Here is a 144,179-nt window from a genome sequence, read left to right as displayed (position 1 = left end):
TTGAGAAATGTGACAGTTGCCGAAAAATTACGAAAATTTCTAGGCACATTATCACTTTGGGAGCACTGTAGTTAATGTTCGTCTCTCAGTGTGGTAGTGGCTTAGCACTTAGACAACTTGCATTCATGTAACACCTCCGTAGGTTAAAGCAACGAAGGTCATGGGTTTGATTCCCATATTGAATGAATATTGTTTCAATGCTTGGTTAGTAAAATGCAGGGTCTACTGATCTAAGGGCCCTAGGAAAAATTATAGGCATAGGGTTTGAAGTATTTCGTCCTTTATTTTACTTAACTTTTGAAATCATTAACCACAACTTGTGGAAATCCCCTTAAGGGCGGATTCGACCAAACTGGAGTAAAATTTTACTCGAGTATAACTGTCTCCTAATCTAAGAGTAAGCTGGTTTTGCGTTTTTCCAACTTCTAATCCAAGAATAAGGTAATTACGCGGAATAAATATGTAAATATTAAACTGAGAATAGTTGCACAACAGGGTTCAACTGTCACTGTCGGTGTCATTGTGAACTATAATTGACATTTTATTTCATACTCTTTGAGTAACTTGGTAAAATGCAAACGATAATACCCTAGAGTTAATTAAAGGAGTAAAATTATTCTCATGATAGTTATACTCGTGTAACTTCAAGTTTGGTCGAATCGGGCCTAAATATTATTTATTATCTGACATCAAAAAACTTAACATTACGTTTAACATTATCATCATTGCCTGAAATCTCATGCCTGTTTTGTAACTACACCTTCTTTATTTTTGGAAGCCAACCTGTCTAAAGCCCCCGGAATATTATTAGCCATATTAACTCGACGCATGCATGCGTGCCATTAGTAGAAGTAAAATCATTTTTTTTTAATCTTTCTTTACCTTTAATTCTCGAAACCAACCTGTCTAAAGCCCCCAGAATATTATTAGCCAGATCCCCGCTTCCCGGCCGCCGGCGGTCTGCTAATTATTTCCCGCCAACTCGGAGCCCGATCGACGGCCTTTTGAATTTCGAATTCATTCAAATTTAGTATTCCTATGTTGCTCACATTGGAGATGTTTTTTTTTTTTATTTTCAGTTGGGGTTAAGATGTTATATTTTTTTAATTTGTTGCGTGTTGAATGTACCATTTCTTCAGCTAATCAGCTTTAAAATATAAATTATAATTTTAGAAACAAATACGCTTGTAAACTAGTATCATTATTTTAATTAAAATTGTACAAAATATTATACCTTTCACGCTCGAAATGCAGATATTTTAATACACATTAAATTATTGTGAGATTGTTGCAATTTTCTTGGAAATGAATGAATTATTTTCTTTTCTCTTTTATTTTATTCAATTTATTCTCATAATACTTCTTAAAAAACTTCGAAATCCTATTGCAACTGAGGAGCGAAAAGTAATACTTAATTAAAACAATTTATTGTACACCAAAAAAAAATATATGCAAAAGATATAATAATAAGTAATACTATGACATTAACTATGACTATATCATAATAATAATTATATTGATAACTTATTCCTACTAAGCAATTTCTACCTCAACCTTTAGTTGATGAGATTAAAATAGGGATGAAAGAAAAACGTGTAGGTGCGCAAACTTATCTTAAAGCTTAAAAAATAACTAAAACTAGGACACCATGTTACTTTATAAGTACTTATATTTAACACACTTAGGGCCTGTTTCACGACTTGCTGATAAAGCTCTCCACCAATTAACTTGAAAGATCAAGTATGGAGAATCTGTCAAAAAAGTTGTGAATAGCCTATTAGGCACTTTATGAGAAGGTGGTGAAACAGGCCCTTAACACACTAATATTATAAATGCGAACATGTGTCTGTCTGTTACCCCTTCACGCTCAAACTGTTGAACTGATTTTGCTGAAATTTGGTGTGGGGATACTTTGCGTCGCGGGAAAGGACATAGAATACTTTTTATCCCGGAAAATGTACGGTTCCCGGCGATAAATGAATTTTGGCGCAACGGAGTTGCGGGCGTCATCTAGTTTATTTATACTTATCTAAAATATTTATTAAATCGGCACGACGAATATCTCTTTAGTCTTTAGATATTACAGGCAAAGAGAAGAAATTTAATCTTCTTATCTCCAAGTTAAGAAACTACCCTCAATTTAAAACCCCTCATCTTGAATGTCAAACTACCCGCGTTGACCCGTCCATTTACAAGATTACCCATTTTTGTTTTGTTATTTAGCCGTAACGCACACTAACGACTATACAAATGAACTGATTTTCATTAATTTGTCACTAGATATCATGGCAAGTTAAATTGGCTATATTATAATTTGCGTAGACGGGTAACAGTTTTAAGACTACATTAGATATAATATTATGCCTTCGTAAATTCTTATTTTCAATCCTAAGTGTGTACCGAACCTTATTTATTGCCCAAATGTGCAATCTGCACAGTCCCTTTTTTCGAAATAAATAATATAGTAATAGTGTAGAAAATTTTATCTAATATATTATAAAAAGTCGGGTTTTCCTTCCTGACGCTATTACTGCAGAACGCACGAACCAATTTCCACGGATTTGCATTCGTTGGAAAGGTCTCGAGCTCCGTGAGGTTTATAGATAAAAAAAATCCGAAAAAACTTCAAGAGAAAAACAGGAAAACAGGGAAAATCATTTTATGGCAATTTTATGGCAAAACAACGTTTGCTGGGACAGCTAGTTTTAATCATAAATATAATTTATGTAGAAGCTTATTTCATCTCAAGTGTGTGCCAAGCCTTATTCTTTGCCCGAGTGTGTGTCGAGCCTTATTGCCCAAGTGTGTGCGCCGAGCCTTATCCGTCGCGGCCGTATAGGTAATTAACTCCCTCCTAACGCAACTTTTCGTCGACTCGTCTACATTTAAGAACCCCGTATACACGGCTTGAATGATCTTGATAATTCATACTTTAATATATTAAATGTCTGTCTGTCTGTCTGTCTATCTATAGCTGTCTACATCTTCACGCCCAAACCTCTGAACCGATTTTGCTATTTGACATGGAGATACTTTGAGTCCCGGGAAAGGACATGGCCCGCATGGGATACTTTTAATCACGGAAAAAATGTAATATACGGTTTGGCGAATATGTTACTGCAAAAAAAAAGAGGCAGCACCAGCATAGACACTAGACAGTAAACAAAAAGCTTTCTTCGTCCATATTCTGATATATAGATTTTATTGAAATTTGATGTAGAGATACTTTCAGTGCCAGTAAAGGACAAAATATGGTACTTTTTATGCCTCAAGTAGCGTATAATATAGCGAAACCCGGAGAAGCGAATTCAGAGCTCCATCAGAGCCAAGAAGTTTTCTTTATCGCTTCTTTATACAGTGTGTAACAAGAATAAGTGATAATACTTTAGTGTGTGTACGTGTATCTTTTAGAGAGTTCACTGTGAAAGTAGCAGCGCTGAAAGGCGAAAAATTTTTTTCACTTTTGTATGGGCAAAGGCCCGAGCGGCACGAGTTTCCCCATACAAAAGTGAAAAAATTTTTTGGTCTTTCAGGGCTGCTACTTTCACAGTGAACTCTCTACAAGGAACACGTACACATCCTAAAGTATTATCACTTATTTTTGTTACACCCTGTAGAATCGACGATCAAAATGTATGGAATTGACGTAACATGAGTCGAATGTCTTTGTTTTGTCGAAAGCTTATGTCGATTTGATACATTTTGTATGAATATAAAATTGTATTAAGGTTCACTCGGCGTAACTTGGCGGTAGCGGTCATTGACTCCCTGTCAAAAACTTGTCATTTTCTATACAAAGTCACTTATTGTCAATCGCGGTTTATATAGAAAATGACAGGTTTTTGACAGGGAGTCAATGACCGCTACCGCCCAGTTACGCCGCCAAGTGAACCTTAGTAAGATATGAAATATCAAGTATGAAACCGTTTGAAGCGCAGTATAAAGTTATTCATGCTCTTTAGAAGAATATCTCTTGAAGGTGTAGCTGAGTTACAATATGAGGTACAGTTACACGGAAAAGCGTTTACAGATAAAACATTTTACCACAGAATATTTTCCTGATTTTTTTTTTAATGAACCTGGAAATAAGATGTATCTATCTAGATGGCAACTTAGTCTCGCCGAGATTCATTTATTGCGCGAGAATCGTACATTCTTTTGAAAATTTCGACGTTTGACAATGTTTCTGTCATACACGTTTTATACGTGGGAGAGCCATGCTTCGGCACGAATGGGCCGGCTCGACCGGATAAATACCACGTTCTCACAGAAAACCGGCGTGAAACAGCGCTTGCGCTGTGTTTCGCCGAGTGAGTGAGTTTACCGGAGGCCCAATCCCCTAACCCCTACCCTATTCCCTTCTCTACCCTCAACTATTCCCTTCCCTTCCCTACCCTCCCCTATTACCCTATTCCCTCTTAAAAGGTCGGCAATGCACTTGCTTCCCATCAGGTGACCCATTTGCTCGTTTGCCCCCTTATTTCATTTAAAAAAAAATACTGATATGACGTGTGCTATATGTCGGATAATTATACTTATTATACTATGTGCGCCCTTTGTTCCTTTGCGTAATATTGCCAAATAACATGCAAAGTACCAATTTTTAGATACGGTTTTCAATTAATGTTTTATTTCTTCTCTGAAAGTACTTTTAGATAAGTTTTTTTTATATATTATATAATAATAATACTAATCTTTATTAACATCTAACATTTTTTACAAGATCCTATTTGGATCCTATGAAAACTCTGACTCCCAAACTAGGCAAAGCCTGTATTTAGGAGTCAGTGGCTTCTCCCAATATTTTGAGTTTAACAAACGTAAAAAAGTTTTAATTTTACAATAATACAGTGCACTATATTTCTAAATGTAAATACTAAATAGGTGTACCTAAGTATAAATATGTTTAAAATGGATAATTTATATATGGTCGCTGTTAAGCATTAGTGTCCTAACCCACAATTTTTTTTGTTGATGAATTTTGAATGCAGCCTTGTTCTAAATCATTTATAGAACATATCTGCATTCATAACTCAATACGTAATTTTTATGTGAGTTAGTACACGAATGCTTAACAGCGTCCATATATAGTTGATTCATTATAAGCAGATCGCAGACCTACGCTATTTGTTCGCGATGTGTCAAAACCAATAGACCGAACACAATTATCATTGAATTAATATAAACCGACCAAATGATGCAGGTCCACCAACTGCATATAAATCAACTTCTCTGATAGTACATTTATTTTAACAGATAAAGTTTATTTATCTAATATACAAAATTCTCGTGTCACAACGTAGTCACCGTACTCCTCCGAAACGGCTTCACCGATTTTTACCAAATTTTATATGCATATTCAGTAGGTCTGAGAATCGGCTACTGGGTACTTTTTATATTGATAAGTGCATTTGTTGAATAAATAATAGTAAATTATTACAACTCGAGCGGCGAACATTGTTTGTGCGACGGGATAGCGATGGACGTTGCCATGGTAACGTACGTGGGAGAGCCATGCTTCGGCACGAATGGGCCGGCTCGACCGGAGAAATACCACGTTCTCACAAAAAACCGGCGTGAAACAGCGCTTGCGCTGTGTTTCGCCGAGTGAGTGAGTTTACCGGAGGCCCAATCCCCTATTCCCTACCCTACCCTATACCCTTCCCTTCCCATCCCTACCCTTCCCTATTCCCTCTTAAAAGGCCAGCAACGCACCTGCAGCTCTTCTGATGCTGCGAGTGTCCATGGGCGACTGAAGTTGCTTTCCATCAGGTGACCCGTTTGCTCCCTTATCTCATAAAAAAAAACTTATTTAGTCACTTCAATAAAATAATACGGGCGAAATACTTTATATGGCAAAGAAACGTTTGCCGGGACAGCTAGTTTCTTAATAGATTTTTCCTGGCGACTGTACACTAAGACGGTTGTGTCCCGCAAATTCGGGGCGCTGCTTAGCGCTAAATGTTGTATCATACACCTCCCCCCTACCCCACTGTAGGTGGGAGGGGAGGATTAGTGAGGACACGCCGGTAGAAATTGGAGAATTCGTTGGGGATTTTTTCGTGGAATTTCAGGAAATTTCACGAAAAGTCCACACCTGTGTGGAGAATTCTAGTGGGCTTATTTGGCGCATGGCAATACCTGCTATCAAGTGAAAACTTCCGTAGCGGCGTCAGTTTTGGCACAATAGACATAACGACCAGTAGTTCGACTGCAAAGAGACGGACAGGTTTCAATATCTGTCAAATTCGTCGAGTTTCACTAGGATTATGAACGGAATGTGCTTCGCGCTAACTGATATAATTTATTTTTAAATATTTAAAATAAAGATTTCAAAATTGGATTCTGACAATTTTAATCGCATGTACCAAAAGTCAAAACACAAACAACAATACGACCAAAGAGGAACACGTCCAGCGAATATGTCATAGTTTTAAATTCGTAGGTAACAAGTTAACAACCCTAGCGACGATTTTCGTCATAATACGTCAAATTTAAAAATTTCAACATCAATTCTAAGTCGGCATACTCTATCATTCTGTCTACTCTGGTTTTGGGATGGGTAAAAGTTAAACTTATTCTGTACCATCCTTATGCTAAGTACTCACATACGGTTTTGCTCGATAGTATTACTCCGAATCGAAGGAAATGACATATTTGACATATTTAATTCCATCGAGCCGGCTCGAAGCGAGCCTTCGAGCTGTCAGTTTTGCGGTCCACACGGTGGTTATAGCTCGATTTGGAGTAAAACTATCGAGCAAAACCGTGTGTGTGTGTGTACTTAGCTTTAGTGACTTAAAGGATAAAAATAAAACTGTCGTCGATATGCAACACATTCTTTAATATATACTAATATTATAAATGGGAAAGTGTGTCTGTATGTCTGTGATCTCTTCACGAATCACGCCTAAACGGCTGAACCGATTTTGCTGGGTATAGGATACTTTTATCTCGGAAAAATTTACAGTTCCCTAACGAATTTTCAGGCGTCGTCTAGTTAGACCTTCGCATACCCTGCAAGAAAACTCTATTTAAGATTTATCTAGTAATATCCACATAATACCATCCCATAACTTGTAAGAAAGTCCTCAGAAGATTTTAAGTAATTATGTAGCGGGCTAATCAACGTCTTAATTACTATTAATGTCCACCCCGTGTTCCCTGTTCAAAAGAAACATGACAGTTGCATCTGTATTCCAAACTCAAAAGATGGAGATAAGTTTGAAAGTTGGTACTTCGAATTAAGGTGTGTTCCGATAAGAAACAGGTGTACTGGTCAGTGTTTGTGACGTAATCGACGCCATACTGTTGACACGGATTACGATCAATGTTCATAATAAATTAAACAGTAGCTCTACCATGAGTTTAAAGCTATAGTATTTCTCGATACTGACTACCGTAAATTTTTAGTATGGCAAATTTTACAGCGCCTCTAGCGGTCACTTGCGGAACTAAAATCGCCATACTAAATATTTACGTAGTCGGTATCGAGTATCGATAAATACTATAACTTTAAACTCATGGTAGAGCTACAGGTGTAGCAAAACTAAGTGATAATACTTTGAGCCGTGTATAGAGTTCACTGTGAAAATAGTAGCACTGAAAGAGCAAAAATTTTCATGTAATTTGTATGGGCAAGCGCCCCAGCGTCATAGATTTTCTCATACAAAAAAAAACGCTCTTTCAGCGCCTCTACTTCCACAGTGAATACTGAATAGTGAATTCCTTATAAGGGACCCATACACACCTTAAACATTTATTAAGTACTTTGTTTTGTTACACTTTGTATATTTAATTATATTTTTACATTAACTGCCTGCAATTCCGTTGTGTGAATGTGCGAGGAAACTACACATTTTCTTTTCGAGACTTACAGAATTATACCAAGTTTCATCTGAATTGGTTTAGCGATTCGTTAATTGGACGCTGTTAAGAGGATACCACAGCGGCTAGAGAAATGAAAAAAAAGTACGTGTAATATCTATAGCTGTCTCCCTTACCTCAAGCCTATACCGCAGAACGCGATAGAGACAACTGCAGAAAATCCAGAAAATCAACGATTCGTTGTCCCCTGATTCCTTCTCCAAAACTTAACCGATTTAAGTACTTTTTTCATTAAAGATTAAAAAAAGGCTTGAGCTGTGTTCCTATGTTTTGCTTTTTTTGTATAATCTATCCAAATCTGTTTTCTGGACGTTTGAACACAGTGGAAAATCTGGCCATTTTTTTGGGTTTTTGAACGTTCATATCTTATTTAATAATTAAATTATGAAAAAAAAGAAAACATAGGGACATTGTATTAGTGGCCGTAGATATTCAGGAAAAAAATTATAACTCTACTAGCATTATACAGGGAGGAAACAGGGGACAACGTTTGTATGGAAAAAATGGCGGTGTGGAATCCTCTTAAGCATAAATCGTAATGCGTATCATCCCATAAAAATTACGTATAGAATATTATGAATGAGAAGTTATGTTTTTAGATCATTTATGATTTAGAACAAGACTCAATTCATAACTCAATATTTTTTTTGTGGTTTAATACGCAAACTCTTAACAGCGACCAAATATCCTTAAACTTACTTCAAAAATCCACCAATTTGTATTTTTTTATGTCTGATGAGCCACTCATAATATCCAGAACTTTTGAAAAGGCTAAAATCAAACTCAAAGCTAAAATTACCAAAATAGAATGCTTAAAATACACCTCTGCTTTGGCAATGGTGAAAACGAATGCTTTTAATTTGAAAATCGAACAGAATTTATTACCAGCTCTAAAAAATTCGAAATGGCCAACATTCAAAAATACCCTTTAATTCATCAATAGAATATTGAAAACGAATCAAAAGGTAAAGTGAACAACTAAAACTGAGGCTGGTGATACCAGCGAGGTGTTTTCCCCAGTTTCGGACAAAAAATAAGAGATTATTAGATATATTTTTGGCGGATTTATTAACTTTTTATTTTGCTATCGTAATGTATATACATTTTATGTACTTAATAATGGCCAAGTAGATAATAATAAATTAACAGACACATTTTTTTTACTAATTTTAAAAATAGTCTCTCTGTTTGTTTGTCTTTCTTTCTGTTACCTCTTGACGTCTCAACTGCTGAACGAATAGGGTAAAATTTGGTTAGAGTTACTTTGAGTCCCCGGAAAGGATAGTTTTGTCCCGCAAAAATGTACAGTTCCTGCGCTATAAATGAATTTCAGCGCGGCAAAGTTGAGAGCAACATCCACAACAGAATTTTTGAAGAAATTCAAGAATTTTTACGATTATCACAGCTTTCAGTATCAAGTTTAGGGAGAAATATCTGTAGGTTGGCAACACTGCTAAAACAGAGCTCGTATTTCGACGCGGTGCGTCCGTTCTTTGGCGCCAATTTGGCTGATTGACGCCGTTGGTTCGATTTTCAAAGCTCAAAGACTTGCGTTCCGTTACAAGTCCAAATGGAACGTGAAATTATTTTAAGGTCTTGTTTACATGAGCTTAAGGCTGGATTTATATTTTATAGACGCACGAACGCACGTTTCGGCAACACGATGCGATCACAAGCAATAGTATGTATTTTTGTGTAATTGTAATTTATTTAAACAGCGGCGCTGTCATTTTTACATTTGCTCAACATTTGCTTGAAACCCAACCGCGCGTTCAGGCGGACGCATAATATAAGTCTAGGTGGCTTTCGGATCTTTGCCGCGAGCGGCTTATATACTATACGAGCTTTTGCTCGCGGCTTCGCTCGCGTTAAGTATTATTATATACAAACTTTCATCCCCTATTTGAACCCCTTGGGGTTGGAATTTATCAAAATCCTTTCTTAGCGGATGCCTATGTCGTAAAATCTACCTGCATGCCAAATTTCAGCCCGATCCGTCCACTGGTTTGGGCTGTGCGTTGATAGATCACTATGTCAATCAGTCAGTCACCTTTGAGTTTTATATATATAGATAGATAGAAGATAGATTAGGTAATAGGTATCATTTTCTACTGACATTTGTGTGGTTACCCACTCTGCCGCCGGCGGCGGCGTAAAAGCTAGTGGCGAAGAGTAAAATAAAATCGGCCAAGTGCGAGTTGAACTCGCGCACATTTACACATACGGGTTCTGTACCACAAGTCACAACAGAGCAAAAATAGGCTAAAAATTGTGTTTTTGTGTGGGAGCCCACCTTAAATATTTAATTTACTTATTTTGTTTTTAGTATTATTTTGTTGTTATAGCGGCAACAAATATAAGTAGTAAGTACACAATCTGTGAAAATTTCAGAACTCTTGCTATAGCAGTTCTTGAGTTACAGCCTGGATACAGACAGACAGACGGACATACATTGAAGTCTTGGTAATAGGGTCCCGTTTTTACCCTTTGGGTACGATACCCTAATACATAGCCTATTTCATAAAGTGGCATTTTGTTCGAATTTCTGTCGATCGCGGTCGCTCGCGGCAAAGATCTAAAAGCCACCTTTAGGGTGTCCATTGATTACTTATTATAAACTTCATTACAATCTAACCTAGTAATCGCCTGAGTAGTTCTTACCTACAAATGTACGCCAGTCCTATGTCCAATATTTAGACAGACAAACCACCCCTCGTGGACGCGCTATCTCTGTACACAAAGGAACCATGTCAATACTATGCATCATTAATTTAAGAGGTTCTAGAATGAAATTTGAATTTGGAACATGACTGTTCTAAATGCAAAATCGTATTTTGAACATAGAACATGATTGTTTTAAATGCGAATTCGAATTAGAATAATTCTGATAGAATGTAAAACGATTTCACGGAAAACCTACCCTGTGGACTGTGGTAGGTTCCAATTTTTTAAATGATAACTTTTTATCGGCGTTGTGCACATCTTTTGGGATGGGCAAAATCGTAGACCTGATTGAACAGTAAGACGGAGGGAGAAAAAATAACCTTCAATTTTGTTAGTCTTGCTAAAGCTTGAGAACGGCCGAATCGATTTCGGTAACTTTAGTCTTAAAATATTCGTGGATGTCCTATATCTCGTTGGCGTATGCTAGGCAGGCAGGGAAGGTTTATATTAGAAGGTAAGTAACACGAAGCTTATCGAGTCACCTTTTTAGTATAAATATATTTATAATACTCTTTTAATTCTGAAAAAAACCATCATAAGGCCAAACCATTGTCCACTCACACAAAGTTCAAACTAATATAAAAATAATCTACTCCATTCAGACAAAATTAATCACCGGATAAGCGTGCGCCATCAAGAAACCATTAAACAGCTCCCAAAGCGGTTTGCCGCCAAAAAGCGTTCCACATTCGAAAACGCACCCTAAGATGGCGGCATAGGGTTTTGACATTGACAGCTCCGTTTCCCGCCATATTTAATCTACAAAGGGTACGTTCATGCCTACATACGCATTCAAAACTAACAAAAGAAAAAAAGCAATCTTCGCAGATTGGCATTTGGAGGCAGTGACACAAAAGGTCCTTTCGAGGGAACATTGCAGATTGAAAAGCGTTTTGTCAACATGTTATTTGGTAATTTGTTGGCCGATAGACGGTTGTGATTAGAAGTATGTGATTGATTACTTTTGCCGTTTTGAATGCGAAGTTTGAGCATTTGCATTTTGGCAGTAAGATAGCTGTGGAAGAAATAAGTACTGCCTAGAGAGCGTTAGGGCCTGTTTCACCACTTCCTGATAAGTGCCGAATAATCTATCCACCACTTAACTTGACAGATGAAGTATGGAGAATCTGTCAAAAAAAGTTGTAAATAGCCTATTCGGCACTTTATCAGAAGGTGGTGAAACAGGCCCTTAGAGTACATTGTTATTTACTAGATAACGCCTGCAACTCCGTTGAGTCGAAATTCGTTAATCACGCGAAAACCGTAAATTTTTCAGGAATAAAAAGTATCCTATGTCCTTTCCCGGGATGCCAAGTATCTCAATATCAAATTTAAACAAAATCACTTCATAAAATAAATTTTTTATAATTAATATTTTATATAATATTAATATTAGTTACTAGTAACTCTAGATGACGCATGCAACTCCGTTGCGTCAAAATTCGTTCAATGCGCTGGCGTCGTAAATTTTTTCTTGATAAAAAAAATCCTATGTCCTTTCCCGGGACTCCATTTGATATCTTTTGAGGTAGAGTTTCGTAAAATTTCTTCTTATCCATTTTCTACGTCCTATAAAGAACCTTCATGTTTGTAGGTGTTCTTGTTTCTGAGCAAAATTTCAAAAACTAAAACACCAATTAAAATTAACGATGACGTCTTGGCTAAGGGCCCTGAAGTTGGTAGTCGTTACGTCATCTTAAAGATTCGTCTATCAATGGTAATATTATTATCTCATGTGACTTTAAATCTACTTATAGAACAAAATGCCGCTTTGTGATTCACAGATCATAACAAATTATCCCTTAACCGGATAAAAGACGGAAAAAAACAAAAGGAATTTAAATATAGAACAGATCTGAAAGGGAGGGAAAAGTACATTACCAAAGATGGCGTCTAAGCCCGCGGTTTACCCGCGTAATCTGAAAAATTTAATAATCCCTCTTCCCCTCTTTATTTACCGAGCATTATATGGTATAAATAAAAGATTTGCAGCTGAATATCATCATTTTTTGTTTATAAAACCATATCAAGCAATATCTCACTTGGGACTAGTGCTCCGCAACTTTTAATGTGAAAAATGCTATTATCATAATCGACAAAATCATGTCGACGCTTGAATATTACCTTTCAAACAAAATTAGTCTTTATTTTCTCCACAATACGATCCAATCAAAATCAAAAAATCGTAACTCAAATAAATTCTCACCTTGTCTTACAACCGCGTTATATCTTCTGTTATTACGTTCCATTTTCAAATATTGACTCGTATGACTTGGCGGCAACGTTGCTTTTTGTTTTTTTTTTTCATTTGATGTAGTAAGCACAGGTATCCGTTCCACCTGACTTGACTTATAAAAGATATTGTTTAACATTCCTATCGGAGTGTTTTTTCAATAAATATTAATGAGTTTGGTTTGTTTTATGATGAATAAAGTTTCTAATATGTTTTTAGATGTTTGTCCACGTGTAAAGAAATTGTTCGTTTGAGAAAATAATTTATATTCAAATTGGTATTCTAGAACAGAATATGATTGGGTTTTTATTTTTACGTCGAGAATAAGTTATTACTTTTTAGGGTTCCGTACCCAAAGGGTGAGAACGGGACCCTATTCATGAGGCTTCGATTTCTGTCTGCCTGTCTGTCTGTCGCCATCTCTATACTAACCGCCATAGCTAGAGTTCTGAAATTTTCCCAGATTTTGTATATCAGTTGTCGCTATAATAGCAAATACTAAAAACAAAATAAAATTGGTATTTAAAGGGGGCTCCTATACAACAAACGTGATTTTTTGGCCTTTTTGCTCAATATCAATAATGGCAACAGGTAGGCACTTGATATTTTCATAAAGGCCTTAATTAGATTCTAATATTTAAGAATAATATTAAAATAAAATAAAAAATAAAGGGGGGCTCTCATACAAAAACACAATTTTTAATCTATGTTTGCTCTATAACAGTACGGAACCCTTCGTGCGCGAGACGTCAACTCGCACTTGGCCGAGTTTTATGTTTTTCAATATATAGGTGTTTCTTGTTTACTGTGAGAATGAATATCTAATATTATTTATGTTAGTACTAAATGAAGAATATAAGTAAAAACTTACTTTCACTTCGTAGCTATATTGCACGTAGCGCGTCTACGAAAAGCTACGAACTCCTACGAACAGAGAGTTTTGATCCACTGTGATACAATGATATTCTACTTATACAGATCTGTTACATCCATACTATTTTCCGGCTTAAATCTCTTCCGAACAATTTTCAAATTCAAAATTGCAAACATTGACAAATTTGACAGATAAGTGAAACAAAAGATACGAAAAACCATTTACATAAAAGAGACAGTTCTATTTTTAAACGTCGAATCGTATCGCTGTCTCTTTCTTCGCCTGAGCTATGACGAAAATTCGATTTTTTTCAGATTGTTCGAAAAAAATATTGAAAATGTAAATAATCGAGGTATTTATTGCAATGTCAAATGACATGTGGTAAGAGATTCCATGTGTTTTGTTTTTTTTTGAGTCATAATTGGTACATTTTCGAAACGCGCATGACGTCATTTTCAATTTATTTAGGTAAGACAAGACGCGGCACGTTCGTGACTGCGCTCGATGCAGACTAAACAACAGACTTTTTACGTATTTGAATCTTCACAACGCGCGCGGTTGTAACATATCTGCTTTGAGTAAGTATTTCATCATTGCTATGATATAATTGCTTATTATTACCAGAATTTATTACTAAGAATTTTGATTTAATTAGTAACTTTGTCTAGTGAAGATGGGTAAACGTCGATATAAAATACTTTTTGATATCAGATTCTCTATATAATTATCAAAATATTGAAAGAAAAATACAGCTTTAACTCTAGTATATTATTTTAACTTTTTTATTTGTTAAAACATTAGATCAAAGTTATAGAATAACAACGCGCAGATTTGAAAATAGAACACACCGATCAATAGTCATTTTCACAGAACATGGCGTTGAAAGAAGTCGGGGTTTCAATCAAAAATGGAGCGAAAAATATAGATGATTTTTTTTCACTCCACTAGTACAAAGAAGCACCCGTCAAATGCCATTGCTTAAATGAGAACGCAGTCATTCGCGAGTGTGGCGGAATGGAAAAAATCATCGAATGAAATCGGAATGAAAAAAAAAACGAAATGTCATCGACTCTTCCCGCGAATATACTTTTGACACTTTCAGTTCGAACAATGGAATCCTTTTGAATAGAGCTTGCAATTTATTAAAATTAATTAATATTTTTTGTTTTGCCGCAATATGAGTTTGAGGATCTAAATAATCGTTACTGTTATCGTTTTATGAAGTGAAAACTTTTTTGTGTACTTTTTTTAATTGGTAAAAATATATATATATATATATATATATATATATATATATATATATATATATATATATATATATATATATATATATATATATATATATATATATATATATATATATATATATATATACAATAATTAATAGCTTACGGGAGCGGTGTATACAGTATTTTAACAAAGTAGCCTTTATCTATTATATCTAATATAAAAATAATATAATATAAATTTGTCCAATAAATCCATACTAATATATATATATTTTTTATGAAATAAGGGGGCAAACGAGCAAACGGGTCACCTGATGGAAAGCAACTTCCGTCGCCCATGGACACTCGCAGCATCAGAAGAGCTGCAGGTGCGTTGCCTGCCTTTTAAGAGGGAATAGGGTAATAGGGGAGGATAGGGAAGGGAAGGGAAGGAAGGGAATAGGGTAGGGGATTGGGCCTCCGGTAAACTCACTCACTCGGCGAAACACAGCGCAAGCGCTGTTTCACGCCGGTTTTCTATGAGAACGTGGTATTTCTCCGGTCGAGCCGGCCCATTTGTGCCGAGCCATGGCTCTCCCACATATAATTATTATAAATAATATTATAAATGCGAAAGTGTGTCTGTCTGTCTGTTCGTTCTGTCAACTCCGTTGCGCCAAAACTCGTTTATCGCGCGGGAACCGTACATTTTTCCGTGACAAAAAGTATCCTATGTCCTTTTTCGGGACTCAATTATGTTCATACTAAACAGCCAAATTAAAGGTAAAAATACGGACAGACAGACAGACAGGGACACTTTCGCATTGAATAATATTAGTATGGATTTAAATTTTAAAGCCCTTTAAATACGAGAATTGATGTTCTGTGTGTGTGAATGTTCTGTTTGTGTGTTTGTCTTTTCGTCGGTGATTCTGGAATTTGGGCCGCAATCGTCAGACGAGCGGTGATTAGAGGGAGGTGAGTTTTCAGCGGAGATAGGGTTGTCACAATATAGAAAACAAAAAAATAATATTGTGTAAACTACAAACTGATTTGTATAAAAAAAATTATAACGTTATATTTTATAACATGGTAAAATTTACTTGACGCATCGCTGGAATGCAATAACTGCATGCTCGCTCCATAATGACGTCATCAAACCATGCGTTAAGTTAATGTGACCGAGTTATATTGGTTTGATCGAGAAGAGGTAACAGACAGACAGACACACTTTCGCATTCATAATATTAGTATGGATGTTGTTGGCTGTCTTATGGAAAAAGCAGAAACTTTTTTTGGAAGAAAATAGCAAGGATGGCCTTGCTATTTTCTTTGGATGGCCAAACACGTACCTAGGTGATCTCGCATACTTGTAAAGCTTTTTCAATGTTTTACCGGAGTACTATTATATATTCTTATATTCCTATAGAATCGTCTTCTTTATATTCTTATAGAATCGCCGAACAAAACTTCTGAAATTGACATAAGCTTTCTTTAAAATATCCGACTCATGTTATGTCAATTCCATTTTTCATTGGCTATTCTATGAAGAAGCGATAAAGAAAACGTCTTGACTAGGGGCTAGCTGATAACTCAAGTGTTGCTTATGTGTGGAACTCGAATTATAACCCAAAATTCACAATTTTTTTCTTCACAAAAACTGAATTCCTTTCGAAAAACTGAAAAGCGCCAGCCCTAATGTAGAAGTGTATGATTGGTGCGACATCGCGTGCCACTGGGAAATCAGACTCCGTTGCGCTCTGCCGCATCGAGAGGAACCATAGACAATACGCCATAGAGCAGAGTTCCATAGACAAAAAGTTCCTAAAAGTTTGTATTCGAGTGATTTAGCTTAGTTTGCTTGATTCAAAGTTTTGGAAGTCAGTGTGCAGAAAATATAGTTTTTACTTTTTAAGGGGCCGGGTGCCATCGAAATTTTCATACATACGTAATACCAAAATTATTTTCTCATACGAAAATATTTAACATATTTGAGTTATTTTTCAGCTTAAAATAGTAATTATTTAAGTTCCTGCACAAAAAATCGATGGCACCCGGCCTCTGCGAAACATTTTCTCAATAATTATGCTTTTGTGACAGGATAGACGTACTATTTAAAAGAAAGCACATTTATAACGTAATAATATTATGATCAATATTTTATGTTTCCAATGCCCAAAATAAAGAAACAGTTTTCAAAAATCTTTTTGGTAGGTACTTATAAATAAACTACGAATAATAAAAACAAAAAAAAACTGTTAATTTTTCTAGGCAAAGTTCGCTTGTCATAAAAAAAACACTCCAAATTTAAAATTGGCGACAGTTCACAAAACGTTTCTAATTTGAATCTGTGTACCGCCGCGGGCGAGTCCGCTCATTTCGCGCGGAATTCGTTGCAGGACATTCGTCAGTTGACGCGTCATATAGACCAGGAGATACTTATTATAGGCTAAGAGCTTATAGTTTATGGTGCTCTTATAATTATAGCTGTTTTAATCAGGCGTGAAAGTTTATAGATATCTAGTTATTAAATGTGAATTTAATAAGTGTAAATGTTTCAACTTTAAGCCCGTTATAATTTTGACAAGTACCTATATTTGCATAGAAAATGTAAACTACCACTCAGAGTTACTCAATATAGTCAGTACAACCATTTTTATTTCAAAGGGTTTATAAAAATATGAAATACTTAAAGCTAATATTCAAAAGATAATCCAATTCATATTCAGTCACGACAAACTTAATACTATCTATCGCCCCAACACGACAAATACGGTGTCTATTAGGAAATACAATTACATACGTATAAAATACTCCACTCACCCCCTAAATACATTTTAATTTATTTGTTTTACCGCGATTTTGAACTTTAACTCTATAGCCGTAAGTACGAACATATTACTACCCACAATCATAGAAATGTAAGGATAAATCCAAATGAAAAAGGTGTCAAAGATCGAATTTACGATTCATTATACTTAATCCGTATAAAAACGGGGAAGATTGTCTATGGTATGCCGCGGAAAAGTGGACTTAACGTCTACTAAATAAGGTACATTTTCACGTAAAAGAAGAGACAGTTCGATTTTCAAAAAAGCATTCCAAGTGCGCACGCATGTAAGTGCCCACTGTGGCGGCAGATGGTCTTTCGAATTCCGAAGCGAAACGTCACAGGCGCCGTTTGAATTTCGAACGCGGTGTTGCCAACACACAAGAACCATTCTCCCGCGCTTTTTAATCTGCGTTTCCCTTTGATATTTTAAAAGCTCGTACGAAGATGAATTGTTGAGTGTTTAAAAAAGTAATTCGTTGTTATACCCTCTAAAGGGTCGTATGTAATCAAACCGAATGAGTCCTCGTGTCAATTAGTGTTTATAAAATTACTTTCGGGGTGTGACGTAACTTAAACCTATTTTAATTCGCCATTAAATATAATTAATGTTGCCTTCGTGTGTGCCGTTTATTGTCTTTTTTTATTTTGATGAATTTTCCGGTACCATGACAATGGCAGTTAATGATATAAACAAGCCCATGAAGTTAAATTATTGCCCATTTAATATTAAGTTGTACACGCATGCCTAAAAGTTAAATCAAAATAAGTTGTTGAGACTTTGGTATAGGATATAAATGATACTCGACTGTAGGATCAGAAGTGTCTCCTGTACCAAAGTCTCAACATTGGTGACCCCGTTCTGAAAAAAGAACAAATAAGCAGAAACTATGGCCGAGGAAGCATCGCAATACGGAAGCGAAGAAGAAACTCTGGCAGCCGGACCATCAAGAAATTCCATGTCTCGAACTCTATCACTAAATATCACTTCCCTCGTAATTTAAACCTTCCTTGAACTTATTTCCAGGAATATTTCAAGACTAAAATTAGACAAATCGGTTCAGCCACTCTCGAGTTTAAGCGAGCCCTCAGAATACAGAACAAACAGTTTGTTCTGTATTCTGGGAGCGAGCCTAACAAAATTTAAAATTCATTTTTATTTGTATGCATAAATCTATATTTATACTTTATAATCTATACTAATATTATAATTGGGAAGAGTTTGTTTGTTTCTTTGTTTGAACGCGCTAATCTCAGGAACTACTGATTCGATTTGAAAAATTCTTTCAATGTTAGATAGTCCATTTATTGGGGAAGGCTGTAGGCTATATTTTATCACGCTAGGACTAATAGGAGCGAAGAAATAGAGGAAAATGTGAAAAAAACGGGGGAAATTATTTGAAATGGCTTATCTCACGAACTACTAGAGCATTTTTTCTGTTATTTGGATCAGATTAGAAGTAGACCACGTGAAGGCTTTTTTTTTGTTAACTAATTTTTCTGTGAAATATCTAATTTACGCGGGCGAAGCCACGCGGAAAGTCTAGTACTTAATAATATTTAAACTTATAAACTCTAAAGTAATGGATCTACGAATTTTATTTGTTCGTAGCGACTGCTACGAAAATATTTTTTTAACTACTCATTTAAAATCTGATATCTGGCCTGGCATAAAAAACCAAAACCAATTCGAAATTCGAACGCGAACTGTCAAGCACTTTATTGCACAGATAAAAAATAAAATGATCATAGATAATAAAGCGCGGGCTACCGCTAATAGGTCGGAATGAATTGAAAATATGTGTTGGGGCCATTAGCCACTGCTCCCGCGGGCACTGGACGGCTTAATGCGACCATAGAGCAGAGAACAGATGTGCAACCAGTCATGAAATTATTGTCATAAAATATACCTTTTCTTGTTTTATGAGGACGCCATTACTCGTAACGAGAGAGATTATTTTTGAGAAATCCATATTATTTAACATTATAAATGTGAAAGTGTGTCTGTCTGTTACCTTTTCACAGCCAATCAGCTGAAACAATGTTGCTGAAATTTGGTATGGAGACACTTTGAGTCCCGGGAAAGGACATTGGATACTTTTTACCGCAAAAAATGTACGGTTCCCGCGCGATAAACGGCTTTTAGCACCAGGGAGTTGCGGGCGTTATCCAGTTTGGTTATTGATTTTATATCAAAAAGCTAGATTTATAAAATTACTAAGCGTTTGAGATCATAATACAGACATGATAATATTATAACATACTGAATTATAGAGGGAAAAACATAGTAGTGTCTTAGGGCAATTTTAACATTCAAATATGGCAGATATATTCTATGTAGAGTTATCCTACGTATAACGTAACTATGCCATACCTTTCCCATTTAAAGACTTCGATTGAAATTCTTACATTTTTGTACCTACAAAGAAAAAAAATATCTCCAACTCAATAATTCTTGTCTACGGCTGTATAGTCTATGGCGGTGGCCGCCCCAATGTTTTGGGCTCGGCCGTGAGGGTCGGATTTCGCGCCATTTGGCCAACCGGTCGTGTAATAGCAGCTAAAAGATGGACGCACACTTGGATGTCTCTGAGAATTAAAGTTCTATTTTTTAACACGCTTTTATCTTGGGCTGTAAAATCTATATTATGTAACGGAATCCTTGAGCACTATTTTTACCTATCTCCAGTTTAGTCTAGTTAATTCTAAACTTTAAGAGCCAATGACAATGCAATAATTTGTTAAATAAAAAAAAAAAATTTAAAAATTTGTTTTTTAACACCATAATTAAAGATGTTAAATTACGTATTTAATTGATCAACATTTCTATGATCATAAATATCTAAATCTACTATAACATAAAGCCGTTAAAGAACTAAAGTCGTCCGTCATTGTCTATCAAATGGCTTTTCCAACGTATGAGACATAGACAGCAACTTAGGCTAGATAAATCTTATTTCGTTTATGGACTAATACGATGAAGTTTCTAAATAATATTATTCAATAGATTGCTTAGTTCAGCTACTTGTACAATTAGTCGTGTTCGTTTCGTTTTTCAATGTACATTGCGCATGCGCAAAGTTAAAAATTAGTGTCAGTGTTAGTGTCATGTTCTAAAATCTGACAGAAATTGTTAGAATATGACACTCCATTATGAAGTTGACAGTCAGCTGCCAAACTACGAAAAAATTAAACGAATACGGCTAATGTGTATTCTGTGGTTCAATAAACTCATTCATTAAAGTAATCATCAAGAATAAATTATAAACAAACAACTTTTTGAGAAAAAGCTTTTATTTATACACTCTAAAATGAAGAAAATAAATTTCTCCTTAAAATGTTTAACTATTAAGTTATAACTTATAACCTCAATATATTATACAATTTGCATGATAATAAAAGCTTGTCCGGACATCCGGACCCCCCACTTTACTATCCATCTTACTTGTCCAATCGACAATATAATATTATTGTCATCGATTGACATCGGCGAGATACATATTGTATTTTTTTACTGCCCTCTTATCAAAGCTATACACGTATGTATGTTGTTACTAGATGTCTAAACTCACGATAACACATGACGTTACATCTGACGATTTTAACGTAATCTCTTAGTGAGGACATATTTCGTTAAACGGTGGAAACTTATTTGTACACCTATTAATTTCGTTATGCGCTATTTTAAACAGAAAACTGGTTAATGTTGCAAGAAAAAAATATTGTTTTTTTCAGTTAGATTATAGAGTGATTGAAATTCGTTTTGAGGATTCATTTCAAAAAGTTGACTACCTGAGATTAAAGATTACCTATAAAATAAATTAAACCATCTTTACCAGGACCAACGTTTTTTGTTTCTATACCTACCTTCAATTGGATTCTAGGTTATCACTTACATTATCTTTCAGATAAGGCAGCAAAATTACACAATATTTAAACAAAAAATACTCAACAAAAGAGATACACGAGCCACGACATCAAACAAATAAAAATATTTTAACCCATAATTCGACGGATTTTGTTTTTCGCGATTTTTATTTTTTTTGTTCATATATCTTTCCTTTAGTATCTAAAGATGTCCAGAAAAATATTTAAAAAAAATCCCTATTTAACAATTTTCGGGAAAATTATAGTATAGTATATTATACATTGCCGGGTTCTTACAAAACATATTTCCAATGTATGAGTATAGTCCGCTATGCAACTCTGATTTAGAGCACATTACATTAAAAAATTTTTTTAATAAAAAAATAATGTAGGAAGGAATAATTGGTTTCGGGGCTAAGTTAGGACAAACAATAGCTGTTTCTTTAGCTTGTTATATCGATTTACTTAAACAGTGATATTTATTGGGGATGAAACATAGGGGTAGCTATAAGTTTCTGCAAAAGATAATTATAAGTGTCCTTTTTTAGGATGTTAAATGTCCACAGAGAGTAGTAGCTACATTGTAGACTTAATTTCAAACGTAATATTCTATAAATTGGAGGTTTTCTTTGAGGATTTGAAAATGAATCAAAATTCGACTACTAAGAGCATTTGCAGATGAAAGCTTCTGAAGCTTCGAGTAAAAGTATTTATCAACTGGCGGATTTCAAAAAGCATTTAGAAGATGCTTTTAAGGTTCTGATCTGTAAAAAATAGAAATTTCAATAAAATACAGCTACTTAACTTACTTCTGGCTGGTTGGTAAAAGCGCAGTAATGACAGAAAGTATGAAAACTCTAACACAATGTTTCATGACCTATAATAGTGTCATATACCCAGAGAGCCTTAGTATAAACATTGGAAAAGATAATATAATATAAAAAAAAAACAATTAAATAGCCATCTAAGTGCCTACTAAAAGTGCTTGAGTCAAGGTGATTGGTGAGGATTTTCATCTAAACAGTAAAGGTTAATTAGTTAAATTTCACTTGTAAAAATACGTCAATTATCGTGTCCAGTTTTTGGGCCTTTAAAAGGCCTTTTATGTATTTATTTTTTTCAAAAAACATTGATATCTAAAAAGAAAAGCCTCAAACTAGTAATTTACCAATTTTTACAAAATTATGAATATCAGAAAAAATGTTTTTCAGTAAGCTACATCTTACTCAATGAGGAAAAGAAAGCTTTTGTCAGAGCTTTAGAGAGGGTAGAAATATAAAATTCCTATAATAACTAAAATATTTCTCATAGAACAGTACAAATGTAAGCTAAGAATAAAGGGGCCGAACCATTTTCATATGGATATTATCAAATCTGAGACCAAATATTAAAATATTAAGTCTAATGAAGACCATGAAGTCCAGTTAAACTAACAGCTCCAACTGCAGCAGTTAATAAAAGGTCTAGGATTGTATTCCTACTTCACCTTTAATTCGACGACGTGAAACTCGCTATACATAGAATTTCGTAGTGTGATTTCAGAGAATGCGGCAATGTATAATCGGCTAAATATATACTTTAGGCATAACTATAGGTACAATATTAAAGCAGATTTGTCCAAATTATTATTCAGTCGCATGATTCATATAGTTGACAATAAATAACTATTGCTAAAGTGTAACTTTGACTATTATAAATATCTTAAATTACATTATTTAAAAACGTATCCTGCATACGATCGATTTTTCGATTTTTTATATTATTTTTCTTTGAAACATATAAAAAAGTATTTTTTTATTAAATCTAGAATAGTTTTTTAATAGTATAATACAGAAACCTCATTAGAATATGGAATAATTTTCGAGCTAGAATTTTTTAAAGTAAACGTATAGCCCGCTATTTAGGGTCGAATTAAGGGTTAAGCGCCTACTAGTGTACGTCGCGCCTACCCCGCCTCTAATGTGCCTCTTCAGCGTGTATTGTCTATTTGAATTTAGAATAAGCTGGTTCGAAATTTGAATTGAGATGTTTGTTTTCGATTCGGTGGTTAAATTTGATTCGCTCCGGAGCGTTATTAGCTAAACAAGTTTGAATTTCGAATTATTGTCTCTGGTTTAAGTAATTAGATAATTTGAATGTTGGCATTGCTTCGATACTTTGTAATCTGTAATTTTTTTTTATAAATTACTTAGGTATAGGGTATATTCTTCAAATTGAATTGGTGTTACATAATTTGTGTTAGAGCATTAAAAATTGTTTAGATTTAGAATTAAAAATTGAGAAGATTGATTTTCGCGACATTTGTTTTTTAATTCTTACATCTTTCGGAAAAATCTTTTTAGTCCTTTCTCGGGACTCAAAGTATTTCTACGCAAAATTTCATTCAAACGGTTCAATGATTTTAATGTATAGGTAAGAAACATCAACGGACAGACATGCATACTTTCGCATTTATTACCATAGACAACAACACTCCAATCATCGATTAAGCACATCACAATTACTTACATAAACATATCCGAATAATTAAGATATGTTCTCAAAGGGGGGTCCAATTAAACCCCCTGTCGGCTCGGACCCCTGGACAGGGGTGCATGCGATACCTTTGATAGCACACACTTTGATCCCCCATTATTAATGTGTCCCTATAGCCCAGTGGTTGGAGTGAGTTCAAATCTAAACTGTATTTTGTATTGTGGATGTTGCACGTAACCACAGAATATATATTAGACGTAACTAAGTTGTGTAAAAACTAAAAAGTGAAAAATCTAATATTTTCTTATCAAATTTCATCAAAATTGCTGCGTATAGAGGTAACTGACAGACATAATATTTCGGATTTATAATATTAGCATGGGCTTGATGTTTTCTGCACTTTCTTTTAAAACTAAGATGTGTCCTTTTTCGGGACTCTATCTTTAATTCTTTATACTCAATTTCATCGAAATCGGTTGAGCAGTAAGAGGTTACAGACACACTTTTAATTTATATTTAGGTATATTCTTCATAGCCTTTGCAAAAATTGTAAGTAAATATTATTTTCATTATTAGTAGTAAATATTATTATGATGTTCTTTTGACAGATCATAAAAGACCCCCAAAAAACCACAGTTGCCCAAACCGCCTCTCCCGGGAGTGTAACTACGCTCCTGGGATGGGCACCCGCGCTTTGGGAAATAGTTAATGACTATAAACACCACTTAAATGATTGAATGGTGACAGAAATGACGGAAAGCTATATTAAACTCTATAAACTTAATATAAAGCTCATTTTACGATGATTACATGTGAATTTTGACAGATTTTATGTGTAGATAATTTTTGGGCTTTATCCCGTGGTGTTAAGGTTCGTTTTTGAATGATGATGACTTTCGGTAGTCTTTTGTTAGGATTAGCAGTCCATTATGGCGGCTTGACAGGTTATAACGAATTTACTAAGCTTGTGTGATGTCCGTTTTTAGTTTTTACATAAAAATAACTTAGATTACTTATAATCTTATCTTATTTGTGAACTAAATGGCAAGAGGATGTCATAACAAAAATAGATGTTGCGCCAAAATTAGTTTATCGCGCGGTAACCGTACAATTTTTCGTAAACCCTATGTCCTTCTCCGGGACTCAAAGTATCTCCATACCAAATTTCAGAAAAATCGGTTCAGTGGTTTGCGCATGAAGAGCTGGTAACAGAGCGACATACAGACACACAGACACACTTTCAAATTAATTACAATATAAGTATAGTACAATATACATCTTATCTTATATTTTAAGAACTAAACTACAAGAGAATTAAAAAAAACTAGATCGTTATATTTTAGTTTCGCCGAAATTATCCTTTCCTGGGACTCTTAAAGTATTTTTATAAAAAAAATTTATCAAAATCAGTCAGCGATTCTAACTTGGAGAGACAACAAACACACTCCTCGTTCATAATACTAGATAGATTTAACCTAATGGTTTCATATTTTGACGCGAAAAAAACTTTTGAACTACTATTCAGCGTTTTTGCAACGGGAGCATACAAAAGAAATAGTATAATATTAGGGACCACACGAATTTTCACATGGTGTACAAAGAGCCCTTCTATAATTGTTACCTATAAGGGCCCTCCACTCGATCTCAAGAACGGCCACGCGGCCACTTTTGGCGGCAAACCATAGACAATATTTTTTTTACTTGAAATTTCTCGCGGCAAAGAATTTGAAATAGGTTCATGTTTTTTAGCATGAAAGATTTTTTTATGCTTATTGAATGATTTATACTTGATAATACAATAAGCATGTTATGTTGATGTTATTATTGCTATAATATTATTAGATAACCTTTTATCCCGCGTGATGCGTACATTTTTCCGGAATAAAAAGTAAGTATACTCTTTTTCCTGCAAAAATGTTCGTTTCCCGCGCCGCTGAAAAAAACAAATTTTGGCGCAACAGAGTTGCGGGCGACATCTAGTAGTTTATATGTAAAAATTGTAAATTACAAAAAAAAAACAATCTTATTTCCTACAAAGAATCCTTTTTAAAATACCCGAAAATCGGGCAAATTTCCCCAACCTTTGTTACCTTAAATCAGAATAATTGATTTAATAGAGTGCGTACTTAAAAAAACTCACTCATTATACTGTATCCCTTTAAAGGCGCGTGGCGCCCATTAGGGCTTTTAGCGGCGTAATTAAACTGCGTAGGGCGGGCCCTTAAGTTAAAAATCGTGTTCAAAGTTTTATTAAACTTAACCACTTTATACGGTCATAGTAGTGGTTAAGTTAGACTTAGTATTAAACTAAATTAGTCTTGGTTAAATTATTTAAACTTCATTAGTACTATTTAATTAACTAGTTTAACTACGCTGCGTATTATTCAAAGTCCGCTGTATATTTTGTCTTTCCCGTCAAACCACAAATGGTAATAGTAATTTTAAGATGCCTGTAATTCCACATATAAAGCATACCATTACCATTAAATTTCCTAGCGCCAAAAGAAAAAAGTAAATTCGAAAGCTCGATGTTGGCATTAAAACTATCCGATAATTGTGGGACTCGTTAACTCGTTGAAAAATGATCTCTGGGCAAATTGGGGCCACGCGTGGGCAGACGGATACCGGGATTAACGTCCCCATAATAGTTACGAATTGAGTTACCTCCTTTTTAATTTTATGGCAACACCGGGAGGGAAACGGGGAATCCCCCGTAATTACTTTTGATTAAAATGGACGCCCGTGTGATTTGTTGTGAAGTGTTGTTGGGTTTGGATTAAGTTGGTTGTGTATTTAAATGATAGTAATGTTCTAATATCTATACAACAAACTTATTAATTACTATACTTTAAAAATAATATTATAGTACTAAGGTTTAACGTAAGTACCTATAACGTACCTAGTACTTACCTACTCACAATATTCTAAAGCAGTTTTAGCATACCCAATAGCCATTTATTTATTAATCCGTTTTAAAAATATTAAATCTCTATTTTGGTCAACTTTAGAAAACACTTCAAATAAACACATCAAGTACGCAATTCTCAGGAATCAGCATTAAAATCAGCATTCCATTATCCAAAAACTTGCACAACTAAAACCTTAAAAGCTATCTGCCTGATTAGCCATCGATAAAAAAAAACTTTTATATTTGGAATGTCACAAAAACATGGAGTTTCTTATGTTACACAACAATCGCGCCAAAAGTGTTTCTGCTAACACCGATGGAGAGATTGTATTATCTGTCACTAATTCTGTCCCCGAAGCACGGATTTTGGAACGGGGTTCCATTTTTGAATTTGAATTTAGTTTTTTATGATGGCATCTACTAAGTTGTCTATGGTTATTTTATCATAATGTTGCCAGTTACTTTTTACTAAAAAAAACGAGCATTTTGTTAAAAACTATCGTAAGTTATTATGTATTAGGTATGGAAAAATTCAATTTAATTTAATGATGAACAAAAGACATGTTAAGATTTGTAAATCATTTTAAAGTCATTAATATTATCAAGTATTTTTACCTCCTCACTTTTCAGCATATTCGTACGTACAGTCTGTCAAAAAAGTCATGAAATTAAAAAGTGGCAACATCGTAGTGTCATCCCTTTTTTCTTAGATTGATTTGAAAGGGATGACACTACGATGTTGCCACTTTTTAATTTCTTCACTTTTTTGGCAGACTATACCTTCTTACTTTTAAGTATATTTTTATTTTATTATTGTCCTACGGATCCCCGAATCTTCATAGTACTTTGTGCAAGTGCGTCAGAGCATATTCAATGTTTTGAGATTAAGAGATAAACTATTGTACATTTAACAATACGCTTATGCAATGTTTCTGGGCCGGCAGACTATTGATTCTAATGCGATTTTTACTCGACTGAACCAGAAAGTATTATGTTTTTAGCGTATTTGGCACACTCTACAGCCTAAACTTCTTGTCGCATTAACAATTTCTTTATAAAAAAAGAAAAAAAAATCATTTTAGACGTAATGTGAGTTATTTAGAAGCTTCGGTATTTGTTGCTAAGTTTGTAGGTTTGAATAATCTGTACATCGTAGGTTCCGAAGAGATGAAATTTTGATGAAACAAAAGACATCACATGACTTACTTTTTCTTGAATAAAGATTTTATGTCCAAAATTGTTGAATGTATAGTGGCGTCAAGAAAGTGAAGAAATTAAAAAGTGGCAACATCGTAGTGTCATCCCTTTTTTCTTTTTTGATTTGAAATACGACACTACGATGTTGCCACTTTTTAATTTCTTCACTTTCTTGACTCTGTTAAAATTATTTGGTTCTTGGCTTAATTTCATGATGATAAAAGAGATCTGATTATTATGATTATTCAATTTTTACAATAAGTATTTAGACAATATCTTACATAAAGCATCCAGACCAATAGTATGTATGTGAAAGTGTGTCTGTCTGTCTGTCTGTTACCTCTTCACGCCCAAATTTTTACTGAAATTTGGTATAGAGATATACATAGAGAGATACTTTTAATCTCGGAAAAATGTACGGTTTCCGGGCGATAAATGAATTTTGGCGCGACGGAGTTGCGGGCGTCGTCTAGTTTAAAATAAACCAACAATAGGTTAAAATGTAGCTATTTGACCACAATAGATCTTAAGAATAAATTGTAAAGCGATAGATTATGCAGTTCACAATGGCGGTAGTCGAGATTAGGGGCTTGTGGTGTTATCTTGTTATCTTGCGCTCCACTTGGCACAAAGGTGCGATCGGGGGTTCATTTCTCGTCCTTCGAATGAAGTATCAGTCGCACAACGCCGACCGTTTAAGTTTTTAAGGCCGGCAACGCACCTGCAGCTCTTTTAATGTTGCAAATATCCATGGGTGACAGTAGTTGCTTTCCATCAGGTGACCCGCTTGCTCGTTTGCCCCCTTATTTTATTTAAAAAAACCTGCCCACGTGAGTGAAACTGAGATTTAAGAATGCACCAGAGGGGTTAGTGCGAGTTTTATTCGATCATACGCATCGAGCACGTAAACGCAAATTTATATGGGATCAAAGCAGCGCCATCTACTGGCTAACGTGGATACTGCTTTGATCCCATATAAATTCGCGTTTACGCGCTCGATGCGTATGATCGAATAAAACTCGCACTAAATCCTATGTTGACTAAATACTTAAAACTAGGTCTTAAGTCTAGAAAACTGTTTTTTTTACTACGACCTCTGTGGCTCAATTGGTGGGCTGTTGGAAGTTCTAGCCGGGGGTCGTGGGTTCGAATCCCGCCGATGGAACAAAACTACAACTTTGTACGTGGGAGAGCCATGCTTCGGCACGAATGGGCCTGCTCGACCGGAGAAATACCACGTCCTCACAGAAAACCGGCGTGAAACAGCGCTTGCGCTGTGTTACGCCGAGTGAGTGAGTTTACCGGAGGCCCAATCCCCTACCCTATTCCCGTCTCTTCCCTACCCTCCCCTATTACCCTATTCCCTATTAAAAGGCCGGCAACGCACCTGCAGCTCTTCTGATGCTGCGAGTGTCCATGGGCGACGGAAGTTGCTTTCCATCAGGTGACCCGTTTGCTCGTTTGCCCCCTTATATCATTAAAAAAAAAAAGTTTTCAAAGCTCCTGGGTCATGGTCTATAGTATGAATTAAGTATTAAATATATTTCCGTTGTCTGGTAGGTACTCGTAACAGAAGTCCGTTCAGGTACTTACCACGGGGCCAGATCCATAAATATTATATTATAAAAAAAATAAGCTAGTTGATGCACTGCACAGGGCACCTATAACTGGCAACTTGCATTAATTAGGTTTATCCTTTAAAAAAAATGTATTCGAGGCATGAGAATTGGGCCCCAGGTCAGTAAGACGTATAATATTATACTCTATATGAGACAATATTATTATTTTACAAATTTATAAAAGAAAACAAATGTAATACTGAACGCCAATGTAAAAAATATATATTCTTATGACCATATCAGACATAAAATATCATAATTAATAACTGTTACTTTAATTTAATGAAGAATTAAGCTAAAGTAATCACAAAATCACTCTGTGCGCGAGAAACAGCGCAATATTCTATTCCACTTTCAAAAATCGCGTTTTTTTCTTCGGATTAACTAACAAAGGTCTACACTTCAGAATGTCGGCCATAGAGTCCACTCAAGCTATTATCATTTACATCTCTTGAATAACTTCTTTGTAATCTATAAAATGATTTAAGGTTAATTCACTAAAGTATATAGTCCAAACTAGAAGAAGAATAAAAATTGGTGCTTTTGACATTTCGTGATTCGTTTACAAAGATAGACATTTTTGTTTTAAGAGAAAGAAGAGTAACTTTTTGTTTAATTTTTAAACTTACCGATATTTTCGAAAAATCATAGCAGATACTTTTTCTCATTCCTCGCTTATTCAATGAAAACATTAATTACCTATTTTCTTTGTACCGAGATATTTTAAAAATATTCAAAATAAAACCAAAAATGTAACACATGATAATTCATTGCTCAAAATTATTTCGCAGCCATTTAAAAAACAATAAATCATAGACAATAAATCCATTCAAAATTCGAACACACGTACTCTATTATGGAACGTCATTTTTCCGCTCTTTACTCTGTCAGATAATAAATGCGAAACAAAGGCGCCAACGATCAATTTCAGTACATTAGGGTCTTTGGAAATTGACGGAGAAATGATCAAAGGATATATTATAACAAGAGCTATTACAATATTGGATTTAGATACACAGCTTTTATGCGATTTATTTTGTATGTAAGTAAAAATCTTATTCAGTCTTTGACAAGTAAAAGTATTACAAAATTATTTGGGCTTATGCGTAGGGCTTATGGTATCCAGGACAAACCGCTGCACTCAGAGACGAATATTAATTATTTAACTGTAATTAAATTGAGATTTTGTCATTGAGGCCGGTATAAATAGTCAGTACTCAAGATGCATCTCGGTCTTAAGACGCGGTTGGGCTCTGTGATTGGTCCAAATTTTGACAGCCAACTAATCACAGAGCCTGAACAGTGTCTTGAGATCGAGATGCATCTTGAGTACTGACTATACCGGCCTTAGAGCCCCACATACTGTTATCTGTTAAACTCTTCATTTAATTACACTAAAGTATTTAGCATTCGTCTGTGAATCATAAAGTTAATAATACCTAGCGGAATAGAGCTACAATCTTGAGTTGTCAAACGAAACCGAAATTCATTTACGTCTGTGTGTAAAAATAATATGTGTACAACCACTCAGAAAGCCTGGGCTAGGCACTGAGCAAGCGAAATGGCACTACCAGTAACACTGCGTGGTAAAAAGAGACGTGTGACATGTATCAGCAGCAGACAGCAGAACTCCTTTTTTGACGTCCAGTCGGCACTTATCGGCACGTTGACAATTTTATCTCATAGAAAGATGCTTGTGTAAGTGTATACGCATATTTTTAAACACAGACGTAAATCAATTTCAGTTTCGTTTGACAGCTCAAGATTGTTGCTCTATTCCGCTAGGTATATTAACTTTATGCTATGAATGCGGCAGTTAGGTCCATAGCATAAGCCCAAAATAATTATTGTATGATACTTTTGCTTGTCAAAGACTGAATAACAATTTAACTTACATACATAATAAATCGCCTAAAAGCTGTGTAGCTAAATTGGCTCACATTACGCAAAGGAATTAACTAGACTACTGGAGATAGGTAAAATCGAGCTCAAAGGTTATGTTACATACATACAGCCCAAGCTTATAAAAACGTGTTAAAATTGCTTAAAATACTAAATTAAAACATTACTTGAATCTACTAAACACTACGTTTAGTAAAATATGTAGTCATGTAGAACATAAGCAAAGAAATGACAAATACCAAAGAATATTCTATCAGCATTCAGCTTGATAAACGAGGAATATTTCCACAGACTTGTCTTATGTGATATGGACTTGATACGTGGGTTATATCATACATAATAGATGTGTATGGTATATGGAGAGGGACTCTTTTAAGGGGGGTTGCACCAACTTACTTGAGCTATAACTGTAACTTTAACTATAACTACAATGAAAAATGTCAAATCTTTGGTTAAAGTCAAAAATGGACGCCATATTTAACCATAACCTTGAGCTCGACAAGGCTTTGAATGAACGTGGCGAAAAAAGGAACTAATGCTGTCATCATACAAAAACGCCATTTTTGACAGTTCTCCTTTACCAGCAGCGCCCCCGCCTAAGTTCATTTCAAGCCTTGTCGGACCAGCTGTCATCTGTCAAATACTGTGGTCAAAGTTAAAGTTAAAGTTAACCTTAACTATAACCATAACTTCGACCATAGCTGTAACTTAAACCACGCCTCTAGTGCAACCCACCCTTAGAAATTATTATTATATTGTCGAGTTGATAAAAATGTGGGAGTCATTCTAAAATAGGTTAGATCGGATTAATACTACGCCCTACGGCCCTATAGAAAACTACCGTCAAATAATAACGCTCAATTTATAACGCCGCGGAAATCGGAATGGAACGGAAGCGACTTGCAAAAAAACTACATAGGTAACTTTATATCAACAGTATAATATAATGAACCAAAAAATTGGACGTGCGTCTTCCGCGGAATTCTCGAGAATTCTCCGGTGCTGCAGAAGATACAGACTGAACAATGGGATGTCCTCAATGCTCGAACATTTCAGCGAATTCCCGCGTCATGAGGCGAAATTGACGCATCCATTCTGGCCATTTAGCCGAAACTTTTTCGTTTTCGCTTCGTTATAGAATCGCCGATCAAATGTATGGAGTTGACATTAGACGAGTCGAACGTCAACGTCATATTAACGAACGCTTATGTCAATTCCATACATTTTCATCGGCGATTCTATAACGAAGCGAAAACGAAAAGATTTTGGCTCACCCCCCTGTTCCATTCCGCGCCGGTGTAAATACAGCCCAAGTAGCGTTTTGCCGAATAAGATAAAAAATATTATAATTTATAAGTATTACGATTTACGCAACTCACAACACTAAAGGAAATTGTTTGCTTGTTAATTTCATAAAAAGATAAAATTATGTAAGCAGTATAAGAATATTATAATGTCAATACAAAAAAAGGTTGAATTTTTTACACGGAATCAACTGAAAAGCATCTTCCATATTAACCAATATGGCGGAATCTTTTGCGCGGGAAATATAATAAAAGAGCTCACACGAGTAGCAATGGAGGTAAGAACTCAGAAGGGAGAAGAAAGAGCCACTTATAATATAACCTTACATTGAGATGCTTTTAAATGGTAATTGGTAGCGTAGTTGGTACTTGGTAGCTTAAAGATTGTTATTAAAAAGATTATTTTACATAGTAGAGAAAGATTTATAGTACGGAAGCCCTAGAACAATTTTTTTTTTGATTACTATCAAGCAATTTTTTTTTAAATCCTTTCTATCTCTGTTAGCTACCACTTTTGCAAATAAAAATGTTGTTCGTCTATCAATATGAAGCTACTCACAAAAGATTTGCTTGATAGTAATAAAAAAATATATTCTAGGGCTCCCGTACTATTAGTAATTGCATAGTGAAAAGAAAAACTGTAGTGTACAGTATATTACAGTTTTTAATTGAAAATTTACCGCATTGTTTAAATAACTTATTAAATATTTGAAAGAAAGAAACATGATTTTAATTGGTTATGATGTAACCTAACCTAATAACGATAAAAACTACTTAACTAAGTTAAGTTGTCGTCGTTTAAGTGCCAACACCTAACAATTTTTTTTTAAGAAATCCACTTCAAGATTAATATCTCCTAATTGACGGTTTTACCTAAATACGTGATACAATTTAATTAAATCGCAATTTAGAAAATAGAACTTAATAAGTATTTTTGTAATAATTTCATTAGAAATGAAAGGAAACTGTAAATAAAACCTTTAATTTTAAACTTTAATTTTTCTTCTCCTATAAAATAAGCATTTACAGGTAGGTAACTGGTAGCACTATTATTTTCATTCAGCAATATTGCGAACGGATCAGCAACGCTGGTTTTGAAATATGTCATAGTCAAGTGACAATTAATAATGTAGTAAGTAGTTACATTAGGAAAAATTAGTATAATATCCGAAAGAGGTACGGTTTCAATGCGATAACCTAGTTAAGAAGCAATAAAGTTATTTTATGCGAACTATGAGGCAATAGCATCCGCATGAAAGAACAGCAAAGATGGAAACATTGAACTCAAGTTTTTTAACTTCAAATTAGTCTTAAACTCTTAAACTAATCCGATCTCCTAAGTGATCCCTGTTACCCCACAATAGGGCCGATACTTACCCCATTGTGTGTTGCCACCCGCGGTGTTGTTTGATTTTCCCCCTTTGTTGGCAGTTTTTGTTGTTGTTGGTAAGTAGCGAAAATAATTATTGTTGATTTTTTATTGACAGCTGCTGACGGGTTTATTATTATGACCTTTATGCTGGTGTTTTAAGGATGATAGAAAGGTATAATAACTTTGAATGATTATGTACTTGAATTTGGTAGATGTAAAGATCTTTTGAGGCGGCTTCTGTATCGTCATTATAATGGATTATGCAAAAAACATAAAATAGGTCAAAATATGTACAATTTGTGTTATTTTTGACAACTTTTGTTGTTGGAAAAATATAGCTTTGTTCTTAAAACATACTTAACATTGTTTTTTTAACCAACAACGTAAAAAGAGGGGTGTTATGAATTTGACGTGTCTATTTGTCTGTCTGTCTGATTTTGATCGAGTTTTTTATCTTATAAAGTCGGGACGCGGATGATGAAGAAAATGAAGAAACGTCAGTCCGTCCGTCGTCCATCGTCCAGTAGAAAACGACACTGATATATTTTTAGAGTACGAATAACTTCGTTCATGTTTTGTAATCTTCTAATGTTTGATGCACCAGGTTCAGCCTTAACCCACTTTCCTCTTGCCACGGTGTTTGTTGCCAAACTCCTCTGAAACGGCTGAAACGATAAGCGATTTTGCTATCGTCAAAGGCAAGCAGTTGAAACATATTATCGGAAGCCAACTTTGGGAACCTTTTAAATTCTTTTATTAATAAATATATATTTACAGAAAATCAAATGTTTTTGTAAAATGATGAATTCGCTTTGCGAAATCTTTAGGTCCTACAAAAATAAGTAAAATAATCATTAAGCTTTCCAAAGTTACGGTGTGCAGAGACATCTAGCGGAGAATAGTGGAAACTATTCTAGCTAAAGTTATCAAAATATGAACGTCTTCTCTATTGAAGCGCCATCTTTTATCGAGTAGTTGCACTACTTTAAAAAGGAACTCTCCTTTTCCAAACAACGTTTTTTGCAAAGCTAAAATATAATCCATTTTAGTATCTTACAAATCCTCTAGATGGCTCAACTATGGCTGGCTTGAGATTTTGTTTTAAAAATTACTTACAGAAAAAAACAATGTCAATTGGGTACATTGGCGGCTGTTGCGGCTGTTACATATCAATTTTAATATTTTATATTTTTGCAGCTACATTTTTATTCGATTCAATCATTTCCTGTTCGGACATTATAATATGAAATGTATTATATTATTATCTACTATCAGGGGCGTAGCTACCGCCGTATCAGCCGTATCAATTATACGGGGCCCCGACCTACGAGGGCCCCCCAAGGTGCGTAAGCAAAAATTAATAATAACTTCCCAAATTTTTAAATTTCAGAAAAGAGAAAAGTAAAAAAAAACGATTTCTTTTTTCCCGAGTAAAGCGTGCGTTCAAATTTTAAGAACTTCGGTCAGACCTGTCACTATTGTCCATAGAGGCAGAAACTTTAGAAAAACTAAAGTTATCATCAGCTATGAATGATTTAATTACTTAATCAGTTTGCCGAAAAAGGGCAAGGAGAGTTAATATTTAATTTGAATTGTTTTTAAATAATGTGACAGATAGATAAGTAATTATTATGATGAATAAATATTTCTTTTAATTTTATGCAAAATATGTTTTTTTCTTTTTTGAGAAATCTTTACCCTTCCTATGGGCCCCCAAACAAATTTTTATACGGGGCCCCGCCAAGGTACGCTACGCCCCTGTCTACTATCACAGAAATTGATACCTAAATAGGCATATGCCACGATCCCGTTTTTATCCTTTGGGTACGGGTACCCTAAAAAGGATCAAAATGTTTTATTCCAATTACCCCGGTATTGCTAGAGTCAATACTCAATTTATTTTCTCACTTTTGCCATCATATTCTGGTAGACCTATAGGTCCGCCATCTGCCAAGGAACAATTTCGTCGATGACACTTTTAATATAAAGTAATTACTTATTATGATGACGTGGACTTGATCTAATGATGGAGCTGAAAGGTGGCTATAGCACAGAATAGATAATTGTACAAGTAGCCATAGGAACTCCGTAATCTTTGAGTACGATTTTTACTTATAGTAGTCTCATTGTACTCAATTCGGGCTAACTTGTCGCTAGCGGTCATTGCCTCCCTGTCAAAACTTGTCATTTTCCATATAAAACCACGATAAACAATATCTGACACTTCATTGTCAATCGCGGTTTATGCCCGGCCGCACATTGTCCGAATTCTGATCAGAAACAGTTGAATTTTGCCGGACCGCCACCCCGCACACTATCCGAAATATCCTTCCGGCGAGTTCGAGCTCACTCGGCTCAGTACAAAATGTAAGAGACAGCGCGGACGTTCAACTGTTTCGTATCAGAAATTTCGGACAATGTGCGGCCGGGCTAAATGGAAAATGACAAGTTTTTGATAGGGAGTCAATGACCGCTAGCGACAAGTTAGCCCGAGTGGAGTATAATATAGGCAACTGACATTGTAGAATTTGCGGGGCCAATGACAATATTTTTTTAAATTATTTTGGAAAAAATAAATAAGAAAAAAAAACTACGTTTTTCTTTAATTTAAATTATTATATTATTCATTTAAATATTACATTATAATTTATATTAAATAAGTGTTATCACTACTTTATCAGTCTTGTCTAGTGTCCCTCGTCGATGGTCATAACTCTGCAGTCAGGTTCGTACTCGTGGTCTACCACCCTGGTCCTCAGCACCTCCTTGTACACGAAGGCGGATTTCCTGGGCGTGCGAGTCCTTTCTGGGCTGGTGAAGTTAACGTGGTATAGGCCGAAGGGCTCCCTGTGGAATGAGATTGACAGGGTGAAACAAAACTAAGTGATATTTCATATTACTTTAGAGTGTGTATGTGTTCCTTGTAGAGAGTTCACTGTGAAAGTAGCAGCGCTGAAAGACCATTTTTTTTTTCACTTTTATATGGGCAAGAGGCGCGGCGCGAGCGTCACGAGTTTCCCCATACAAAAGTGAAAAAAATTTGGTCTTTTAGCGCTGCTACTTTCACAGTGAACTCTCTAAAAGGAACACGTACACACCCTAAAGTATTATCACTTAGTTTGGTTAAATCGATCTAGCTAGGAATCACTTTTAGAAAATGTCATTTCATTCGTGTTTTATCGAATACCGAGCAAAGCTCGGTCAAATAGCTAGTAGTAATAACATAGTATCTAGTAATAAAGATCCTTGGAGTCCTTGGAAAGGACAAAGGATAGTTTTTATCGCGGAAAATGTTTATATTAATCAGACAGTCCTTTAATTTATTTTTCCAATGTCAAACTAAGGTCAAGTAATTTTCCTTCCTAATTGCAATAGTCAACAGGATACAGGTACTTCGCATTCAACTCTTGTTTTTAACTGTCCATTGTCCGAGGAGAAATCATCATGCATCATAATAGTGATGACGACAAGGTCAAAGATAAGCTGATTTTTAGGGTTATGTAGTCAACAAGGAACCCTTATAGTTTCGGTCTGTCCGTCTGTCTGTCCGCGGTTTTGCTCAGAGACTATAAAATGAATGCACATCTTTATGATGCCGACAAAATGGTATATAAATCTTAAAAAAAATATTTTATTTAATGGGACATCACCTCACATCAAGCGGGGAAGATTTTTTTTTTCGTGGCCACCTCAGTCCTCACCGTATGGAGTGTCGTTAGATAGGTTTTTTTATGCTTTTTCATGCATTTTCATTTCATTTTATCAATGCGTCGCCAAGTACGGCACACAACAAAATCTTGGCGGTACCAGCCTTTTTTTTTACATGGGGAAATGCGTTACGCATCCCCGGCGGATTGGGGACATCGGCCGGGGTATGTGGGACTTTCCGAGGAACTACCCACTATAACCCCATGGTGCTCCACCGCAACCGGCGGTGCCAGCCTAGTAAAACTGGCCGAGATTTTGTTGTGTGCCGTACGTGGCGACGCATTGATACTATGGCGCACACATACAAGCCGGGCGCGGTGCCTTTGTATGAAGATAACTTACTTCCCCCCCTTTTACCATGGTTATGCAATTTATTACATTTTTTTGAGACCACTTTCATAAACGCAATATTTAACATAGCTATCGAACAAAATCTTCCTGTGATGCGTACCTACCCATTTTTAAAACTATAGCTAAGCGTGACGTCAGAGTTAACTGACATAATTTGTATGGAGCGTTTATGAAGGTCTATTTTATGTAAGTTAGGATTGTGCCACCTCGGAAAGTTTTTAAGTTATCATAGTCATTTTTCCACCGATATTTCTATTTTTAAATGGCCATTTACTTACCAACAAGAAAAACAATTTCGTCATGCCTATTTGCTGTTTACATTGCGCAGAATTTCCTTTCTATGTCCTTTCCCGGGAAGCATACATTATCTAGATTCTAGAGCTATAATACTAAAGTACAAAATCATGGATAGACCTCTATACTTACGTGTAACCCTCCATCCACTCGAAGTTATCCATCAGACTCCAGGCCATATACCCTCTGATCCTCACACCAGCATCCAGAGCGTCCAACACACTCTCCAGAGCCGCTCTATAGTATCTGATCCTGTCATCATCATCCAGATTTCCATCAGGAGGAGTTGACCAGCCGTTTTCGGTGATGTAGAATATGGGACCGTTGTATTTCTTGTGGAGATGGGTTAGAGCATTGGAGATGCTGTTGGGAGCCAGCTGAAAGGAATCATCATCATTGGTGTCTGATTCGCTTACAAAACGAATGAGACCTGAGGCTGAGGCCGTAACCAAAGTCCCTTTCGTTAAAAACGATGACGTAATTCCTTAACATGTATCGGATTTGACCATGTATAATACTTTATCTATGGATTTCACATTAGTCTTCGCAAGCGAAATGTCATTTAGCGATGACTTATGTCAAACCGCATACACTTTGATATCGAATTTCGTCATCGTTTTTAACGAAAGATACTTTGTCTAAGGGCAACCCTTTAGGGAAAATCTTCTTTATCGCTTCTTTATAGAATCACCGATTAAAATGTGTCGACATTACAAGTCGAACGTTAACTTCATAAATCATAATATTATCGACCGCTTATGTCAATTCCGTACATTTTGGTCGACCAAAATGATACTATAAAGAAAACGTCTTGGCTAGAGGTTATGTCCTGTTATTGCTCTTAATGTCTGTTGTTACAGTGCGGGCAGCAATATATATAACATACCATGGGAGAATCGCCAACAAACTGAAATGCAGTTTGGCGGTTTTTAGGATAAGGACATAATGTTGTAAAAAAATGGAATAAATACTTTAAAAAAAAAAATTCAACTACCTAACTACCTACTTTTTAACCGACTTCCAAAAAACAAGGAGGTTATAATATTATATTCGGCTGTGGATATTTTTTATTTATTTAGGCATGGTACTTATCAGGCATGCTATATGTATATTGTATACGCTCATTATACCTACACTATTTTAAATATTATGAAAATGAGATAATGGCATTCCTCAGACCTGCATTATTAGAACATAATAGAGCATGGTCAAAAACCTGTTTCGGAGGAGAACCTGCTGCAGACAAACAGACATAACAGAGGTAGACATACAGGCAGAAGTAAGGAATAATATGGATACTTACATACAACCAAGACGACACCGACTTCGGCCACTCCTTCGGGAAATAAAGCCCAGCATCAACATCATCCATCATGGATGGAACAGGGTACTGTATCTTGTACTCCGTGGCTGAAATCAGCGCTGATGTATAATGATTGACTCCGAAGAAGTCAGCAGTTCCTCTCACATAGCCCTTCTCTTCTTCAGTGAATTCTGGCATACGAGACCTTGGATAACCCTGGTCTTTACTCTTCTTGGCTACGACCTCGGAGATCTCCTTAGGAAAGCCACCTTCTTCGGAGAATATTGGGTCTGCGTATAAACCCCACTGAAATAGAAGATTAAATTTAAAACAGGATTACTTATTCGAGACTGACAGAGGTTATTTTCCCAGGAGATACTATTGTGAATTTATTTAAGTATACTATATTTAAGAATTGTAAAAGAGGCGGTGACTGGCTATTAAGGTGACGCCGCGCGCCGCGTTAAAGTAAAAAACAGTGTTGGATGTGTTTTAGATTGCTTGTTTTCTATGAGAAGCCGGCCCGGCCTCTCATAGAAAACCAGCAATGGAACAGCAAAAAATGGAAAGGGCGTAAGCGACAAAATGGTTTTTGTCGCGTTATTTAAAAACCATAAATACATTTCATATAAGCTACGGGCAAATTAATGTGTATGCTTGAACCAATCTATGTACAAATTTTGGAAGCTTAAATCACTCTTCTCTGGGCCTGTAGACAAGTGGCAAAGCGCTAACGCTGACGCTAACGCTAGCGCTACAAAATGTATGCGATTTGACATAAGTCATCGCTTCGCTAGCGAATACTAATGTCAAATCCTGTTGGCAAAATAGGAATCCCTTTTTTTACATAGGTCTTTTTGATTGATTATTTTGTGTTATAAAAGTTGACCAATCGTGTTATGCTAATTCAAAGACAAAGACATGATGAATACTGACAATGAATACTTTTTAGCGGGAAAATACAACTATCTACTTGAATAGAATTGATGCTACATAAAGGTCGGTCGTCCGTTGTCGAACCAACTATAAGATGTCAAGAAATACTCGGCCTTTAGAGTATGGTTTATTTAGCACTTTATAAAGGACGCCAGGTGTCAGGAGGATATATTATTCATTATTCATTTAATGTCCAGTTCTAAATAAAAATTCATAGTGTATTCATAATTGCAAACAATATTTTAATTATTCCACAAACCAGTCAAGATATCAAGATTGGTCGTAATCGGACCGGATTTTTGTGGATAAACATTGCATATTGATTAATATTGGAGAAATGCGGAAGTATATTACTATAGAGCTAGAATAATATTGTTTTGACCATATTATTGGAGATTTTTTGAAGAATTATCATTATTCTTGAACCGTCAACCGGAAGACTATTAGATCAGGGTAATTCAGGGGTCTCAGCGGTCTTATTGATTATATTATTATTATTATTAACCCGCTAATGTGGTAAGGCCTAATTTTTCATTATTTTCATTGATAATGGGTAAGATACACATTATTTTAATTGTATCAATAATTGTTATTTCATTGTAACTGTGACAACATATTTTTTTTCATTCGATTAACTATATTATTAGTTAAATAAATATTACTAACTCGCTCGAGTTATAATTATACATATTAATAATATTATTGTAAGTTGTCACAGACTTAATTGTTATTGGTGTTAATTGCCCATTGTATATTTTCAGTATTTGTTGATTTTATATCTACTCCCAAATGGTCGACGAGATGAAAGCCTTAGTAAAGAAGCGCACGGCGTATAATAATATACTATTTATGTGGAGCTTCAATAAGGAAATATCAGAATTAGTGCTCACCTGGGTAGGAACCAATTAAGAATCCTTGCCAGAAGCCTAATTGGGCACTGCAAGCTCAACAAACACCTAAACAGAATGGGTATTTGTAGCATAACGACTTGCAGATTCTGTGAGGAGGAGGATGATACACCTATTCACCTTCTCCTCGACTGTCCTGCTCTACTACAGAGCAGGAACAGGCACCTTGGTCGCCACGAATACTCGTCCACAGAGGAAATTCGTGGCACCAACCCTAACCATATCGTTCAATTTATGAGCAGTATTGGGTTGGGGATGATACTCTAGTGCGAAGGAGTCACAATAGATCCTCATGGGTCGCAGTGACGTCAGGGCTACAGCAACCTGCCTTCTTAAAAAAAATTATATGGAGCAGCACGCGGAGGTATCGCTAGACAGTAATGGCGGCTCTCGACATAGGCGAACGCGTTGGCCAACGCGTCTGCAGACGCGTTGGCAGTGCGCTTGCAACGGCGTTTGTGTGTAATCCACACATAGGAAGGTCGTTCAGTATGCTTTGGATCGCGCCAATGTGCGGACGGATTCAAAATGGATATTTAGTCGCTAACAGCTGCAGCTGTTTATTTATTCACAGCTTATAATTACTTTGTAAATGTGGACAAGAAAAAGTTTTTAAAGAGTATTCTCGAAATAAATAAATAAAAGGCGAGAAAACGTAACAAACAAAGAAATAAACTCACTTTTACATAATATTAAAATAATATAAGTAATTATTTTATTACCTACTTATTATTTATTAAATTATTACATACAAAAATTATTACATATTATAATAATTATCATAATTATAACTCCGGGCAAACTGATCGCGCGGCCTATGTGTGGATGGAGCGCGAAGCTTGCGACAAATGTCCTTTGATCTTTTGCCGACATTTCCGACCCGCGCGGCAAGCTCGCAGACGCGTCGGCCAACGTCTAAATACCTACGGCCAACGCGCGAACGCCCGTTCTACACATTGGGCCAACGCGTCTGCAGACGCGTTGGCCAACGCGTTCGCCTATGTCGAGAGCCGCCATAAGAGTAGAACAGAGCTGGAGTTGTGATTGCGCAAAATTGAAGAGTTGTACAACCAATACGACGAAGTCCAGCTTACCTGCCCGTGACACATTGGGACACGCTTTTGATTCTTATCGTAACGAGTAAGTTAGATCAGAAAACGTATAGAGGGTGGGAGGAGTTCAGAGGTAGGATAGATAGTGGGAATAAGATTAATTTTGATATTTTTTTTGAGTTTCTTACGCAGCTGTGCAGATTTGTTTGAACGCTAGAACTTTAGCGTAGTAAAAATTCATTCAATTACTCGTGTAAACCAAATTCGCAGTTTAGGGCTATGATTGGCGTGCAGGCCCTAGCTAGAGAAATAATATTTCATTAAAAACGATGACGTAGTTCATGATCAAAATGATGTCAAAATGTATGCGGTTTGACATAAGTCATCGCTAAATGACATTTCACTTGCGAAGACTAATGTCAAATCCCATACATTTTGATAACGAATTCCTTTATCGTTTTTAACGAAAGGGACTTTGACTATAGCCTCTCACCGAAACAGAAACCTTTATCACCGAATCGGTGCCCGCCGTGTCAGATGTGTAGCGAGAGCCATAAGTTCCGTTATTTAATTGTCCTCGATTCTTAAAATTGAATAACAATGACCGATAAGCATTGCCGGTTCTCAAAGTTTGTTTGACAATTTTAAAAGCCGCCGAGAAACAGGTTCTATTGCGATTCCGAAACCTACTGTATGCAATGTCCCAGACAAGGATGTCATGTGACATTGACGTCAAATATTAATTCACAACAAAGTGATGTTATTTTGTCGACCGCGCCGCCGCGCCGTCTCAAAATTTGTGATGTAAATAATGAACTTCACACTGTCCATGCTGTCAGCGGCAGTACATGCAGTTTCATAACAGAAAAACTTTGTTCGACGTTAGAATTACAAACTAAAATGATCGAAAGGTCTCTCTCTTGTGGGCATTAATAATAACTATAGCTATTTGACCGAGCTTTGCTCGGTATTCGATAAAACACGAATAAAATGTCATTTTCTAAAAACGATTCCTACCTAGATCGATTTATCGCCCCCGAAACCCCCTATATACTAAATTTTATGAAAATCGTTGGAGCCGATTCCGAGATTCCAATTATTTATATATACCTACAGTGTGACAAAAATAAGTGATAATAATTTAGGGTGTGTACGTGTTCCTTGTAGAGAGTTCACTGTGAAAGTAGCAGCGCTGAAAGACGATTTTTATTTCATTTTTGTATGGGCAAGGGCCCGAGCGTCACGAACTCACGACTCACGAGTTTCCCCATACAAAAGTGAAAAAAATTTTGGTCTTTCAGCGCTGCTACTTTCACAGTGTACTCTTTACAAGGAACATGTACACACCCTAAAGTATTATCACTTATTTTTGTTACATTCTGTATACAAGAATTGCTCGTTTAAAGATATAAGATGAGATATTATAGAGTTCCAGATCAGTAAGGTCTGATGTAAATATTTCATCGGTCAATGTTGATTACAGATTTAATTTGAATTGTTTTATTTTGCTATTAATTTTTAGTAAGATGTCTCGGCATCATATTCGGTTATCAGGCCTTAATACTCCTAAAGAAATTAGTTTAGCTGATCCAGAAGTCATTTCGTCAAAGGACATCGACTTATTAATTGGCGCAGATCTGTTTTGGTGCATTATAGGATCACAAGAGACCAGTTTAGGTAAGGGCCTTTTATTATCGAAACTGGATGGGTCGTTTCGGGCCAATATGCTTATAATTGTTCCACATAGCGCTCTAAGTACTTGCAATGTAATGTAGCGCCGAACATAAATCCATTTTACGACCTCTGTGGCTCAGTGGTGAGCGCGTTGGTAGCTCAAGCCGGAGATCGCGGCTTCGAATCCCGCCGACGTAACAAAAAGTTTTCAAAGGTCATGGATGTGTATTAAATATGTATATATTTAAAATTTTTATTATATGTGTGTCATATAATAACATTTTTCAATATATGTTTAGTATAAAAATATTAAATATAATATTTCCGTTGTCTGGTACCAGTAACACAAGTCCTTCAGGTACTATCAAGTATCAGAGAAGTTGATTCCTATGCAAATCGGGGACCTTAGTTTGGTTGCGTTACGTCAAACCCAGCTGACAGATCACAATTAACATTGAATTGACATATTCGACCAAATAACGTTCTGCCAATTGCATAGGAATCAACTTCCTCGATGGTATTTACTACTGGGCCAGACAGATTATTATTATTATTATTACGAGAGGCGACGATTTATGTTAATTTTGGGAACTAGAACTGGTTGCGTTGTCGCCTGTAGTTGTGATGTGGTTACGTACGAAGGTCAATGAAACGGAAGGGGGGATAGCGCGGGAGGTGTGCGTGCACTGTCGTTGCATTGACGCAACACTATGTTTACGATGTGGTCGGCCACTAGTTCGCTTGTGGTTGCGATGTGGTCGGTATCACACAAGCTGTCGACAACGACTGCAAAGTGTGGTACGTGTGAACAGCTCAGTTCATTTATAATACGAAATATACGCCCGACCACGTGGTGTGATTGTGGTACGTGTGGGTTGGCCCTGCATCGTCGCCGACGTTGACCGACCGGTGTCTCATTTAATGAATTACAAATGGTCGGTCCGAGAGTTCAAGACGATTTAAATAAATAAATAAACGTTTATTCCGCCACCATTAAGTGTAACACAATATAATAGGTCATATACAAAACTGATGTTAACAAGCATAATAATAATAAAAAAAGATATTTATCCAATTCTACAGCTAAAACATAAATTAAATAACTATAAAAGGTAAACAATAAAAAATAAAAACACAATTTTATTGATATTATGACAATAGAACGGCAGTGTAACACCCAAGTGTGCAGAAACGGAGACCACTCAGGTTAAAAGTTAAAACGACCGATACTGTCGTCCCTGATCTTCCGTGGACCCCTTTATTTTCGGGCAGATGACAAGCAGCAAGCAATTTACTAGCAATTTTATTGAGATTTAGACAGCATAAATATATTTTAAATTCTGACGTCGAAAAAATGTACCGTCAATTGATCAATCATCCCTCCAACCGAAATTTGCAAAAATATTATGGAGAAAAGAAATTTCTCAAAATATTGATGTTTATGAGTTATTTACCTAATATGGTACTGCAAGTGCTCGGTTTCTTGCCACTAGATGTTTATATCAGTTAGGACTTTAGGAGTCGAATGCAATGACCCTGTTATAAGCAATATATCTATATATATAAAAATGGATTTTGAATTGTGTTAGTAACGCTAAAACTCGAAAACGGCTGAACGGATTGGGCTAATTTTAGTCTTAAAATATTCGTAGAAGTCCAGGGAAGGTTTTAAAGTGATACGAAGTTCACCGGGAGAGCTAGTAAGCAATATAATTAAGCTTGATTTTTACGTTGATGATTTACTAACTGGCGAAAACGTTTTCAATGAAGTGTTAAGGATTCGAAAAGAAGTTACAAAGATTTTTGAATCAGCAGGCGTGAAGTTAAGAAATTGGAAGTCGAATGAGTCGTCATTGATTGATGATGTTTCGCACACGACTTTAGATTTGAATATGGATTCTAACGAATCCAGTAGATTATTAGAATTAAATTGGAATTTATATGATAGTTTATTTTTTTACCTGAGGTACCTATATTACAATTAAAAAACACAAAGCGGGAAATTTTGTTCGCCATAGCAAAAATCTTTGACCTTTTGGCATTTTATCGCCTTGTGTATTTTAACTACGGAACCGTAAAAATTCTTATGCAAAAGGTGTGGTTGGAAAAATCTAGTTGGGATGATTAATTACCTAAGGGGTTTATCAATTCTTTCTATAGAAAGGTGATAAATATGGTAATTTGCAAATACCTTAAAGTATTTGAAAATTTGCTATGTTTAAATATTTTTTGTGTGCTTTACGTGGCGACGCATTGATACTATGGCGCACACATACAAGCCGCGCGCGCTGCCTTTGTATGAAGATAACTTACTTCCCCCCCCTTTTACTCTGCCACTGACACCCGGACATTTATTACAGTAACCATAAAGTTAATATACCTAGCGGAATAGAGAAACAAAGGCTCAAGCAAGAGAGATGTCACTATCAGTAACATTGCGTGGTAAAAAGGGACGTGTGATACATGACAGCAGCACTCTTTTTTTGACGTCCAGTCGGCACGTGCCGCACGTTGACAATTTAATCTCATAGAAATCATGTTCAATCATGCTTGTGTAAGTGTATACGTACACATATTTTTACACACAGATGAAACCAATTTCGGTTTCGTTTGACAGCTCGAGATTGTTGCTCTATTCCGCTAGGTATATTAACTTTATGACAGTAACATAATGTAAATGGTGGTTATTCGTAGTGGTTATCTATACTAATATTATAAAGCGGAAGAGTTTGTTAGTTAGTTAGTTTGTTTGTTTGTTTGTTTGAACGCGCTAATCTCAGAAACTACTGGTCCGATTTGAAAAATTCTTTCAGTGTTAGATAGCCCATTTATCGAGGAAGGCTATAGGCTATATTTTATCACGCTTATACTAATAGAAGCGAAGAAATAGAGGAAAGTGTGGAAAAAACGGGGGGAAATTATTTGAAAGGGCTTATTTGAACGCGCTAATCTCAGAAACCACTGGTCCGATTTGAAAAATTCTTTCAATGTTAAATAGCCTATTTATTAAGAAAGGCTGTAAGCTATATTTTATCGCGCTAAGACTAATAGGAGTGAAGAAATAGAGGAAAGTGTGGAAAAAACGGGAGAAATTATTTGAAATGGCTTATTTGAACGCACTAATTTCAGGAACTACTGGTCTGATTTGAAAAATTATTTCAGTTTTAGATAGCCCACTTATCGAGAAAGGCTATAGGCTATATTTTATTACGGTATGGTAAGGGCTTATCTCACAAACTGCAATTTTTCTGTTATTTGGCACAGATAAGAAGTAGTACGCGGGCGAAGCTACGCGGAACGTTATATTTCGCGTGGTCACGACATCACGCGTAAACGGCTGGACCCATTTTGCTGAAATTTGGTATAAAGATACTTTGAGTCCCGAAAAAGAGCATAGATTACATTTTTTCCCGGAAAAATTTACGGTTACTGCACAATATACTTTTATGATTTGCGCGTAAACTATTCAATCTATTTTGATGGACTTTGGTATAGCAATACTTTCAGTCTCGGGAAAGGACAAGGGATACTTTTTATCCCGGAAAATATACGGTTCCCGCACAATAAACTTTTATGATTCTCGCCTAAACTATTTAATCTATTTTGATGAAATTTGGCATGGAGAATGGAGATACTAATTTGAATCTGGGACAAGGAATGTTTTTTGTCCCGGAAAAATGTGCGGTTCCTACACAATATACTTTTTTAATTTGCGTGTAAGCGACTCAATCGATGTACGGGAACAACTATAAATTACTGAAGTCCACGCGGACGAAGTCGCGGGCAACAGCTAGTTTTCCCATAAAGCCTTATCACCTCCTCCGTGGTCCAGTGGTTAAGAGCGTGGCTCTTGACTCAGAGGTCGTGGGTTCGATTCCCGCGTTGGAAACATGTTATTTCCAAGTTTGGTTAGGACAATGCAGGCTGATCACCTGATTGTCTGACAAATAAGATGATCCATGCGTCAGATGGGCATGTAAAAAGTCGGTCCTGCGCCTGATCTCTCGCCAGTCGTGTCAGTCTTCTGTCCCACTGGGTTATGAGAGTAAAGGAATAGAGAGTGCTCTTGTGTACTGCATACACAGTTGGGCACTATAAAGTTACTCGTGCGTAATAATAATAATAATAATAATAATAAGCCCGCAGGGCAGCTTGTGGCGAGCTGTTGGGGAGTAGCGACCCCACGAACCCGAGTGCTCCCAGGGAAGCCCCTATTCTCCATCTCCGGCTTGCCTTCACCGGCCGGCCGAAGTGAACACTGACGGAGAATCAGGTCCTACCTCTGCCTTGCCTTAACCGGCCGGTCAGAGTGGAGTCGCAAGAGCTTCGGCTCGGAGGAAGGATGTGAAGCGTAAGTGGCGAGTGGGCGACGTGATGGGACCCTCTGAGGGTGCAAATGATCGGCGTTTAAAGTCCAGCGACACCTCTCCTGCCTCAAGCCGCTCTGTCAATGTTGCCGCCTCGGTGCACCGTGCGTGCGACCATTTTGAGGGGCCCATTCAAAGAGTTGGCGAGTCACCGTCTGCCAACTTTATGATACATGTTTCCACGTTGTATCGGCAGACGCCATAGTCCTTCCATAGTTCCAGTTACCCAGTCCACTAGCACCTCACCCCATAGCCCGGTATCATTTCTAATATCCATTCCCTGCAATAGTTCTACACTGGCCGCTGGCTCTCCTTGGTTGTACTCCCATAGTGCGGACAGGGAGAGGTCGCCGGCCAGTGTCACATAACATTTAGATTAAAACTGTGTAACGGGCCTCTACGTGTTGGCTTCGGCCCTACGCATGCCTTCCAAAGGTCCGGGATTTAATTGCCCGTGAGCAAGGAATACCTTACACAAACATAATAATAATAATAATAATAAAACTCTTTATTGCACTTCCAAAATCCAAGGTAAAAACAATATTCTTAAAAATATGATCTAAAAAGTATGAAATAATTAGTCTTATTCTCGGTCCAATGGCCTAACATGTTTATTTTATTGCATTTTTATTGCATTTTTATATCATTTATCGTCCAGTTCTAAATAAATATTCATAGTAAATTTTAAACAATATTTTAATTATTATTCTACCAGTCAAGACTTTAAGACATATATAGCATTAGAACGAAGACTTGTTGCATATCTGTCCCAAGGTACCTAATCATTAATCACCCTGCTGTACCTCAAATTGCATTCGATAGATTAGCATTTAGCAGTGAAGTTAGAATTGTTATAATTCAAGCCATGTTGCTTGCAACGCGTTATTAATTCTGATATATTTTTGACTTTTAACTTCGATCCAAACTATGCAAGAATGTATACAGTAGAGTCATTGATTACGTAAAAGTAAGTTAAACAACAGAAATAAAGGTGACCGATTCTTATACACGCGTTAGGGTCCTTCCACAGGACGTTATTTACGCTCGTTTGTATATAGATACAAACGCAAATTGAACGCTCAGCAAACGGAAGGAAGCCGACATATTTTAAAATTTATATCTGCCCATAATACCGCGGCCGCACATGCGTCTATCGTATGAAGATTCGTCAATACCAGATTCGAAGACGATACCATTGGACGACACACGCAGATCGTCCAATGGTATCGTTTTGAGCACAAAGCACTACTATGGCACTACGCAGGTGCGGCCCGGTTAAGTTGTACGTAGTAACTATTTACTAATCTGTGGTTGTACTCAAAACTTACACGCTTCAATTTGAACCATAACTATTCAAACAGGTATCAGGCCCAATCCCCTACCCTATTCCCTTCCTTACCCTCCCCTATTCCCTCCGGCAACGCACCTACAGCTCTTTTGATGTTGCGCATGTCCCGTTTGCTCGTTTGCTCGTTGCCCCCTTATTTCATAAAAAAAGGTATAGAAAATCTTACCTGTGTCTGTCTCATCAATTCTGCTGCAAACTCATCTTCTTCACTATCCGTGAGAGCTTCGTGCCACGGTACACTGATGGTAATACCACACTGGCCACCCTGCACCAGCTTGTACTCCTCAGCATACAGCCGGTAGGCCCTTGCGTGAGCCATCACCAGGTTCTTAGCGCAGTAGTATGTGCCTACATCCGTTACATTCAAGAGCGGCGCTTTGGCATCATACCCGTAGCCATCGTAGCAGATCTCTTTGGGCTCATTAAAGGTGATCCAATACTGGATCCTGTCACCAAAATTATCGAAGACCACTCTCGCGTAATCCTCGAACCAGTCGGGGAACATTGGGTTGATTAGGCCACCCAAATCCTGCAGCTTTTGTGGCAGATCCCAATGGTATAGCGTCACCATGGGCGTGATGTTGTATTTTAATATTTCGTTGATGTAGTTGTTGTAGAAATTGATCCCGTCTTCGCTGATCTTGTTGGAGAATCCGTTAGGTAGTACTCTTGTCCAGGAGATGGACATTCTGTGCGTATCGACACCTAGTTCTCTCAGCATTTCCACGTCGCGTTTGTAGTTGTGGTAGGAGTCGGCGGCGATGTCTCCATTGCTTCTGTCTTTGATCCTGTCAGGCATGTTGTGGGTAATGTGGTCCCAGATGTTCTCGCCTTTGTCTGTAAAATAGTTATTAGATATATTTCAATTATGATGTTTAATTAAACTATTTCGGTAAAATTGGTTGATAGACTTAACATGGCAAGTAAGACGCAAGCAAACCTTTTAGAATTGAAGTTAGCTATAAGGATTGACGATAGTGGATGATACACAGTAGACATAAATTAATTTCAACCTGCATTGCATAACCCGGCGATACTCTCTTGCATTGAAATATATTAAAATCTCCTTATGTTTATATAGTAAATAAAGTTAAATTTTAACTGCCAAAAGGTTCTTGTAATTATTAACAGGCACGGCCTGCGAGTTCTATGAATTCAGACTTGACTGGCTACGCCAGAAGTGTGTCTAGATCACTTTACGAAAAGCCTTGGATTGTATAAGTCATTTATATAATACAAGGCTCTTCAAAGGTATTACCTGTGACATCCCAAGCGCCCTCAATCTGGTAAGCTGCAGTGGCGGTCCCGAAGAGGAAGTCATCTGGAAACCTCCTCAGCTCAGCAGCAGAACAACCACAGAGGAGGAGACTGCAAGGAAACATTACAGGTATATTATGTTAATAGTCGATAGCTTTGTCCACACTGTGCCTTTTTTTGTTCATCGAGGGCATGCGTTATAGCGCAGTCAACAGCGCACGTGAGGCATGCCCGCGACGCATGCCCTCTGACCGTATCCAAAAAACAAAAATGACAATGTTGGCGTTGCTTTCGTTGACGTATTCGATTATTGAATGCGCCAATATGAAAGTTGATAACGAAAATTGAAGATGCGCCAAAATGAAAGTTGAATGAAAGAAGATGACGAAAAGTGAAGATGAAAGCACATGGTGTGGACATAGCTTATACTCCATAGTCTATAATTACCTTATTATTAGCTTATCATCAGATACTTAGTAATCAGCATTGAATGAATAATAATTTATCGCACAGAATTTAAGATTTTTGCAGGATTTAGCCACAGATGCTTATATCATCAGTATCAAACGAAGCTCTAGCTCGCAATCAAAAGTTTATCACGCGGTAACTGTACTTTTTTCCGAATAAATCATCCAGTACTTTCCTAGGATCGAAAGAATCCCCATACCAAAATTAATCGGTTCAAACATGAAGAGTTAACAGACAGACGAGTAACGGATAGACAGACAAGCATACTTATTTATAATATAATAAGTATCATTCTGGTTTGAGCAATAATTCACTTTAAAAAAAGTTTGACATTTTTGAACACAACTGTAATAAAGTATATTAAAATCGTCAAAGACATCCGCCATAGCACATTCACCTCAGCAACAAGTAACGTCCAAATGTACTGAGATAACTTTAAAACCAAAAATTGTGCTGGTTTAATGTCTTTATAATGTTTAATTTATGCAGCACATATTTGTTACGTTACGATCTAGATCTTACATTTAAATGTATATTATATTTGTGTTTAGTTGTTTTTTTTTTATGAAATAAGGGGGCAAACGAGCAAACAGGTCACCTGATGGAAAGCAACTTCCGTCGCCCATGAACACTCGCAGCATCAGAAGAGCTGCAAGTGCGTTGCCGGCCTTTTGAGAGGGAATAGGGTAATAGGGGAGGGTAGGGAAGGGAAGGGAATAGTTGAGGGTAGGGAAGGGTTTAGAGGATTGGGTCTTCGGTAAACTCACTCACTCGGCGAAACACAGCGCAAGCGCTGTTTCACGCCGGTTTTCTGTGAGAACGTGGTATTTATCCGGTCGAGCCAGCCCATTCGTGCCGAAGCATGGCTCTCCCACGTAATTGTAATGTGTTTTGTACGTTTAAATAAATAAATAAGTAAATAAATAAAAAAAAATCCAAATGAAACCATAATACGCACAGCTAATTAAGATATAGTAGCTATATTGCAATAATATTATTGACCGACTTCCAAAAAAAGGTATAAACAAACTCACCTCAAAAACACCAGCTGCATTGCTGCTTACCCAAGTAATGACATCCGAAACCCTTGACTCTGTTATATAACAACCAGCTGACCTTATTAATTTTAGGCCAAAACAATAACATAAATTAAAGGTGGGTTAAGGACTAAAACAGAGTTAATTTTAAGCTATCAGTATGAGTGACAACTAATAATGCTTCAGAGTTGACCTTTGAATTTCTACAGGATACAAAAGTGATACTTTAGGGTGTGTATGTCCCTTAAATAGTTTACTATGAAAGTAGCAGCGCTAAAAGAGGTTTTTTCTGCGATTTGTATGAGCAAGTGCCCCAGTGTTGCATTTGCCCATACATAAGTTAAATCATCGGCCAAGTGCGAGTCGGAATCGCGCACGAAGGGTTCCGTACCGATATAGAGCGCAAATAGGGAAAAAAATATGTTTTTTGCATGGGAGCCCCCTTAATTATTTATTTTATTTCAATTTTATAATTTAATATTAAAGTACACATGTAATAGAGGATTGTGTGAAAATTTCAAGTGCCTACATTTTGCATTTATGGATTACGAGCCAAAAAGACCAAAAAATAAAGTTTATTGTATGGGAGCCCCCCTTAAATATTAACTTTATTGTGTTTTTAGTATTTGTTGTTATAGCGGCACCAGAAATACATAATCTGTGCAAATTTCAGAAGTCTAGCTATAGCAGTTCTTGAGTTACGGCCTGGAGACAGACAGACAGACGGTCAAACATCGAAGTCTCAGTGATAGGGTCCCGTTTTTACCCTTTGGGTACGGAACCCTAAAAAGTTACTTTCACAGTGAAATCTATGCAAGGGACACATACACACCCTAATAAACTACTGTCACTGAACAAATTGTTTCTTAACACACGCACGAATTACTCACTGCGAACACGTTTTTTTACTCGCACGTATCTTGTTTACAAGTTCTAAACGTCAACACGCAATGAATATTGGCAACGCATTGATAAATCGACTATTATTGTTTGCTTTATATATACAGTAGGTACTCAACCAACCTACTTATACTAAATTACTAAGTTAAAAATATAAATAGCTAGATAACGCCTGCAACTCCGTTGCGCTGAAATTCGTTTATCGCGCGGGAACCGTACATTTTTCCAGGATAAAAAGTATCCTATGTCCTTTCCCGGTACCAAATTGCAGCGAAATCGGTTCAGCGGTTTGGGCGTGAAAAGGTAACAGACAGACAGACGAACTCACTTTCGCATTTATAGTAGGTATATTAGTATGGATGGATCAAAGCGCACGAAAGTGCGCAGGCCAAGTTCCAGCATTCCACGCGCATGCCGTGCACTATTTACACGAACCGTTTCGACGCACTTTTGATCCCTCTGTAGCTATGTAGTATTATGGATCAGGCTGTTAATGAAGATGATTAATTGATTACGATCGATAAAGTGCATTTAAACTTGACATTGGATTGGATTTGACTCTTTTTTTAGGCCAAAAATTAGCCGATAGGAACTTGGCCCCATTTTAACAGGTATGTTTTTGGTGGGATATAAAATACAGTATATTTAGTGCTTACATAGTAATTTATAACATCATAAATGTGATATTATTATAGATTGTGAATGTGTACCTTTTATTCTACTTCTTAAGGTAAATAAATTGGGTGCTAGTATAAAATAAGCAAAATATTATTAGAAAACTAATATGAGCTCATGAAATGCGTTTTTTTGCCAAGAAGATATTTTTTTTCCTTAGTAAATGTAATTGTAATTTTCGACTGAGGTCATTTATATAAACATAAAAACATAACGATCCTAGAACGGACCCCTGAAGTACACCTCCATTTTACACGCTCATCCACGACTGGAATCTATACTTGTATACTAATATTATAAATGCGAAAGTATCTCTGTCTGTCTGTCTGTCTGTCTCGCTTTCACGCCAAAACTACCGAACCGATTGTAATGAAATTTTGTATACAGATAGTCTACAGCCTAAGAAAGGACAAAGGCTACTTTTTTACTGGAAAAAAGGGTTGTAAGGGGGTGAAAATGCGTAAATTTTGTTCAAATTATGTTACTTCCAAAAATTCATAATAGATGGCGCCGTGCGTCTCCTACATCGCGGTGACGCTTGCCCAGACTTCTTTCTATAAGAGGTGGTATCATCTTAGATTCAGATTTCGATTTTTTTCGATTGTTTTTTACTTTTTTGCGTTATTAAATAAATCAGTACTTTATGTATGCAGTGACGTAACCTTAAAAGTTAAACCTATCAATGATATAAATAGTTTATGGGTAAAGTTGTGTAATTATGGGCCTAAATAAGCTTTAAAATTTAGCATAAAATATAAAGTTTAATTTAAAAAAATGAAATGTTATTCACTGCACAACTGTTTTGATTTAAGGGGTACCAGGGTTTTTTTTATAAAAGCTTTTGACACCAATGTTGTTGACATCGCACGCTATAAACTGAAGCCCACGCGGACGAAGTCGCGGGCAACAGCTAGTGCATAATATAATTTGCTGCAATAAGTAGTATTTGCCCTCATTTGGGGTCTATTTCATGTCTATATGTGTTTCATTATAATAGTTCCAGTAAAGTAAATCTTAAACTAATTCAATACAAACAAGCAATGAAGTCCCTTCTCATAAGCTTTCAGGAATATCTTGGTGGATGACATTAACAACAAATTTACTATAAGGCTGGCTGTAAGTAAACGCACGTTTTCCGTATTCAGAATACCATGAGACTAGCGCAAACGTACGTTTTTTTTAAACGAACGTGCGGAATTCATTCCGTACGGAAAAACTAACATTTGGATTTCTGAATACGGAAAACGAATTCGGTAAATGCGGCCGGCCGACAGCAGCGCGGCATTGTCTTTAATTTTCGTCACTTGCTAAAATATACTTTTAAAGAATTCTTAACGGCGCATTTCCTGGAGAATTGCGCCGTTAAATGTTATTAATATTATACAGTGTGTTAGTGTAAACACCGTTATCCTTGAAACCATCAAATCAGCCCGTCAAAATAAACAACTTTTTTATGAGAACAATGCTGGGAACTCAAAATGAAATGCCGTCTTCATACCATACGGATGCCCGGATCGGCAATTTGTATGGGTATGAAGACGGATTTTTTTTTAAATTCCCAGCATTGTTCTCATAGAAAAAGTTGATCATTTTGACGGGCTCATTTGATGTGTTCAAGGATAACGGTGTTTAGTTTACACTAACATCTTGTACATAATAATATCATAATATGGCTGTTATGGATCTAGTCTGCAAAATTGCCCACATGGCAGGAAAAACATATTTTATGAAATAATGAATTTTGGCCCCACGGGGTTGCGGGCATCATCTACTAATATACTCGTAAATTCGAAAGAGTGTCTGTCTGTCTGCCTGTTACGCCCAAACCGCTGAACCAATTGTGCTGAAATTCGGCATGAAGGTACTTTGAGGCCCGGTTAAAAGAATATAGGATACTTTATATCCCGAATAAAACCGGCCAAGTGCGTGTCGGGCCACGCGCAATGTAGGGTTCCGTAGTAGGTACCGCTAGTTTAATTTTTGTAGAAGCAATGAATGTACATTTATAACGTGTTACTAACAACATCACCTCAGTTATGTTCAAAGGATTTTTAACGAAAAATTAATTTATACTTCGCCGAATATTTCTTTTTTTTAGTTGATCGACTGTTACTCAATAACTTATAAAGTTTTCTTAGCCGGGATAATTTTCCTTTTAAATTCAGCATATTACCTAATCCTGTGAATTTTTTCACATTTCCAGAAGCAACCGTTTAGTTAGTAGAAGGGGGACTCTAACGATCACTTTTTTTCTCGACATCCGATATTTTGTCGGCATCATTAATATCTGCATTCATGCCGAATTACAGCTTTGTTGGTCCTATAGTCTCTGAGTATAACCGCGGACAGACAGACGGACAGACAGACGGACGGACAGACATACCGAAACTATAAGGGTTCTTTGTTGACTACGGAACCCTAAAAATTTACGGTTCGCGAATCGCGATAAACGAATCTTGGCACTACAGAGTTGGGATCGTTATCTAGTTCTTAATAGATTGTACTGCAATGTATCAAGTATTATCGGCAATTTATCACAAGCATTGTGTCAATAGGTGACCCTGACACAATTATTCATACCGGTTTGCGATTCCATTATAACAGCAACTAGCTGCGCCCGCGACTACGTTCGCGTGGAATCTTATATCTTTAAACGAGCAAATATATATAATTGGAATCTCGGAATCGACTCCAACGATTTTCATGAAATTTAGTACATAAGGGGTTTCGGGGGCGATAAATCGATCTAGCTAGGAATCATTTTTAGCAAATGTCATTTAATTCGTGTTTTATCGAATACCGAGCAAAGTTCGGTCAAATAGCTGGTAGTTATTAAGGGCATCAAATTATTTATTTTGGCGAACAATTTCCTCAGCTTTATAAATTATTATAGCTGTTACACTTGGCTTCGTCTGCGTCTGTTTCATTAATGCATTCATTTCGACCAAATTTGATTCTTAGACCGTATAAAAACGATTATTGTAAGTTAATCTTAAAAGATAGACGTGTACTATTACGGACATTTTTTTAGATCATTTAAAGAGGAATGATTCTTCCATACATATTTTTTGGATATCTTGGACCGTTTCTGCAGCGCACGCAGGTGAAGCTTTCAAAGATAAATAATTTTCCCCGCTTTTTTCCACATTTTCCTCTGTTTCTTCGCTCCTAATAGTCACAGCGTGATGTTATATAGCCTATAGCCTTCTTCGATAAATGGGATATTTAAAACTGAAAGAATTTTTCAAATTGGACCAGTAGTTCCTGAGATTAACAAACAAACAAACAAATTCTTTCGCTTTATAATATTATATAAAATATAAAGTATAGATTATAGTATTAGTATTGATATAAAGTATAGATTATTATAATATTAGTATAGATATAGATAGACTACTTGACCTACATTTTTTCGCTAATCGCTACTGAATCATTCATTTTCACCAAAAAAAACTAATATTTTAAACAGTAGAAACCCATAAAAATGTGGATTGCAAAAATATATGCCTTTTAAATGGCGCCGAAAACACTGTCCGCCATAGTGTGACGTCATATTTCTTGTATTTTATACTTTCTTTATTGAACATTTTTATGTACTAAACGTACGAGTCTTATAGTGCCAAAAAATTAGAAAATAATTACATATAATAAATGAGAAATCATTAATTGTAATGTTCAAACTTTTGGAGAAAAGTTTTGGCCATTTCATTTCCCAACTACAGTAAATGGAGATAATAATATTATACTCGTAATAAAACTGATGTTTTGTTTGAATTATTCAAGACAATAATATATTTTACAAATATTTCTAGGCTTGTTATTACAGATAAACTTACATAATATAACGGGAGCGTTAAATAAAATCTATACTAATAATAATTTATAATATTATAAATGCGAAAGTATCTCTGTCTGTCTGTCTGTCTCGCTTTCACGCCAAAACTACTGAACCGATTGCAATGAAACTTTGTACACAGTTATTCTAGAGTCTGAGAAAGGACATAGGCTACATTTTGATGAGGGAAAATATCTTATTTCCATGAAAATATCGATGAAAATTAATCGCATTGCGCGTGGCGCGCTCATCCCGGGGGTCCTGGGTTCGAGTCCCGCAGGCGGAACAAAAAGTTTTCAATGTTCCTGGGTCTTGGATGTGTATTAAAATAATATTTCAAAAATCTTAAATATATTTTATGTATAACATCATAAAAAATCCAGAAATATATCGATACAATGAACATTTTAGTTCTAATACGATTCAACAGATGGCGTTTTATTTTTTACTTCATTGTAACATAGAACTAATCATACTTATTAGTTATTATGTTTTTGTTTATAGTTTTTAATACGTTAGAATATTATGTTTAATAATAACACTTGGTATAATAATAATCAATCTATCTTATCTTATAGAACTCCTACTGCATTTCTATGGAGTTCGAGTGTACCGTGTTGGCCTATATTCCATCCAGAAAATATATCAATGCAATCAACATTTTAATTCTAATATATGAAAACAGATGGCGTTTTATTTTTTACTTCATTATTGTAACAGAACTAATCATACCTACTTTATTATATATTATTGTTTTTATTCATAACTAGCTGTTGCCCGCGACTTCGTCCGCGTGGACTTTAGTTTATAGCGCGCGTTGTCAACAAAATTTGTGTCAAATTTAAAAACTTTTTAAACCCCTGGTAAGTGGTACCCCTCTTAGGGCCGCGCTACACCGGAATGGCAGCGCTGAAAGTGCTCGCCTCGCCGCTGCCATTTCGGTGTAGCGCGGCACTTAATTAATCAAAATACCCAAAAACAGCTGTGCACATAATCTATACTAATGTTATAAATGCGAAAGTATCTCTGTCTGTCTGTCAGTCTCGCTTTCACGCCAAACGCCAAAACTACCGAACCGATTGTAATGAAATTTTGTATACAGATAGTCTAAGGCCTGAGAAAGGACATAGGCTACTTTTTTACTGGAAAAAAGGGTTGTAAGGATCGTAAATTTGTTCAAAAAATTCATAATAGATGGCGCCGTGCGTCTTCTACATCGCGCTGACGCTTGCTTAAAAGTCTTTCTATAAGAGGTGGTATCATCTAAAATTTAAGTCTCGATTTTTTTCGATTGTTATATCTATTCTACGGTATTAAATAACTCAGTACTTTATCTGTGCAGGCAGTGACGTAACCTTAAGACCAAATTTCACCAACGACTGTTAAAGTTAATGCTCGAATTAGTATCACGTTAGCTTTTTCGTTTTTCATATGAAAGAGAAGACAGGACATTTTAACAAGCTGTTAACACTAACAGACGTTGGTGAAATTGGGGCTAAACCTATCAATGATAAATAGTTTATGGGTAAAGTTGTGTAATTGAGGGGCTAAATAAGCTTTAAAATTTGGCATAAAATATAAAGTTTAATATAAAAAAATTAAGTACTTATTGTGCGCACACTGCACAGCTGTATTGATTTAAGGGGTACCAGGGTTTTTTTATAAAAGCTTTTGACACCAATTTTGTTGACATCGCGCACTATAAACTGAAGTCCACGCGGACGAAGTCGCGGGCAACAGCTAGTATTATATTAAATTACTAGTGTGATGGCGTCACATCCAAATCGGAAGTACCGCAAAGGCGTTTTCGTCAGTACAAATTAAAAAATATAAAATCATATTTTCTAATCGACTTTATTAATCAACCAAAAGCTTTTATTTTATTAGGTAAAATACGGTTTCCTAGGCCAAGTTCTACTAGAAATATGCATTTGTTCACTAAAATTAAATATAGGTCAAGTAGCCTAGCAAGCAAAGTACTTTATACACGTCGTGAGTTTATTTATCTTGGTGGTTTTATTTTGGACCTTAGACTATATTTTTTTTTAATGAAATAAGGGGGCAAACGAGCAAACGGGTCACCTGGTGGAAAGCAACTTCCGTCGCCCATGGACACTCGCAGCATCAGAAGAGCTGCAGGTGCGTTGCCGGCCTTTTAAGAGGGAATAGGGTAATAGGGGAGCATAGGGATGGGAAGGGAAGGGAATAGAGGAGGGTAGGGAAGGGAATAGGGTAGGGGATTGGACCTCCGGTAAACTCACTCCCCCGGCGAAACACAACGCAAGCGCTGTTTCACGCCGGTTTTCTGTGAGAACGTGGTATTTCTCCGGTCGAGCCGGCCCATTCGTGCCGAAGCATGGCTCTCCCACGTATAAATATTAAGGAAGATTATATTATTAAGGAAGAAAATACTAGGCTGAATACCCGAATACCCGATAAGAAAAATGATCCATGCGGACGGCTAGCTATGTAAAGTCTGACTTGCAAAATATCTCTTCCCAGTTGGGTCGGTGCTCGGTTCAAACTTCAAACCCTTTTGTTATTATATGAGCGGAAAAGAGAGTGCTCTTTGTACTACCATAGTCTATGGAACTTAGTAAGTACTACTAGTACGCACACCTATGAAATTACTCTTCGGAATATGTTTCAATGAAACCACCGTCATTAAAACCGGTGTGGCTGGTAATTTCAAGATCTAAAGTATATTAGTAACTAAAGTTTAATCAATTTCCTAATCAGATATTACCAAAGCCCAAGGCTTAGATGTACACTAGTTTTAGAATCTAGATTATTCTTCCATGATGATTGATGACCCTGGATAGAATCAATTTCGCCCTTTCGGCCACGTTTCCCGTGGATTTGCCTACAGCGGAAAAGCAGGAACACCCTTGGGGTTTTAGTGGGTATGCCCGAGCGCGGCCTCTACCGCCCCAGGTCCCACATTCCCTCGTGGCCCTCCCCAGACTGCCAGAGATGAGTATAAGCATTTCTTCAACGAAAAAAAAGGCCTAGAGTGTTGCGACGTACACTGTACAGCTCTTTTTAATCTATATAGACTTTTACCAGTTAATTGCGTAATTAACTACTTGTAGATTAGCCTATCATCATTTTAATAGTGCTAAGTGCCAATTTTACAATGTCAGTTAATTACAAATAATTAATAAAGAATGTCACCTCTCACGCTATTTGTATCTATGAAAGAGAAGGTAATCTATTTGATAGCAACAGCCAGGCCTCAGCCTTTTTCAGGTCCCGCTGCCCGCAAAATTCGAGGCTGAGGCCTAAGGCCTTTTGTCTCTGTCAAAATATCGTCCGTCTTTTTCGTAACAAACAACTAGAGAGAAAACTTGTTGTTAAAATCCTCGAATAACCTTCAATCTTAATAAAGACTGATTCAGCACTAACAAGCATTAATGAAATTGGATCTTACACTGCCTTTTAAGTGTCTCATACATTGTCTTGTAAGTGGCTCTCATCAGGTAAACAGATACAACATTAACCTTGAAAATTCGTTTAATAAATATCAGTCTTCCGGTCTAGTGTCCCTCGTCGATGGTCATAACCCTGGAGTCAGGTTCGTATTCGTGATCTACCACCCTGGTCCTCAGCACCTCCTTGTACACGAAGGCGGATTTCCTGGGCGTGCGAGTCCTTTCTGGACTCTCAAAGTCTACCTGGTACATCCCGAAGCGTTCTCTGCAAGAAAATTGGTTTTTTAGTTTGATATAGCTCCAGAAAAACAAACACATGATAGGAAATGGTATTATTTAGACCTCTTAGCAAACTGCACTTTTATGTTTTTCTTACTAGTCTTTCGCGCTTTAGGGCCAAAACGGCTGGTTAGATTTTGGCTTAGCTATAATTAGATTTGTCTTGGTCCTGACGGTTCACTGGATACTTTGTTGTAACAATTTTTGTCGTTATAGGAAATAGTTATTCAATAATTATTATCAGTCTATACTTACTAATATTTATATAATTACAAAGCGGAAGAGTTTGTTAGTTTGTTTGAACACGCTAATCTCAGGAACTACTGATCCGATTTGAAAAAATATTTCAGTGTTAGATAGCCCATTTATCGAGGAAGGCTATATTTTATCACGCTAATACTAATAGAAGCGAAGAAATAGAGGAAAGTGTTGAAGAAACGGGGGAAATTATTTGAAAGGGCTTATTTAAACGCGCTAATCTCAGGAACTGCTGGTCGGAATTGAAAAATTATGTCAGAGTTAGATAACCTATTTGTCGAGGCTATATTTTATCACGCTATAGAGCGAAGAAATAGAGGAAAGTGTGGAAAAACGGGGCAAAATTATTTGCCTGTTAATTTGCCCCCCCCCCCCCCCCTGGCACCAGAACCTGGGTAATTTGCCCCCCCCCTGGCTCAGAACCTCGGTACGCCCATGTTTGTGGACTAATAATTTGTCTGTGAAATATCTAAAAAGCCGCGCGGAACGTTATATTTCGCGTGGTCAAGACAAACGGCTGGACCCATTTTGCTGAAATTTGATATTTAAAAGATACTTTGAGTTCCGAAAAAGAACATAGGATACATTTTGTCCCGAAAAAATATACTGTTACTGCACAATATACTTTTATGGTATTTGCGCCTAAACTATTTAATCTATTTTGATGAAATTTGTCATGGAGAATAGAGAATAGACATACTAATTTGAATCTGGGACAAGAAATGTTGTTTGTCCCGGAAAAATGTGCGGTTCCCACACAATATACTTTTCTGATTTGCGCGTAAACAACTCAATCGATGTACGGGAACAACTATAAACTAAAGTCCACGCGGACAAAGTCGCGGGCAACAGCTAGTTTCTAATAAACATGAGGTTTTACTTACGTATAACCCTCCATCCACTCGAAGTTGTCCATCAGACTCCAGGCCATGTAACCTCTCAGGTCGACTCCAGCATCCAAAGTGTCCAGCACACTCTCGAGAGCTGCTCTATAGTATGTTATCCTGTCATCATCTTCCAAGCCAGCATCAGGGGGACTGGACCAGCCATTCTCGGTAATGTAGAATACCGGACCGTTGTATTTATTGTGGAGATGAGTGAAGGCGTTGTAGATGCTGTTGGGAGCCATCTGAAAAAGAGTATTCTAGTTGATTACACTAAAATAAGATGCGCTTGATACAAATGCTGCCTATTGCTATTTGCTGTTTTAATAAATTCAAAACTTTGTGATTAAATGCTTAAATCTATATCTATATACATAATATTATAAAACAAAGTCACTTTTTTCCCCTCATGTCCCTTTGTCCCCTTTAATCTTTAAAACTACGCCACGGATTTTGATGATTTTTTCAATGTTAGACAGCCCATTTATCGAGGAAGGCTATAGGCTATATTTTATCACGCTAAGATTAATAGGAGCGAAGAAATAGAGGAAAATGTGGAAAACACTGAGAAGTTTATTTGAAAGGGCTAACTTGAACGTGCTAATCTCAGGAACAACTGGTCCGATTTGAAAAAATCTTTCAGTGTTAGATAGCCCATTTATTGAGGAAGGCTATAAACTATTTTTATTACGCTAAGACTTATAGGGGAATGTGGAAAAAACGGAGGATATTATTTGAAAGTGCTTATCTCGCGAACTACTGGAGCAATTTTCATGTTATTTGGCACAGATAAGAAGTAGACCACGTGAAGGATCATAGGCTATCGATTTTAATAATTTTTCCATTCAGTGGCTATATATTTTATACCCGTGCGTCAGCAGAGCGGGTCGCTAGTATTAGTTTAAACTAAATGTTTACGAGTAACATTTAATAATATTATACTCTGCTATAATAATAAATAAAGACTTACGGTCAGCCATTGCGAGGCAGAACGCGGCCATTCCTCTGGGACGAAAGTGCCAACATCAATGTCATCCAGCATGGACGGTACAGCATAATCTTCCTTATACTCATTAGCTGACACCAGAAAAGTTGTGTAGTGGTTCACTCCAAAGAAGTCAGCAGCCCCGCGAGCTAGAAGCCTCTCCTCTTCAGTGAACGCAGGCATACGGGACTTCGGGTAGCCCTGCTCAGCGCTCTTCCGTGCTACGATCTCAGAGAGTTCCTTCGGGAAGCCTCCGTCTTCGGAGAATATGGGCTCAGCGTATAGACCCCACTGAAAAGTGAAAAGTTTAAAGAAACTTTGGGATTTCAGTTGCATCGTACCTATGGACTTTTTAGCTAACATAAGTCTTGATCTCAATAAATCTGGGTCAGGGTCTTCGTCAAAGTGTCATAGGATCTGCCTCGCTAAATGCCATATAATTTGCGATGCCTTATATCAATAAAATTAGTATCGAAACCATCTTGGCAATGAGCAATATACTTTACAATTTGCCATTGCTATTCGAACATTTTCCATTCATAAACTAGGTTCCACATACCTCAGATTGCCTCTTAATTTCAGCAGCATAAAAGTCTTCCTCCGAATCAGTCAAGGGTCCAAACCAGTTGCAGCTAATGGTAATACCACACGTACCCTGTTGGGTTGGCTTGAACTCATTAGCATAGAGATGGTAGGCCCTAGCATGGGCTAGAACTAGGTTCTTAGCACAATAGTACACTCCAACGTCTGTGGCATTCAGGAGAGGCGCTTTCGTATCTGCGGCATATCCCTCGTAGCAGATTTCTCTTGGCTCGTTAAAAGTGATCCACAGCTTGACTCTATCACCGAAATTCTCGTACACAACTCTGGCGTAATCCTCAAACCATTCCGGGAACATTGGGTTGATAAAGCCACCTAGATCCTGGAGTTTTTGGGGAAGATCCCAATGGTATAAAGTCACCATGGGTTCGATGCCGTATTTGATCATCTCGTTGATGTAGTTGTTGTAGAAAGCTACGCCATCTTCGCTGACTTTGTTGGCGAGGCCGTTGGGTAGGATTCTGGCCCAGGATAGGGAGAATCTGTAGGCGTCCAGGCCCAATTCCCTCATCATCTCCACGTCGCGTTTGTAGTTGTGGTAGGAGTCAGCAGCAATATCGCCATTGCTTTGGTCCTTGATGACGTGCGGCAGGGTGTGGGTCATGCGGTCCCAGATGTTTTCCCCTTTGTCTATAAACGAAATGAAGTGTTTTATAATTCGTTACGATAGCAGCCACCAATTTTGAAAACAGCCCGGTGAATTAAACAGAATTATAGAATTTATACGTCACGTTTCACAAGAAAATACTAGTGACTAGCATTTTCATCTAGAAGTAAACACAATTTGCCAATTGCCATTATAGGATAAAATCTTACTATATACACAGACCAGACATACTTATTACTCTATGCTATATACTTATCATCAGTAATTTAAGAAGCATTAGTATTTCCTTCTTTCGCCATGTAATAATCATTATCATCCGTACCTGCAGCATCCCAGCCACCCTCGATCTGGTAAGACGCAGTGGCGGTTCCGAACAGGAAGTCATCGGGGAATCGCCGCTGCTGGCGAGGAGACGCCGCGCAGCCCAGAGCCAGGATACTGGAATAGAAGAATTAGAAATAGAGGAATAGAATAATAGTAGAAGTGGAAGAAGTGGAAAATTAATAAATTAAAATTAAAATTGTTCTATTTCTGAATAAATTTGAAACAAATATTTTCAGAAGTGCACTTGAGTGCTCATTTGATGTGATTCGAATGCCACGGTTATATATTATTGCGGAATATCCAGTCCTATCTACTCTAAGGCTGAAGCCAAACGATCATAATTTGTGAGTTGTGAGTCGCAGAATTTCTGTTGGCAGAAATCGTGCTGCATTTAGTTTTATAAAAAAATCTACTTCTTAAAAATCTGATTCTTTATTTGTATTGAAAAAATATTCACGCGACCGAAAATCTGCGACTCACGACTTACAAAATTACGCTCGTTGTTTGGCCTCACCTTATATTTCCAATGAATTCCCTATCTTAGACACAAGTTCGTTTCGACTCTCAATGACATTTAGCCGAGAAATATTAGGGGAGCCGGTACATACAGCATCACCTGTACTATCATCCGCATGTCATTGATATGCAGTATGAATAGGGTAGGCGATAGGACACAGCCCTGAGGGACACCCAAGGATAGGATGCAAAAAACGACCGCATCCCATTCCAATCCGGTAACTTATAGTGCCACACACGATGTTATTTAACAGCACGCTGTCGTAACACCGTCGTAAGTGGCACAGAACTCTTAATAAGGCAATGATCCGATGAACCAAGTGGTGCGGTTACGAATATTTGGTAGCCATCAGGATTTGAAGTCAGCAGAAGGTCCAACAAGGAAGGATTCTCACCGTCCACATCTGGGATTCGCGTATCGATCAAGTCTAAAAATACTTTATCAAGTCTGCAAATACTTGATCAATTTTGATGAGCTGATATAGGCTTGATCACGGGGTAGGTTAAAAGCTACATTTTGAATGTTACGGGCCTGTTTTACCACTTCCTGATAAGTGCCCAATAGGCTTGATATCAACTTATCAACTTGACGGATGTAGTATGGAGAATCTGTCAAAAAATTTGTGGATAGCCTATTCGGCACTTTATCAGGAAGTGGTGACTGGTGAAACAGACCCTAAATCTATAATGATTCCAACTGCGAAATAGCCCGGCGAAAAGAACAATTTGCAAAAAATTAAAAAAAAAATACGTAGAAGACAAAAGACAAACAAGACGACTTTATCATTATTATTACATATACGAAAGAGACTTTACGTGATAAAGTGTAGTGTGTTTGTGTGTGTGAATGTGTAAATAATATATACTAGGATATAATTGTTCGGCGTGCATCCGTTGTCTGATTGCCATAACACAAGTTTTTAGTTAGTACGCTAAGATGTACGCTAACTAGCTTTTATACTATTGTATATTATTGTATGTAAAGAATTTGAATTTGAATATATCATTTAACTGACGTAATCAGGAAGTAAAAATATTATTTTTTATTATTATATTGACCATATAGTAAATATTATCACGATCTGAATTGACCTCTTAGGGTCAGCGCAGACAGAAAGGAGCGCAGCGGAGAGGATTTTATTGACGCACTTGAAAATAAACTTTAAAATTATTCGACTAAAGTGCGATAAGGAATTCTGGCGTATTATCGAGGACGCGCGAGCATTTCTTGTAAGTTTCAAGCATTTATGCACTTTAGTGTCATAATTTTAAAGTTTATTTTCAAGTGCGTTAATAAAATCCTCTCCGCTGCACTCCTTTCTGTCTGCGCTGACCGCAAAGACGTTGCGTCGACGACGAATATTTAGATTATTTTAAAATTACCATCTCTTTAAACTTTACTTTTATTATATATTTCGTCTTTATTATTAATTAAATTAGTTATCTATGTTTTACTTAACTTTATGAACTTAAGTGTAATGAAGATTTTGATATAAGTAATAAGCTCCATGCATTTTATGTCATACCCTAGTACATAAGTGAGTGCGGGCGTTAGAATTAGAACTGATGCAAAACAACTAATTTTTGCCTTTTTGAAATCCCAGAAAATAATTCTGAATTCGAAATAGAAGAATTTCAAATAAAAAAAAAATAATGAAATAATTCAAAATTCAAAATCGAACCTTCTGATTTTAAATTAGAAAATGTGAAGTGAAGTGAAGAAAATTAGTTCAAGTGTTATGAGATCGCATTTATCCAAAATGATGTAAACTTACCTCAGAATAAGCACCTTCATTTTCACTGATCAGCAAGTGGTGGCCCTATCAGTTATATAGAGGCTGTTATCGCTTATCACAGGGTGTGGCTTACGTCTTCAGGTTAGCTTGAGATCACGGAGCTAATACTAAGAGCTCCGTGCTTGAGATAATTCAAAATCTCGACCGTTGGCTATTCTATAAATAATATACTTACTAATCTATTAGTTAGTTATAATAAAATCGTAGAGGTAAAATTTTTGTACATTGAAAATAAACTTGAAAAAATGAGTCAGGGGCATTGTAGAAGAGTAATAGAACACATTTTAACTGTTTTTGAAATTTTTGTTTCTCTGTCTGTTGGTCTGTTTCTCTGTTTCTCTGTTTGTACAGGCTAATCTCTGAATCCGCTAGACCGATTTCAATGAAATTTGGCATGATGATACCTTACATCGCTATTCAACATCTTAGATACTTTTTGTAACCGACTTTCAAAAAAGGAGGATTTAATGTTTGCTTTGCTGTTCGTGGTCAGATTTTCAAAATTCTTTTTTTGTTGTAAGTATAAATTGCCCTAATTTGATACCATGTTTACAATAAAATCAGCCAAGTGCGAGTCGGACTCGCGCACGAAGGGTTTCGTAGCGTTATAGAGAAAAAATAGGCCAAAAGTTGTGTTTTTGTGTGGGAGCCCCCCTTAAATTTTAATTATATTCTTATTTTATTATTAGTTATTGAAGTACATATATAATTAAGGATTCTGTGAAAATTTCAACTGCCTGCCTGTTGTCATTATTAATATCTAGCAAAAAAGGCCAATAAAATTATGTTTGTTGCATGGGAGCCCCCCTTAAATATTGATTTTATTTTGTTTTCAGTGTTTGTTCTTATAGCAGTTCTGTTCAAAATCAAATCAAAATCTTTTTACAGATTGTGTATATCTGTATACACAATCTGTAAAATTTTCAGAACTCTAGCTATAACGGTTCTTGAGATACAGCCTGGAGACAGACAGAACATACATTCACGCGGACGAAGTTGCGGGCAACAGCTAGTATTATATATTATGCGAAAGTGTGTCTGTCTGTTACCTCTTTTCGCCCAAACCGCTGAACCGATTTCGCTGAAATTTGGTATGGAGATACTTTGAGTCGCGGGAAAGGACTTGGACGTGGGAGAGCCATGCTTCGGCACGAATGGGCCGGCTCGACCGGAGAAATACCACGGGCTCACAGAAAACCGGCGTGGACGTGGGAGAGCCATGCTTCGGCACGAATGGGCTGGCTAGACCGGAGAAATACCACGGGCTTACAGAAAACTGGCGTGAAACAGCGCTTGCGCTGTGTTTCGCCGCGTGAGTGAATTTACCGGAGGCCCAATCCCCTACCCTATTCCCTTCCCTACCCTCCCCTATTCCCTTCCCTCTCCTACTTCCTTCCCTTCCCTACCCTCCCCTATTACCCTATTCCCTCTTAAAAGGCCGGCAACGCACCTGCAGCTCTTCTGATGCTTCGAGTGTCCATGGGCGACGGAAGTTGCTTTCTACCAGGTGACCCGTTTGCTCGTTTGCCCCCTTATTTCATAAAAAAAGGACATAATAACCCGGCAAAATGGACGTTTGTCCGAGTCATCTAGTTCTTATACAATGGTTGTTTTAAAATAACCAAGCGCATTCATTTTTTCAATGTTTTGAACATAAAAATTTGGCGTGGTGCCAAAATATAGCCTTAAATCCTATATAAATGGATTTTTCAACACAAAAATAATTTTTCAATTAGAACCAGTAGTTCCTGCGACTAGAGCATTCAAACAAACAAAATCTTTCGCTTTATAATTTACTAGACGTTCCGCACGGCTTCGCCCTCGTAAATTAGGAATTTCACAGACAAAATAGCCTACAAAAAATTTCCTATGATCCTTCACTTTTTATCATTGCCAAATAACATAAAAATTGTTTCAGTAAACACTTTCAAATAATTTTCCCCATTTTTTCTATACGTTCCTCTGTTTCTTCGCTTTTATTAGGCCTCAATAAATGAGCTAACACTGAATCAAATCGGACCAGTAGATCCTGAGATTAGCGCGCTTACATAAACAAACTGTTCAGCTTTATAATTATTTATAACTTACTAGCTGTCCCGGTGAACTTCGTGTCACTTTAAAACCTTCCCAGGACTTCTACGAATATTTTAAGACTAAAATCAGCCCAATCCGTTCAGCCGTTTTCGAGTTTTAGCGCGACTAACACATTTGAAAATCCATTTTTATATATAAGACTAGCTGTCCCGGTGTACTTCGTGTCACTTTAAAACCTTCCCTGAACTTCTACGAATATTTTAAGACTAAAATCAGCCCAATCCGTTCAGCCGTTTTCGAGTTTTAGCGCGACTAACACATTTGAAAATCCATTTTTATATATAAGATAAGTATAGATGGAAGATAGATGTATTTGTAAAGATTACTAGATGTTCCGCGCGGTTTCGACCGCGTAATTTAGGAATTTCATGGAAACCGTACATTTTACGCAAAAAATAGCTTTTGTCCCTTATATGTTCATGTATACGAATAATAAAAACTGAGGAATCGTAACTCCCATACTATTACCGTTTTAAATTTGGTTCCTTTTGATCTGTCATGTAACGTCAGCCTAGTACTGCTAAAGGTCACCCAAATATTGCAAATGTATTGAAATGTGTCCCTAAGGTACACTTTTTTGACAAGTATTGTGGAGCATGTTTTTTGACGGAGTTACTTTTCCTTAGTTTTTATTATTCGTAGGTTCATGTGGTCTATTCTTTATGTGTGCCAAAAAACATAAACATTGCTCTAGTAGTTCTTAAGATAATGATCAATTTCAAATAATTTACCCCGTTTTTCCACATTTTCCTCTGTTTCTTCATTCCAATTGATCTTAGCACAGCCTGCTGCCACTTGAAGATTGATGGGTTAAGAATATAATATGGCTATACATAAAGCCTTCCTTGATAAATGGGCTATCTGACACTGAAATAACTTTTCAAATCGGACCAGTAGTTACATAAGCGCGTTCAATCAATCAAACAAACAAATAAACTCTCAAAACAGAATAAACTCTTCAGCTTTATAGTATTAAGTAAAGATTATCACTTTGTTTTGCTACATTTTGTATATCAAAACACTAGCACTAGAAAATGGCCTTGTCCTCACTTGGTGCTTGACGTTGGACAGCTAATATTGGAAATAAAACGCAGTTAAGTATACATCATAATAATATAATATTGAGTAATCGATGTAGGTCAGAAGTTAATAGAACTATAAAGATTATAAATAATTTTTATGTCATTCCTCTTCGCTCTTAGGGTAATTAGTTTCTTCTCTTATCAAATTAAATCAGACCGTGTTTAGCATTCAAAGAAAACAGAGAAGCTGTTTTCGTCGTTTGGCATATTATGCTTGCTTTGTTCAAACCAACGCGACCAAGCGACTGCGAAGCGGGAGCGTCAAGTCGCGTCGGGTTGTCAAATGTGTGTTTTGAATATAAAGTTAATATACCTAGCGGAATAGAGAAACAAAGGCCTGAGCAAGCGAGATGTCACTATCAGTAACACTGCGTGATAAAAGGAGACGTGTGATACATGACAGCAGCACTCTTTTTTTGACGTCCAATCGGCACGTGTCAATTTAATCTCATAGAAATCATGTTTAATCATGCTTGTGTAAGTGTATACGTACACATATTTTTACACACAGATGTAAATCAATTTCGGTTTCGTTTGACAGCTCGAGATTGTTGCTCTATTCCGTTAGGTATATTAACTTTATGGTTTTGAAGTGTACATCTTCAAGTTATCTTCAAGTTGTCGAATGGTTTTAAAATAGAAGCCTTTTTTTTTTTTTTTTTTTTTTTTTTTTTTTTTTTTTTTTTTTTAAAAAAAGGCTTCTATTTTAAAACCATTCGACAACTTGACGCTCCCGCTTCGCAGTCGCTTGGTCGCGTAGGTTTAAACAAAGCATTAAATAGAGTTCTTATAATAAACTAGCTGTCCCGGCAAACGTTGTTTTGCCATAAAATTATTTTCCCTATTTTCCTGCTTTTCTCTTGAAGGTTTTTCTGATTTTTTTTTCTATAGACCTCACGCCCGAGACCTTTCCAACGAATGCAAAACCGTGGAAATCGGTTCGTGCGTTCTGGAGTTATAGCGCCAGGAAGGAAAACCGAAGAAAAATGTCGTGATTCTAGTGTTTCGCCATAAAGCAAAGCGGAACCAATAATGGCAATCTTAGGTATTATTTTCGGTTAGTAAAAAAATTTCGAAAATTAATGTCTAAAACAAACAAATATAACAGTACCTGAACTTTGTAGACATTTTAGAAAAAATAAATACACTCCCGGGGGAGGCAACATGTGCGCAATAATCATCAAAACCTATTTTAAAAATGCTTCATAAAAATAAACATAATCAATAAGTAATAAAATAAGTCTTGTCTTCTAAATTACAAAATTATAAATATTCCCGGTGACTCTGCTGGTAATTTTCGCCGGTAAATTTGTCATGACCTTCTTCGCCCTTTGACTCCTGCAAGATGACGTCTCGTACTTTATCGTCTAGTCTTGCCGGTTCAGCCAGCTTCCGACGTAGTGTGCGGTGTGGCGGTCCGGCCGAAGTTCAAATGTTTCGTATCAGAAATTTCGGACAATGTGCGGTCGGGCTAAAGGTCTCAGTAACCAGGCCATAAGCTCCAAAAAAAATAGTTGTTACACTATTTGACAGGATTGGACAACAAATGTTTGACATGTAATAAACAAATAATCAGCATCTATTGAAATGATAAAGTATTCATTAATCATTACACATATCGAGTTTTCATTGTTTTTAAGATGTATTCTGCTATTCGGGACGGAAACAAATCCAACAAATCAAAAACCATGGCAATCGGTCCAGCCGTTCTCGAGTTATAAGTGTTGTAACAAACACGACTTTCTTTTATATATATAGATTATATTATTAAAAGCATTATCATATAGAAGATTTTTGCTACAGTTCAACTAATGAGTATAATTAATATTATGTAGGTTTGAATTTTCTTCCACTTCTGTATGCATACAATTATTGAGGTTCCATCAAACGACCTTGCGCAACACCCTGTCTTTTACTATGATTCAACTTGATATTATATTAGCTGCATTTTAAATAAATAGCTAATAGTTAATTACTTAAGCAAGTTTTTCTACAATCATTACCGATTCAATTAAGTACTATATTCTTTTCAAGGGTGTCCCACAAGGATATGTAATGGGACGTCCGTTGTTTATTTCGTTAACTACTTTAGCGCCTGTTTTTAAATAGGGGATAGAGTCTTAAAATTTTAATACATAGCACGTACACGGCCCTTAACATTATGCAAATCGAAAGATAGGCTACTTTGTCAAGGGTATTAATATACTCCGAAGGACATCGAAGTTCAAGTGTTTGTGTATTTATCTGTTGATGATATCAGATTGAGTGACGGAGATCTGCGTCATAATATCTGTACATATTAGGGCGCTATCCGTCCGGATTTTCCTGAAGTTCGAGGCGCCCGGGAACCGTCCTGCCGGGTTTTTGAACAGTATCCGGGTGGAAACCTGACATTTTATTGAGTCCAGCTTTTTATTCAAGCAGCAACAAACGAATGATAAAAACTCGTTAAGCGTACTAACGGTTTCTTCTCTGATCAAAATCAATTACGATTTAAAGAACTTGAGTTAGTCAGATTTTTACGAATTCTTGTTCAAAAAAAAGAATTATCTTTAGCAAAATTGGCAAGACGTAATAGTAAATAATCTTTAAGAGGTTTCCGGGGAAATAACCATATTTCGGTCAAATGTTTAGGATTTTTGTCGTGCTTGACCGGCGAAGGTAATTTAGGACATGGCAGACCTTTTTTTTGTTGCGCAGGGGAAACCCACCATGGGCCCTGACAGACCTAGAACAGATATTATTATCCTCCTATTATTATCACTGGGAAGAACACAAAGAGATATGTAAACAATAATATTATCTTCAATAGATTACTCGCTACAGTTGCTCGCTACAGAGTTACGCCTGAGTGGTGTCCTTTTTGGCACATAAGGCATTGCACTACCTACCATTCCATTTCAAGTTATATTTATTGTTGTTTTCTCATTGTTTTGTTATTGTGTCCGGTTTTATTTCATGTTGTATTGTTATGTTTTAATGTTTGTATAAAAGTTGTTGATGTGTATTATTGTGAGTACTGTAATGTCGTATTGGGTCAAATAAACTTTTATTTATTTATTTAGATTGGTGAATTTAAAACAAGGTATTGGTGAGGCCACATTTTTACATTGCGTTGAGTCGACGCAACAGAAAAATGCATTGCAAATATTTTACCATTTGTTTCAGGCGTTTCGAACAAAACCACTGTCAGTCATCGTCCTAGATTGCTGGATTCACTATAAATATAGATGCACTAGAAATCACCAATTTAAACTATTTTACTTACAAATACTCGTCAGTCATCTGCCTGTAAATATATTTTTTTTTTGTATAGGTACTATCAGAGAAGTTGATTCCTATGCAAATCGGGGACCTATGTAGTTTGGTCGCGTTACGTCAAACCCAGCTGACAGATCACAATTAACATTGAATTGACATATTCGTCATTCGACCAAATAACGTTGGTCTGTCAATTGCATAGGAATCAACTTCCTCGATGGTACATATTATAATATTATTAAGTATCATTATATCTGATAATGTCATGTACTATGACGTTTTTTCAGGCTGCCTAATAATATGTCGGCAACGTGGAATGCCCTCTTAATAATAACTAGAGATCGCCCAATGGTCGAAATTCGACCTTAGTTTCAACGACATTAGGACTACTACCTATATTTTGTAAAAAATATTGACTTTATCATATTTTTTTCAACTCTTGTCTCTGGGACTCAGCTGATCTCAGACTGGCCGTGTAAGCATTGTCTAATTAAGTACTTATCTGATTCAATAAAAAAACTATACTTAATCCATTTTCAATTTGTCACCTTGTTGTCAACAGACTTCAACCATAAATGAAAGAGTATAATTCGTATGTATAGGCTTGTCACTCAAAAATCTGTCATTTTTCCTAGTGTGTGTGTTGTGTGTGTGTAATAGTGTGTATAATGTTTTATTTGGTTTTATTTGTTAAAAAAATGTATGATAAAAGCATGATTTCAAAATAATATTAGCTCGATGCACTCGTTCGCCATATAAACTATAACTGTGCAAAATTTCATTCACCTACGTTTCCCCATTTTTCGTCAAAAGGGATACAAAATTTTTAGCTCACGTATTAATATATAGATTTGTGTTTCGGTGATGGCTATCGATATCACAAATTTTTCGATGCTGGTATCAGCTCTAGTTTTATGATCTATCTAGTATTTTTTTGCGTAATTAATTATATCTAACTAAAAGCTTAAACTCGTTTATCGCGCGAAAAACGTGCATTTTTTGGGATAAAAAGTATTCAATGTCTTTTTCCGGGACTCAAAGTATCTTCACACCGAAATAATTATTTTGCTGAAATATCAAAATTAAATGACATTTAATTTTGATAAAAAAATCGTCTGGCAACGCTGACCACAATAGACATATTAACTACCAGTAGTTCGACTGCAAAGAAACGGACAGGTTTTAATATCTGTCAAATTCGTCGGGTTTGTCTATGGTATAAGTGCAACTTATATTATACTTAATAGGACTGGTACAGACTTCAAAATTATGAAGATTGAGAACAGAAATACTAAATACAGAATAAGGATTATTTAATACTTTTTAGTTCATTTAAGTATAATATTACTATTGTCTTTACCTTCAAATCGGTTCACAAACGGCGGAGTAATCGTTGAACATACATAAACAATATTATATCCACAGCCGAACGTCTAACCTCCTCCTTAAAGTCGGTTAAAAATGATTGTAATAAAAAGTATTAGGGAGTGCCTCCGCTGCCGGCGCCGGTTGCCAAAATGGCTGCCGGCGCCGTTTTCCGAACTCCGAAGTTTGCCGAAGTCACGCGATGTTTGCCGAATAGGCTGCCGGCGCCTAGTCGGCAAACATCGCTTGTCAAACAGAATAATGATCAAAAACATCAGACTTGAACTAAATGACTATGAAAAGTACAAATAATAAGGTCATAATAAATGTAAGGATGCATAATTATTTGAATCCTTCGATCGGGGATTCTCGGAAATGCTATTGTATTCTATTGATGTCGCGATCACCGGTGCTCGTATGGGGCTTGAATCTTGGATGGGTTAATGGTGGTGATGATGAAGATGCTGATAAATATGATCTGCATAGTAGCATTTAAAGACAATATCTTTGCTTCTTTAAACAACGCTGAAACTCTCTAACATGTGTAAGGAATCTGAAGTTCTGTTCAGTACCTTCGAAAGTATACCACGGAGTTTATAACTGTAGCTGTGGTGCAAAATCTTACTTTTCGGTAGCTGAAAAAAGATAGCTAAGGTAAAGCTAAGCTAGGAAAATGCATCACAAAAAACTAAAATATCCACAGCCGAACAAATAGGTACCAAAACTTCACCTTTACAAGTCGAATATATAAATTGAGATTATAATTATAATTTCTTTTTCAAATTTGTGTATCGGCACTGGAACCTAGCGCTTTACGCATTATCACCGGCTCCCATTTTGAGTGCCAGGCGCCAGCGCCAGCAGTCGTTGTTTTATATCTCGGCTGCCGGCAGTATACTTACCGTAGTTCCCATTACTGATATTTTTGGGAGCCGGCGCCGGCAGCGGAGGCACTCCCAAAAGTATTATGATATTTAATGATATGTATTATTGTGATATTAATTTAAGAATAAAATATAATATACTATGTGTGTTGTTTACTTTCAACGTTTACTTTCAATGCAGCAATGTAAGGGCTGATTTACCAGATAGATTTTACCTGAGTAATAAATAAGTAACTTTATAATGTGTTATGTGTATATTATTTACCCCTATAAGAACCTCATGTCATAAGTCATAACATATCCGACGAATGACGATTGAAAAATCATTCCAAACGAAAATGTGTATCTACTTTTCAATCGTCACCTTTTTTGCCAATTAAAATTTATGATGAAAACCTAACCTAATTTGAAATACAAAATCTGTCAAAGTTGCATATTATTTATTTCTTATAGAAACTGAGGTAAAATAACTCGAACGGACTAAACTATCGATAGCAAAATACCTACTATACTATCGATAGTAAAATATACATCACTAGCAGACGCACACATTGACAGATCACGCATTTTCGGGTTGTCAGGTGGTCTATACGACAGTATATTATAAGTTTATGCGGGTTTCACTAGGATTATGAACGGAATGTGCCTCGCGCTGGCTGATACTTATCATTTATTTTTAAATATTTAAAATAAAGATTTCAAAATTGGATTCTGACAATTTTAATCGCATGTACCAAAAGTCAAAACACAAACAACAATACGACCAAAGAGGAACACGTCCAGCGAATATGTCATAGTTTTATATTCGTAGGTAACAAGTTAACAACCCTAGCGACGATTTTCGTCATAATACGTCAAATTTAGAAAATTTCAACATCAGTTCTAAGTCGGCATACTATATAATTCTGTCTACTCTGTATTCTACGATCAGGTGAGGCTATTATCAATAATTGTCAAACAGTAGTGAATCATACCTACATACTATAGCTCCGTTTTGGCGCCAAAATTTAAATTGACAATTTTAAACCACATATTTTTTGCAGTAAATTCCAGTGTTTTAATTTTTTTATTATACTTGTGGTCAAAAAAATATATATTATATCGCATCTTCCCTATTGCCTTGTATATTTTAGCATCATGTCATTTATTTGGACGACAATGTGCAATCGGAGCATGATATATTATGATGTTAATATCCACATACATAATGTGGATACGAAATTATATCTGGCCGTTTTCGTTTAGATAAGAGGAAGCTCTAAGATAGAACAGAATTATAACCTGAAAAATATTATACTGTGCTCACACAAATCGGCTGGATTTATTTCGCCTTCGCCTTCAAACGTAAAAGTTTGGTGAGTTTATAGTTTGTATTAACATATAAAAAATTGTATTTTGTGAAAGAAATAAAAAAAAAATTTGCTAAGTATGGAACAGTGCATAATAATATTTTTTATTCATAGACACGAAAGCCCTTAGCTCTGCGTGGTGCGAGGTGGGTAGGAATGTGTCGAAAAAAATCTGACAAGGAGTCCTCTCCTTTGTCCTAAGTTTTGTGGCATCACAGTTTAAAATTTAATGAATTGAATAGCGAAGTTTTAAATATTGAGGTGACGTCACACAAATGTGACCACCTCACACGCACACACGAATTGTGAAGTGGTCACATTTGTGAGACCCCCTCACCCCTCACCTCACATGTGAAAGAAGAAGAAGAGGGAAGGGGCGAATAACCATAAATCTTAATCAAGAGTCAAGACTGATTCCAGAAATTGGAGGAAATGGGGACTAAGCCTACATTATCTCCAACAAACTGAAATGCAGTTTGGCGGTTTTTAGGATAAGGACATAATGTTGTAAAATAATGGAATAAATACTTAAAAAAAAAAATTGCCTCTCGTCAGGTAAACAGATAACAACATTAACCTTGAGAATTCTTTTAATAAATATCAGTCTTCTGGTCTAGTGTCCCTCGTCGAGGGTCATAACCCTGGAGTCAGGTTCGTATTCGTGATCTACCACCCTGGTCCTCAGCACCTCCTTGTACACGAAGGCGGATTTCCTGGGCGTGCGAGTCCTTTCTGGACTCTCAAAGTCTACCTGGTACAACCCGAAGCGCTCTCTGCAAGAAATTGGGTTTATTCATTTGGTATTGCCCCAGAAAAACAATCGCAGGATAGAAAATTGTCTTATTTAGACCTCTTAGCAAACTGCATTTTTATGTTGTTCTATAATATAAGTGGTCTTTGACGGCCTAAACGGCTGGTCAGATTTTAGTATAATTAGATTTGCCTTGGTCGTGACGGTTCATTGGATTCATTGTTGTAAGGATTTTTGTCCTTATATGAAATAGCTGTTTAATAATTATTAGTTTCTAATAAACACGAAGATCTACTTACGTATAACCCTCCATCCACTCGAAGTTGTCCATCAGACTCCAGGCCATGTAACCTCTCAGGTCGACTCCAGCGTCCAATGTGTCCAACACACTCTCGAGAGCTGCTCTATAGTATGTTATCCTGTCATCATCTTCCAACCCAGCTTCAGGGGGACTGGACCAGCCATTCTCGGTGAGGTAGAATACCGGACCGTTGTATTTATTGTGGAGATGAGTGAAGGCATTGTAGATGCTGTTGGGAGCCATCTAAAAAGGATTATTCTAGTTGATTACACTAAAATAAGATGCTCTTGATACAAATTATACTATTGCTATTTGCTGTTTTAATAAATTCAAAACTTTGTGATTAAATGCTTAAATCTATATCTATATACATAATATTATAAAACAAAGTCACTTTTTTCCCCTCATGTCCCTTTGTTCCCTTTACTCGTAATCTTTAAAACTACGCAACGGATTTTGATGATTCTTTCAGTGTTAGACAGCCCATTTATCGAGGAAGGCTATAGGCTATATTTTATCACGCTAAAATTAATACGAGCGAAGAAATAGAGGAAAATGTGGAAAACACTGAGAAATTTATTTGAAAGGGCTAACTTGAACGTGCTAATCTCAGGAACAACTGGTCCGATTTGAAAAATTCTTTCAGTGTTAGATAGCCCATTTATTGAGGAATGCTATTAATTATTTTTATTACGCTAAGACTTACAGGGGAATGTGGAAAAAACGGAGGATATTATTTGAAAGGGCTTATCTCGCGAACTACTGGAGCAATTTTCATGTTATTTGGCACAGATAAGAAGTAGACCACGTGAAGGATCATAGGCTATCGATTTTAATATTTTTTCCATTCAGTGGCTATATATTTTATACCCGTGTGTCAGCGGAGCGGGTCGTTAGTATTAGTTTAAACTAAATGTTTACGAGTAACATTTAATAATATTATACTCTGCTATAATAATAAATAAAGACTTACGGTCAGCCATTGCGAGGCAGAACGCGGCCATTCCTCTGGGACGAAAGTGCCAACATCAATGTCATCCAGCATGGACGGTACAGCATAATCTTCCTTATACTCATTAGCTGACACCAGTAAAGATGTATAATGGTTCACTCCAAAGAAGTCAGCAGCCCCGCGAGCTAGAAGCCTCTCCTCTTCAGTGAACGCAGGCATACGGGACTTCGGGTAGCCCTGCTCAGCGCTCTTCCGTGCTACGATCTCGGAGAGCTCCTTCGGGAAGCCTCCGTCTTCGGAGAATATGGGCTCAGCGTATAGACCCCACTGAAAAGTGCAAAGATTTAAAGAAACTTTGGAATCTTTGGGATTTCAGTTATATTGTACCTATGAATTTTTTAGCTAACAGTAGGCTAGATCTCAAAATAATATGTAAATTGAAATAATTAAATCTGGGTCCTAGGTCGTAATGGCATGTAATTTGCGATGCCTTATATTAATGAAATTAGTATCGAAACCATCTTGGCAATGAGCAATATACTGAGCATAATTTGCCATTGCTATTCAAACATTTTCCATTCATAAACTAGGTTCCACATACCTCAGATTGCCTCTTAATTTCAGCAGCATAAAAGTCTTCCTCCGAATCAGTCAAGGGTCCAAACCAGTTGCAGCTAATGGTAATACCACACGTACCCTGTTGGGTTGGCTTGAACTCATTAGCATAGAGATGGTAGGCCCTAGCATGGGCCAGAACTAGGTTCTTAGCACAATAGTACACTCCAACGTCTGTGGCATTCAGGAGAGGCGCTTTCGTATCTGCGGCATATCCCTCGTAGCAGATTTCTCTTGGCTCGTTAAAAGTGATCCACAGCTTGACTCTATCACCGAAATTCTCGTACACAACTCTGGCGTAATCCTCAAACCATTCCGGGAACATTGGGTTGATAAAGCCACCTAGATCCTGGAGTTTTTGGGGAAGATCCCAATGGTATAGAGTCACCATGGGTTCGATGCCGTATTTGATCATCTCGTTGATGTAGTTGTTGTAGAAAGCTACGCCATCTTCGCTGACTTTGTTGGCGAGGCCGTTGGGTAGGATTCTGGCCCAGGATAGGGAGAATCTGTAGGCGTCCAGGCCCAATTCCCTCATCATCTCCACGTCGCGTTTGTAGTTGTGGTAGGAGTCAGCAGCAATATCGCCGTTGCTTTGGTCCTTGATGACGTGCGGTAGGGTGTGGGTCATGCGGTCCCAGATGTTTTCCCCTTTGTCTATAAACGAAATTAAGTGTTTTATAATTCGTTACGATAGCAGCCACCAATTTTGAAAACAGCCCGGTGAATTAAACAAAATTATAGAATTTATACGTCACGTTTCACAAGAAAATACTAGTCACTAGCATTTTCATCTAGAAGTAAACACAATTTGCCAATTGCCATTATAGGATAAAATCTTACTATATACAATGACCAGACATACTTATTACTCTATGCTATATACTTATCATTAGTAATTTAAGAAGCATTCGTATTTCCTTCTTTCGCCATGTAATAATCATCATCATCATCCATACCTGCGGCATCCCAGCCACCCTCGATCTGGTAAGACGCAGTGGCGGTTCCGAACAGGAAGTCATCGGGGAATCGCCGCTGCTGGCGAGGAGACGCCGCGCAGCCCAGAGCCAGGATACTGGAATAGAAGAATTAGAAATAGAGGAATAGAATAATAGTAGAAGTGGAAGAATTGAAGATGAAAAGTGGAAGAAAATTAATAAATTAAAATTAAAATTGTTCTATTTCTGAATAAATTTGAAACAAATATTTTCAGAAGTGCACTTGAGTGCTCTTTTGATGTGATTTGAATGCCACGGTTATATATTATTGCGGAATATCCAGTCCTATCTACTCTAAGGCTGAAGCCAAACGATCATAATTTGTGAGTTGTGAGTCGCAGAATTTCTGTTGGCAGAAATTCTGCTGCATTTAGTTTTATAAAAAAATCTACTTCATTCACATGAGGGTAATTTTGTGATTCTTGATTTGTATTGAAAAAATATTTACGCGACCGAAATTCTGCGACTCACGACTTACAAAATTACGCTCGTTGTTTGGCCTCACCTTATATTTCCAATGAATTCTCTATTTTAGACACAAGTTCGTTTGGACTCTCAATGGTATTTAGCCGAGAAATATTGGGGGAGCCGGTATATACAGCATCACCTGTACTATCATCGGCATAGCAATGAATGCCGTTGGTCTGTAACATGTCATTGATATGCAGTATGAATAGGATAGGCGATAGCACACAGCCCTGAGGGACACCCAAGGATAGGATGCAAAAAACGACCGCATCCCATTCCAATCTGGTAACTTTAACAGCACGCTGTCGTAACACCGTCGTAAGTGGCACAGAACTCCTAACAAGGCAATGATCCGATGAACCAAGTGGTGCGGTTACGGATGTCAGGTAGCCATCAGGATTTGAAGTCAGCAGAAGGTCCACAAGGAAGGATTCTGACCGTCCGCATTTAGGCTTGATCACGGGGTATGTTAAAAGCTACATTTTGAATGTTAAGGGCCTGTTTTACCACTTCCTGATAAGTGCCGAATAGGCTTGATATCAACTTATCAACTTGACGGATGTAGTATGGAGAATCTGTCAAAAAATTTGTGGATAGCCTATTCGGCACTTTATCAGGAAGTGGTGACTGGTGAAACAGACCCTAAATCTATAATGATGCCAACTGCGAAATAGCCTGGCGAAAAGAACAATTTGCAAAAAATTAAAAAAAATAATACGTAGAAGACAAAAGACAAACAAGACGACTTTATCATTATTATTACTTAAACGAAAGAGACTTTACGTGATAAAGTGTAGTGTGATTGTGTGTGTGAATGTGTAAATAATATACAATAGGATAAAATTGTTCGGCGTGCATCCGTTGTCTGATTGCCAAAACACAAGTTTTTACTTAGCATGGGATTAGACGAGGTGATGTACGCTAACTAACTTTTATATTATTGTATATTATTGTATGTAAAGAATTTGAATTTGAATATATCATTTAACTGACGTAATCAGGAAGTAAAATTATTATTTTTTATTATTATATTGACCATATAGTAAATATTATCACGATCTGAATTGACCTCTTAGGGTCAGCGCAGACAGAAAGGAGCGCAGCGGAGAGGATTTTATTGACGCACTTGGAAATAAACTTTAAAATTATTCGACTAAAGTGCGATAACGAATTCCCGCGTATTATCGAGGACGCGCGAGCATTTCTTGTAAGTTTCAAACATTTATGCACTTTAGTGTCATAATTTTAAAGTTTATTTTCAAGTGCGTTAATAAAATCCTCTCCGCTGCACTCCTTTCTGTCTGCGCTGACCGCAAAGACGTTGCGTCGACGACGAATATTTAGATTATTTTAAAATTACCATCTCTTTAGACTTTACTTTTATTATATACTTCGTCTTTATTATTAATTAAATTAGTTCTCTATGTTTTACTTAACTTTATGAACTTAAGTGTAATGAAGATTTTGATATAAGTAATAAGCTCCATGCATTTTATGTCATACCCTAGTACATAAGTGAGTGCGGGCGTTAGAAAACCGGCGTGAAACAGCACTTGCGCTGTGTTTCGCCGAGTGAGTGAGTTTACCGGAGGCCCAATCCCCTAACCCCTACCCTATTCCCTTCCCTACCCTCAACTATTCCCTTCCCTTCCCTTCCCTACCCTCCCCTATTACCCTATTCCCTCTTAAAAGGCCGGCAACGCACTTGCAGCTCTTCTGATGCTGCGAGTGTCCATGGGCGACGGAAGTTGCTTTCCATCAGGTGACCCGTTTGCTCGTTTGCCCCCTTATTTCATAAAAAAAAAAATTAGAACTGATGCAAAATAACTAATTTTTGCCTTTTTGAAATCCCAGAAAATAATTCTGAATTCGAAATAGAAGAATTTCAAATAAAAAAATAATAATGAAATAATTCAAAATTCAAAATCGAACCTTCTGATTTTAAATTAGAAAATGTGAAGAAAATGAGTTCAAGTGTTATGAGATCGCATTTATCCAAAATGATGTAAACTTACCTCAGAATAAGCACCTTCATTTTCACTGATCAGCAAGTGGTGGCCCTATCAGTTATATAGAGGCTGTTATCGCTTATCACAGGGTGTGGCTTACGTCTTCAGGTTAGCTTGAGATCACGGAGCTAATACTAAGAGCTCCGTGCTTGAGATAATTCAAAATCTCGACCGTTGGCTATTCTATACATATACTTACTAATATTATGTATTATGCGAAAGTGTGTCTGTATGTTACCTCTTTTCGCCCAAACCGCTGAACCGATTTCGCTGAAATTTGGTATGGAGATACTTTGAGTCGCGGGAAAGGACTTGGACGTGGGAGAGCCATGCTTCGGCACGAATGGGCCGGCTCGACCGGAGAAATACCACGGGCTCACAGAAAACCGGCGTGGACGTGGGAGAGCCATGCTTCGGCACGAATGGGCCGGCTAGACCGGATAAATACCACGGGCTTACAGAAAACTGGCGTGAAACAGCGCTTGCGCTGTGTTTCGCCGAGTGAGTGAATTTACCGGAGGCCCAATCCCCTACCCTATTCCCTTCCCTACCCTCCCCTATTCCCTTCCCTCCCCTACTTCCTTCCCTTTCCTACCCTCCCCTATTACCCTATTCCCTCTTAAAAGGCCGGCAACGCACCTGCAGCTCTTCTGATGCTTCGAGTGTCCATGGGCGACGGAAGTTGCTTTCTACCAGGTGACCCGTTTGCTCCTTTGCCCCCTTATTTCATAAAAAAAGGACATAATACCCCGGAAAAATGTACGTTTGTCCGAGTCATCTAGTTCTTATACAATGGTTGTTTTAAAATAACCAAGCGCATTCATTTTTTCAATGTTTTGAACATAAAAATTTGGCGTGGTGCCAAAATATAGCCTTAAATCCTATATAAATGGATTTTTCAACACAAAAATAATTTTTCAATTAGAACCAGTAGTTCCTGCGACTAGAACATTCAAACAAACAAAATCTTTCGCTTTATAATTTACTAGACGTTCCGCGCGGCTTCGCCCTCGTAAATTAGGAATTTCACAGACAAAATAGCCTATAAAAATTTCCTATGATCCTTCACTTTTTATCTTTGCCAAATAACATGAAAATTGTTCCAGTAAACACTTTCAAATAATTTTCACCGTTTTTTTTATACGTTCCTCTGTTTCTTCGCTTCTATTATGCCTTGCTGAATAAATGAGCTATCTAACACTGAATCAAATCGGACCAGTAGATCCTGAGATTAGCGCGTTGAAACAAACAAACTCTTCAGCTTTATAATTATTTATAACTTACTAGCTGTCCCGGTGAACTTCGTGTCACTTTAAAACCTTCCCTGGACTTCTACGAATATTTTAAGACTAAAATCAGCCCAATCCGTTCAGCCGTTTTCGAGTTTTAGCGCGACTAACACATTTGAAAATCCATTTTTATATATAAGACTAGCTGTCCCGGTGTACTTCGTGTCACTTTAAAACCTTCCCTGAACTTCTACGAATATTTTAAGACTAAAATCAGCCCAATCCGTTCAGCCGTTTTCGAGTTTTAGCGCGACTAACACATTTGAAAATCCATTTTTATGTATAAGATAAGTATAGATGGAAGATAGATGTATTTGTAAAGATTACTAGATGTTCCGCGCGGTTTCGACCGCGTAATTTAGGAATTTAATGGAAACCGTACATTATTCGTAGGTTCATGTGGTCTATTCTTTATGTGTGCCAAAAAACATAAACATTGGTCTAGTAGTTCTTAAGATAATGATCAATTTCACATAATTTACCAAGTTTTTCCACATTTTCCTCTGTTTCTTCATTCCAATTGATCTTAGCACAGCCTGCTGCCACTTGAAGATTGATGGGTTAAGAATATAATATGGCTATACATAAAGCCTTCCTTGATAAATGGGCTATCTGACACTGAAATAATTTTTCAAATCGGACCAGTAGTTAGATAAGCGCGTTCAATCAATCGAACAAACAAATAAACTCTCAGAACAGAATAAACTCTTCAGCTTTATAGTATTAAGTAAAGATTATCACTTTGTTTTGTTACATTTTGTATATCAAAACACTAGCACTAGAAAATGGCCTTGTCCTCACTTGGTGCTTGACGTTGGACAGCTAATATTGGAAATAAAACGCAGTTAAGTATACATCATAATAATATAATATTGAGTAATCGATGTAGGTCAGAAGTTAATAGAACTATAAAGATTATAAATAATTTTTATGTCATTCCTCTTCGCTCTTAGGGTAATTAGTTTCTTCTCTTATCAAATTAAATCAGACCGTTTTTAGCATTCAAAGAAAACAGAGAAGCTGTTTTCGTCGTTTAGCATATTATGCTTGCTTTGTTCAAACCAACGCGACCAAGCGACTGCGAAGCGGGAGCGTCAAGTCGCGTCAGGTTGTCAAATGTGTGTTTTGAACATAAAGTTAATATACCTAGCGGAATAGAGAAACAAAGGCCTGAGCAAGCGAGATGTCACTATCAGTAACACTGCGTGATAAAAGGAGACGTGTGATACATGACAGCAGCACTCTTTTTTTGACGTCCAATCGGCACGTGACAATTTAATCTCATAGAAATCATGTTTAATCATGCTTGTGTAAGTGTATACGTACACATATTTTTACACACAGATGTAAACCAATTTCGGTTTCGTTTGACAGCTCGAGATTGTTGCTCTATTCCGTTAGGTATATTAGCTTTATGGTTTTGAAGTGTACATCTTCAAGTTATCTAGGCTTCTATTTTAAAACCATTCGACAACTTGACGCTCCCGCTTCGCAGTCGCTTGGTCGCGTAGGATTAAACAAAGCATTAAATAGAGTTCTTATAATAAATTATATTATTAAAAGCATTATCATATAGAAGATTTTTGCTACAGTTCAACTAATGAGTATAATTAATATTATGTAGGTTTGAATTTTCTTCCACTTCTGTATGCATACAATTATTGAGGTTCCATCAAACGACCTTGCGCAACACCCTGTCTTTTACTATGATTCAACTTGATATTATATTAGCTGCATTTTAAATAAATAGCTAATAGTTAATTACTTAAGCAAGTTTTTCTACAATCATTACCGATTCAATTAAGTACTATATTCTTTTCAAGGGTGTCCCACAAGGATATGTAATGGGACGTCCGTTGTTTATTTCGTTAACTACTTTAGCGCCTGTTTTTAAATAGGGGATAGAGTCTTAAAATTTTAATACATAGCACGTACACGGCCCTTAACATTATGCAAATCGAAAGATAGGCTACTTTGTCAAGGGTATTAATATACTCCGAAGGACATCGAAGTTCAAGTGTTTGTGTATTTATCTGTTGATGATATCAGATTGAGTGACGGAGATCTGCGTCATAATATCTGTACATATTAGGGCGCTATCCGTCCGGATTTTCCTGAAGTTCGAGGCGCCCGGGAACCGTCCTGCCGGGTTTTTGAACAGTATCCGGGTGGAAACCTGACATTTTATTGAGTCCAGCTTTTTATTCAAGCAGCAACAAACGAATGATAAAAACTCGTTAAGCGTACTAACGGTTTCTTCTCTGATCAAAATCAATTACGATTTAAAGAACTTGAGTTAGTCAGATTTTTACGAATTCTTGTTCAAAAAAAAGAATTATCTTTAGCAAAATTGGCAAGACGTAATAGTAAATAATCTTTAAGAGGTTTCCGGGGAAATAACCATATTTCGGTCAAATGTTTAGGATTTTTGTCGTGCTTGACCGGCGAAGGTAATTTAGGACATGGCAGACCTTTTTTTTGTTGCGCAGGGGAAACCCACCATGGGCCCTGACAGACCTAGAACAGATATTATTATCCTCCTATTATTATCACTGGGAAGAACACAAAGAGATATGTAAACAATAATATTATCTTCAATAGATTACTCGCTACAGTTGCTCGCTACAGAGTTACGCCTGAGTGGTGTCCTTTTTGGCACATAAGGCATTGCACTACCTACCATTCCATTTCAAGTTATATTTATTGTTGTTTTCTCATTGTTTTGTTATTGTGTCCGGTTTTATTTCATGTTGTATTGTTATGTTTTAATGTTTGTATAAAAATTGTTGATGTGAATTATTGTGAGTACTGTAATGTCGTATTGGGTCAAATAAACTTTTATTTATTTATTTAGATAAGTAGGTGAATTTGAAACAAGGTGGTAAGGCCATATTTTTACATTGCGTTGGGTCGACGCAACAAAAAAATTCATTGCAAATATTTTACCATTTATTTCAGGCATCTCGAACAAAACCACTGTCAGTCATCGTCCTAGATTGCTGGATTCACTATAAATAAAGATGCACTAGAAATCACCAATTTAAACTATTTTACTTACAAATACTCGTCAGTCATCTGCCTGTGAATATTTTTTTCTGTATAGGTACTATCAGAGAAATTGGTTCCTATGCAAATCGGGGACCTATGTAGTTAGGTCGCTAGGTCGCGTTACGTCAAACCCAGCTGACAGATCAGAATTAACATTGAATTGACATATTCGTCATTCGACCAAATAACGTTGGTCTGTCAATTGCATAGGAATCAACTTCCTCGATGGTACATATTATTATAATATTATTACATATCATTATATCTGATAATGTCATGTACTATGACAATGAGTTTCTAAAATACTAGAGTAGCAATGTCTTACAAAAGATTCTCAGAAATGCGTAACCACTTTTTTGTTCAAAAGACAATGTCAAGTCATATATTCGTTATGCCATTATGTATGTGAGATATGCCTGCAGGCATCTTCGAAGTGGCAACGCGTTGCTACCGTAAACTTCCAATCTAGTTACGTTAGTAACATAGAATATCATTGTACTATGACGTGTTTTTCAGGCTGCCTAATAATATGTCGGCAACGTGGAATGCCCTTTTAATAATAACTAGAGATCGCCCAATGGTCGAAATTCGACCTTAGTTTCAACGACATTAGGACTATGCCTATATTTTGTAAAAAAATATTGAATTTATCATATTTTTTTCAACTCTTGTCTCTGGGACTCAGCTGATCTCAGACTGGCCTCATAAGCGTTGCGCTTAAACTCGTTTATCGCGCGAAAAACGTGCATTTTTTGGGATAAAAAGTATTCAATGTCGTTTTCCGGGACTCAAAGTATCTTCACACCGAAATAATTATTTTGCTGAAATTTGCGTTTCAGCAGCTTAGACGTGAAACGGTGAAAACGACAGACAGACAGAGACACTTTTACATTTATAATATTAAGGGCAGGTTATTCCAAATTCACGTTTCTAGAATGAGTAATTTTTAAAGAAAGCGTCATTCGAAAAAACTGAAAAATATATACATGTTTAGATACATCTTTTAACTAGTGACTTTTTTGGTTAGATACACAATACAGGTAGGTAAGTAATTTATTTTACTCGATAAAAAAATCCGAAACAACCTCGATTTTAAAAACATTTTGAGTTTTATAGGACTTACAGGGACTCAATAAAAAAAAATTTGGACAGTTCGAATACTATTAAAATTTTACAGGGAAATGATTGGATACATGTTTAGTTATAATATTTTTTATCTAAGTACAAAGGTTTTTTCTCCTATTTCGCCCTATCATGGACGCGGAGAGCGTCGTTTTTTTTGTTTTTATGATATAAGCGGGCAAACGAGCAAACGGGTCACCTGATGGAAAGCAACTTCCGTCGCCCATGGACACTCGCAGCATCAGAAGAACTGCAGGCGCGTTGCCGGCCTTTTAAGAGGGAATAGGGTAATAAGGGGTAGGGATGAGAAGGGAAGGGAAGGGAATAGGGTGGGGAAGGGAATAAGGGTAGGGGATTGGGCCTCCGGTAAACTCACTCACTCGGCGAAACACAGCGCAAGCGCTGTTTCACGCCGGTTTTCTGTGAGAACGTGGTATTTCTCCGGTTGAGCCGGCCCATTCGTGCCGAAGCATGGCTCTCCCACGTATAAAATTGGTCGTAACCGCCACCGTACAAGGCGCGCTGATATGAATGTTATTTTAATGTCATTTACGTCGATATTCGCACTGACAGACATCGACCTGCTAATTTAGGAATAACCTGCCCTTAACGAGTTTTGCCCGCGGCTTCGCTCGCGTTAAGTAGTATTATTATATTATATACAAACTTTTATCCCCTATTTTAACCCCTTGAAGGTAGAATTGATCAAAATACTTTCTTAGCGGATGCCTACGTCATATCATCTACCTACATGCCAAATTTCAGCTCGATCCGTCCAGTGGTTTGGGCTGTGCGTTGATAGATCACCATGGCAGTCAGTATCTTTGCTTCTTTAAACAACGCTGAAACTCTCTAACATGTATAAGCAATCTGAAGTTCTGTTCAGTACCTTCGGAAGTATACCACGGAGTTTATAACTGTAGCTGTGGTGCAAAATCTTACTTTCTGGTAGCTGAAAAAAGATAGCTAAGGTAAAGCTAAGCTAAGAAAATGCATCACAAAAAACTAAAATATCCACAGCCGACCAAATAGGTACCAAACCTTCACCTTTACAAGTGGAATATATAAATTGAGATTATAATTATAATTTCTTTTTCAAATTTGTGTATCGGCACTGGAACCTAGCGCTTTACGCATTATCACCGGCTCCCATTTTGAGTGCCAGCGCCAGCAGTCGTTGTTTTATATCTCGGCTGCCGGCAGTATACTTACCGTAGTTCCCATTACTGATATTTTTGGGAGCCGGCGCCGGCAGCGGAGGCACTCCCAAAAGTATTATGATATTTAATGCGATGTATTTAATTTAAAAATAAAATATAATATATTATGTGTGTTGTTTACTTTCAACGTTTACTTTCAATGCAGCAATGTAACGGCTGATTTACCAGATAGCTTTTACCTGAGTAATAAATAAGTAACTTTATAATGTGTTATGTGTATATTATTTACCACTATAAGAACCTCATGTCATAAGTCATAACATATCCGACGAATGACGAAAATGTGTATCTACTTTTCAATCTTCACCTTTTTTGCCAATTAAAATTTATGATGAAAACCTAACCTAATTTGAAATACAAAATCTGTCAAAGTTGCATATTATTTATTTCTTATAGAAACTGAGGTAAAATAACTCGAACGGACTAAACTATCGATAACAAAATACTATACTATCGATAGTAAAATATACATCACTAGCACACGCACACATTGACAGATCACGTATTTTCGGGTTGTCAGGTGGTCTATACGACAGTATATTATAAGTTTATGCGGGTTTCACTAGGATTATGAACGGAATGTGCCTCGCGCTGGCTGATATCATTTATTTTTAAATATCTAAAATAAAGATTTCAAAATTGGATTCTGACAATTTTAATCGCATGTACCAAAAGTCAAAACACAAACAACAATACGACCAAAGAGGAACATGTCCAGCGAATATGTCATACTTTTATATTCGGAGGTAACAAGATAACAACCCTAGCGACGATTTTCGTCATAATACGTCAAATTTAGAAAATTTCAACATCAGTTCTAAGCCGGCACACTCTATAATTCTGTCTACTCTGTAACTACGATCAGGTGAGGCTATTATCAATAATTGTCAAACAATAGTGAATCATACATACTATAGATCCGTTTTGGCGCCAAAATTTAAATTGACAATTTTAAACCACATATTTTTTGCAGTAAATTCCAGTGTTTTAATTTTTTTATTATACTTGTGGTCAAAAAAAATATATATATCGCATCTTCCCTATTGCCTTGTATATTTTAGCATCATGTCATTTATTTGGACGACAATGTGCAATCGGAGCATGATATATTATGATGTTAATATCCACATACATAATGTGGATACGAAATTATATCTGGCCGTTTTCGTTTAGATAAGAGGAAGCTCTAAGATAGAACTGAATTATAACCTGAAAAATATTATACTGTGCTCACACAAATCGGCTGGATTTATTTCGCCTTCGCCTTCAAACGTAAAAGTTTGGTGAGTTTATAGTTTGTATTAACATATAAAAAAAAAATTGCTAAGTATGGAACAGTGCATAATAATATTTTTTATTCATAGACACGAAAGCCCTTAGCTCTGCGTGGTGCGAGGTGGGTAGGAATGTGTCGAAAAAAATCTGACAAGGAGTCCTCTCCTTTGTCCTAAGTTTTGTGGCATCACAGTTTAAAATTTAATGAATTGAATAGCGAAGTTTTAAATATTGAGGTGACGTCACACAAATGTGACCACCTCACACGCACACACGAATTGTGAAGTGGTCACATTTGTGAGACCCCCTCACCCCTCACCTCACATGTGAAAGAAGAAGAAGGGGGAAGGGGCGAATAACTATAAATCTTAATCAAGAGTCAAGACTGATTCCAGAAATTGGAGGAAATGGGGACTTAGCCTACATTGTCTCTTAAGTGCCTCTCGTCAGGTAAACAGATAACAACATAAACCTTGAGAATTCGTTTAATAAATATCAGTCTTCTGGTCTAGTGTCCCTCGTCGATGGTCATAACCCTGGAGTCAGGTTCGTATTCGTGATCTACCACCCTGGTCCTCAGCACCTCCTTGTACACGAAGGCGGATTTCCTGGGCGTGCGAGTCCTTTCTGGACTCTCAAAGTCTACCTGGTACAACCCGAAGCGCTCTCTGCAAGAAATTGGGTTTATTCATTTGGTATTACTCCAGAAAAACAATCGCAGAATAGAAAATTGTCTTATTTAGACCTCTTAGCAAACTGCATTTTTATGTTTTTCTGTAATATAAATGGTCTTTGACGGCCTAAACGGCTGGTCAGATTTTAGCTTGAGAGGTATAATTAGATTTGCCTTGGTCGTGACGGTTCATTGGATTCATTGTTGAAAGGATTTTTGCCTTTATAAGAAATAGCTGTTCAATAATTATTAGTTTCTAATAAACATGAAAATCGACTTACGTATAACCCTCCATCCACTCGAAGTTGTCCATCAGACTCCAGGCCATGTAACCTCTCAGGTCGACTCCAGCGTCCAAAGTGTCCAGCACACTCTCGAGAGCTGCTCTATAGTATGTGATCCTGTCAGTATCATCCAAACTTCCATCAGGAGGAGTGGACCAGCCGTTTTCGGTGATGTAGAAGACCGGACCATTGTATTTATTGTGGAGATGGGTGAGGGTGTTGTAGATGCTGTTAGGAGCCATCTAAAAAGGATTTTTTTTTTGGTTTAGTTGAGTATGCCAAAATTAACGCTCTTGACGCAAATGCACCCTATGTTTTGTGATTAAACTTTGTGGTTAAATGCTGAAATATTAGTATAAACTAAATATCGCCTACATATTTTATTTTATATTGTATATTGTTACTTTGCTATAATAATGAATAAGGACTTACGGTGAGCCATAGCGAGGTAGCACGCGGCCATTCCTCTGGAACGAAAGTGCCAACACCAACGTCATCCAGCACGGACGGTACAGCATAATCTCCCTTATACTCATTAGCTGACACCAGGTAAGCTGTATAGTGGTTCACTCCAAAGAAGTCCGCAGCACCACGAGCTAGAAACCTCTCCTCTTCAGTGAATGTTGGCATACGGGACCTCGGGTAGCCCTGCTCAGCACTCTTCCGCGCTACGATCTCGGAGAGCTCCTTCGGGAAGCCTCCGTCTTCGGAGAATATGGGTTCAGCGTATAGTCCCCACTGAAAGTGAAAAGATATTAAGAAATTTTGGGATTTCGGAAATTTGAAAAGCTATTACTTAATATATTAGCTAACATCAGTCTAGATCTCAAAATATAATGTCATGTTTACATAAAAATATGGTTCAAATCAAAAATGTAGAATTTGCCTCGCTAAATGCCATAAAATTTGCGATGCCTTCTACAATTAGTTACAAATACGTCTTGGCAAGAGCAATATACTTTAATTTGCCATTGTTATTCAACCACTTTCCATTCATAATAGAGATTCCACATACCTCACCCTGCCTCTTAATTTCAGCAGCATAAAAGTCTTCATCCGAGTCAGTCAAGGGTCCAAACCAGTTGCAGCTAATGGTAATACCACACACACCTTTCTGAGTTGGCTTGAACTCGTTAGCATAGAGATGGTAGGCCCTAGCATGGGCCAGAACTAGGTTCTTAGCACAGTAGTACGCACCCACGTCTGTAATATTCAGGATAGGCGCTTTCGTATCTACGGCATATCCCTGGTAGCAGATTTCTCTTGGCTCGTTAAAAGTGATCCACAGCTTGACTCTATCACCGAAATTCTCGTAAACAACTCTGGCGTAATCCTCAAACCACTCCGGGAACATTGGGTTGATGAAACCGCCCAAATTCTGAAGTTTTTGGGGAAGATCCCAATGGTATAGAGTCACCATGGGTTCAATGCCGTATTTGACCATCTCGTTGATGTAGTTGTTGTAGAAAGCTACGCCATCTTCGCTGACTTTGTTGGCGAGGCCGTTGGGCAGGATCCTGGCCCAGGATAGGGAGAATCTGTAGGCGTCCAGGCCCAATTCCCTCATCATCTCCACGTCTCGTTTGTAGTTGTGGTAGGAGTCAGCCGCGATGTCGCCATTGCTTTGGTCCTTGATAACGTGTGGCTGGGTGTGGGTCATACGGTCCCAGATGTTCTCTGATTTGTCTATAAATAAAATGAAATGTTTTATGAATAGAAACAAATTTTCTACATACCAACAGTTGGGACTAACAATAACATGTTGTACAAAAGGTTTTTAGGAAAATATTATTGAAATCAAATAGCGTGCTATTTGGTGCTTTCTTTAAGTTTTCTCAAGATTTCATTTACATTTTCCATTTATGCTAAAGTGAGAAATATCTGAAACACCGTAGTTGTTGTGTGCATTAGATATAATACAAATTATTATTTTAGTTTTAAGTAAGAAATGTATGCGATGTGGTTATACTTTATTAATACATAAATAAATAAACTTCATCCTTCGCTCTGTAATCGTCATCATCATCATCATCAATACCTGCAGCATCCCAGCCACCCTCGATCTGGTATGAGGCAGTAGCAGTTCCGAACACGAAGTCATCGGGGAACCGCCGCTGCTGGCGAGGAGACGCCGCGCAGCCCAGAGCCAGGATACTGGAAGAGAAGAATAATTAAGAACAGAGGAATAAAATAATAGATAGTACTGTAGACTTAGCACGAGCTTAGCAAGAATAGAAACGCTTACAGTTGTCGCGGACAAACTGACAGATATCCTTTGTTAATTCATCATTTTTTTTTAAATGAAATATGGGGGCAAACGAGCAAACGGGTCACCTGCACTGACCTCCATTATACAAGTACGCTGGACTGATGATACCCTTTGAAATGACAGCTATTTTTTGTGCCTATTTGAAGCGGAATCAGCTCCCCCATTATTAGGGATAGGAACTAAATTTGACGTAAAAATGACGTTTGAAAGTCGGCATCATGTCGCCATATTGGCGCTGATAGCAGTAGTGGGAGTATTTGGAACTAATACTAGTGATGTACAACTGACTTTTCTATTATCGATGAAATGTTTCCAGATTCAGATAATGTCGACCATTAGGACAAAAATATTAAATTGAATAATACAAACGCTACATATTTGTATTAAAGATTACAGACTTCCTCTCCATAATTTAGATAGGCGTAATAAATTAACAACGATTTCATACGTAGATAACGTGATGAGTATCAGTACCTATCTATAATCCATTTATTTTTAGCAGTTAGCACTACGAAAAACTAAAAACAAAACTGAAGATAAGCTTCTAACGAAAACTTGAATTCCAACTATTGAATTTTATTGTTTATCAAAAATCGGTAAAACAAAGGTAAATATGTGGTGAATACGGTATAATAAGATTAGTGCCATATTCATCAGAAAGTCAATTAATAAAAATTGGTTTGAGGCTGGTCATTGATTGTTGGCTTCACTACATTTGTATTATTGATAACGTATGATGCTTTTGTAACGTGTTTTTGTATCAATTATAAATACTTGTCTACCTAAATGTAAAGCAAATTTGTTAATGTTTAGATTTCTAAATGTGGAAGCATGTTAATAGTGCATAGAAATTAATCAGCTTTAATTTTAATTTATGTTTTTCACTGTATGTTTTCCGTGCAAATAAAAATAAATAAAATAAAATAAATAAAATTTTTAAGTGCCTATATTATCAATAAAAGTTAAATTAAGAAATTTAAAAAAACCCCCGCCAAGACAACTTTAAAAAGTAATGAAATAATATTTACTGCCTTTAAGTTCAAATAATTCCTAACTTGTGTAAAGTAATATTTTAGTCCATAATTGTTGCCACGGTGTGTCGGGGGACCGCCAAGTAAACTACAACCGCCAAGTCGCTGATTACCTATCCCGATTCAGATCGCTGTGAATTGATCCTTAAACTTGTTATGTGAAATTAAACATCTACATTAGCGGTCCCCCGACACACCTTGACAACAATTATGGACTAAAATATTACTTTACACAAGTTAGGAATTATTTGAACTTAAAGGCAGTAAATATTATTTCATTACTTTTTAAAGTTGTCTTGGCGGGGGTTTTTTTTAAATTTCTTAATTTAATTTTATTTCGTACTTTTAAAACTTGTGTTGGTTATAGTGCAGAATAATTCCTATCAACAGAATCATATTCTCATGATTACCATCTATCAATGTCCTTTTCGATGAGGCCGTTAATATGAGCCCAAACATGAAACCTCCACTTTGGGTTCATACGAAGCTCGATTCCTATGGAATCCAGGTGATGCTGCAGCAGCAGCATGTAAATATTTACTGTTTATACTTTATCTACTTCTTACTGGTTGTCGCAATTAAAATGCGCCCAAACACGAAACCTCTCCTCTTAGTTGGCGAGGAGTTGGATATCCTATTGATTACCAGGCGATGCTGCAGCATCAGGTCAACTTTCCATTATTATGTGTATACGTATATTGTATATTCACAAATGTCATGAACTAGAATGAAATATAAAACCCATCAAACGACTACAAGTTGCTAACGGCCTTTCATGAACCAGATAAATACTAATTGTCCAGCACTGAGCAGGCTGATGATGATGAATTATAGCTAAGAACACTCTCGATCATATCAGCATTAACAAAAAAACTAGATCAAAATCGGTCCACCCGTTTGGATGCTACGATGCCACGGACAGATACACACACAGACAAACAGACAGACATACAGACATACAGACAGGCACGTCAAACTTATAACACCCCTCTTTTTTGTCGGGGGTTAAAAAGTTTAATATCGTAGAAATGAGCTGTTCGAAACAATTCGAACGATTAAGCCATAGAGAATTAAAATAAAGACATGGTTACCAATGGTTACGTCAAATTTAGTTCTCGGTCCTAATAATGGGGGCGCTGATTCCGCTTCAAATGGCACAAAAAAAGTGGGTATCATAGATCCAGCGTACTTGTATAATGGAGATCAGTGGTCACCTGCCTACCTAGCATACGCCAACGAGATATCTCACTCTCGAGATAATTAAATTTTGACATTATGAGACGAGTAGTTACTCGTCTCATAATGTCAAAATCTCGACATTATCTCGACCAAACTCTATAAAAATGTGTTATTTCGATGATAGATCTACGCGAGAAAAAATTATTGCCATGCTAGGGTGAATAGAGATGAAGAGACAAACCATCAAACATCGAGAAAACATGTAGAGTGAGATATCTCGTTGGCGTATGCTAGGTAGGCTGATGGAAAGCAACTTCCGTCGCCCATGGACACACGCAACATCAGAAGAGCTGCTGGTGCGTTGCCGGCCTTTTAAGAGGGAATAGGATTACAGGGTAGGGGAGGTAAGGAAGGGTAGCGAATTGGGTCTCCGGTAAACTCACTTTTCTATAGAAGAAGATTAGAATAAAACCATTGTTATTATAACATTTCATTGACGCAATGAGGAAGTAAAATTATTTTTTATTATTAGGTATTACAGTAAATATTATCACGATCTGAATTCTGACCTCTTGACAACACAGTCAAAAACGTTGCTATCAAAGAAAATAAAATGATGAAATAATTCTAAATTCAAAATAGAAGAATTTGAAATAAAAATAAAATGAAATAATTCTAAATTCAAAATCGAATCTTCAGAATTCAAATTTGAAGAAAGTGTTTTAAGATCGCATTTATCCAAAATGATGTAACTTACCTCAGTATAAGCACCTTCATTTTCGCTGATCAGCAAGTGGTGGCCCTCAGTTATATAGATGCTGTTATCGCTTATCACAGGGTGTTGCTTACGTCTTGTTTGCTTGAGATAATCCAAAATCTCAACCGTGGGCTATTCTGTGCATCGATACTAATGTTATAAATGCTAAAGCATGTCTGTCTGTCTGTTACCTTTTCACGCCCAAACCGCTGAACCGATTTCACTGAAATTTGGTATGGAGACAAATACTTTGAGTCGCGGGAAAGGACATAATATCCCGGAAAAATTTACGGTTCCCGCGCGATAAAGACTTTTGCCTCAATGAAGTTGCGGGCTTCGGCGTCATCTAGTTCTTATACAATGGTTGTTTTAAAATAACCAAGAGCATTAATTTTTTTTCAATGTTTTGTCATACACATAAAAGTTCTTCTACAAACATAAAGCTCCTGATGTAAGAAGCTAAAATATATTTATAATAATCAATGGACTTATTTACATTATTTATTATTATATTATATGCTATTGCGTACCTTTTTTTGCAAACTTATACAATTATAATTCGCATACGTCTAGTCGTACTACATCTACAGTTTCCTCTATTCTTGGTTTCTATTTACATAAATTAGTAATTTCACAGACAAATTAGCGCACAAAAAATTGCCTATGATCCTTCACGTTGTCTACTTTTTATCTGTGCAAAATAATATAAAAATTGCTTCAGTAGTTCGTGAGATAAACCCTTTCAAATAATTTTCCCCGTTTTTTTTCCACATGTTCCTCTGTTTCTTCGCTCCTATTAGTCTTAGCGTGATAAAATATAGTCTATTAGAATAATGACGTCCGCAACTCCGTTACGCCAACATTCGTTTATCGCGTGGGAACCGTACATTTTTCCGGGAAAAATGTATCTTAATATGTATTTTGCCAGGACTCAAAGTATCTCCATACTTACCAAAATTTCAGCAAAATTGATTTGGGCGTGAAGAGGTTACAGACAGGCACACTTTCGTATTTATAATATTAGTATGGGTCAGTTTGGATAGCCTTCTGAAACTGAAAGAAGTTTTCTAATCGGACCAGTAGCTCCTAAGATTAACGCGTTCAAACAAACTCTTCAACTCAACAAAAAACTAGCACTAGAAAATGGCCTTGTCCTCACTCGGCGCTCGACGTTGGACAACTTATAATGGAAATAAACGCAAAAGTATATCATTATAATAGATTCAGTAATCGCTGTAGGTCAAAAGTCAATAGTTAAAAAGATTATAAATTATTTTTATGTGATTCCTCTGCGATCTTAGGGTAGCTATAGGTCTACCAGGATTTGATCGCAAATTTTGATGGCAGATTTTCAAAAAATATCCTTGATCATTGGATAAATTTATTTGCATATTTCACACCAGAATCAACCTCTATAAGGAAAAAAAAGGATCAAAATGTTTTATTCCAATCACCCCGGTATTGCTGGAGTCAATTTCCTTTCTCACTTTTTGCCATCAGATCATGGAATCAGTGAACTTCTTCTCTAATGAAAATATAAAATCCAACAGTTTTCAACGAAAACAGTTTCCTGTTTTCGTCGTTTAGAGCCGGTACGCGGGCGTTTTGAAGTAACGCGCGCTTGCATGTGTATTGTGTACGCTTCAATAGAATCCGGAGTTCTCAAAACGCGCGTTAGCAAAGCGCGCGTTTCAAAACGCCCAATGTGTACCGGGCCTTAGAGTATTCCGTATGATGTGGTCTAAGAGGTTATTTTAAATAGAGCTAAGTTAAGCTTATCAATCTGATAATAAATTATATTATTAAAAACATATATTTACTGTATAATGTGTATGTAGATTTTTGCTACAGTTCAACCAATGAGTAATATTATGTAGATTTTAACTTTCTTCCACTTCTGTCTACATACAATTATCGAGGTCCCATAAATCGACCTTGCACAACACCCTGTCTTTTTTAGTAGGGGAGCTAAGAGTGCTATTCGTGTAGTTACTCGAGCGCGATAGAGACCTAGTAGGTTTTGTAGATTAGGTAAAACTGATTAAAAATAATAGGAGCGTTTTTCATCTTAATCTGACAGATCCGATATCATTTCAATACTTGAAAATAACTTTTTTAAACCCACCACGTAAGGAATCTGATTTATACCATAATAACTAGACACATGTGGAAATCCCTGACACGCTTGAGCATATTATCGCGAAATCCCCTTTTGGGCTCCCCTACTATTTACTATGATTCAGCTTAATATAATATACTAGCTGTTGCCCGCGACTTCGTCCGCGTGGACTTCAGTTTATAGCGCGCGATGTCAACAAAATTGGTGTCAAAAGCTTTTATAAAAAAAACCCTGGTACCCCTTAAATCAATACAGCTGTGCAGTGTGCACACAATAAGTATTTCATTTTTTTATATTAAACTTTATATTTTATGCCAAATTTTAAAGCTTATTTAGCCCTCCAATTACACAACTTTACCCATAAACTATTTATCATTGATAGATTTAAGGTTACGTCACTGCACAGATAAAGTACTGAGTTATTTAATACCGTAGAATAGATATAACAATCGAAAAAAATCGAAACTTAAATGTAAGATGATACCACGTCTTATAGAAAGACTTTTGAGCAAGCGTCAGCGCGATGTAGAAGACGCACGGCGCCATCTATTATGAATTGTTGGAACTAACTTAATTTGAAGAAATTTACGCATTTTCACCCCCTTACAACCCTTTTTTCCAGTAAAAAAGTAGCCTATGTCCTTTCTCAGGCTTTAGACTATCTGTATACAAAATTTCATTACAATCGGTTCGGAAGTTTTGGCGTTTGGCGTGAAAGCGAGACAGACAGACAGACAGACAGACAGACAGACAGAGATACTTTTGGCGTTTGGCGTGAAAGCGAGACTGACAGACAGACAGACAGACAGAGATACTTTCGCATTTATAATATTAGTATAGATTATGTGCACACTGCACAGCTGTTTTTGGGTATTTTGATTAATTAAGGGCCGCGCTACACCGGAATGGCGCTGCCATGCGAGGCGAGCACTTTCAGCGCTGCCATTCCGGTGTAGCGCGGCCCTAAGAGGGGTACCACTTACCAGGGTTTTAAAAAGTTTTTAAATTTGAAACAAATTTTGTTGACACCGCGCGCTATAAACTAAAGTCCACGCAGACGATGTCGCGGGCAACAGCTAGTTATGAATAAAAACAATATTATTTAATAAAGTAAGTATGATTAGTTCTGTTACAATAATGCAGTAAAAAATAAAACGCCATCTGTTTTCATATATTAGAATTAAAATGTTGATTGCATTGATATATTTTCTGGATGGAATATAGGCCAACACGGTACACTCGAACTCCTTTATTTTAGAGCGCCTTCTGTTGTCAACTTGTCACATATATTAGAAATGCAGTAGGAGTTCTATAAGATACGAGTAAGATAGATTGATTATTATTATAACAAGTGATTATATTATTAAACATAATATTCTAACGTATTAAAAACTATAAACAAAAACATACTAACTAATAAGTATGATTAGTTCTATGTTACAATAAAGTAAAAAATAAAACGCCATCTGTTGAATCGTATTAGAACTAAAATGTTCATTGCATCGGTATATTTCTAGATTTTTTATAATATTATACTTAAAATATGTTTAAGATTTTTGAAATTTTATTTTAATACACATCCAAGACCCAGGAACATTGAAAACTTTTTGTTCCGCCTGCGGGACTCGAACCCAGGACCCCCGGGATGAGCGCTGGCCACGCGCAATGCGAATTCATTTTCATCGATATTTTCATGGAAATAAGATATTTTCCCACATCAAAATGTAGCCTATGTCCTTTCTCAGACTCTAGAATAACTGTGTACAAAATTTCATTGCAATCGGTTCAGTAGTTTTGGCGTGAAAGCAAGACAGACAGACAGACAGAGATACTTTCGCATTTATAATATTAGTATGGATTTACTGATGGTATGTGATGCCAGTACCTTTCTTGTTTCTTGTAGTGTTATTATTGCATAGTCTCACTACGCAAACTGGCATTTTGCTACGGACGTACTCGTAACTTAAAATTTCGAAAATTATCGACACATCTACCTCACCCGAAGCTTGCGGCGCGACTGGCGCGGTTACGCCGTATCAGGCGTATGATTTGTTGCCGCATTTTTCAAGTACTCGGACGGTATCTAGTCGTAGCGCGAGCGCGAGACCTATCATTCATCTAATAATTATAGAATAAATTACTTAAACATTTTTTTTACAATCATTACCGATTACTTATATAAGAATATTGTACAATAAGCGTGTTTTCGTTTGTATCCTGCGAGGACATAATATAATGGAACCTGCGTGGTTTAGTTCTTTGATGCCAGTAGTAAAATAGGAGGGATGAGGTATTTATAAATGTATTACATAATAAATAAATAAATAAATAAAATAAGTAAGGCCCTTAGGGAGATCGCAGACGACACACTTTTTGTGTGATCGAGTCTGCGGCGTACATACAGTTTGCATGGCCATTGGCCACGCCATGCGGGCTGTATGTGCGCCGCAGACTCGATCACACAAAAAGTGTGCCGTCTGCGATATCCCTTAACGGTATACAAATCGAAATACAGGCTACTTTGTCAAGGGATTAATACTCTGAAGACTGAAGTACAAGAACATCGAAGTTCAAGTGTTTGTGTATTTATCTGTTGATGATATCAGATTGAGTGACGGAGATCTGCGTCATAATATTATCTGTACATATTAGGGCCGGATCCATCCATCCGGATTTCCCCGAATTTGTCCGGGGCGCCCGGGAACCATCCTGCCGGGTTTTTGAACAGTATTTGGGTGAAAACCTGACATTTTATTGAGTCCAGCTTTTTATTCAAGCAGCAATAAACGAAAGATAAAAACTCGCTAAGCGTACTCACGGTTTCTTCTCTGATCAAAATCAAGTAAGATTTCAAGAAATTGAGTTAATCGGCTTTTTACAAATTCTTGTTGGAAAAGAAGTATCTTTAGCAAAATGGCAAGACGTAATCGTAAATACTTTTTAAGAGGTATTGTAATAACCATATTTCGGCCAAATGTTTAGGATTTTTGTTGTGCTTGACCGGTGAAGGTTATTTAGGTGTTGGCAGCCCTGCCCTAGAAGACAAGTGGCAAGCGATTATCTTAAACGCTAACAAAATGTATGCGATTTGACATAATCCATCGCTTCGCTAGCGAATACTAATGTCAAATCCCATACATTTTGTGGCGTTAGCGTTGGCGTTTACGATAATCGATTGCCGCTTGTCTAGGCCCTCAGCAGATCAGCACGAGGCTCTAGATGGTCTTGGACCGCTTTCCCGGAGAAAGCGGAAGAAGTTAAGCCGCGCGGATGGTTCTGCTGGCAGAGCAGATGCCACTGTCTGGGCTGCTGCAGTTATCGCCTCAGGCGGGTCCACCGGCCCAGCGACACGCGGAGAGGAGGCACCGTTGGGTTTTGGTGGGTAACCAAGGGTGCTCCTCCTTGCCGCAGCACCCGAGGAGTCCCACATATCCTGGCGGCCCCCCAGGCCGTCGGGAATGTATCAAGCATTTCCCAACGTAAAAAAAAAAGCCCTCGGCAGATACATACTAATTATTATCCGCCTATTACAGGGAAGATCACGAAGAAATACAGGACCCCGATCTAGCCATTTAGCCGCTCCAGGCAAAGATCATTTTCGCCGCCCTTTACATATACTTACAGGAAACATATTCGTTGGGGGAAAATGGGAGGAATATTTAAGTAAAATACTCAAATATTTAGACTAGCAAACTTAGGCTAGGTTAGCTGGTAAAATTCCCAAAGTTAAGTGGTGGATGGCTAGGTTGGAAGATAGGAATAAGGGGGCAAACGAGCAAACGGATCACCTGATGGAAAGCAACTTCCGTCGCCCATGGACACTCGCAGCATCAGAAGAGCTGCAGGTGTGTTGCCGGCCTTTTAAGAGGGAATAGGGTAATAGGGGAGTTTAGGGAAGGGAAGGGAATAGGGTAGGGGATTGGGCCTCCGGTAAACTCACTCACTCGGCGAAACACAGCGCAAGCGCTGTTTCACGCCGGTTTTCTGTGAGAACGTGGTATTTCTCCGGTCGAGCCGGCCCATTCGTGCCGAAGCATGGCTCTCCCACGTATATTTGTAATCACATTAGTAATAGGTCCCGTTTTTACCCTTTGGGTACGGAACCCTAAAAAAAATTACAAATGTGATTTGTGTAACTATTTACAAGACTGTTAAATTATCAATGATATTCTATGTTACTAACGTAACTAGATTGGAAGTTTACGGTAGCAACGCGTTGCCACTTCGAAGATGCCTGCAGGCATATCTCACATACATAATGACATAACGAATATATGACTTGACATTGTCTTTTGAACAAAAAAGTGGTTACGCATTTCTGAGAATCTTTTGTAAGACATTGCTACTCTAGTATTTTAGAAACTCATTGTAAATTATAATGCTAGTTGGACGATGATCCCTCCTGCATTAGCTGCTCGTCCACCGGGTCGGAATCGCGGACGAAGTGTCGCCATTTACAATAATTTTTCAGGCGCAGAAATCACCTTCCAGTGCACGCAGTACTATTGAAATGACTACAAACCAACAAATCCGTCCGCTGCGTAGGCTCCGATTCCGATCCGGTGGACGCGCACCTTTAGTTTCTCTTACGTTAATCTGTTCTGTCTGTTCATACCATAAAGTTAATATACCTATCTAGCGGAATATAGCAACAATCCGGAGCTGTCAAACGAAACCAAAATTGGTTGGAAAATATGTGTACGTATACACTATACACTTACACAAGCATGATTGAACATGAATTCTATGAGATTAAATTGTCAACGTGCGGCACGTGCCGACTGGACGTCAAAAAAAGAGTGCCGCTGTCATGTATCACACGTCTCTTTTTACCACGCAGTGTTACTGATAGTGACATCTCTCTTGCTCAGGCCTTTGTTTCTCTAAACGGAATCGGCAGTGACGGATTAAGACTACTTGATGCCCTAAGCACATGGATTGCTTGCTGTGGGCCCCCCTATCCGTATCTCAAGTCTCAACTATCGGTCGAGTAACAAATCGGTCTTTCAACCTTTACTCTTCTGGTGCCCCCTCAGACGTGATGCCCTATATTTTTTTTTCTTTTTAATGAAATAAGGGGGCAAACGAGCAAACGGGTCACCTGATGGAAAGCAACTTCCGTCGCCCATGGACACTCGCAGCATCAGAAGAGCTGCAAGTGCGTTGCCGGCCTTTTAATAGGGAACAGGGTAATATGGGAGGGTAAGGATGGGAAGGGAAGGGAATAGGGGAGGGTAGGGAAGGGAATAGGGTAGGGGATTGGGCCTCCGGTAAACTCACTCACTCGGCGAAACACAGCGCAAGCGCTGTTTCACGCCGGGTTTCTGTGAGAACGTGGTATTTCTCCGGTTGAGCCGGCCCATTCGTGCCGAAGCATGGCTCTTCCTAGGCAATTGCTTAATTTGATTAAGGGCTAATCCGTCACTGGGAATCGGAGCGTACGGTGCGGACGAAGCGTCGTCATTTATAATAATTTGTCAGGCGCAGAAATGACCTTCCAGTGCACGCAGTAGGTACTATCCGCTGCGTACGCTTGTATTCCGATCCGGTGGACGCGCACCTTTAGTTTCTCTTACGTTAATCCGTTCAACCTATTTTGTTTATTATGCATGCTTGTTGCGTCAGCGCTGTCATTTGAACAGCGTTGACGCAACAACGCTAACGCAACCTATCAATGTGACATGACAATAACTTCTAAAGTCTAAAACATCTTTATCTAGCTCTCATGTGGTCTGATTACAGCATTTTGCTATCACTTGTTTGTGTACGAACGAGAACCACTCAGTGATAACATCTCAATATTTGGATAGATTTTGAAAGACGTTTGATAAGGACACTTTAACGACAAGGACATTTTAACACCCACACCGGTTTCCTCCCTAAACCAGTTAAATACAAGGTGTAACAAAACTATCCCATCATCGTCACCTTGATGAGTGGCAGTCTTCCACTGTGCGTTTCTCGCGTAACTTTCTGCCGCGCACTGTAAAACTCTGAAACAAACTGTCACCGGCAGTATTTCCGGACCTATACGACATGCAAACCTTCAAGAAGAGAGCGTATTCCCTCTTAAAAGGCCGGCAACGCACCTGCAGCTCTTCTGATGTTGCGGGTGTCAATGGGCGACGGTAGTCGCTTTCCATCAGGCGACCCGTTTGCTCGTTTGCCCCCTTATTTATTTAAAAAAAAACTAAGTGATATTTAAGGGTATGTATGTGCCCCTTGTAGAGACTTAACTGTGAAAGAAGCAGAGCTGAAAGCGCAATTTTTTCGTGATTTGTATGCGTCAAGCGCCCATTTAAGATTTTTTTCCATACAAAGGTGAAGAAAGTTACTCCTTCAACGCTGTTACTTTCACAGTGAACTCTATATAGGGGACCTATACAGTATACACACCCTTTTTTTATGGGGAAACCTTTTATGGGTGCCCCGGGTTGGGGATGTGCCTCTGTTAAGCTGAAGCACCCCGGGGGTATGTGGGACTCCCGACGTCGGGCTTACCCAACCACCTGCGGTTTGCCTTCAGCCGTATACGAAAGGAAATTCTGGATCTGTCTAACACAGGACTCCCTCCACGACCGGCCGGTCTACCTCAAGGGACCGGACTTCCACCAAAGTTAGGGAACGCTTCAGCAAACTGAAGCATTCCCCTCGGCGCCGGGACTAGCTCCGGCCAGGTTCCTGCCCCGCCGGACGTTATTGAAGGTTCGCATAGCGACGCCTCCGCACTCCCGTCCTACGCCGGCGGAGCGGAACGGAGGATGGATCATCCTCTCTATTCCACTCCGCGGTCTCTTTCTGCGAAAGGATAGTTTCAGAGAAAGAGGCCGCCGCCAGTCAGGCCTCATCGCTCTCGAGCATGCAGCGTACAGCGTACAGCATGCAGCGTAAAATCAAAATGGTTAAGTTTTGGAGAAGGAATCAGCGGACAACGAATCGAAGATTTTCTGTTCTTTTATTAGAACTTTTGTCGTGTTGTCTCTATCGCGCTCTGCGGTGGGAGACTTGAGATTGGTGAGACAGCAATACATTTTCAAATACCTATTTTCAATTTCTCTCGGCCCTGGTGTATCCTCTTAATTCCCACAACGCGACGCGTACATGCATAATTCTAAAGTATGGATTTAACATACATATTTGTATGACATCGAACACGTAATAATAATTGAAGTATGTCAATTAATTACTTTAGAAATGCATCTTAACGTTGCGGTAAATTTTGACAATACTCAAAGGCGCCTGTGCACAATAGACCATGCTGGCTACAAGCAATCGCCATTTTCTAGACGTGGTTAAATGGTGTATGATGGGGGACGATTTCCAGGCGTGGCGCGCAATGACGTGGCCTGCAGCAGTGGGCCATCGCCATTGTGTACTTTAGGATTAAAATATAAATTTAAAATATCTTAATATTTTATTGTCAGTCTTAATGTCCCTCGTCGATCCACATTTCGGTGGAGGATGGTTGGTAGTCGTGGTCGATCACGCGGCTTCGGATCAGCTCCTTGTACACGAATGCCGACTTCTTGGGGGTGCGGGTTCGCTCGGGCGAGTCGAAGTCCACATCGTACAGGCCGAAACGTTCTCTGAAAAAAAAATGGCAATAAATTTTATGAATACAGTTCGACAAGGCTTTATTTGAACGTGGGTGACATTGACGGGAGCGCTGCTGGTAAAGAAGAACTGCCAAACACATGTCAAAAATGACGTTTTTGTATGATAGAAGCGTTTAGTTCCTTTTGCCATGTTCAAATAAAGCCTTGTCGAACTGTAGACACTGTGAAGGCTGCTACATGGACTTGAAGTTTAATTATTGATATCTCACAATTGAGGTTGTTTGAAATCTATTTGCCACTAGGTGCCGCTATGTAGCCGTAGGCATAGCATTAGAACGTATTTTAACGTATTAGAACGTAGTATTTTGATATCGTTGGCCGTAGGGTCTATAGTCTATACTCTATTGTGTCCAACTGCTGTCATATGTCACGATATATAGCTGTCATGTGTCACGATAATATTAGACACGATAGACGGCACCTGTAGTGCTAGCACGGCGACCAGCGGAAATGCGAAAGTATGGACAAACTGTGGAAATAAACCTAAGGTGCCGTTCCGATCTTTTTTACTTCCGAATAATTCAATTAAAAAGTCACTTTATGACAGACTATAGTTCTAAAAATTCAAATAATATCCTACATTATGACATATACTATAGTGTGTCATAAAGTGGCATTTTAATTGAATTTTTCGGAACGAAAAAAGATCGGAACGGCACCTTAGGTTTATTTCCACAGTTTGTCCATACTTTCGCATTTCCGCTGGTCGCCGTGCTAACACTACCTACTGGTGGCAAAAAGAATTTCAAACACTTTAGCAATATGATTGACTCCAAAACAGGAACAAGCTTACAAAACGTAAAGATTTGTCCAAATTATTTGCTACTATAACTTGCTTCCATCTGTTTTTGAAGCTGAGTTCTCCCAAAGGATCTAAATTCTAGAATCTAGGTCATGTATTACCTAAACTTTCTTCTTGTTATGTATGTATTGTATTATTTCTTTCGCAAATCTACCCATTTAAAATCCTTCTTCCTTATCAAATCGCAACATATTGTATGATCAAGTGCCATTTTGGTAAAATAATAAATAATAATAATCGGTACCACATCGGTTTCGGTGACGGTGGCTGGTTTCATTGAAACCAGGCCGGGTACGCAGGAGTAATTTTATTGTGCCCAAGTGTGTGCGCAGTACACAAGAGCACTCTCTATTCCTTTACACTTATAACCCAGTGGGACGGGAGATACGACTGGCGAGAGATCAGGCTCTGGACCGACTTTTTACATGCCCATCCGATGCATGGATCTTCTTACTTGTCAGACAATCAGGTGATTATCTAAGGGCTAACCAAACTTGGAACATGCAACTTGGAACTTGGAACATGTTTCCAACGCGGGATTCGAACCCACGACCTCCGAATTCGAGAGCGACGCTCTAACCACCTGACCACGGAGGCATCAAAAATTTGGTAAAATACTTCTCCCTTACCCAATTATTTAAAAATCTACATACGAGTATCCAGACAGCCATTCGAAGTTATCCATCAGACTCCAGGCCATGTAACCCTTAACATTGATACCAGCGTCGATAGCGTCCAGGATATCCTCCCATGCTGCACGATAGTACTTGATCCTGTCATCATCATCAGCTCCAGCGTCAGGGGAGGTAGACCAGCCGTTCTCCGTTATGAAGATGAGGGGATTGTCGTAGCGTTCAGCAACTTGGGACAGCGAGTTGAAAAGGCTTTTGGGTGAGAACTGCAAAATTGTTTAAAGGTTAATGGATAATATTATGTGAAAACTTATTTAGAGGCGTTGTGTACTTGGGATGAGGTGGGTAATAACTAATAATGTTTAACTCGCGTTGAAAATTTGTAAGGCGAAGGGAGAGTGGAGTCCGATAGCGTAGAAATATTCCCCTCTTCTTTTACGTCTCGGTAAAATTGCCTGGTTCCTGATGTTTCTTTTCCACTGTCGATAGCATTCCCTCTCATCTGTTTCTAGGGTGTTTGAAAACGTATAATACGCAAAATACGTCAATTCAGAGTTCAGACCGCGACGCGTAGATGCATTTCTAAATTTGTGTGAATTTGATAGACTTTAACTGAGTGAGACGTCATGCAAATCTGTCAATTCAATACAAATTTAGAAATGCATCTACGCGTCGCGTTGCGGTCTGAATTGACCCTAAGAAGTTTGTAATGAACTGTAGTCAGCAGTATTTCCACAACTAGGACCTATCATTCGAGAGCGTTTTTTAAAGACCGACAGCATGTATCATAATAATTTTCTTTATAGCTCTTTGGCTTTGCTTTTTCTATGACTCTATCTTTTGCACAAAAAATATCTCTTTTTCCCTTTAACTTACCTTAAGCCACGACGAGTGCGCTATTTCCCATTCAGGAGGGGTATACACGCCAACATCAATATCATCCAGATATGATGGCACAGGATGCACCAGCTTGTAGTCCTTGCCAGACGCGTAGTTTCCAGTGTAATGGTTAATGCCGAAGAAGTCTGAAGTTCCACGAACGAATGCCTTCTCCTCTTCAGTGAATTCGGGAAGCCTGGATTTGGAGTAGCCCTGTTCAGCGCTCTTTCGAGCTACCACTTCGGCGAATTCCTTCGGAAATCCACCCTCTTTTGAGAATATTGGCTCAGTGTATAGCATCCACTGAAAACGAAGGGAATATTATTTTTTTAGTACCTAAGTTGAGATAGTGATTATTGTCAAGAGACAGACTCTTGACAATAATCACTATATCAACTTTATTTATTTATTTATCCCAAATTACATTAAAATTGAAAGGTTTTAATGTATATAGTAGCTGCTTTTTTGGATATAGATTACTAAAACGCAAGATCTAAAGACCCGTCACTAGATTAAGAGAAAGAAATTGGTCCAAGTATAGGAACTTGCCTTCTCAACACGCTTATGAAAATACGAGCTTTTGCCCGTGGCTTCACTCGCGTTAAGAAGTATTATCATATAGAAACTTTCATCCCCTATTTGAATCAGTCAGTCAGTCACCTTTGAGTTTTATATATATATATATAGATTGATATATAGATAGATTCTAGTCACATAACATATTCGGCTCACATAAGATACATTGGAAATGATACCTACTAATATACTCAACAAATAAAGTACCCAAGTGTGATTGGAGAATAGAAACTTACATCACCCTGTCTCTTAATTTCAGCAGCGAAAACATCCTCATCAGAATCAGTCAGAGCGCTAATCCACTTGACTTCGGTGGTAATCCCAACCATCCCTTTCTGAGCTTCCTTGAATTCATTGACGTATAGATGATACGCTCTAGCATGAGCCATAACTAAGTTCTTTGCACAGATATATGTTCCAACATCTGTCATATTCAGAGCTGGTGCTTTTGACACGTATCCATACCCCTGGTAGCAAATCTGATATGGCTCATTAAAAGTTATCCAATTTTTCACTCTATCTCCAAAAGCATTGAATACGACTCGCGCGTAATCTTCAAACCAATCTGCCAGCTTAGGGTTACTGAAACCACCCAAATCCTGCAGCTTTTGGGGTAAATCCCAATGGTACATGGTGACAACTGGAGTGATGTTATATTTTAGTAGCTCATTGATATAATTATTGTAGAATTCTACCCCGGATTGGCTGATTGCGTTTGGGAAGCCGTTGGGTAGGATTCTCGGCCAGGCTATCGAGAATCTGTAGGTATCACAGCCCAACTCTCTGAGCATTTCCACGTCTCTCTTGTAGAGCTCGTAGGAATTCGTAGCGATGTCTCCATTGCTTCTGTCGGATATCATCGCAGGGTTTGTGTGCACCAGATAGTCCCATATGCTCTCGGATTTGTCTGTAACATGGAAAATAACTTTATATACCGTCGCCTAGCTTAACCGAAATCGCACAGAAGTCATAATATATTTTGCTACATAAAGATCATCAATCTTTGATTTGCAGCGATGGTAAACAGCAATACGCAATTAAAACATATAAGATGATAATGTGGATATGTAACATTTTATAACTTAAGGACAATGACACAATATTTTCCCATTATAATTTGAGCAAACCTTGTAACTTACCTACTTTATCACCTGACTTATATCTGGCTATACAAAAAATCCACATTTTTTTTCAATCATTTTTCCCGGTCTAAAAGCCTCCTTTCATGCAAATAAACGAAAATTTTAAAATTGCTAGTTAGTAGTTACTCACTTCATCCACTTACGTTAATTGATATTTTACTTGGCTTGAAATCGACGTGTCGCGTCTCTTTACATCTCTGATGGGGGGGGGGGGGGGGGGGGACAAGAATGGCCAGACTAGGCAGACTCTTATTCTTTCGAATTGCTCCCGATAAGTATTTCCCCCTGCGCCCCAGAGATGTTTTCCAATGTAGTAAAAAAAAACTACAGCCGAACATATTACCTTCTCCTTTTTGGAAGCCAGTTAAAAAACAATTGTGCAGTTATTAGCTCGCACAGGGCGCAAAAAAGGCTATTTACGGCACTGTCTAGGAAACCGCGCCATATTGCTTACATGGACAACGTTCGGTCCAGTATGAGGATAGTCTACTGCAACCACTATTACTGTGACAACTGGCCGTATCGATTATAAAAATACCCTCAATTGTATTGATTTATTTTTTCTTTGTTTACGTTATTTTATAATTTTAACAGATTGTAATCTTTCTTCTTAGCTCTTCTTAGCTAGTTTACTACATTGTTTGTATCTCTTGACTTCATTGTCTTTCTCATGTAAGTGAATTTATGTAAATTCTTATGAGAATAAATGTCTTAAAACCTAACGTTCTAGTGACGTCACTCACGTAGTATTGCGGCCGCTGTATTACGGCGCCGCTTTTAGAGGAAACCAGAGCTTAAGCGTTCACACCTGTAGCTCTACCGTGAGTTTAAAGCTATAGTATTTATCGATACTCGATACCGACTACGTAAATATTTAGTATGGCGATTTTAGTTCCGCAAGCGACCGCTAGAGGCGCTGTAAAATTTGCCATACTAAAAATTTACGTAGTCGGTATCGAGTATCGATAAATACTATAGCTTTAAACCACTGACCTCCATTATACAAGATGGAGATCAGGTCTTTAAACTCATGGTAGAGCTACTGATTCCTGTGAAACCGTGGTTTGATCCGCTCGAGCCGGCTGTGCCGAAGCTTTGCTCTACACGTCTACACCGTTTATAACTTCGATCAAATATTTCTGGTTTACAACTACCACTCTTATGTTCATATTTAAACTTACCATCAACGTCCCAAGCGCCTTCGATCTGGTAAGCAGCAGTCGCAGTTCCAAACATGAAGTCATCTGGGAATCGTCTTTTGTCCGCTATAGTACCACCGAGTATCGTACAGCTAAAAATTGCAGTCTTGTTAGGACGGACACAAAAATTGCAGTCATTCAACTTTCATTTTAAGTAACTTTCATTTTTAACCCCCGACAAAAAAGAGGGGTGTTATAAGTTTGATGTGTCTGTCTGTCGGTCTGTCTGTCTGTCTGTCTGTCTGTCTGTCTGTCTGTCTGTCTGTCTGTCTGTCTGTCTGTCTGTCTGTCTGTGGCATCGTAGCATCCAAACGGGTGGACCGATTTTGATCTAGTTTTTTTTGTTTGAAAGCTGACTTAATTGAGAGTGTTCTTAGCTATAGTTCATCATCATCAGCCTGCTCCGTGCTGAAAAATCGCGGTTCATCTGGTTCGTGAAGGGCCGATTAGCAACTTGCAGTAGTTTGGTGGGCTTTATTGCATTCTAGTTCGTGACATTTATGAATATTTACACATTAATGGAAAGTTGACTTGGTGCTGCAGCATCACTTGGTAATTAATAGGATACCCAACTCCTCACCAACTTAGAGCAATGGTTTAGTGTTTGGGCTCATTTTAATTGCGACAACTAGTAAGACGTAAATAACCAATAAATTTTTGCATGCTGCTGCAGCAGCATCACCTGGATTATATAGAAGCCGAGTTCCATATGAACCCAAACCTCAAATTGACGGCTTCATCCAAAAAGAACATTCCTAGATGGTATTCATTGGGATATAATATGACCCTGTTGATAGGAATTACTCAGCACTATAACCAACACAAGTTTAAAAAGCATGAAATAAAATTAAATTAAAAAATTAAAAAAAAACCCCCGCCAAACAACTTTAAAAAGTAATGAAATAATATATTTTACTGACTTTAAGTTTAAAATATAATTCCTAAGTGTAAAGTGATATTTTAGTCCATAATTGTTGTCAAGGTGTGTCGGGGGACCGCTTATTATAGTTTATGGGTCAGTTCACAGCAAACCGAATCGAGACAATCAGTGACATGGCGATACAAATGCAAAAGACACTGTTGGCGGTCCCCCGACACACCGTGACAACAATTGTGGACTAAAATATCACTTTACACCTAGGAATTATATTTTAAACTTAAAGTCAGTAAAATATATTATTTCATTACTTTTTAAAGTTGTTTGGCGGGGGTTTTTTTTAATTTTTTAATTTAATTTTTACAAATAAAGACATCAATGACAAATAAAGACAACGTCTGTCTTTGTCTGATAGGTTTGAAAAGTCTCTTGACAGACGAACAACATTGTTTAGTTATACGTGGGAGAGCCATGCTTCGGCATGAATGGGCCGGCTATACCACGTTCTCACAGAAAACCGGCGTGAAACAGCGCTTCCGCTGTGTTTCGCCGAGCGAGTCAGTTCACCGGAGGCCCAATCCTCTACCCTATACCCTTCCCTACCCTCCCCTATTTCCTTCCCATCCCTACCCTCCCCTATGACCCTATTCCCTCTTAATAGGCCGGCAACGCACCTGCAGCTCTTCTGATGCTGCGAGTGTCCATGGGCGACGGAAGTTGCTTTCCATCAGGTGACCCGTTTGCTCGTTTGCCCCCTTATTTCATAAAAAAAAAGCTATTGCTATTACCTATTGGTAACGCTTGTAAGCGCAGTGTAATCTTTTTATTAGCCAAAGAGAACTATTATTTAAACTGACGAAGATTAAAATGAGTGTTATAAATCATGATGCTCTAAGTCACAAGCCTTGCCAAAATCAATCACAAACGGCGTGCATCCGCTGATTGCCATAACACAAGTATTTAGCTAGCATGGGATTAGACGACGTGAAATTTACCTGCTTTGTTTTTATGAATATTATTAGTTTAAGAAGTAAATAACTTACCATAGCAATAGCATGAACATCTTCATCTCTCAAGTCTCAACACACACCGCACAGTTTGATCTTCAAAATTTATCTGATATATATAATTCTTATACTTATTATTTTGTTATGATATGACTGAAGTATTTTTCAAGTTTAGCTTAACATTGTAGGCAGAACAGATAAGTTTAGACGCAGGTGCAATTCTTTCTTGATAAAGACTTACAGCGATACCTATATTTTGCAACTGTATATTTTTCCTGACAATGACTTACATTATTGATTGTTCTTTTTGACGATTATAATTCTATTGATTGTGTAGGGATTTTGTTTTTCTTCTTTAGGTTTGATCACCTTTTTATATTTCTTTCATAATATACACCAAAAGTGTCAAGTCTTGATAATTTGTAGGTATACTTTTCAGGCATTTAGCAATAATATGTTGTAACTACTTAAAATGTTGTCACTTACTGATGTTATATTAATAATTATTAATTACAATTTGTGTATTAATTAAGCGAATGTATTATGCAATGTGGTCTAAATGTTATCATGTCTGATAAATTTTGACTTGTCCTTAGCCCGTTTGAAAACATAATATTTGTTACTTAATAGATAACTTCAGACGCGAGACGCCCGCCCGAGGACGCAAGAATAATAAGAACTATAACAATATAATATTTAAAACAGTTAAGGGCAATAATGGTACCCTGAGGTACTGTTTAAACAAAATATCACCTTGTTCCAAAACACAAGTACAAGATATTAGCAAAAAAATAAAGTATTCATAAAATGTTAACGCCTACTCAAAAATAAAAGCAATACATCTCTTAACCGGTCGTATTTTCTAAAGTTAGGATATCAAACGCTTTCGAGAAAACTAAAAAGACTTAAAACATTTAAGAAAACCCCCCAAGCGATTGACTATGATTATAGCTATGGAATACATCAGCTTTAAAAAAACACTATTAGATTCGGTTTATGGGTTAAGGGTATATGATAGCAGATACACACAGACACGTCAAACTAACAACCCTCTATTTTCTCCGGACCTCCAAAGACCGCAAAACAGTTGTCGCACCGATCTACAATCCACCGCACTAGTTCAAAAGTAACAAAAGAATATCTGCAATATGCTCTCTTTAATATCATAGAAACGGCCTTGCCTCACGGCCTTTACTATTTCTATTGTCCATTGGCTTTTAACTATCTTATCATGCCCTTCTCTAAAACACTTCTTAACAAGCATCTCGGATTGTAATAAGCCTTGGATAAGTGGCATAAGATCTTACAACATATTAACAGTGTCAGCGGCCCTAGGGCGTCGCCAGGGGCGTTAGCCAGGGGTCTTGTTTAGGCATCATTTGATATAAAATAATTAATATTAACAATATGGTGGACATTTTAGTTGATTAATTAGGTTTTAGTCTGGTTGGTACTTGTCACTGTGCTGTATGTCAAATCATCACTAAAATGTACTGTGACTATGAGTAATGAATAACGAATTTAACAAAACAGTACTAATTCTACTGTCTTCTAGTTTTTTGCTTTATGACTTATATAAATATTCTTTGTTCGATGCAATTTCCCATCAAACAGCAAAAAATTTTATCCTAAGGGCCTGTTTCACCACTTCCTGAAATGTGCCGGATAGGCTATCTACCACTTAACTTGACAAATAGAGTATGGAGAATCTGTCAAAAAGTTGTGGATAGCCTATCCGGCACCTTATCAGGAAGTGGTGAAACAGGCACTAAGCCCGAAAAAAATTTTTTCATTGAAATCAGACTTTTCTTGAAATACAATTTTGTAGTTAGACAGAAAATATTAATCGAACAAGGAATTTATCTGCATAATATGTACAAAATGTTAAATGTAGTGTTTTAGTGTTAGTGTTAGTTTTAGTATATTAAGTAATTGTATGTATGTTAGTCTATAAGGTCATATGGGCCAAGATGCCTGAGTTAAATAAATAAATAAAATAAATAAAAAAAAATGGGACATCGAGATGTACTAACGTTTAATTAAAAACAAAAACTCTCACTTAAACGATTTATTAATCTAATGTCCTTCATCTATCCACATAGTCATGTTATCAGGAGCATACTCTGGGTCCACTCGCCTGGTGCGTATAAGTTCTTTGTATACAAAAGCCGACTTCTTTGGGACGCGAGATTTGTCAGGACTTGTGAAATCCACCTCGTAGAAACCGAATCTTTCTCTGTAAAAAGATGAGAAATTAATAATGGTATTTTAAAAAGATAAAACCGACTTCAAATTGTACGTAATTAAGAATAAGAATTCCCTATCTCAAAAACTACTGAACCGATTTTGATGAAACTTGCAGTGTTCCCTAAGTTGAAGTTTGAACAATACAGTACAATAAAAAAAGAATCACTTGAATCGGACTTGTAGTCCCGGAGATATGCGTGGCCAAGCATAAAAACATGTAACATACATACATACATACATACATACATACATACATACATACATACATACATACATACATACATACATACATACATACATACATACATACATACATACATACATACATACATACATACATACCTACATACCGTCGATAACGTCGAACAAAACTTCTTGTTTACTGTCTGTGCTGGTGCTGCCTCTAACGTGACAACATTGCAGTAATATAATATCCTATTCCATCGGACAGTTTTGATCGTGTTCAAATCGTACTAAAAAGCACAATGTTATTCTCATTTTTGTCAGACAAACATGAACAAATGTTATCAAAATCGCTATAGTTACATAGCAGTTATATCGTATCACTTGCACTCATGTTATATGCAAAAACTTTTTTTCAACATTTGATTTTAACACCAACTTTACTTACGTATAACCTGACATCCATTCGAAGTTGTCCATCAGAGTCCAGGCCATGTAGCCTCTAACATCATAGCCCATCTCTAAGGCATCAAGGAGGCTCTCCCAGGCTGCCCTATAATACTTTATCCTCTGGTCATCATCCAAGCCCACATCTGGTGATGTTGGCCAGCCGTTCTCTGTGATGAAGATGGGTGGGTTATCGTAGGTTTTGGACACATGAGCTATGACGTGGAAGAGGCTGTTCGGAGCTAGCTGAAAGAGAAGTTGAAAAACTGCCTTTATAATTTTTAATTTAGAAGAACAAATTCCGATACAAAACTTAAGTTTAGTCAGGATAAAATCATTGACTGTTTTTCTCAAGTCAAACACAAACTAAAAGTGTCTAAACACACTATGCCGAATTTCCGCGGCGGAAGTTCGGCTTGTTTCGCCTGCAATGTATTTTAAATTAAGTACCGATGACACACCATGCCGAAATTCCGTCGCGTTTTATCGTTTGACATTCCTGACGTAATCATGTGGAATTTCCGCCGCAGAACTTCGGCATGGTGTGTTTAGACACTAAATCTCAAAACCGTAAAAAGATGCTTAAACCCAAATTTTCTGGCAGTGAGCGGGCTGTTGATGATGAACTAATGCCAAGAGGTAAGAACGCTCTCGGCTTTCAGAAGCTTATTACGATTGGGTATCGGCTCAAGAGATCAAGGTAAAAGGACTTTTGCTTGAATCTTACCGCCATAAAATCAGAAGCCTTCTCCCATTCCTCGGGCATACAGAACCCGACACCCACGTCATCAAAGTACGACGTCTCCGGAAACTCTACCACACACTCGCTGGCTGATACCATCCAGCCGGAATAGTGGTTAATGCCGAAGAAGTCAGCAGTACCAAGAGTGGATTTTCTCTCCTCATCAGTAAATTCCGGCAGACGAGACCTCGGATAGCCCTGCTGAGCGCTTCTGTCTGCTACTCTTTCAGCAAACTCTTTGGGATAGCCACCTTCCTTGGAAAATATTGGATGCGAGTATATACCGACCTGAAATGTTTTTAAGAAAGATTAGTTTACAACATGAAGCTAAACAAATACTCCTTAGACTGAGTTGCACCAGAGGCGTGGGTAAAGTTAAAGTTATGGTTATAGTTAAGGTAAATTGAACTTTAACTTTACCCTTAACTTTGCCCGGAGAAATTGACAGATGACAGCTGATCCAACAAGGTTATACATGCGCGTGGGCGGGGGCGCTGCTGGTAAAGGAAAACTGTCAAAATTGCGGTTTTTGTATGATGACAGCGTTAGTTTCTTTTTTCGCCACATGCATTTAAAACCTTGTCGAGCTCTATGGTTATAGTTAAATATGGCGTCTTGATGGCGTCCATTTTTAACTTTAGCCAAAGATTTGACATTTTGCACTGTCGTCAAAATTAAAGTTACAGTTAAAGTTAAAGTTAGTTGGTGCAATCCAGTCTTAATTGATCCACATTACGATCAATATGGATATTTATTATTTATTATTAGAAGCTATCAATACTGCTCTTAAATTATTTCATCGAGCAGTATTGCTAGTCTTTCTAGAAATATTTCTTTATTTGCTTACGTTAAAATTACTAGCCTTCGAATCTTATAAACTATTTTAAATGAGGCATATAGAAAATACCTCTAGAAGGACATAGAAATCATGTAGACGTATAGTATAAGGAAAATGCAGCTGAAATAGCCCTAAAACACACCTCACCCTGTAACGCGAGTTCCGCAGCAAAGGCATCCTCTTCGGACTCTGAAAGCGGACTGTACCACGTTATCTGGACGGTTATTCCAATGACACCACCTTGAGAACTCCTGAATTCATCGTTATATACATGGTAGGCTCTCGCATGGGCTAAAACTAGATGTTTAGCGCAGTAGTAGGTTCCAACATCAGTAACATTCAGTCTTGGTGCCAGCCAATCTGTGCCATATCCGAAATAGCAGATCTGGGACGGTTCGTTGAACGTAATCCAATGCTTCACTCTATCCCCGAATAGGTCGAAAGCTATCCTTGAATAATCCTCAAACCAATCAGCCATCATTGGGCTACTGAATCCTCCCAAATCTTGAAGATTCTTCGGCAGATCCCAATGGTATAATGTCACTACGGGTGTTATGTTATACTTTAGCAGTTCATCGATGTAGCCATTGTAGAAATCCACTCCAGCTTGATTGATTCTATTTGAGAAACCGTTGGGCAATATCCTAGTCCAGGAGAGAGACATTCTGTATACATCTACGCCGAGTTCTCTTAGCATTTCCACGTCTCTCTTATAGTTGTTGTAGGAATCAGTTGCTATATCAGCATTGGAGCCGTCTGCTACGGCTTCAGGATATGTGTGGACAACGTGGTCCCAAATGCTTGCTGATTTGCCTGGAACGTTAAAAGATATATTGTTATTTTTATCGTTCATATGAAAAAACATTACGTTGTTCACTCGTTATTGTAACTTTATGAATGCAAAGGGTACAGGATCCTTGAATTTTAAAAAGCTTCCCCAAAGACCCATCTATACATCTATACATACATACATATAAATAAAATTGGAGTATATAGGGTACAGACACCAAAACAACATTTTTTACAATTTTTGTCTGTATGTCTGTCTGTTTGTTTGTTCCGGATAATTTCTGAAATGGCTGGAGCAATTTTGACGGGACTTTTTAGGCACATAGCTGATGTAGTAAGGAATAATTTAGGCTACTTTTTAACCGACTTCCGAAAAGGAGAAGGATATATTATTTCATTTTTTTATAAAAAAGTTGTTTTTTTTTCTCTTTTTTATTATCTTTGTTATCACATTTTGCTGACGCGGACGAAGTCGCGGGCGACAGCTAGTTTTATGAATAAAGTTTGATGTATGTAGGTACCATATTAGACTAATCGAACAATTTTAAACTTTCGCGTTGCATTATAATTAAACTTTTTAATCGAGACTTAACGCTACAGTAAAAAGTAATTAATATTTGTCTCTGAGTGCGTTAGAGACTTACTTACTAAAGTAGGTTTTTTTTTCTGTTTGAATTTTTATTTATAAATAGCAAAATACCATAGCTGACAAAATAAATTGCTACTTATAAACATATATTATAATGTCGTTTTATTACGTGAGATTTGCCGAGACCCCCCCCCCCCCCTCACGTTGGGGAGAGGGGGGGCCCTCTCCCCAACGTGAGATAAGATGAGATTTGACTCGACCCCCCACCCCCAAGACACCTCACGTAATTTGTGGACGCCCCCTAAGCAAACGATTCCCGAGGGATATTAGCAAAGTAGTTGTTGATTTGAACAACTAAGATCTTCGTCTTATAGGATTATCCATTCAAGATTCATACTTATCTCAACGTCATGATAAAGAACTATAATAATCCTATCTACATTGTAAGTTATCTGTTACCTAGAAAGACCTAACCCATTTTCCTCATAAAAGTTTTATCTGTGTTAGAAAAAATAATAAGTAGGTACATGCAATGCATTTTTTTAACGCGTCTAATATAATATTTTTACTCTGTTGCCAGCAACTTCATTTACAGCAAGAATGATTACATTTTCATGGATATTAATTATTATCTTCATACTAAACCAGACACACGTCTTTCACATTTGTTACATTAAGGGCCAACCCACACGTACCTACCACAACTGTGTGACACCACCACAACCACACCACGTGATTGGGCCGCGTACATTTCGTATTGTAAATGAAGTATGAACTGAGCTATTCACACCGGCGGTGGTAGGCAACATAGTTTCTTCGTTCGACTTTCAAAAAGTGTATCATGATACCCATTTTTAATAAAAACATATTTTATTTTATTTATTTTACACGTAAACTAAAAAGGCTTGGAAACTGGACTAAAAAGGCCCTTTTAATGTATTGTATTCTGTGACACTGGTGTGATACCGACCACATCACAACCACAAGCGAACTAGTGTCCGACCACATCGCAACCACAACCTTTCGTCGATGCAATGACAGTGCGCGCACACCGCCCGCGGTCTTCCCCCCATCCGTATCAATCAAAATGTCAACGTGGTTGCGTTGTCGCCAGTAGTTGCGATGTGGTTACGTACGAACGTCAATGATACCGTATCATTATTACTAAATGCAAAGTTTTATACTTTGTGCCACAAAGTATAAAACTTTGCAATAGATCAAGTTATGCTAATGAAAGATTTTCTAATATTATGTCCATTACACTAAATAATGATACGGTATCATTGACGTTCGTACGTAACCACATCGCAACTACTGGCAACAACGCAACCACGTCGACATTTTGTCGGTACCACAACGCAACTACAAAAAGCTTTATCCTTTTTTTGGACTCTTATAATTATTATCTTCATATGAAACCAGACACACGTCTTTCACATTAATTGTTACATTAAGGGAGAACCCACACGTACCACAACCACACGACCACCACAACCATACCACAACCACACCACGTGATTGGGCCGCGTATATTTCGTATTGTAATTTTTAAATGAAGTAGGAACTAGGCTATTCACACCGGTGGTAGGCAACGTAGTTTCTTCGTTCGACTTTCAAAAAGTGTATCATGATATCCATTACCCATTTTGAATAAAAATATATAAGCACTAGATGTCCCGCGCGGCGTCGCCCGCGTAAATTAGGAATTTTACGGAAACCGTACATTTTCCCATAAAAATAGCTCTTATGTCCCTACTCCCTTCACTTGGTCTACTCTATATCTGTGCCAAATATTGCCATAAAAATTGCTCCAGTAGTTCGTAATTTCTAATATTTCCCCCGTTTTTCCCACATTTTCCTGAGTTTCTTCGGTCGTATTAGTCTTAGCCTATAGTCTTAGTTCTTACTCGATAAATGAGCTATCTAACACTGAAATAAGTTTTTAAATCGGATCTGTAGTTCCTCCGATTCCGTTCAAGCAAACATACTCTTCAGGTTTATAATATTAGGTAGGTATAGATTTTTTTAAATTATCGCTTGACAAACTCGAGTCTCGATCTAAAAGACTATGAAAAGTACTTACCAATAACATGGTATAATATGGTAGTGATGATGATGACGATGTTGATGATGAATGTAATTTGCATAGAAGCATATGCTTTCCGTTCTTAAAACAACGCCGAAACTCCCAAACTTGTATCTATAAAGAATCAGGAGTTCTCTCAGCACCTTCCGAACCACGGTATACCAGGTATACCTCGGTTCAAAATCTTACTTCTTGGTAGCATATGCTTAGAATACTTCTCACGAAACCGAAGTCACCACATATTTCCCTATAATTTTTGAGGAGTTCCCTCGTTTACTTATGGATCCTTCATCAGATCACCACTTTTGTGAATATAATACCGAATTGGGATGATACCCTATATTTATGATGATACCCAAAAGAAAAATTTTGAAAATCGGTTAACAAACGACGGAGTAATCGTTGAACATAAGAAAACGAACATAACACCTCCCCCATTTTGAAAGTCGGTTAAAATTGTAGCCTATGTGTTATTATGATGTTTAAGCTATATTATTGTAAAGTTTCATTAAAATCCGTTCAGTAGTTTTTGCGTGAAAGAGTAACAAACATCCATACATCTACATATACATCCATGCATCTATACATCTGTGGGATAATGTGTGGCGACGCTAAAGGAAGATCTTCCGACCGAGCGAGGTGTTATGCTCGGTCAGGCCGAAGCCCACGTGATACATTTCAGCTGTCGTATACCGACGCGCTCAGAAAACTTCGATAGCGCGATGCAGGAATATTAGGCGATTTGTGGGTACCGCCACACATCCAAAATTTTTCTCACCTTTTAAACCTTCCCTAGACCTCCACGAATAATTCAAGACCAAGATAAGATAAATCCGTTCAGCCGTTCTCGAGTTTTAGCGAGACTAACCAACAGCAATTGATTTTTATATATATAGACTAGATGTCCCGCGCGGCTTCGCCCGCGTAAATTAGGAATGTTACAGAAACCGTACATTTTCCCATAAAAAATATTTCCCCCGTTTTTCCCACATTTTCCTGAGTTTCTTCGGTCGTATTAGTCTTAGCGTGATAATATAATATAGCCTATAGTCTTACTCGATAAATGATCTATCTAACACTGAGATAAGTTTTTAAATCGGACCTGTAGTTCCTGAGATTGACGCGTTCAAGCAAATATACTCTTCAGGTTTATAATATTAGGTAGGTATAGATTTTTTTTAACTATCGCTTGACAAACTCGAGTCTCGATCTAAAAGAATATGAAATGGTATAATATGGTAGTGATGATGATGATGATGAATGTAATTTGCATAGTAGCATATGCTTTCTGTTCTTAAAACAACGTCGAAACTCCCAAACTTGTATCTATAAAGAATCAGGAGTTCTCTCAGCACCTCCCGAACCACGGTATACCAGGTATATCTCGGTGCAAAATCTTACTTGTTGGTAGCATATGTTTAGAATACTTCTCACGAAACCGAAGTCACCACATGTTTCCCTATAAGTTTTGAGGAGTTCCCTCGATTACTTACGGATACTTCATCAGATCACCACTTCATTTATGTACTATGTATTTTGAGACTATGCAATTTTGTCGCGTTCGCGATTCACTTTCACTTTTGTTGAGTTTCAGAACGCGATATTAGGTCCTCCAACGCGCACGCGAATTTGAACTTTATGCAGCGGTAATAAATTACAAATTGACTCTCCATTTTATTTAGAAAACGTTTGTATGGGAAATAGAAAAATGCTGTTTTGAGGATTTTCCCGGCAATTATTCGAATTTTTCTCACCTTTTAAACCTTCCCTAGACCTCCACGAATAATTCAAGACCAAGATAAGATAAATCCGTTCAGCCGTTCTCGAGTTTTAGCGAGACTAACGAACAGCAATTGATTTTTATATATATAGATGTTTTTTTTTTTACTTATTTTACACGTACCACAATTTGCAGTCGTTGCCGACCACTGGACTAGTATGTATTGTTTTCTGTGACACTGGTGTGATACCGACCACATCACAACCACAAGCGAACTACTGTCCGACCACATCGCAACCACAACGTTGCGTCGATGCAATGACAGGCCGCGCTCTTCCCCCCCTCCGTTTCATTGACTAACCACCAGTGTTGCCAGATGGTCTCGGCAACATCCCCCTGAACTTATTTGATTTCCTCCAGAAATACCCTATTTTGGCCCTATCTTGGTCGAAAACCCCCTAAATCTAGCTAAATCTAGGGGGAAATCCCGATATTTTGCCTCTATTTTGCTGATCTGGCAACACTGCTAACCACATCGCAACTACTGGCGACAACGCAACCACGACGACATTTTGTCGGTACCACTACGCAACTACACGACGACATATTTTTGTCATTGCGACGTGGTGTGGTTGTGGTACGTGTGGGTGGTTGGCCCTAATATACCTAGTATGAATTTTCTTTCATTGTTACGTTTATTCAGTAAATAGATTCCCGTGGGATAATTATTTTATGCAAAGAAATACTTAACATCGACATCCCAAGCGCCTTCGATCTGATACGCCGAAGTCGACACCCCAAATACGAAGTCATCTGGAAACCTCCTGTGATCCTCAGCTCTGACACTGGCCAAAAACAGACTGAAAAAAGAAAAATAATAAATATCAGGTATTATTACGAATCTGTTAATGTTATAAGTACTCGATTTACACTCGTGCGCGAGCCACGAGGCGAGCCGCGAGACGCGCCGCGAGCCCTGATATGAGTGTAAACTCGAGTTCGCGGCCCGTCTCGCGGCGCGGCTCGCGGCTCGCAGGGCTCGCGTCGGGACGCGGGAGCGGTTTCCAAAGGAGCTCGAGGGGGACGCGAGTGTTTACACTCGCGCTTCGACGCGAGCTGCGAGACGGGCCACGAGCCGAGCCACGAGACGCGAGTATAAATCTCGTATTAGCGTTTTCGACATCTAGAACTGCCCCAGGGTAGGGCAGGCAGGGCAGTCAGAATGGATACGGAAATAGCCGAACAAAACCGATGATTCTCGAAGCACTTGGACTTAGCACTACTTACTACTTAGTCTGAGTCATAAAGTTAATATACCTAACGGATTACGGAATAGAGAAACAAAGGCCTGAGCAAGAGAGATGTCACTATCAGTAACACTGCGTGGTAAAAAGAGACGTGTGAACAGCAGAACTCTTTTTTTTTTTTTGACGTCCTGTCGGCACGTTATCATGTTCAATCATGCTTGTGTAAGTGTATACTGTACACGGAGCTAATACAAAGAGGAGCTGGCCTAAGCAACTGTGCACTGTGATTTTCAACTAGGTCCTGACGTCATCATTGTGGGCGGGGCTTAAGTCAGTACACTTTCGGCGTTTGTCAGGTGCACACGTAACGAGACTCCCAATAAATTGGTGTTTTCTGCCTTTTTAACAAGGAAAGGATGAAGTATTGTGTTTTACAATGTTGAAAACACTCAGACAGACGTTCTGATAATATAAATACCATCACATTTCATTTGGGAATAATTTTAAATGTAATTTAAATATAAAAGTTCTAGAACATTTCAGCTTTCAGCGTTAATTATACTACTTGACACTAGGTGGCCAAACCTTTGAAAGATAATACAGACGTAAATGCGTATAATTTTGCATAAGTTTATTACAATAATCATACTTTAATACTGAAAACCGTTATACACTTAGTCTTAAACACATTTAATAGCTAAAACCGTGATTATATAGCTTTTATTATGATATTACTTATAAACCGCCATCTGTCGTCACCTATGATAACTATTTGAAACGTAAAAAATATCCAGGGCCGTAGTACGTCCCATAATATTCAAGACAAAATGACATCTAGTGTAAGATAGTTGAACTACGTAGTGACATCAACATCAACCTAAGCTAGTAGTTTGGCTTTTAGCCGATAGATGAAATATTGAGAAGTGGGCGGAGCTTGACACCCCCTCACCCCGCAAATTGTCACGCGTCGTTTCATATGGAAACTTGATTACAACACCTCTTAGTATTAGCTCCGTGATACTGTATACGCGCACATATTTTTACACACAGATGTAAACCAATTTCGGTTTCCTTTGACAGCTCGAGATTGTTGCTCTATTCCGCTAGGTATATTAACTTTATGGTCCGAGAAGTAATTTAATCTTCGGCTATTTTCGTATGGACCATTCGGTCTGCATTACTTATGCCGAAAACGCTATATAAATTAATAATGTGCAGTAGAAGCAGAATATAAAGTCTATCGCACAGATAGAGTGCATCCAATCGAGCGTAATTTTGTGAGTTGTGAGTCGCAGAATTTCTGCCGCGTAAATATCTTGTCATACAAATCAGGACTCACAAAATTAAGCTCGTCATTAATATCTGCATTCATACCGAATTGCAGCTTTGTAGGTCTTATAGTCTCTGAGTAAAACCGCGGACACACAGACGGACAGACAGACGGACAGACAGACGGACAGACAGACAGACGGACAGACAGACAGACGGACAGATTTACAGACGGACAGACGGACGGACCGAAACTACAAGGGTTCCTTGTTGACTACGGAACCCTAAAAACCACAGTCGAACATAGAACCTCCTCCTTTTTGGAAGTTGGTTAAAAATCAACATCATCTATCACGATTGGAGGTAAACCTTTTGTGCGGTTAATCGGACAAACAAAATCAAATTCAGAAATGACTCACGAATCACTATTTGAATGTCAAACGCCCCATAATTTCCAAAAAAGTATCATATTATTATTGTTCGCTTAAGTATTTTATATGGGCAATTATAAAGTCAAAGCCTGTAAATTATCCATACTTCCATGATCACTATCATGATGCTATCATGCTACCACTATCACACAGCACACACCATAATATTATTATTAGGTAGTATAAAATAAAGTCGCTTTTTTAGGGTTTCGTAGTCAACAAGGAACCCTTATAGTTTCGGTCTGTCCGTCCGTCTGTCCGTCTGTCCGTCTGTCCGTCTGTCCGTCTGTCCGTCTGTCCGTCTGTCCGTCTGTCCGTCTGTCCGTCTGTCTGTCTGTCTGTCTGTCTGTCTGTCTGTCTGTCTGTCTGTGCGCGGTTTTGTTTAGAGACTATAGGACCTACAAAGCTGTAATTTGGCATGAATGCACATACATATTAATGATGCCCAAAAAGGTTCATGAAATCTTAAAAAAATATTTTTGTGGTTTCTAATGTGATTGATACAGATTAGCATAATAGATATTTTAGAGGATTTATTTATTAATTATTATTATTTTTTTTTATTCATTTAAGTATTATTTTTTATTTATTCTCAACAGTGATGTCGTAAATAATTACATTTTTTCCTGCTTACATTGCAAACGCAGGCTGAACCCTACGATATTTATCAAAATATTGTACTAAGTATTGTACACAACGAAAAAGTCAACAGAAAACTCCGCCATGGTATATTATGTCTACCCAATGATATTCTATGTTACTAACGTAACTAGATTGGAAGTTTACGGTAGCAACGCGTTGCCACTTCGAAGATGCCTGCAGGCATATCTCACATACATAATGACATAACGAATATATGACTTGACATTGTCTTTTGAACAAAAAAGTGGTTACGCATTTCTGAGAATCTTTTGTAAGACATTGCTACTCTAGTATTTTAGAAACTCATTGTGTCTACCTATGGTATATAGGTACCGTGACGCCGCGTTAAAGTAAAAAAACCATGTTGGATATGTTTTAGATTGCTTGTTTTCTATGAGAAACCGGCCAAGCCTCTCATAGAAAACAAGCAATGGAACAGCAAAAAATGGAAAGGGTGTAAGTGACAAAATGGTTTTTGTCGCGTAATTTAAAAACCATAAATGGACGATTCCGCTAGAGACGACCCTCAACACGAATTTTTAAAGTATAGCATTTGTTACATTTTTTTATTGAATTATAAATTAAAAGATGTATATATTTACTAGCAAAAGAACTTTTATGAGTAAAAATTGTAATTTAAATAATTTAGAGCATTTTGAAGTGATATCATCTAACGGCGCAAGAAAAACTGCTTATGCCACACATGATCATTTTTACTCTAAATCACTATCTCGAAGTTGAATTTCATTACATAATATTGACTGTTTAACATAAGTTTCTATTTCGGTGCAAAAAAACAACAATTTTGAAATAGTTTTCAAACATTATTAAAGGAAAATTGCCATGGTTGCACCCGCGATAAAAAAGGTACAAAAGTTTAGTTTTCTCGCTAAAATATGTTGTTAATAATTTAAAACTTTGTGAAAGTAAGGAGAAATGTGAGGGAAATTAGAATTAATCATTGGAACAAATTATTTTATTATTTTTAATAAATACAAAACCTTTAAAGTGGTTGCACCCGCGATCGAAGCAGTACAATTGGAAATGCAACAAATTATTTTTTGACTATTGTAGTTATTTTCGTCTTATTTCATATTATTAAGGTAAACAATAACGTTAGATTATATTTGTTATTAATACTTTACATGTAATTACAAGTTTTATACAAATTTCAATAGAGTCAAATCGTGTTTTATATTTTTCGAAATATTTCATTGACAGATATTTTAAAATGATGATTTATATTCTTTTATTTTTAAATATTTTAGAAGAAATGCTACAAATGACAGGAAAAATCATAAATATTTAATAATTTTCTTTGAAAAAAATATTTTTACTTATAATTCTCCCCTATTCTTTTAAATTATAAATATTAATTTTGAATCAAAGGTGTGCTGTAGTTCGGTTTTATAACAATACATCAAAAAAGGTTTGCTTAAGTTACATTATTTAATTGTTTTTAGTAATTTAGATGATTTCTTTTCTCAGATCGATAAATGACTGATAATTAAAAAATAATAAAATTTTAAATAGTATTATTACAATTTACTAATAATATTATGTATTGCATATCAAAAATGTAGAAATTAGTCGCAGACTTATGAATAAATTCAATTTCTTTAGACTCGTTGCGCCCGCGATATTCTGATGTTGCACCCGCGATCGTGAAAATTGTTAATAATTCCTAGTACTTTTATTTATTGTTAATAATTTCTTTGTCTTATACACTTTTGAAATATGGGTTAATAAATTACTAAAAGTTCCACAATTAGCAGTATTCTCAAATGAACTCGTCCGAGTTCTTAATAGAGGACCAATTTGGTTGCACCCGCGATAGTACTTCAAACATGTTTTGTGGCTTTTCTTAGATTTAATTTTAGTTTTCATTTACAATTTATGATTGAACTAGTTAAAATGTATCCCTTCAAAAGATAATTTATTAATAAATGTGTTTTATTTTGTCAGTAGGATGCTTTAAGTGCGTCAAAATGTTGCACCCGCGATAATGGAATCGCCCAAATACATTTCATATAATCTATGGGCAAATTAAAGTGTATGCTTGAACCAATTTATGTATTGGAAGCTTAAATCACTCTCCTCTGTTGGCAAAATAGGAATCCCTTTTTTTACAGAGGTCTTTTTGATTGATTATTCTGTGTTATAAAAGTTGACCAATGGGGATTGTCCATTTTTTTTTAATTTTGCTCATTACAAAAGCATTTCGAGGAATAAGGTCAGTGATCGTTTTTCTGTATATAAACGAAAAAAATACCCATTAGTTACTTATATTTTTGAACAAATATGTTTAACCTTAGTTTGACCTTCAATGGCGTTAAATTAGCAATAAATTCGATCAACATTACGTTTCGAACTTTTGGTAAGCTTCTCGTATCAGCTTACACATAATGAGAACTTGCATTTGAGGAACCAGCCATTATAAATAAGATTGAAAGGAAATTTAAAACATACTGCAGAGGTCAGTTGGCCGCCGATGATGACGTCAGAGCGAAACTTTAAAAATTTATTGAGAAAAAACTAGCCAATGAATTTCAAAATTATTTAATTTATATTCTTAAAATACCCTATTTTAACGAAAAAAAATATAAAAAGTACATGTGATTTTTTTTGGACAATGCCCATTGTGTTAATAATGTTATGCTATGGGTAATTCAATGACAAAGACATGATGAATACTGACAATGAACTTTAATTTCAGTCATTGCTGAGAAAGATCGACATCGCTACAGCCAAATTATCAAGGCGTCGCCTTAATATGGATATCCCACAATAACAGTAATTTTTTGTCATTTACTTTTTACGACAAAATATAATTTTCGAAGCGATTTTAACCAATACAGCATTAATTCTTATTCAGTTAAACACGTATATATTGCTGATTTAATATAGATCTATATATGGCCCCTTACAGTATGATATTATGATTTAAATGAATATTTTCGAAGATATTATTACTGATTTAAAAATTGCGGGCCGTAGCGTTTGCGGCGGGTACCATGAAGCTAAGGCGGTACCGAACTACCGACTACCGGCCAATGCTAATAAAAACTAAACTTACATTTTAACCAAAACTAATAAAAGTGGTCAAGTGCGAATCGGACTCGCGCACGAAGGGTTCCGTACCGTTATTAAGGCGAGGCTAAACCCCAATTTGTTATTCCGTGACTCCCGGTTTACCTAGTTCCAATATAATAACGAAGTGTTAAAAAATATGAGATATAAAGCACAATATTTAAAATAGCTTAAACCATAAACATTTTAATAAAACGTAATACTTTGGCTGTATTAATTTACAAACTCACCTCCGAAAAAACTCTATTTCATCGAAATATAAGTATTAACTAGGATAATTATACATTTTATTTGAATAAATTGTTAGTAAATCTATATTAAAATCTCTTTCACCGAACAATTTTGTTTCTTATATTTATTTCCAAAGCGAAAGTTGGCAAAAATTGTGTTTTTAGTATGGGAATATTTAATTTAAGTATTTTTATATTATTATTAAATTATTAAAGTACAAAATATATAATTAAGAATATTAAGTATTGTGAAATGTGAGTAGATATTTCAAGCGCCTACCTGCAACCGTTATTAATTACGAGCAAAAAAGGCCAAAATAATCGGCCAAGTGCGAGTCTGACTCGCGTATCCCATACAAAAGACACAATTTTATTTTATTTAAATTATTTTTTTATTTTATGTAAATATTATTATTAATTATTGAAGTGCACATCTAATTAAGGCTTTTATGAAAATTTCAAGTACCTACCTGTTACCATTTTTGATATCGAGCAAAAATTATTTTGTTTTTAGTATTTGTTGTTATAGCGGCAACAGATATACACAATCTGTGAAAAATTTTAAAATTTGAGCTATAGCTGTTCTTGAGATACAGCCTAGAGACAGACAGACAGACGGACAGACAATAAAGTCTTAGTAATAGGGTCCCGTTTTTACCCTTTGGGTACGGAACCCTAAAAATCACGTTTGTTGTTACATGGGAGCCCCGCTTAAATAATTAGTATTCATTTTATTTTGTTTTCAGTATTTGTTGTTATAGCGGCAATAGAAATAGGTACACAATCTGTGAAAATTTCAGAAGTAAGTATAGCAATAGCGGTTCTTGAGTTATAGCCAGGACACAGACGGACAGATGGACAGACGGACAGACAGTTCCGTACCCAAAGGGTAAAAACGGGACCCTATTAGGCTATTACTGAGACTTCGATGTCTCAGTAATAGGGTCCCGTTTTTACCCTTTGGGTACGGAACCCTAAAAATGATGACAGGACACTAAGAACTTAGAAGACATTGAACCCTTTATATTTTATAATTTAAGTGTCACTTACTTTAATTCGAGCAGTGTAATAAAAATCTATGAACACTATGGTTTCTCTACATAAAAATGTAATGTTTTTTTTTTTTAATTTAGAACAACGTAAAATGTTTAAAAATAAATGTACAGACCTGCATATTATGAAGATCATCTCGGAGATATCCTTAGCCTAATAAGACACCTAAAGGACTGAATGTAATACAATACTGCATTTAATCTTTCCGACTCTCCAGATAAAGATAAATACTCGACCATACAATGTATTGAAGAAGAAGAAGAGTTTATGTAGTCCTTGATAATTTAAAGAGTTATGAGTCATGAGTTCATGACATAGTCTAGATTAGTAGATAGATAGAATATTAACGTGATCCCATAATATTATTATCAATTCTAACTAACTTGAACAAGGCCATTTAAATTATAAAATAAACGCCTTAATAGTAAAAATAGCAAAGTCATTTATGAAGTGATTTACTTTTAACTAGGCATTAATACAAAACGTCTATCACGAGTATATCACGAGATAAAAGGGTAACTTATTGAACTTAGTGAACTCGGTGTCTAATAAATTAGGTATCTTGATTTTATTGTCTAGCATCATGATAACAATATTATTATTTAGTTAGTTGAGAGTTGTGAGTTGTGACAACTGACACCGTGACACGTCACTTTTCGCTCAGTAGAAATTAGAAAAAAAAAGGCAAAAAATTGTATGATCAATCTCTAAATAGAAGTAGAAGAATAACAACCAATATTCTAAATTCAAAAACAAATATATACTAGTAATCTGTGTTCAAAAACTTGGAACCACACTTGGAACTTTTTACTTTGCAAACTTTTTTTGGAATTATTTGCGTCCATAGACATAATATATAGGTACATGTTTGCGTCGGTGACCGGTGTATTATATTTTCTCTCTTTGCGTTTTTATTTCTCTGTTTTATTATAAAGTCGTAAACATTAATGATATAATTTATTATCGTAGATAAAGTAATTTATCTGATAATTATTAACACATTCAGCGTGAGAATACTAAACAATGTGCACGTTTAACTTTTAGTTCTTAAGTACTTACTTGAAAATATTCCATTTTTGTACCAACAGTTTTTTGTGATCACTGATCATGAACTCATCTTTGTTAATTTTTATTCTGAAGTAAGTTGATTTAATGTCACCATTCCATTGCTTTTTATCATTTATTAGGAGCCATCATCTTATCATTGCTACCATCATGAAAAACTCTGTAAGTGCTTGATAACTGCTAACATAACAGACAGAGAATATTGATATTCCAAAGATTATCCTATTTTGTTATATAGTTAATTTTACATTTGTATTAATTTCAGCATCCTCTATGTCAGCGGCTGGAGAGACTTGAAGGTCCGAAGGTTCAGTGATGACTTCCTCTTTGGAGCAGCCACTGCCGCTTACCAGGTTGAAGGTGGTTGGGATGCTGATGGTAAGTCAATTTCCAAAGTTCAATACACATTGCGCATCGTTAACTAGAAATACTGATTCTGCAAAAATATTTGTATGGAATTAAATTATTAGTAAAAAATAGAAATTAACATCAAATCCAAACAGCAAAACAAGAAAAAAACTTCCTATATTTTTTTTTTAATAAAATAAGGGGGCAAATGAGCAAACGGGTCACCTGATGGAAAGCAACTTCCGTCGCCCATGGACACTTACAGCATCAGAAGAGCTGCAGGTACAATTTATATTAAGTATATCATGGATAGTAAAGTAATACTAAAGCTCATAATATTACCATTTCATTTCCAGGCAAAGGCGAGAGCATCTGGGACAGATACCTCCATGAACACCCAGAGGTGATCGCTGACGGTGTTGACGGGGACGTGGCCAGCGACTCCTACCATAACTATAAAAGAGATGTAGAGATGTTGAGGGAACTCGGAGTTGACTTCTACCGGTTCTCTATATCTTGGCCGAGGATTTTACCTACTGGTAAGTTTTTGTTGCTTGAAATGGCCAGGCCACAACATCGCACATTATGTGGTGCGATGTTGGAGCGCAAAATTTCATTGGAAACAGTCACCGTCACATCGGAAACTTCCATGATGCGTTCTGCGGCGTCGTAGATTTTTAAGATGCGGCGTCGTAGATTTTTACGACGCGGCGTCGTAGATTTTTACGACGCGGCGTCGTAGATTTTTACGATGCGACGCCGTAACGCAGTGTTGTGGCCTGGCCCATACCATAGTTACAGCAGTTATAGTGGTTGAAGTACATATACTTTGAAATGCCGAAAATCATCAGTAAATTGCTCATACTGTCTGGAAACAGGATAGAAACATGGTTAAAAAAGGCTGACATGTAAACAGCTATTTGTTTAAAGGAACATCAAAGGCAAACCCATAGGAGTGAACGAGAATGTTAAAGCTTTTTGCTCTTTTATGAAGTGTCCCAGTTCTGGAGTCCAGAAAATACTATTACTACCAAAAACCAATGCAAAGAGTAACTTATTTATGATGCAACAAGGTTGTATTTCTAACGTCGCAAAATTGGACTCCACATCGAAATTATTGTTATCATGAGATATTATCTAAAAAATTAATGAGCCATTGTATTTATTTACGCGGTAACATCTTATTTAATGTATGTTCTAAATCCAAACTTTGTATTTAGACCAAAATAAATTGAAGAAGTTATAATGAGCAGTCCAAACTCCAAAGTTCATTTTGTCTTTATCAATTCTCAATTACTCATCAAAGTCATACTACATGTGTTTATCAATTCTCAATAATTACTCATCAAAGTCATATTTATCTATATTTTTTCTAGATAGTATCTAGATAGCTTAAGACCACCGACCGTTCTTTGAAATTTTTTAAACCCCACTATAGTGTATTAGTCATGTGTCGGATTTTATTTTATCTTTTTTTGCCTAAATATAGTATGGTCGCCGGATAGAGAGATCAGCCATTGACTGTAATTGTCTCTGTCATCCGCAAAAACAATAAATTGTTTTCCTTTTTGTGTGTGTATAATGTACTTGTTTGTGAACGAGATAAGTTAGTACATTCAGTAGAAATTCTGTCTAACCAGCGACTGGACGTTACATAAAAAAAAAGGATTTGGCAAATAATGTGATGATTACGGCCGAACCTTACCTATGTCTATTAACACTAATGTTATGTCTTCACTTTCATTCATATGAAAAACTAGATGACGCCCGCAACTCCGTTGCGTCATAATTAGTTATCGCGCGGGAACCGTACATTTTTTCGGGATAAAAAGTATCCTATGCCCTTTCCCGGGACTCAATGTATCTCTGTACTAAATTTCAGCCCAATCGGTTCAGCCATTTAGGCGTGAAGAGGTAACAGACAGACAGACAGACACACTTTTGCATTTATAATATTAATATGGATGAAAGAGATACGTAGGAGAGGCATGCTTCCGCACGAATGGGCCGGCTCGACCGGAGAAATACCACGTTCTCACAGAAAACCGGCGTGAAACAGCGCTAGCGCTGTGTTTCGCCAAGTGAGTGAGTTTACCGGAGGCCCAATCCCCTACCATATTCCCTTCCCTACCCTCCCCTATTAGCCTATTCCCTCTTAAAAGGCCGGCAACGCACCTGTAGCTCTTCTGATGCTGTGAGTGTCCATGGGCGACGGAAGTTGCTTTCCATCAGGTGACCCGTTTGCTCGTTTGCCCCCTTATGTCATAAAAAAAAAAGAGGTAACGTGGTAATAAATCAAGCATTAACTTTAACAGTTGTTGGTGAAATTGGGGATAAATAATATAATAAAAATATTATATTAATATTTAATGGTATTTTTTCTCTTGTTAAATTGACAGACTTGTGTCTGCTTGTTTCTTCGAGTGGCCTTAATTAATTTTAAAGAATATCACCGGCCTGACATAGAAACTCTTCATTTTTGGAAGTTGGTTGAAAATGTATTGCAACGCCTCACCACACTGCAATATCAATAGAGCCTAAGTCCTTACTCTTTCTTTCAGGATTACCCAACCAAACAAACGAGAAGGGAGTTGAATACTACAACAACCTTATCAACGAACTTCTAAAATACAACATACAACCAGTCATCACATTATACCATTTTGACTTACCGCAAAAACTACAGGACCTAGGCGGTTGGACGAACGAACTATCCGTTCAATGGTTTGAGGATTACTCTAGGGTAGTCTATGAGAAATATGCGGATAGAGTTAAGTATTGGATAACTATTAACCAACCGAGTACAGTCTGCGTTGATAGTTATGGTAGTGGTGTCTTCGCTCCGGGCATCAAGTCTTCTGGGTTTGGTGATTATTTGTGTCACAAGAATGTGATGCTGGCTCACGCTAAAGCATATAGGCTGTATGAGAAGGAATATAAGCCGAAATATCAAGGTAACGTACATCAACAATTTTTTATTATTTTTTTTAACCCCCGACAAAAAAGAGGGGTGTTATAAGTTTGACGTGTCTGTCTGTCTGTCTGTCTGTCTGTTTGTCTGTGTGTGTATCTAGTAGAACAACAATTTTATTATTTTTGTACTACTAGATGTTATAACTTAGTTTTTTTTGTATTTTTTGGAACTCAAAATTTCAAAATTGATTTTTTAAAAAGGGGTTTGTAAACGGACAGACAGACACACTTTCGCATTTATAATATTACTAGATGACGGCCGCAACTCCTTTACATATTTTTTAGTGTCCGACCGAAGGTCTATTTTTGGCCGAAGCCAATTAATCGGCAGTCGCCACAACCTTCGGCCGAAGCCGAAGCCGAAGGTTTATAATCTCTCGACTCTCATTAATTCATTTTTTTCAATATTGTCTACAAGCTATAATTCATATTAAAATTATTTCAAAACTTCAATATTGAAGGTTTATATTGACTGTCCATATTATAGAAGTTGATTAAGAGATGGTAATAATTAATAAAAGTTTGTGATTTTGTGATTTATATTTTGCCTTTGCAAACACGACCTGTCTGTCGCTCTCTCACTCAGTCTTTCGTAAGTTCGTTCAATCTCGACGGTTGCTCGGACCTTCGGCGAAACCTTCGGCTTCGGCCGGGTTTTGGGCCGAAGCCGAAGGTTTCGCCGAAGATGGTTTGGATATCATCCATTGTATTACATATTTTTCAGGATCTGTTGGCATAGCTCTCTCCTTGAACTGGGCCGATCAGTTGACTAACGACACACAGAATGTTGAAGCTACTGACTTGTATAGAGAATTCACGGTAAGTTCTGCGATACAGCCGCGAATTTATAAATAGGTCGTTATAGCCCACGGCCGGGGCGGCAGCGTCCATAAGCTTTGTCCACACTGTGCCTTATTTGTTCATCAAGGGCATGCGCTATAGTGCATTTAACATCGCACGTGAGGCATGCCCGCGACGCTATGTCACTTTTCTTGCCAACGCAGGTGGATTTTGACGCATTCAATTATTGAATATGCCAAACGATAGTTGAATAAAAAGATGATGACGAAAATTGAAGATGAAATTGCATAGTGTGGACATAGCTTATATAAGCTATGAAGTCAGCAGCGCCATATGGCTCTGCTGACTTCATAGGCGTAAACCATTACACGACGGTTCTAGTCAGTAAATCTAACAAACAGCATCCTAAACCATCGCTGTTGGATGATATGGGAGTAGATTTATCATACAGAACTGAATGGAGGAAGTCACATTCGGAATGGCTGAGGGTGAGTGTGAAACAAGTTAATAGATTTGTCCACACTGTGCCTTTTTCTGTTCATCAAGGGCATGCGTAATAGCGCAGTCAACAGCGAACGTGAGGCATGCCCGCGACGCATGCCCTCTGACCGTATCCAAAACATCAAAAATGACAATATTGGCGTTTTGTTCCTTGACGCATTCAATTATTGAATGCGCCAATATGAAAGTTGATGACGAAATTGAAGATGATTGTGCACAGTGTGGACATAGCTATTAGCTTTGTCCACACTGTGCCATTTTGTGTTCGTCAAGGGCGTTATAGCGCAGTCAACAGCGAACGTGAGGCATGCCCGTGACGCGCGTCGAAATCGTAGCGCTTGTAATGTCACTTTTCTTTCAACGCGGGTGGATTTTGACGCATTCAATTATTGAATATGCCAAACGAAAGTTGAATAAAAAGATGATGACGAAAATTGAAGATGAAATTTCATAGTGCGGACCATAAAGTAATCATACCTAGCGGAATAGAGCAACAATCTCGAGCTGTCAAACGAAACCGAAATTGGTTTCATCTGTGTGTAAAAATATGTGTAAGTACTATGTATACACTTACACAAGCATGATTGAACATGATTTCTATGAGATTAAATTGTCAACGTGCGGCACGTGCCGACTGGACTACAAAAAAAGAGTGCTGCTGTCATGTATCACACGTCTCTTTTTACCACGCAGTGTTACTGATAGTGACATCTCTCTTGCTCAGGCCTTTGTTTCTCTATTCCGCTAGGTATATTAACTTTATGGTGTGGACATATATATTGAGGCCCTACAAATTACGTACATGAGGCGGTGGAAACAAAGTGGCATAATTTTTACGTGGTAGAGCCATGCTTCGGCACGAATGGGCCGGCTCGACCGGTGAAATACCACGGGCTCACAGAAAACCGGCGTGAAACAGCGCTTGCGCTGTGTTTCGCCGAGTGAGTGAATTTACCGGAGGCCCAATCCCCTACCCTATTCCCTTCCCTACCCTCCCCTATTCCCTTCCCTTCCCTAGCCTCCCCTATTACCCTATTCCCTCTTAAAAGGCTGGCAACGCACTTGCAGCTCTTCTGATGCTGCGAGTGTCCATGGGCGACGGAAGTTGCTTACCATCAGGTGACCCGTTTGCTCGTTTGCCCCCTTATTTCATTAAAAAAAAACTCATTAAAATATAAGTTCGGCACTGGCCTGATATCTAGCCTGTCGTGACATGAATGAATTATGAAAGTACTAGATGTCCCGGCAAATGTTGTTTTCCTGTTTTCCTGCTTTTCTCTTGAAGTTTTTTAAGATTTTTTCCATAAACCTCACGGAGCCCGAGACCTTTCCAACGAATGCGAAACCGTGGAAATCAGTTCGTGCGTTCTGGAGTTATAGCGTCAGGAAGGAAAACCCAACTTATTTTTTTATATTAGATTATGTATTGTGCACACTTTGGCACTATAGAAACAACTGGTTTTTGGTGGCCCGTTTATTGAAAATACTGAAAACAACTAGGAGCTAATACTATGTTTGTTTTGTAATCAAATGCTGATGTAAGTTGATGGCCCGCGTGATGTATAAAATGGAAGGGAATAAAAATAATATATTATTTCATAATAATTAGCAAGTATTATATAAATAAATAGCAAATATTTCTATCTTAGGCTGATCTATTATTAAATCGATATTAATTTCAGTTGAAATAAAGAGTTTTTAATTATTGTAATGAATTGTTTTTTTTTTCAGCTGGACCTATATCTCCACCCGATATTAGCTAAGTCTGGGAACCACCCCGCAGCAGTCCGAAAGCTGGTGGCTAGGAGAAGTCAGGAGCAGGGGTACAAGAAGTCCAGGTTGCCGGAGTTGAGCGCTGCTGAGGTGGAGTTGTTGAAAGGTGGGTGCTGAGGTGGAGGTGAAAGAGCATGGGCGTACTGAGGGGGGGGGGGGGGGGGGTGGCAGGGGGCAGGGTGGGCGACCGCCCCCCTGGATCATGTTGACGTCCCTACTAAGTATATTATCTAGTACTTTTATCTATAAACATTAAAAATTAAGAAAACGATTTTTTGCTGTTTGTTTGCAATACAATATTTTTACAACAAAAAATATTTATTTTTTATTTTTTATAAACACCTAACTTATAAAAAATCAGATTTGCCCCCCCATGGCTCAGAACCTGGGTAATTTGCCCCCCCTTTTAATGATCACTTAACTTTAATTTAATAAACATGTTGACAAAAAATGTATGGAGTTTGTGTTGTAATCTTCATTTAAACTTAAGTTAAGAATCGTCCCCTGAGTGCGGCTGTTAGTAATTAGTAATTACTTATTACATGCTTATTACTATTTATTCTGTTTTGATTATTTGCGTACAGAAAACATATTTTTTTTAAATTACAGAAAATGAAAAGAGAACACACCAACTAGGTAATGTCTAGATTAACCAATCACGTCGCAGCTTACTGTAGTGTTGCCACAATAAAAAATTTTGCAAGTTCTCTTTTTGACATTTGTTTTTTTTCTGAATTTCAGGATTAATCTTTTTGACCTTTTTTGTTGCCCAAACCACTTTTCTTTTACTACTAATTTAGGATGTTTTTTTTGTTCAGGCTCTGCTGACTTCATAGGCGTAAACCATTACACGACGGTTCTAGTCAGTAAATCTAACAAACAGCATCCTAAACCATCGCTGTTGGATGATATGGGAGTAGATTTATCATACAGAACTGAATGGAGGAAGTCACATTCGGAATGGCTGAGGGTGAGTGTGAAATAAGTTAATAGCTATATCTATACTGTGCCTTTTTCTGTTCATCAAGGGCATACGTTATAGCGCAGTCAACAGCGAACGTGAGGCATGCCCGCGACGCATGCACTCAGACCGTATCCAAAAAACAAAAATGACAATGTTGGCGTTGCGTTCGTTGACGCATTCAATTATTAAATGAAAGCGCATACTGTGGACATAGCTATTATGCGACTTGGTGCATTCTTACGATATGAAAATTTGATGTAATAAAATATAATGTACGAGCTTTTGCCCGCGTCTTCGCTCGCGTTAAGAAGTATTATTATACAAACTTTCATCCCCTATTTGAACCCCCTGGGGTTGGAATTTATCAAAATCCTTTCTTAGCGGATGCCTACGTTATAACATCTACCTGCATGCCAAATTTCAGCCCGATCCGTTTAGTGGTTTGGGCTGTGCGTTGATAGATCACTATGTCAATCAGTCAGTCACCTTTGAGTTTTATATAATAAATATAGAATATAGATTTTCAATTATTGTAAAAGACATTTGGTTTTCTCCAGGCTTCGAAACGCCAAACGGAGTATCTTTATCTAGATTCTAATCAATAAAAGCTCAATTTTAAATAGCTTTCATAAAGGTCCCCAAGTCAGATTTCATCCGACTTTGACTTATTTTTATTGTGTTAAGAATTAAGATGTTTTACTAAAACAACATAACGCCATAAAGGAAGATCCCATTTATTATAAACAATGTAAAATTTATTTTATTTCTTTTTTATTTGTTTGGCTTACTGCTAACAATATTATAATATACTTATAAGATAGATAACAAAAAAACCAATATCGTCCCTTATAAATATTTAACATTCATAAGGGAAGAGTCCTTATGAGCTATGATACATAGTCAATTATCGTTTTCCATCAGGCAATTCTTATGCTTGTTTAACGCAACTGTACTTTTCCAGAGTGCACCTTACGGCCTATACAAAGTGCTAATGTATGTCAATGAAAAATATGATTATCCCAAATTCCTCATCACGGAGAACGGTTGGTCTACTTCTACTGGGCTCGGAGACCAGTCGAGGGCTGATAATATAAGGGAATACCTCCTAGCACTTCAGCTGGCTATAGAAGACGGTAGCGATGTGATGGGATACACCGCTTGGAGTCTGATGGATAATATAGAATGGATAGCTGGTACTAGGTAAGTATGGCATTTTTTTAATTAGTTACTTGTAGAGGCACCTTTTATATATATGTATGTTACGCTCAAAGAGCGAAAACGCTCAGTGAGCGAAAAATGGCTTACAACGCGTTGTGGTAACGCCACGACGCGTTCTGAAACCAGGCCGTGTTACGTAGGAGTAATTTTATAGCGCCCAAGTGTGTATATATATATATATATATATATATATATATATATATATATATATATATATAAAAAAGTATCGAATATACGCCACCGATATACGGCGCACAGTAGCGACCTCCAAAATTCGCGCGCCAAATAGCGGAACTAAGAAATACGCCGAAAAGCACTCCGGTGACAAAACAACGTCCATGCCAATATTTTACCCAGCCATTGTACTAACCTTAACACTACTTCTGGCTGAATTTGAGAGATGGTCAATCTTGCGTCCGTATACAGGATGCAACAAGTCAGTCGGACGCAATATCATCGGTAAAAACCGCCATGTAGGACGCAATATCAACTCCGGGGTGGAAATATATATATATATATATATATATACAGTGAGGCCCATTGACTGCAGGACTGCCGTGCAGTCCTGCCGTGAATGGGCCCTTTAATGGAGCAGGTTTTTTTTTAAATTTGAATGCAAGTTAAATGCCCAAATGACATTTAAATGTTACCAGCTACTAAAGATTATTTTCTTATTAGAGAACTAACAGCCGCACTCATTTAATGATGATTATTGATTATACTTCAATTTAATGAAGAATTGGACAGATAATATACGGGGCTTATGTCAAAACCTCCCTTTATTTACAGTTAAGTAATTTATGTTCTGTCATGTCTCTGAGTATGGCAGTAAATATGTGATTACTAATTGGGTATGATAAAAGTTGGTACTTTTATGTAGATTTTTGAAAATAAAAAAAAAATCCTGCAGTGTTGGTACTTATATAATAAATTTGTGTTTGCAGTGAACGCTTTGGGCTATACGAAGTTGATTTTGATTCTGAAGAAAAGACAAGAAAACCCAGGTTGTCAGCGTTTGTGTACAAACGGATTATACAGAAACGAATTCTAGAACCTGACTGGTTGCCTGAAAATCTAGAGATTTCGATAACACAAAAAGTAACAAGAGAAGAGTTATAAAAGTGAGAAAAACATTATATTTTACAGAAATAGAGTTCAAAATAATGAAAATAATTTCAAAATACTAATAAAAGATAAACTGCTGTCAAAAACCTCAGAAACTGACCATTCAAATAGGTATTATAGTACAATATTTTGTGATTCCCGAAATAAAAATAATAATAAATGAAACGTCGTTTACGATTTTTTTAACTCCTTAGGGGGGTATTACATTATCATTTATATATGATAATTTCTATGATCCTATATAGGATCCAATATATATGATCATTTGATCATATGTGCATATTACATTATCATATTTCATTGATCCTATTTTACGTCATATGTGGTTTCAATAGCCAATGGAGAGCGCTAACGCTGACAGGTATTGACGTCAGGGTTACTAGATCTCAGAGAATTCGATTTGTCAAAAGACATCGTCATTTTTAATATGGCTTGTTTTTTGTTATTTCAGCAAGATTATCCAAGTATATAATTAGAAAAATAATTACAT

At 37.2% G+C, this 144,179-nt stretch overlaps 2 protein-coding genes and 2 pseudogenes across 2 annotated transcripts; 1 reads left to right on the top strand and 3 right to left on the bottom strand.

Moving 5' to 3' along the window:
• Positions 1–37,056: 37,056 nt before the first annotated feature.
• On the bottom strand, positions 37,057–68,207 carry LOC121737530 (annotated as a pseudogene).
• A 10,634-nt stretch (positions 68,208–78,841) lies between these two features.
• Positions 78,842–98,591, bottom strand: LOC121737888 (lactase-phlorizin hydrolase-like). Its single transcript, XM_042129621.1, has 12 exons — positions 98,470–98,591; positions 95,272–95,387; positions 94,249–94,919; positions 93,666–93,971; positions 93,231–93,475; positions 92,787–92,944; positions 84,329–84,353; positions 81,807–81,922; positions 80,834–81,504; positions 80,254–80,559; positions 79,279–79,523; positions 78,842–79,001 (listed from the first exon to the last, which is right to left on the bottom strand). The coding sequence occupies exons 1-12, from the start codon at positions 98,487–98,489 to the stop codon at positions 78,842–78,844; spliced, it is 3,039 nt and encodes a 1,012-aa protein (XP_041985555.1). The 5' UTR covers positions 98,490–98,591.
• Positions 98,592–107,999: 9,408 nt separating this feature from the next.
• Positions 108,000–133,105, bottom strand: LOC121737531 (annotated as a pseudogene).
• Positions 133,106–133,795: 690 nt separating this feature from the next.
• On the top strand, positions 133,796–143,734 carry LOC121737670 (myrosinase 1-like). Its single transcript, XM_042129334.1, has 9 exons — positions 133,796–134,060; positions 134,252–134,364; positions 134,691–134,873; positions 136,896–137,288; positions 138,032–138,126; positions 140,341–140,488; positions 141,201–141,352; positions 142,308–142,546; positions 143,509–143,734. Exons 1-9 carry the CDS (start codon positions 134,029–134,031, stop codon positions 143,681–143,683), a joined length of 1,530 nt encoding a protein of 509 aa, XP_041985268.1. The 5' UTR covers positions 133,796–134,028; the 3' UTR covers positions 143,684–143,734.
• The last annotated feature ends 445 nt before the right edge of the window (positions 143,735–144,179 follow it).

Source organism: Aricia agestis, chromosome 21, assembly GCF_905147365.1.
Source record: "Aricia agestis chromosome 21, ilAriAges1.1, whole genome shotgun sequence".
NCBI lineage: Eukaryota > Metazoa > Arthropoda > Insecta > Lepidoptera > Lycaenidae > Aricia > Aricia agestis.
Note: the sequence above shows the minus strand (reverse complement) of the source record. Positions and strands in the feature narration are given on the sequence as shown.

What these genes read in the sequence shown, in the direction of transcription:
- LOC121737888 (XM_042129621.1), bottom strand. Translation starts at nt 98,489, where the DNA reads ATGAAGGTGCTTATACTGAG. An exon ending in ATGAAGGTGCTTATACTGAG is followed by an intron (nt 95,388 to 98,469) that starts GTAAGTTACATC and finishes CTTCTCTTCCAG; the next exon opens with TATCCTGGCTCTGGGCTGCG. An exon ending in GAGTGGATGGAGGGTTATAC is followed by an intron (nt 79,002 to 79,278) that starts GTAAGTAGATCT and finishes AATTTCTTGCAG; the next exon opens with AGAGCGCTTCGGGTTGTACC.
- LOC121737670 (XM_042129334.1), top strand. Translation starts at nt 134,029, where the DNA reads ATGAACTCATCTTTGTTAATTTTTATTCTGAA. An exon ending in GCCGAGGATTTTACCTACTG is followed by an intron (nt 134,874 to 136,895) that starts GTAAGTTTTTGT and finishes TCTTTCTTTCAG; the next exon opens with GATTACCCAACCAAACAAAC. An exon ending in CACATTCGGAATGGCTGAGG is followed by an intron (nt 141,353 to 142,307) that starts GTGAGTGTGAAA and finishes GTACTTTTCCAG; the next exon opens with AGTGCACCTTACGGCCTATA.